This window comes from Maylandia zebra, linkage group LG20, assembly GCF_041146795.1.
Source record: "Maylandia zebra isolate NMK-2024a linkage group LG20, Mzebra_GT3a, whole genome shotgun sequence".
NCBI lineage: Eukaryota > Metazoa > Chordata > Actinopteri > Cichliformes > Cichlidae > Maylandia > Maylandia zebra.
Window position 1 is genome coordinate 10,670,961 of NC_135186.1, and position 114,798 is coordinate 10,785,758.

General features: G+C 41.4%; 6 protein-coding genes, 1 long non-coding RNA gene and 2 pseudogenes across 18 annotated transcripts; 6 read left to right on the forward strand and 3 right to left on the reverse strand.

Moving 5' to 3' along the window:
• Nucleotides 1-4,667: 4,667 nt before the first annotated feature.
• mmp23ba (matrix metallopeptidase 23ba) lies at nt 4,668-13,933 on the forward strand. The gene is made up of 8 exons (XM_004570982.3): nt 4,668-5,048; nt 8,155-8,291; nt 8,997-9,136; nt 9,562-9,729; nt 9,824-9,988; nt 10,838-10,948; nt 13,320-13,446; nt 13,559-13,933. The coding sequence occupies exons 1-8, from the start codon at nt 4,905-4,907 to the stop codon at nt 13,731-13,733; spliced, it is 1,167 nt and encodes a 388-aa protein (XP_004571039.1). The 5' UTR covers nt 4,668-4,904; the 3' UTR covers nt 13,734-13,933.
• A 1,058-nt stretch (nt 13,934-14,991) lies between these two features.
• Nucleotides 14,992-30,571, reverse strand: cdk11b (cyclin dependent kinase 11B). Of its 6 annotated transcripts, none has more exons than XM_012924605.3 (20): nt 30,516-30,571; nt 29,664-29,794; nt 29,208-29,347; nt 28,503-28,630; nt 28,272-28,413; nt 27,772-27,908; nt 27,423-27,542; nt 27,204-27,302; nt 25,012-25,143; nt 24,863-24,937; nt 22,054-22,283; nt 21,850-21,940; nt 21,643-21,764; nt 21,441-21,546; nt 21,150-21,271; nt 19,721-19,828; nt 19,239-19,355; nt 18,683-18,831; nt 16,163-16,352; nt 14,992-15,627 (listed from the first exon to the last, which is right to left on the reverse strand). In XM_012924605.3, the coding sequence occupies exons 2-20, from the start codon at nt 29,772-29,774 to the stop codon at nt 15,535-15,537; spliced, it is 2,412 nt and encodes an 803-aa protein (XP_012780059.2). In that variant the 5' UTR covers nt 29,775-29,794; nt 30,516-30,571; the 3' UTR covers nt 14,992-15,534. The 6 variants fall into 6 exon arrangements, with proteins under 6 accessions (XP_012780059.2, XP_012780056.2, XP_012780058.2 ...); XM_012924602.3 differs by having other exon boundaries at nt 27,772-27,947; XM_012924604.3 differs by having other exon boundaries at nt 28,272-28,416.
• A 12,699-nt stretch (nt 30,572-43,270) lies between these two features.
• LOC112436687 (uncharacterized) lies at nt 43,271-45,927 on the forward strand. Its single transcript, XR_013095010.1, has 6 exons — nt 43,271-43,413; nt 43,928-44,062; nt 44,248-44,368; nt 44,913-45,019; nt 45,154-45,310; nt 45,796-45,927. It is a non-coding gene; the product is annotated as an uncharacterized LOC112436687 (long non-coding RNA).
• A 10-nt stretch (nt 45,928-45,937) lies between these two features.
• LOC112436666 (tonsoku-like protein) lies at nt 45,938-48,263 on the forward strand (annotated as a pseudogene). The gene is made up of 7 exons (XR_013095009.1): nt 45,938-46,002; nt 46,091-46,402; nt 46,589-46,753; nt 46,852-47,027; nt 47,112-47,185; nt 47,315-47,448; nt 47,882-48,263. The product of XR_013095009.1 is annotated as a tonsoku-like protein (transcript).
• Nucleotides 48,264-49,876: 1,613 nt separating this feature from the next.
• On the forward strand, nt 49,877-56,968 carry LOC112436664 (tonsoku-like protein; annotated as a pseudogene). Its single transcript, XR_013094801.1, has 10 exons — nt 49,877-49,919; nt 52,243-52,349; nt 52,523-52,639; nt 53,089-53,198; nt 53,287-53,598; nt 53,785-53,949; nt 54,048-54,223; nt 54,308-54,381; nt 56,064-56,153; nt 56,587-56,968. The product of XR_013094801.1 is annotated as a tonsoku-like protein (transcript).
• A 1,432-nt stretch (nt 56,969-58,400) lies between these two features.
• LOC143414227 (TELO2-interacting protein 1 homolog) lies at nt 58,401-80,857 on the forward strand. 4 transcript variants are annotated; one of them, XR_013094722.1, is made up of 5 exons: nt 58,401-58,834; nt 67,454-67,624; nt 67,789-67,937; nt 68,257-68,397; nt 72,722-73,306. XR_013094722.1 is itself a non-coding variant. In XM_076878142.1 (5 exons), exons 3-5 carry the CDS (start codon nt 67,884-67,886, stop codon nt 72,770-72,772), a joined length of 246 nt encoding a protein of 81 aa, XP_076734257.1. In that variant the 5' UTR covers nt 65,531-66,155; nt 67,454-67,624; nt 67,789-67,883; the 3' UTR covers nt 72,773-73,306. The 4 variants fall into 4 exon arrangements, 1 of the variants encoding a protein (XP_076734257.1); XR_013094724.1 differs by lacking the exons at nt 58,401-58,834; nt 72,722-73,306 and adding exons at nt 65,531-66,155; nt 80,358-80,857; XR_013094723.1 differs by lacking the exon at nt 58,401-58,834 and adding an exon at nt 65,531-65,951.
• LOC101471847 (TELO2-interacting protein 1 homolog) lies at nt 76,287-90,118 on the reverse strand. Its single transcript, XM_076878140.1, has 14 exons — nt 89,985-90,118; nt 88,701-89,458; nt 88,025-88,362; nt 87,664-87,928; nt 85,535-85,712; nt 85,051-85,343; nt 82,713-83,111; nt 82,422-82,581; nt 81,852-82,019; nt 81,539-81,687; nt 81,079-81,219; nt 80,354-80,558; nt 78,137-78,224; nt 76,287-76,861 (listed from the first exon to the last, which is right to left on the reverse strand). Exons 2-14 carry the CDS (start codon nt 89,424-89,426, stop codon nt 76,642-76,644), a joined length of 3,330 nt encoding a protein of 1,109 aa, XP_076734255.1. The 5' UTR covers nt 89,427-89,458; nt 89,985-90,118; the 3' UTR covers nt 76,287-76,641.
• A 286-nt stretch (nt 90,119-90,404) lies between these two features.
• zgpat (zinc finger, CCCH-type with G patch domain) lies at nt 90,405-96,837 on the forward strand. The gene is made up of 7 exons (XM_004572726.3): nt 90,405-90,576; nt 90,952-91,607; nt 91,770-91,903; nt 91,994-92,161; nt 92,562-92,684; nt 93,965-94,376; nt 94,759-96,837. Exons 2-7 carry the CDS (start codon nt 90,997-90,999, stop codon nt 94,895-94,897), a joined length of 1,587 nt encoding a protein of 528 aa, XP_004572783.3. The 5' UTR covers nt 90,405-90,576; nt 90,952-90,996; the 3' UTR covers nt 94,898-96,837.
• A 172-nt stretch (nt 96,838-97,009) lies between these two features.
• Nucleotides 97,010-111,943, reverse strand: chrna4b (cholinergic receptor, nicotinic, alpha 4b). Of its 2 annotated transcripts, XM_004572727.5 has the most exons (6): nt 111,593-111,943; nt 108,957-109,108; nt 107,639-107,683; nt 107,442-107,551; nt 104,083-105,514; nt 97,010-102,095 (listed from the first exon to the last, which is right to left on the reverse strand). In XM_004572727.5, exons 1-6 carry the CDS (start codon nt 111,642-111,644, stop codon nt 101,970-101,972), a joined length of 1,917 nt encoding a protein of 638 aa, XP_004572784.3. In that variant the 5' UTR covers nt 111,645-111,943; the 3' UTR covers nt 97,010-101,969. The 2 variants fall into 2 exon arrangements, with proteins under 2 accessions (XP_004572784.3, XP_023011037.3); XM_023155269.3 differs by having other exon boundaries at nt 107,442-107,683.
• Nucleotides 111,944-114,798: the final 2,855 nt, after the last annotated feature.

Here is a 114,798-nt window from a genome sequence, read left to right on the forward strand (position 1 = left end):
AAAAAAAAAAAGATATAAACCCGGATATGAGGCAGAAAATAAGTGGACGGATGGATGGATACAGCACTGGAAAAGTCTTTTTATATGTTGTTAGGAAAATGGGAAATAGTTTATTGGAACATAAGCAAAGACACAGAATATAGGGCACAAAAATGTAAAAAACAAAAACAAAATGTGTTTGTAAAATTCTATCCAGCTTGAACGACAATATTTGATGTGAACGCCTTTGTTCTTCAACGCAGCCTGAACTGTCTTCCATTTATTTCTTTAAGTCATCTTCATGAATAGTTCAGGCTTCTTGAACATTCACAGCTCTTCTTTGGACGTTGGCTGTCATTTGACGATCCGACAGTACAGCAGTAGTGTTGAGGTCCGGGCTCCGTGGAGGCCTATCCATGACTGATGGTGTTCCCAAACACATTGTCAATGCTTTTACTCCACTGACAGTGTGTTTGTGATCACTGCTATGCTTAAAAAATATATAGCTAACCCGAATACAGATAGCAGATCAATGGTGGTGGAGGATCAAAATCTGACAGGACTTTTTAAAAAATTCCATCTGTTTTAAGAAGGTCTCCAGCACCACTGGCTGAAATGCAGCCCCACTGCAACAGATCCTCCACCGTGTTTTACGGGTGGCTGCAGACACTCACTGTACCTCTCTCCAGACCTCCAACTTGTCCAGTTTCCTCAAATATTTAAGGAGACACTGGACATCAAACCAAGCTATGAAACTTCTTTAGCTAATAGCCCTTTGGGAGTCACCATGTTAGGGTGAAAACACTATTTTATGTTTGTCAGACTCTGTTATTTCATCGTTTGTAGATTCAACTAAAGAAAGAAAAAAAGATTTTTGTGTTTTGTTTTGGGGTTTTTTTTGTGAGAAGCAGATGGTAATAAAATGCCTAAAGATACATTTTAAAAATGGTTCTTTGCTAAACTGTGTTATGTGTGAACACAGCACTGGTTCACCCCTTGAGCTAGATGCATTTTTGTGTGCTTGAATGATGTATAGGTCAGTGTTAAGTGGCTTAACAACATTTCTCTGACAATTGTCAGGTACAAGGACTGGACTGAAAATAAGTGAAAAAGCAGCCAATATAAAAAACAACAACAACAACAACAACAACAAAAATAACCAACAACTCATGAAGTCCTTCAGAAAGCCTGGAGAACTATTGTTCAAGACCATTTAAAAAATCCCAAGAAGGCTTGACTCATTGGAAGCAAAATGTAAAGAAATGAGCGTGGCTCAAGACTTTTGCACAGTATTGTATATATATTTATTATGTCATCATCAAACACACACAATGATGTAATCAGGCAAAATGTCAACCCTCCAATGACATATACAATTTAAAGGAAAAAGTGGTTATAGCCATAGTTATCATATGCATACTGAGGTCACAAGAAGCTGTTTGTGCTCATAGCCATGAAAACAATCCAAAACAGATGACTGGAAGAAACAAACAAACTGACAAACACAGGGAAAGAAATCTAACTATCACATGTGGCTTGGCCATATAACAAAGAGTGATTTACTCACCTCAGTTAATCACAGTTAAGCTACTTAAAAAAGAAAATCAGTGTGTAAGTAGAGTGGTTTGTGGTTGGATGAGTGACGCATGAGTTCAAGCGGTCTAGCTTCCAGCCATTTAAGGGAAAAAAGATTAGCCAGGTCTGGCCAGAGATGACAGTCAGCTGGCTGAGGACCTTTCCCAGCTTCACCCAAGGGTGTACTAGAACAACAAACTCAGGGGAAGGTCATCAGACCAGGGGAAAAAGAAAATCTCCCCCTTCGAGCAGTTGGGCTGCACACGATATACTCGGTAAGAAAATGTAAAAAAAAAAAAGAGAGAGAAAAAGTTGTAACATTTTACACAAATGTATACTACAAAAATGGATTGGTCGCTCCAGCTACTGGGTTATCTAAGACAAATAATGTGGGAGTGCATTCAGCTACATCACTTTAGAAAAGGATCCAGTGGAATCATTTCTATGAAATAACTTCTGGGTTTGGTCACTGTACCAAATCAAACAGATAAAGCATTTTAATGCTGCAGTAATGCTTCTAGTTTGTTGAAAGTTAAGTTCAGGAAAAAAAAATGTTGATTACCTTCTACTTTTGTTGATCTGTCTTCTTTAGAGCATCTTGGCTTGTCACGGGAAGGAAAAACACGGGCAGAATCATTATTAAATATCATTTATGTGTCCTCGGGGCCAAGCATGCGAGTCAGCATGCATAATACCAGAACCCTGAAACTGGCATGACATTATGAAGTATTTATTAATTCGAGAAATTCCACCAATTTTCCTGTCAGTCAGACTGTGTGTCGGGGGAAAAAGCAACTATTTACCAACCGGAGTCAGAGACACTCAAACAAGATTTGACCTAAAAGCCACAAAAATGATCACATGATAGAAATACCTCTACGCTATTTAAATACAGAGTCATAACAGGGTCACACAGAGGGTGCAAATGTAAACTGCCATTTAAGTGTCACTACGTCTTGTAGGGGAACAACTTCATGGAACATTTTTGTGATTAGACTCAACCTTATTTTTGACTCACTGCTTATGGTTTGACTTTCATCCCAGAAGCAGCAGGTTTCTCTCAAGTTTAAATTTCTGACACATCCTTTCCTGCATTTTGGTGGATTTTTTTCTGCACCATTTTCCACCTTTTATGCATCATGGTTGGAAGTGTCTTTATGTATGAAAAGGGAAAGTTTAATATCATCAGTACTAAATCAACACCTGTACAGATTTACTCTTCTGTGTTATTTTGTGTCAGCTCAGATTGACAGTGTAATGAACTGACTGTTTACCAAGCTATTAGTGGCATCTTTAATCTCTTTAAATGGGAACCTCTGAAGTAAATAAAAAACGAATTTATTTTCATTAATCAACGTCTGAACAACAACAGTTAATTTAAAATGTCGCGTGTCTGTGTTTTGTGATGATTTCTGGGAATCGACTATGCATTTTGAGTCTGGCTGAAAAAGGAAGAACAGACAACAAGTTCAGTTGATAAACTAGGAAGACTTCCAAACTTGGGGTGGGAAAAAAGTGGGTTTTGGACTTTTTGAATATAAAACAAATCTCAGTGATGAACATCCTGGTTTCTTTGCATGACAAGGACAAGCACGAAATGTGCCCGGACATTTTGTTGTTGGTTTCACCCAAGGGTGTACTAGAAAAAACTAAATCTGCAGTTTTTCTGCTTTGGTGTTAACAAAGGGGAATCAGCAGAAGTTGCTGATGAGCAGAGAGAGAAACGAAGCAGCAGTGAGGTCGACCGGAGAGTGACAGAGTAACAGAGTAAGAGTAAGGTTCCAACAAACAGATCCCTCCTTAAAACTGGACACAAATAAACCCCCAATGCGGAGAGGCCTGATACGAATTCAGTCTAGCAAGCACATTTTTTTCCTTTCTAAAAAACACAAACGTGATAAGTGAAGGACTTGCAGATCGCCTCTGGAAACTGTACCTTCGAGAGATTTTAAGCAGTAGTTTTGTTTGCACTTGTCCTCACCGGTTTGGTTTCTTTGCATGACGAAGACAAGCACAACGTGTGCATGGACATTTGCCTGCATGTTGCCTGCTCCAGCACTCCATCTTGGAAAAAAAGGTCACACTTTTGGAGAAAGTGTCAGGAAAAACTGCTGTTGCATGGTAGGGCTCTCTCTTCTCTGAGTCCAGGGACACAGTTTTATCTGAGGCCAAAGGTCTAGAGTATTCAGTTGATGTCCCTGCAGCTAGCTGGACTGATTTCATGTTAATGGATTAGACAAGCACAAACCAGAACCATAAAGGGTTGCCTGTGTCACTGTGCCCAGCTTTAGACAGTATCTGGAGGTGGATAGTACAGAGGAGGGTGGCTTAGTTAACCCACTTCCTGTGGCTCCCTCACAAAAGCTCAACTCTTCTCTCCAAGCGCTGCAGATTCTCCACATCCCAGCTGGACAAAGTTTATCAGACTCAGATGGGCACTGCCCTGCCATACTGAACTTGAAAAATAGAAACTAAATATTGATCCTATCGCACTAGTATCGATCCACTATAGCAGGTTGGTATCATCAATATTTTTGTGACCACCTCAGTTCAGTTCAGTTCATTTTTATTTCAAACATTTCAAACATGTGCCTTCACAATCATTACAAAATATCATTACATCATTTGTTTGAAAAGGAGTTGTCCATACCCCCTCAAGTTTCACCATGTACACGATATTAGTGTCACCTCTGGAGCTGGAAAACTACAAGTAAAATCTATTATCTGTGGTACATTCATTGTTCATATCATACTCTTCTTCCTGGACATGCAAGCTGTAAAACTAAAATAAAATGTTTAAAATAAACACTTAAAACTGTCTCTTATAGAGTAATTTAAACAAAACAGCCGACTAAATAAAGCCCCGATTTTATTCTGACCTAAAAATATCTGCCACGCTGTAAGGAGGAGAAGAATAAACTCAGCAGCGTTACATAAACGTGCAAAAACTAATCTTGCCCAAAAAATAAAAAATCAGCCTTTGACTCCGCTTTGGCTGCATCTCCGGCGGTTGCAACAAGTGGTTTGACGGACGTTTGGTTTTCATTAGGTCGTCTCGACACTGACCCCCTGCCCCGTCTACAGTAACGTGAAACCAGCCCGCTGGCAGGCGCTCTGTGCGGAAGAGAGGCGAGCAGAGCTGATGCAGTCTGCACTGCTTTCACAACCCGGTCGGTCCGCGGGGCTGGACTGCGCTGCCTGCTGCGCACAGCGACCACAAGCTCCCCAAGTAGTGACCCACCAGCAGCGATGCGTGCTATGGCCACGCAGTAGCATTCACTGGAATAGATGGTGAAGCAGTCTTTTGCAGAAGGGATTCTTCTTGTTTTTGTCTCCCCTGGAGGTGCGCTATGGCAGCCATGGTGAGCTGTCAGAGTGGCAGAAGTTTACGAAACGGCGACTGGGGCTTCGCACCTCTGCTGGCTGCTGTGCTGCTCAGCTTTCTGCTTGCAGGGATGCAGCAGACCACAGCGTTTCCCACCTGGAGATTAGAGGTATGCTGTGACCACTTTTTCCTTGCAGCTGCAGAGTCCGGCACATAGTTGTGCTTATGAAGTTATTAAGGTGCTGGTTACCTTTTGAAGTCACATAACGCCAAACTCCATTCAGAATTCTGCCCCATTTGCAAAACTGTTTATGTAACAGGAGACTACATACGGGGGTAGAAAAGTAAGGCTTATTGAAAGTTCATGGTGAAAGTGGCAGTAATGGTGAACCCAGCAATGAAACGCTGTTTTATATTGAGAGTAAGAGGTAAGGTAAAAGCAACGCACCATATATTTACCACAAATCCACAAAGGTTATTATCGGCTTTATTATTAGTTGTGCTGGCGGTGCCCACTTGACAATCAGCAAAACAGAGCAGCGGGTATCAGGAAAATACCAGATCATTTAGGAACGATGCACATCATTTTCTTTCACTGTTACATTATGCAAGAATCCGTGCAATTTCAAGCCATTCGTCTGGATCTTCAAAGATATTTTTAGCTGGAAATCCTCACATGAAATCAGTGAGTGATGGTAATAGGCACCAGATTCAATTATGTGAAGTTAGATGAATGCTGCTATTAGGTTATGTCTATGGAATGGGTCTCTGTGCAGTAATATCTTCAGCGAATTGGATAAATGTGTTTCTCCACACATTTCACTCAGTGCCACCCACCCGCTGTGACATAGAGCCTGAGGGATCGCTTTATGTCACTGCCTTTGCCACACGCTCTCATTATGTGTCAGTCAAGAAGCCCGCTGGTGGGGATTACACAACTTCATGAAGTTAAGTAACAGAACAACCAAAGAGCATTTCTCATTGATTTATACTGAAATGAATCGGCAATTATCCACTGTAACATACTTATTATTTCTATATTACTAAACGAGATTAACAATATTTGTTTTGACAATGTTCAGCCTCACTCTGTTTCATTTTAACATGAATATGTGCGTGTTGACAAAAAGTGCGACAGACAGTCTGTGTTTTGATTTGTGTACAGAAAATCGCTTTTGTTGACTAGAACCCTCAAAGTCTCTGAGGTTCAGATGAAAATCATAATCCCTTGTTTAGAAATTTCTGGAAACGAGGTTAAACTCTTCCAGACTCCCCAAACGATCCATGTGGGATTTGTCCTCAGATGTTTCGCCCTCTGTCAGCTCTCACCGCCGGCTCTGAGGTTTAGTCTAGAGGACTAGTGGGTTTGCGGTTCATCTTTATTTGTGGCAAACATGCCAGATGAGCTTTGTGGTGAATATAACAAGACGTGACACATTAAGAAACGCGCTGGCTTTAACACCTCATAAGTCACTGAACGCATGACTCCAGCATGTCAGCTGAGGTCGGGAAAAGCAACTTTTGTATAAAACAGTGACCTATGCCTTAAATCTGGTAGTGAAATGTTATATTTAACACCAAACCACGAGAGATCGTGAAGTTTAATAACGGTGTGGGACAGTCTGGCCACCCAAAGTACTATTTTGGAAAGGAAATGAAGGAAGTACTGCATCTGTTTGTCTTGACTGGGTGAAGCAGGAACAGGAACTGGAGGACTGGGCGTAGATTCCAAAATGAAGGGAGAGACTTTGATATTTTCTCTCCATCTTCAGTGTTTTTCCTCAGCAAGAAACTTATATTTATAAAAGAAAATTATATTTGTACTGGGTTTTAGTGTCAGAGATATTATATAAAAAAAGAGGCATGGTACTCAAAGAATCCTGGAGTTGTGGTTTTACAGTAGAATCCAGCTTTATATCCAAGTGACTTCTGAAGTAGGACCGTACCCCTGTAAAAGTAAGGTTTTTCTCTGATTGGCTGCCCCTCACAAACAGATGATGCAAACAGCCAATGGTTTGGGGCTTCGGTGGTTACAATCAGAGCAGAGTGCCTGATATGACCATATTAAAGATATCCACGCTTAATGACATCATAGAGAGGCAAGAGAAGGAAAAATTGTCTGAAACTGAATGGCTCACGGGGACAACTTGTGCATAATCTGACCTTTTTATTTGAACCTTTAGCCATTTTTAATCAGCGCATCCACGATTTAACAGAGGTTGTGTCATTTCTTGCCTGAAAAAATCTAAATGTATCAGTATTTATGCATGTTCTGAATGCTCGTGAAAAAGAATCCCAATACTCTTAAGAATTTGTGGTGTCTTGCTCTCGGTTTTTCACTCAGACGATGATTGCAGTCACATGGAGACACTGGTTAGTTTCACACCCAAAGAGACTTGGCGAGCATGACCCATAGCCTCGTGTTGGCTGCATGTTAGACCCTGAAAGGACATTTCTAATCTTGTTGTCAGACCACAGAAGAAACACTTAGTCTGAAGCATACTGAAAACTTTCACTTTGCTCCGCTCTCTACTATAAAATCTTGTTCATCCCCTTGCATTTCACCTGACACACGGTATTCCTGCTCATCAGTCAGGCTCTTGTAAAGAGCCAGGTATAACAGACCAAGTGGTACTTTTCAACAAAGTCAGGTTTAAGCCTATATTCACCCAGCGCCTTCAAAAGCGTGTGCTGTGCACGTGTCTCCCAATGACTGCCAGTTGTGTACCCTCAGCAGTTTCTCTTTTTAAATGTCTGCCTCCTTAAAACCCCATTAAAGCCATCAGGCAGTGCGAGAAACATTCCTGTTGTCAAGCACAGGAATGGGCTCCTCAACTGAGAAATCGCAGCCTCTCTTCTAGTGCCGAAAAGCGGATTTATTGCTCAAACCCATTTCCATAGAAAGTTATAGATTTATTGCGAGGTGTGATCACTATTATGGAATATCTCTGCAACTCAACATCAGCCGCAGAATATTCATGAAAGCATTAAAACTCAAAGCACCCATAGGCAGCATTTCAGTGTTATAACAGAGTCCAGACTCCAGCTGTCATCCCCCCGAAGAGATATCAGACTCAACATACTGGTGAAAAGTATCAAACTTAATGCAACTTTTTTCTTACTTCTTTCCTGAGATGGAAAGTTGAAAATATAATATTCACTAATGTGACCAGTTGAATCTCATTGAATTCTTAGGAAAGCCAAATGAGTCTTTAGGATTCAGTTACTCCTGTCACAGTGTGAGGTCATTCATTCAAAGTTTCTCTTTGTCCAAGGAAGAAGCTCACACCACTGTGCTGCTCATCGGGATCCGCAAAGAGGCCCGGTCACAAGTACTTCACCTCTCCAGGAACAAGCGCTACACCCTCACCCCGGAGAAGCTCAAATGGGACAAGTTCAAGCTCACATACAAGTATTTATTTACAGCCTGCGATGCACAAAAGCAATACAAATTAGGCAAAGGGAGAGCGAATGTTTGTGCTAAAAGAAACCGAGATGAGAGACCGAGGCTCCAGATTTCAGACAATCGTGCACTATAACTACTGTTGATGTGGGTCAGCTGCTACATTTTCTAATCTTAAGTCACTGTTTGCACTGAACCTTGTCCACCAAAAGTTTGTCGAAGCACCAAAAAGTGGTCTGAATTATCATCTGACTGTGAACACTGTAAAATAGTGAGCACATAGGGGATTCTGAAAGTCACGCCACAGTTGCTTGGCTTCCAAAGAGTTGGATTGAGCTGTGTTAACTGTCAGGAGAAGATCCAGTAACTTTATTCATCCTGGAGCTGTAAAATGATCCGCTAACGGGAAGATTAGATTGAGCTAGAGGAGCTCCAAAAACCGTTGGTTGGTGGTAGACAAACTTTTTTTTTTTAAACAGCTTAATTTAAGTAATTTTCGCACTAGTAAAATGGATGGTATCAACAATTTATTAAGTTACTGTCTAACTGTGATATTAGAAACTATCTGGTCTCACTAAAACAGAGCGGTGCTGAGGAATGTGGGAATTCTTTTGTGTCTGAACAGTAGCTATTGTGTTTTGGCAGATTCCTCAGCTGTAGAGGAATGTGTTGAGGGACAACTATTAACCACACCGTGCTGTTGTTTCCGAGCAGGTTGCTCTCCTTCCCTACAAACTTGATGAACGCCAGCGATACACGTCGGGGAATCGCCAAGGCTTTTGGCATGTGGAGCGACGTCTCGCCGTTCACCTTCAGAGAGGTGCCGGCCGACCAAGAGGCGGACATCAAGATCGGTGGGTGCATCTCTCCCTCAAAAGATGTTGCTTGGTTAGTTCTGAGTGCCAGACTTTTCTGTTTCTCCCTGCTGTTGTCGCCGCAATTTCTTTGCCTCATTAAATCGCAGCACTGCAATGACATTACCAAGCTTATATTCAACACATATTCATAATTCTTAATGAAAAAAAATGTCTAACAACTTCCAGACATATCAGCTCATGGCAAAAGTCCCCAAATTCTGCTTTATCTGCCCCCTTTGGGTGCAAACTCGAGAGTCCTGCATAAATTCTCAGAGTGAGTGAGAGGAATGGTCGTCATCCTCTGAGTTTGTCATTTGTGATCCATCATCTCCCCACTCCAGTCTCCACGGAGCAGGAATAATGGAGGGAGGGCTTCCCTCCTTGGCTCTGAGCTATTTCTCTCCGTTTCTCTGTTTTGGCAGGCTTCTATCCAGTCAACCACACAGACTGTTGGCAGTCCCACTTGCACCATTGTTTCGATGGCATCACAGGAGAACTGGCTCACGCGTTCTTCCCGCCAACAGGAGAGATCCACTTTGACGACCACGAATATTGGATTCTGGGAAACATGCGCTTCAGCTGGAAGAAAGGCACGCATCTTTATTGTGTTTGCTGAAACTTTTAATATTTCATGCGTGAAGTAATGAATGCAGCAGACACCGAGCTGAGCTGTCTCTGTTGCAGGGGTTTGGCTGACGGATCTCGTCCACGTGGCGGCTCACGAAATCGGTCACGTCCTGGGACTCATGCACTCCATGGATCCCAAAGCTTTGATGCACCTGAATGCAACTCTGACAGGGCGCAAGCTCATCACACAGGATGAGGTGTGGGGTTTGCACCGGCTCTACGGTTTGTTCACAGTCCTTATGTTTTCTCTCACACAAACATTAAAGGTCTTCTTTTTGTACTTTCATAACACATCTGAGGATTTGGGGGGACGTATGTGGTCTAGATGACACATTGAAAGGCATCCCAAAGCCTCTTGATTGAATGAATGAGGCCCATAAAGAGCTGGGATCAAGACACATGATGAGGCTGATGACACATATGGCAGCATCAGGTTTGAAAATGAGCATTGAGTGTCAACTGGTATTTCACAAGGGCAGAAAACTGACGGTGCATCTGGGAAGCCTCTCAACAGCCTGACAGAAGAACCTGCAGGATAATTCATTCCCTCGGGCAGTTTGACAGGTTCAAGAATTCCTTAACGTTGTTGTTAAACATGGCTGAGGGAAAACAAGATTGATGCTGCCGCTGTCAGATGAGATGACGAATTGGGTCTAGACTCCAACTGGCCTTCAAACTGCATATGTCCTGTAAAGGACGCTGTCCAACATCCCACCGGGATGATTTAAGGCATTGCCCGGATCGGACGCTTTCTCAGAATGTAGTCTGATGCTGGTATTAGAAGCATCTAGATATTCCTGTAAAGGAGTATTGCTGCGCGCTTGTGATCAAAACCAATCATAATGTAGAGCACAATGTTTGCGTTTGATGACTGAAAGCGAAACATTAATGAATACTGTAAAAAATACTCACGAGTGGTCTTTAGCGTGTGTCATAGTGAGTCATTTTCACTGGCACAAAAAGCAGATTGTGTGTTCGTGTTTGGAGGGTTGGAGGTGTTCCAATTCTTTTGCCTGACTAAGAGCTGCCATCTGACCCTCCTCCTCACTTCATCTCTCCCCCCTCCTCCAGGATGTTTGGATCGTCTATTTATCTGTCCGGCCTGGGCTCGGAAAGGCTACTGCGAGAGCAAGCGCAGACTGATGCAGAAGCACTGCCCCTCCAGCTGTGATTTCTGTTACGGTAAGAAGCAGCAGTGGCAACGGCAGCAGGAGTCCAGGGGGAAGGAAAAAAAAAGAAGACAGAGAAAGTTTTCTCTCAATTGAGCAGCACAAGGAGCTGCTGTGAACCGTTTGCCAATGGAGCAACGGGAGCCAACAGGTCCAGCCATGCAGAGCTGCGCTGGAGGTTTTCAAGGGTCTGATTTGTAGGGAGATTACACTTGGCGCTGGGAGAGTCTGTGTTTTATTTCTGGAGAGTGGCAGCGTTTCAGAACGCTCACACAGCAGGGCCGCTACCTGTCGATTGCTCATCAGACAACTGCCTCTGTAGGTTTATTGTGGGATGCTGTGGTGCAGAGATCTTTTTTTTGCACAACAAGAAGTGGCTCAGTTTTAACTATCACAGCCCCACAGACTGTGGCTTTCTGAGATTTTTTTGTCAGCAACAGGGGGACAGTGTGGAGAGAGGCAAGAGGATACGATTCCTGGCTCACAGTAATCTGTTCCTCATTGCTGATTGGGAGACGTTGTACGGCTGTGGAAAATTCCTGAGTGACTCCAAACCGCTGGAATTTCAGACTGTGGCTTGAGGGTTAGAGACACACAAGGTCAATTTGGATTTTTGCAGCATTAACGAGAGCGACTGTTTTTTAGGCAGACTCTGAGTTGATCACGAGGCGGCCTGTTGCGCTTGTCACCAGATGGGAGAGATTACACTGATAACACAGGCACACCGCCAGCAGGTTAGCAGCATGGATGCCTGACGTGATAACGCTGCTATCAATGATTTTGACAGTAATCAGCATTTTGGCGAGGCGTTTGTGAAAGCATGGGCGTTTCTGGGATTTAAAAACAAACAAAACATGGGGAACGCACGGGGGCTCAAATCAAGAAATTTATATATTTGGTGAAAAATAAATAAACAGAGTGAAGAAACCTGGCGTAGAAAACACTGATAAAAATCTCTCATGTGCAGCCCGACGCCCAGATAGACTATTATATCAAAAGTCTGTGTAGTGCCCGCACAGAATATCTTTCAAGTACTAAAGGAAAATGACTCATCAGGCAGGAACATGCATTCATTCATCTGTGTTTCTCTTTAATGTTGCTGCTAGAGAGGATATTATTTACTTATGTACTCTCGGGTAGTTTTACCTACAGTAATTCTACATTAATACAGCGTTTCAGCAGATTAAAACAATAACTAATAAGTAACTAAACCTTAAAAAATATGGAGTACAAATGACACTATGTGCATCCAAAATATAGTGGAAAGCAGAAAGCAGGATAACTTAATTTCTTAATTTTTTGCTCCAATAAACAAGACTTTCTTGTACTTTTTTAAAAAAGTTTTCTTGATGAATGGTTCGCCAGGCTTTCTGAAGATTTTTCACAGCTTCTCTTTGGACATTGGCTGCTTTTTCACTCGTTTGTTTGTTTGTTAAGTCTCATAAGACTGACCTATCAATCATTCAATCATAAAAAAGATGCTTAACTCAAGGGATGAATCAGTGTTGTGTCTACACATAACAGACAATCTTAGAATTACTGCCAGTATGTAAAAAAAAAAAAAAGCATCATCTTTTCCATTTCTTTAGTCAAATCTATGAAAAATACCAAAGATAACACAATTTGACAGGCATGGAATCGTATTTTTGCACCAACAAGATGATTCCCAAAGAGCTATTAGACAAAAACTTGGCATATCTCGGACCTCGACATTATTGAAGCAGTGTGGGATTGTCTTGACAAAAGGCAGCCAAAATCCAAAGAAGAGCTTTGAATGCCCTTTAAGAACCCTGGAGAACTATTCCTGATGACTACTTAAAGAAATGACAAGAGAGTTCAGGCTGTGTGGAAGAATAAAGGTGGTCATAACAATAATGACTTTCAAGCTCACTAGAATTGCACACAAACTCTGTTTTTGCCGTATATACAGTATTTCCATGTATGATTGCATAATTTCAATAAACTGTTGCACCTAGTTCACATTTTCCTTTCAGGCACTGCTGTGTGAGGAAAGGCTGTGACAGCTGGAGACAGTGAAAGAAACTGAGGTTTATGGTTATCACAAATCTTTTAGTTCCTTTTTGATCACGGGTGGGAAACATTTATTTCATACAGCCACACTGACTAAGTTAGATAAAGTCAGCCAAGAGCCACACACCGGCTATATGAATGGAAACACAGCTACAGGTTAGAGTGATTAAATTACTAATATTCAACCCAAACGTTGTATTATCGTTTAAATTAGCCCACATCTTGCAAGTTGTCACACTGCACATGTGTATCTTAAGATAATCATTTTATGGTTAAGAACACCAAGTTATGACCTTTGCATTTCCTGTTGTGGTGCACCAGCTCACCAGTGTTTTCTTTTCTATCCTCTTCAGAATTCCCTTTCCCCACCGTAGCTCCCACCCCGGCTCCCCCAAGGACCAAACACAAGCTGGTGGTCGAGGGCAAGAAACTGACATTTCGTTGCGGGAAGAAAATAGCATCAAAGAAAGGCAAAGTACAGTGAGTGTCTCTCTCTCTCTCCCTCCAATATGTTATCAGTTTACCTGGTTACAGTGATGCTACAGTATTGCAGTTGCTGAGCGCCGTCTCTAACGTGCGAATCCTGTTTCAGCTGGTACAAGGACGGGGAGCTGCTGGAGTTCTCTCACCCAAACTACATCTCACTGAAAGACGACCACATTACTATAGTGGCCAACGCCATCAACGAAGGCACGTACACCTGCATCGTTAAGAAGAAGAACAAAATTCTCACTAACTACTCGTGGAGGGTACGCGTGCGCTTCTGAAGCAGAACAGCCCAGCTCCTCTGCACACTGAACAGGACATATTCACAGATGGTCACCAGGAGACCTCACTCACTAGGGCACATACTAGTATTTTTTGTTTTGTTTTTTAAACGTTCTTCCTGTATCCACGTAAAATTGTTGACCGTCTTTGTGTAAATGCGTTTACATCTGTGCAAAGAATAAATGCTCTGTGACAGATATTTTTTACATTTTTTTGTGGAAAACACTACCTGACTGTAAAAAGCTGTTTGTGGCAGATGCTGTGGTTTGCATTTTATTTGGTGATGAAAGTTCTGTGCAGCTCTCATCAGCTGTTCGGGACGATGACGTCAGTCTGGATTCATCAAGCCTGGACTTCTTCAAAGCTCTTTCAGCTAAGGCAGCTGAAGGAGTCCAAGGCCACCCACGGGATTCCTCTGAAAAATAGGGACTAATTAGTTGCACAGAAACCCAGAAGATATTAGTACTGTTGGGAGAACTCACCATAGCCTTCTACAAAATGTCCCAAATGTCTTTTTTTTTTTTTTTTTTTAATGGACCTGAAAAACTTACAGAAGCCCTTGCTTTAGATGCATAGCATTCAAATAATTTACACACTGCCCCAAGTAAGCTACTAAAGCCAGAATAAACAATGTTGTCTACAGCCTTTGGAACCATTTGGACCTTAAACCGCATATGGAACACCTCAGACGTCTAGCTTACTTTACTAGTCGCACGCTGAGGCCAATAGTCTGCCTCCAGGGACTGAGCAGTCAGTTCCACTCGCAGCTCTCTGTCCAAGCTTATTCAACACATCAGGTGTAATAATCTGCAGAAAGGCCTACGGTGGGTCCAGGGGATAGATAAAATTGATTAATGAATATTTCCATTTAGTGCTGGCTCTGCGAGCCCCAGGACAGGAGGGGCCTTTTTTCAGTACCTGTTCCAGTCCTGCAGGGACCCGAGCTGCACTGTTTATTTTTCTTTGGCTCGAAATCAAAGAATTTATTTGTTTCATTCTGAAGTCAGAGTCATTTAAAAACAAAAGCAAAGCAAGCCGGGGCCTTTTTTTCCCCCTGACAGAACAAAGTACTGAGACAAAGTGGTGCAGCACAAGGAATGACATCACTTTTGGACAGCAGCTACCAAGCTGGTTTGAAGGCTGCATTTCTTTCAGGCTCGACTTCCCTTCATTTTTTTCCCCCTCCTTTGGCAGTGTGCGGTTGTGTTTGCATAGCTTGGACAGAGTTTATAAATATGGGAAAAAAGGCAGACAAAACAAAGTTTCAAACTTTATTTGTAGCAAAAACATCAGTTCCCTGTCATCAGGAGAGCTGACATTCCCATTTAAATTTTAACATTATGCTGGATGGAACACACAGCAAATGCTGCATCATTATACAGTAGCTCAGGCAGCCAGGAAATACCAACCATTTATAAAACCTGGTCCTCTCTCATGAAATATAAAAGGGAAAATAAAAGTCAAACATGAGAGAAACACTTTCGAATAGATTTATGGTTGTTTCTCCTCTTTAAGAGCTACAAAGGTCACATTTCAGTTAGTTAAATGGCTTAATATTTAAAAAAAAAAAAACCCAAACAGGAAGAGTGGAAATTCAACAGGTTTGAGCCATCAGTCTTGCTGTGAGACAGTCTTGACTATGTGGTAACAGTTGTAAATGATCAGATACTGATCTGCTCTAAAGCTGTAAACCAGTGATACGATCCGGTTCCAAACAAAAAACAAAACAAAACAAGAAGTCCCACGAGTCTTTGCTGGATCTTTTCCTGTTTTCCAGCTGGGCGTCCTGAAGCTTGAGGCTCAGAACTTGAGGCTGAATCCTGGACCGACTGCAGATGCCCCCTGATAGCTGGTTGTCAGGTGGAAGCCAGTATCTCTCAGGTCATCATCGCCCTACAGAGACAATGGAAACATTCACAACTTGTAATATTAACAAAAACTTTTGAAATCTTGCACTTCTTACATGCTTATTACAAAACTGACCAATATTATTTTATGACTCTAGTTACCTTTGGAAACCCCTAACCTGAATTTAATGACGGATTTGATTACAACTAACAGTTTGTATTAAGACTATTATTATTAACACTCCAAATACTTAATCACAAGCTCAAGCTTTTTTTTCCACCCTGACGAGAAGAAAAGTGAGACAAAAATACACTTGTCATGGTCTAATTGGCGTGTAAGGCAGCAAATACCAACACTTAATTCCACTGAAAAATCTCAGTAGTGGTCTTAAGCTGCTGGGTGAGCCGGACCACTGCTGAAAACATTAGGAACTAAAAAGTGCTCATCATGGAAAACACGAGGAGGAAATACGCGGACACAAAGCAGAAGCCTGTAGGTCTGTAATCTATTTAACACAGGCAGCGTTCAGAAAGCCTGGTAGCTGTGTGTAATGGAGAAAAGTCAGGCCTAATGCTCTTACCAGGTGACTGTAGCCCAGGCCTCCCTCGGGTGGACGAGGACTGGTGCCTCGCTTCACCCTCTGCTGCTCGCTCTTAGCCGGCCAGGTGGGGAACATCGAGGAGTCAATGGGGAGAGGAGACTCCCTGAAGTACTCATGTTTGAGAGCCTCATCTGATGAAATCCTCTTACTGGGGCAATAGGTGAGGAACCTGGAAAACAATCAATAATAATTTTAAACTTATGTTTTAGCAGCGTTTCATCAGAGATGCCAAACTGCCTCGGAGAACTCAGGCTTCTTGTGTGGACAAAACTGCCAGACCTGCTCTCACCTCAGGTTTTTTTTTTCTCTGCTATTCAAACGGGTCTGCCTTTTAGCTCAATGAAGGCCAGTTCCACAGTTGGAAAACCAATCAGGGCTCTGTAGGTAGGATTAACCATGAAGGAGCGATCTTTCTGTGCCATGGCCAAAAAATAGTGACGAGAAATGGCCAGCAGAATGACGCATGCATGGATGGGATTGACGCAGCTTTACAGGTTGCTGTAAGTTAACAGCGCCTAACAGCTAATTAATGGTTTCTGTGTAATCAAAGTCCTGCTGATGGTTGTGTCTGATGCGAACATTTGAAGATTACACATGTGCCAGCTGACTTTTACTTTATTGGGTCACAGTCACACTGAGTAACGCTGGCATATAACTGGCATCAAAATGCTCGAAAAGCTCCATTTCACCGTTGTTTTCCCTACTTTTTCTACTCTAAATGATGTCAAAAAATTCATATTCACAATGTGGTTGTCTACAGAAGGACTACCCACCTAATCTTCAACGTCCCCAAATAATATTAACAAGGATCACTCTGATTATTCTGCAAAGTTACTCTTACATAGTCAAAGAACAAAAATGTTTAGTGTTTAGTGTATAACAGGCCCTGTAGTGACACAGTCTGAACACAAGGTGTGGTGCTGATGCCAAAGGCCAGAGAGTTTCTGCAAACAGTCGTAATTATACATGACAGGAGCAACACAGACTCAGACTGTGTCTGAGGGGAACCCTCCGTAAGTGAGTGCAGACATTAAACATAAAAGATTTTACAAAACAAATGATCTCTAATTTAACGTGAGAGGATATCTACAGGAGGATTAATGGCTGGGATTAGACAGACACCAGGTCTAGAAGACAAGAGCACTATACTAGCAACATAAGACAAAACCTGCTACTTGTGTCCAATGCACCATTTTGTTATGGAATTACAAAAATGTGCACTCTTCCTGTCCTGTAAGCTTGTTCCTTTTCTTGACTGAGGACCCAGCTGCTTTTCATTTGAGGACTACGGTCCTATTTATGCACGGGACACCAGGTAATGGAAACTCATTATCTAACAGGATAGAAACAGGACAGAAAACAGGCAGGATTCTGGCTCTCTAGGAGGATTAAAATTGGGATCTCTTAACTACTACATGTTGAAATGGTAAACGTATAACAGGTTAAAGAGTTGTGAATTGAAACCTCCTTCAGTTAGACACTGAATCTGGGTCTTCAAATGCTTTCACACACAGGAGAGGTGTGATATTGCAAACAACAACCAAAAAAACCATTGCTCTGCAATGTCAACCTGCCAGATACACCTCCAAAGTTTCTCTGTACTGCTCCGTTGTGAAGCTTTTCTAACAGCACTTCCCTACGTGTTGTACACTGACAGCTGAAGTTTCAGCAATTTTGGAAATGAACCAAATTTCCACCAAATTGTGGTTCCTCACACAGCAGCACAGCAAACATGTTGTTACCATCCTCTGCAGCTGGGAGCTAGCTGACCAGCATGGTTTTGTCATTTACAGGTGTAGAGAAAAGTTTCTGTGGCTGGTTAAAGACCTGAGAGGAGAGTTGAGAAGCTCATCTGCGCAGTGCAGAACAATGCTGATCTTTGGAATGTGAGAGAAAGAATTATGAAGCCATCACTGATTTTCCCTATTAAATGTGTGTTTTCTAAAACATTTTCCTGTACTGTGGAGCGTCACCATGGTGAGTGCGTGTGTGTGAAACGGAACAAGGGGGATGGAACTGGACTCCTGCTGGGATATATCCACTACTGCTGTCATGTTTTAAGAAAGCTTGCCAGAAGTGCACCGACTAAATAAAAAGCTGTGGAAAGAGTAACAGAATTTGACAGGGTAGAAAAGGGTTCGTCCAAGTAAGGCAATTTCCACTGCAGGAGCCATGCTGATTGTTACCTAATACATGCTCTTCATCACTGTATACCAGTGATATGTGTTCTCTCAACACTGAAAATTTGCCATCAAATATTTACACAAGTCTATGGGACTTATTCTCTATTCCTTAAAAATGGCTAATTTATAATGTATTTGACCTTTCTTTTCAAATGGTGTCTTTATGGTTTATAACCTCTTTAGTATCTTTTGAAAACACAGAATCTACAAACACATGAAAACAGACAATAGCTGCAATACTACAACCTGACTGCAGTGCAGTGAAAGGAGTTATGTTTCTTATGCAAGAGTAAAAAAAAGTCTCTAAAAATCCTACTTGTTCATGAGGTCAAAGCCTTGGTCTGACAGCAGTGCTCCAAAGCGCTTTCGCAGGTTGTTGTAGGGGTATTCTGTGAAAGTCATCTTCTTCACAGCGGGCAGCTCGCTGTAGCCGGGCCAGATCTTCTCGCTGGGCGACCCTAGATCCTAGAGTCAACACAGACAAGTCAGCAGACATACTTTTAGTCCACTCCCCCCAAAAAAACAAAACAAAAACAAAAAGTGGACACGAGAGATTCCCAGTTTGGCTGATGTGCTCATTAACTGCAGAAGTGGCAAGTAGCCAGTCCTTGGTGCATTTCAAAACTGATCACTGGTAACAACAACATGGGAGGCCCAGGTAACATCGCTTCATATTGCTGTTATGCCTAATTTAGATCATTTAGTGTAAGGTATAACAACATCATCTGGGGTGACAGCTACCAGCAGCTCCACCCTGTGGTTCACTGCAGAACTGCACTCTGACAGAAAACCTTACAAGCAGTAAAAAGAAAAGCTTTAATATTTATAGTGACAATACCCCACCTTTTATAAGCACAAATGAAAGCATTTACCTTGAAAATCTTGTTAATTTGGTCAATTTCAGATTTTCCAGGGAAGAGAGGCTTCTGGGTGAGAAGCTCGCCAAATATGCAGCCCACTGACCACATGTCCACAGCTGTGGAGTATTCCTGCGGAGAGAAGAACAAACACAGTGGCAGTCCACAGAAACATAAAGTAGACTGTCTGCCTGGCACGTTCCTCCTGGAGTTTATGTGAAAGTGGATGCACACTGATGGGTCGCTAGGCCTCTGCCGTCTGACGGCATAAATCATGCAATGTAAAACTCTAATAGCATTTTGTGGTATTTGGTGTGTTACAAGCCAAATGCTCAACAGATGTTGTCTTCTATTGGAGAGATATGCCTTTGTGTAAAACAATCAGTCAGGATGATGTAACTATTATCTATGAAAGGCCATCACTTTACTGTCTGTAGTTTCAGCTATTGTATTCAGGATTCATCAGACTCCTGCAGTGTGTGAATTTGAATGCTCACCTTGGCTCCAAGCAGCAGCTCAGGCGATCTGTACCACAGGGTAACCACCACCGGGGTGTAAGGCTTCAGGGGGGAACCGTACTCCCGGGCCAAACCAAAGTCACCAATCTACAATCCAAGACGGATGAGGAGACCTTTGAAATGCTCTAGTTTGGGCTAAATAACAGTATTTCAGCATTAAAGATGTTTATATCAAAATCATCTGACCATTAAAGAAGAAATCAAATGACTGCAAATCCTGGCAGCAGGGAGTCATATTCAATTTGAAAAAAAATTACACAATCGAGTGTAATTCACATTATCTACTGCCAATTTGCATAAAATTCACACCAACAAGTGTCTGTAAAAATTTTGTTTATTTACACATGGACCCAGTCTTCACTACACTTTGCCAGAAATTCATGCTCTAATTGAATTCTACTAATCATGTGTTGTTTATGCAACTGTGTTCACGCTGCTAGCTTGTTGGAAAGACAGATTAATGAAATCACCTTTTGGATTTCCTCCATTACTATGCTTTAAAAACAAATGTGAAAGATAAAAAAAAAATGTAAAAAAAGTGAGACAGTATTTAAGAGTCAAACCAGGACTTTTAAGTGTTGTCATCTAGTGACTGTTCTTAATGAAGACTAGTGATAAACCAACTATCAGTGTCTCAGGTTTCGTTCACACTGCAGGTCAATTCCGATTTTTTGATCAAATCCGATTTTTTTTGTCTGCTTGTTGACACTACAAATAAAATGCGACAGCAAACGCACTCTAGTGTGAACCCTCAAAGCATGTGCAAAAGAAGACGTCACACACAACGCGCTCTATTTAGACCCAGAGCAAACAGTATTGTTTGACTGATGGCCCTTAATATAAAGACTTGTTTCTGACTTTACATTTAGAATTTTGCTTTAAGTTATAAAGTTATTTTGTTATTTACATATGGCCTAATAATTATCCTTATTGCTGTTTTAGAGAGGAGCGGTGCTTCAAAGGATAGTTGCTGATTTCTGTCAGAATCTGCAGATTATACAGTACAAATAACATGTTCACGTTTCTCCAACATCGTCTTCCCAACAGTTTCACTGGATGGCCAAGAAGCGTTCACGATGTCTTCTCGGGCGCTTTTCCGGCGCTGATAATTGGCGTCTGTCTTGTGTCAGTGACGTAAAAGACTGATTTAATGCGACCTGACCATTCAAACAGCAGTTGCGTTCTAAAACATCAGATATGTATCTGATTCAGTACCACATACGAAAGTGACCCAGATCGGTTTTTAAAATGTTGGATTTGTGCTGTTCACACTGTCATACCATGATCGGATATAGGTCGCACAGGGTCAAAAAAGTCGGACTTGATGCGCTTTCGCCTGCAGTGTGAACGTAGCCTAAGGTTACCACACCATTAGTCCCTCAGAGTTAGAATTGCTCTCCTGGTATACCTTGAGAATACCCTTGTGGCTCAGCAGCAAATTGGACGTCTTCAGATCACGGTGAAGAATCCAATTATCGTGGAGGTGTCGGACTCCTCGGAGCAACTGAATCATCAGAGTCTTTACTTCTCCTGGAAGAGAAGGTGGCACATTGTACAGTTAACTACCTTCAGAGGTAAACCCAGAAGCAAAGAAACATCTATGAGATCTTACATTCTACTGAAGTCAGAAGATCTTTTTTCAACCTTTCTCTCACACAGACATACACGAAAATGGATTCAAGCAATGTATCCATTCTACCTGGCAGGAAGGGCTGCTTCATTGTTTCCATCAGACTCTTCAGATCATGTTCTACATAGTTCATCACAATGTAGATCTTGTCCATATTGCTTCCAACAACTATTTCCTGATAGGAAAGGATTAGTTGTATGTACAAATCATTAGTAGAAGCTGTAAATGGTGAAATGTTAATCGCTAAGCAAATATCAAAATGTTTTCTTACCCTTACTGTGACAATGTTTGGATGTTGAGCTTTGAGAATTGTATTGATTTCTCTTAAAGATGTGATGGGAAAGCCCTCCTTCTCCTTCTCCATCTTCAGCCTTTTCAGCGCAACAATCTCATCTGTGAACATAGTCAGTTTTACTAAAAACAATAAACCCAGCTGAAGAGCACAAAAGTAAATAGATGAGTATCTTTCTTTTCATACCGGTCTTTTTGTCCTTGGCTCTGTACACCACGCCGTAGGTTCCCTCCTCTATGCGATTCAAACACTGAAATTCCTCAACACTGCGGCAACCCTGAACACAAAATGCAAGTCAAGATTATAACATACAGAAAATGGGCCAAAAATAATAACATACATCCATAATTTGCGCTCATATGGATGATGCGCAACATTTGTGACCCTAACCTGAAAAGCCGGCAGATATTTGGGCAGCTCCTTCTTCAGCTCCACAGGTGAGACTGGGGGAGACTCTGGGATGTAGTTCCCTTCTGGAGTGGCTGAACGGGAATGAGTTTGAGAGTGAGGGGTGGGTTCCCCCTCTCCTGCTTCTTCTTCCTCCTCATCTTCCTCCTCCTCCTCCTCCTCCATGTCCTCACCACTCTCTTCTGAGTCATGGTCAAAACGGGACTCTGGTACTGTGTGGTAAACGGTTACATGTTATAAATAAGGTATGCATTTTAAATGAATACATTACAATTTAGTTTCTAAATTGATGAGAAAACTCCTGCCAGGTTGGAGATTTTCGAAAACTCTGTTTTTGCGTTTACGTGTGGATGAGGAATACGGAGTTTGTCACGCAACATCAAAGGTGTGTGCCTTTTTTGACGTCACGCTGTGCGCCATGTTATTGTTTACATGAGATGAATTTCTACAATAACAGATAGACAAAATACTGCTACTGTTAATCTGACTATCTTCAGTTTTTACACGCTTACATATACACACGCAGTTACTGTCCCTCCATTTAGAAAGGCAGAGACGTCACGGCGTAATTTTACATGTAGTTGTTTTTCTGTGTAATAATATTCAACATTGCTATCAATACATTTTTCAAAAAAATGCCTCTATGTGCAAAATGGGTTCAAAAACAAACAGCTGCGGGATACTGTTTGTCCGTGATTTGAACCGGGGGAACAAATGGTGGCAGGATCAGCCTGATATTATTTGTATCCCACTGTAACTTTACTGTATAAACAGCTAACATCGCCAAAATTTCAGGAGCAGTTAGTCATTATAAGAAGTGTTTGTGAACTAAAAATCAAGAATGTGGGATACTGTTTGTCTGTAAGGAAAACAAACTCTGCAGGGGAGACCTACCTTGGCACTTTTGCATGTAAAGCCAAAGGGAAGATATGCTTCATCATATTTTCTAGTCTTTGGCTTGGAAGCATTCATCCAAGCATTCATTTTTTTCCCCTTTCTTTTCATACTGCCCCCCCCCCCCCCGCAATGGCTCTGCGCCCCACACTTTGGGAACCTCTACTTTAGGAGTAGCAGCAATTTTGGGGAATCATTTAGGGATAGCAAGACAACACCCACTTCGCTCATCGGTTGGATGAGATAAAGAATAGTTTCCCAGTAACATGGTTCATAAATGTGACACAGCACAGGAAAAGCTGTCCAAAAGCAGGACAAGAATCCCAACTCTGCACAAAAACAGCCATGTGATGGAGCAATCAAGAAGACATTCCAATATGTACAATATTCGTTTTCCATGAAATTAAGATAAGATCTCTCAAAATTATGTCAGAAAATTTAAATTACTGGAATTTTCAGATGAATAAACTCCAAACAATGTGTGATTTGTACACAAATGCTCATTCAGCAAACTTCTCAGATATGAGAGGAACATCCACAGCACAGTCACACACACCTGAGGTGTGACCCATCAGCCACCAAAACGTGCCTCATTAGTGATGCTGATGACTTTTCCATTTTTAGCTTGTGGCGATAATGTTGTGTAGATTGTGATCGAGGGGAGTTTTTATCAGAAGTTTAGTCATTTATGAATGTGCTACAGAGAGTATTTATTTTGCATCATTACTAAAGCACAGTAGTTAAAAACAAAAAACAGCCATAGTTTGAGTTAAAAATGATGACTTTAAAGATTCTTTTCTTTTGCCATGCTAATGTTGTAATTAATTTATGTAATTAAGCATGGCGCAGTTTAAAAAGCGGTTTAAGGATATGGTTTTTACAGGGTACAGGGAAAAGGTAGAGATTTGATAGGGTGTTCTTGTCTAATATTTTCATGTGTGTGCGCATGCACGGGTTTGTTGGTATGGGTATATATGTATGTGTATATGTATGTATGTATGTATGTATGTATATATATATATATGTGTATGTATGTGTGTATATATATATATATATATATATATATATATATATTAAATATATATAAAATTGTAGGTTGTGTATCCTTCAGGTGTTAATGGGGTTATTGAAAATGTGTATATGTGCGTATGTGTGTATATACGTAGGTATGGATAGATAGAAACATAGATGTGTATATATTAAAAAAATAAATAAATAAATAAATTACACATAACATATAATGTAATTACAAGGAGGTATTTCTGTAGTCTATTGATACTAGATAGTGGAAAAGGGGTGGGATTAAATAAGCTTATGCTTCTTCTTGCTCCTTTTTGAACATGGACGTTATTTGGAGTTGTGGTTGCTCGTTTTCCTTTGGTTTGCTTTGTTCATTTGTCTCTTTTAATTCTATTTTTTTTATTTTTTTTTTTATACTTTTTCAACATGTTCAAAATAAAGATTCAATCAATCAATTTAGTGACATAAGGTCAAAACAATCAAATAAAAAAATCTATACACATCTTCAAAACACCATCAGAAAATGTGTTCTCTTAAATGTGAAAATCCTGTACATTTTTAACAGTACTGAATTTTTTGCACAGTAACATTTGGCTGATAAAATCTAGCTATACAGATGCCTTGATGTCATCTAATTACCGAATATAAAACTAAAGTAAAGTAAAGGGCTTAATTTAAGGAACTTTTTTTTCATTCTTGCCTGAATACCATTTCATACTATTTCTGTGTTTTGCCCTTATGGTGGTGCGATTGTTTCTTAAAGGCACAGTCTGCAGTGTTAGAGTCCCGGGTGGGTATAAAAAGCTAAGAAAAAAAAACAATTCTCTACTTCTCCAAATATGATTTCTACTCTCTTTGATATCTGAGGTTTACTCACCTGCAGGTATGTGATTTCCATTTTCCCTCTCCTGTTCAAAATCTTCCCCAGACTGCTCGTCCTCACTCACGTCTTCTGAGAGGAAGAAAGCCACTTTGATAAGCATCTGATGGCAGTGATAGAACCGTATGGGCCACAAATATTTGTACCTGCACTCTGCTCAGACCGCCCTGAGCCTGAAGCAGATTCCTCCTCTTCTTCTTCTTCACCCTCACTCTGGCTGCTGGACTCTTCTTCATCTTCCTCCTCATCTTCCTCTTCCTCAGAAACAGACGCTGATGCTAAATGAAATAAGGAAAGATAAAAAAACTGTTTAAAAACTGGAAATTAACTGCAAATTAGGGCTGCACGATTAATCGTTAGAAAATCGCGATCTCGATTCATACTTATGTGCGATCTCATTTCCAAATGACAACGATTAATATAAAAAATAAAAAAAAAGACGACGACCACGATTGTACCGCATTTTGATCCGGGACGTAATCTGCATGAAAACAAGCGCTCACTCTTCCTGCTCAACAAATGACAAGGGCGGAGCCTTATACCACGTGATACAGAAGCTGTGCCGTGTGATGCTAAAATTAGCAGGGAAAAAACAACGGCGAGCACGTCAGGGATGACGAGAAAGTGACAGGAGAAAATCCGTCCCGGTCAACCACCCAAACATCAATAACGGGAACCTTATTCAGCGCTTCCCTATACCCGTCAAACTCCCGCAGGCACAAAGAAATTACGGAGGCTATCACTTATCACCTGACCAAAGATTATGGCTCCCATCAACACTGTGCAAAACGAGGGATTTAGGAAAATGATCAACACCCTAGACAAATGCTACACAGTGCCGTCCCGCAACTATTTTTCTATTGTTGCACTACCTGCTCTATACACGCAGTGTCGAGCAACGGTGGAGACGGAATTTCAAGCAGTATAACATTTTGCGGCAACAGCAAAACGTGAGACATTTTGCGGCAACAGCAAAACGTGAGACATTTGTTGTTTTTATGTTTATTTATTGTTTTTATGTTCAGTCTCAACTGTTACGAAGTTGATGTGCAGTTGATAAGTGCAATAAATATTTATACTGGAAAAGAAAATCGTGAGAGAATCGTGATCTCAATTCTAAGCCAAAAAATCGTGATTCTCATTTTATGCAAAATCGTGCAGCCCTATTGCAAATCTACAGAGCCTTCCTAACACAGTGAGCTGTGGTAGATATTTGTTGTCATCCTATTCTTCTGATGATGATCAGAAGTCTTACCAAGTTTGACCAATCAACGAACATCCCTATCAATATTAATCGTCTGCTGTAGTGGAGTCTTTGACATCCATTAAGTTTAACTTTCTTAAACTTAATGGCAATAAAACAGAATTCATTTTAATAGGTACCAGATCAAAACTGACTACAATTCCAACCAGTCTTTCGTTATCCATTGATAACTCTGTTGTCACACCATCCCCTCAGGTTAAGAGTCTTGGTGTCATCCTCGATAGCACTCTGTCTTTCACAGCACATATAAATAATATCACTCGGTCTTCCTACTTTCATCTCCGTAATAACCGTCTTCGTCCCTCACTCACACTACACAGTACCGCCATATTTGTCAATGCTCTTGTCACATCTCGTCTGGATTACTGTAATTCTCTTCTCTATGGTCTACCTCATAAATCCCTCCATAAATTGCAGTTGGTTCAAAATACAGCTGCTCATATTATTTCCAGAACTAGATCCACTGAACATATAACACCTGTTCTTAAACAGCTCCATTGGCTCCCAATTCACCTCCGTGTCAATTTCAAGATCCTGCTTCTCACTTTCAAAGCACTTCATAACCTTGCTCCTCCATATCTATCCGATCTTCTCCATACATACTCACCCCTTCGTACACTCCGCTCTTCTTCAGCCTCCCTTCTGTCAGTTCCACCTGCTCGCCTGACTACCATGGGACTCAGAGCCTTTAGTTGTTCTGCCCCGAGACTTTGGAATGCACTTCCACTTGCTCTACGGACCACACACTGTCTCCCCACTTTTAAATCACTACTCAAAACTCATCTATTTAGAATTGCATACACCTGATCTGTCTTAGGCCATTTTTACCTTGCTCAGTTTTTATATTTGCTTTTATACTTTTATGACTGTTTATGTCTAAATTTTATCTACCATGTTTGCTATATATCCATTTTTCTTATGTTTTTTATGGTATTGTTTACGTGTTACTGTAAGGTGACCTGAAAGGCGCCTATAAATAAAATGTATTATTATTATTATTATTATTATTATTATTATTATTATTATTATTATCATCTGCTAATTGCTAAATCTGTAGGTTACAATTTAACTCACCCAGGGAGGATTCTGCAGTGCTAGTCTTCCTTTCATTATCACTGATATCCTGCAGATCAGCAAGCAGATCCTTGCTCTCAGGCTTCTCTTCTTTTGATGCTGCAGAAAAGAAAAAAATTAAAATTAGTATGAGTTACGTTGGAGCCACAATAATCTCTTAATAGTCTCAACAATAACCATTGATTAAAAAAAAAAAAACAAGAACAATTTAAAACTCACATCCGCTTTTCCGTGTTTCACTGTGATCAGACCTTTCTCTGGGAACACGTACTGGACTACGGCTGCGGTGACTTTGTTTTGGCTTGTCATCATATTCCTCAGGTAGCATCCGAGATGGCACTTTAGATGAGAAAAATTAATTAGGTAATCACTGATGCAGGTTTGCCTGACAGGCTGCAGGGTCTAAAAATCCCAATCCATCAAGTCACAGTTTAGCATTTTGAGACATTTGCTTACTTGCTTAAATACATTTGCTTCCCCAGTTACATGAGAATAAAATTATGACTCTTCTTCTGTGTTGAAATTACACAGCTGGGAAAGGACACCATGTTTAGTTACACTCACTGACCTTCTCGTCGAGTCCCTCTTTCTTTGCGTCGCTCTTCAGCCCTCCTCTCCCGGTCTTTTAGCTCTCGTTGCTCTTTCTGCTGTTCCCAGAGCTTTCGGTCACGCTCCCGCTGGCGCTCGAGCTGCTCCAGTCGGTCCCTGTGATCCAAAAAAAACCCAGCAGAGTCCACTGGAGGTCTGTTTGGATAATCCAAAGTTCACTCTTGTCACTGCTTTCTTTGGTTTCTTTAAATGGACAGTAGTTAAGTATTAACTTGAATTATTTATGTTTCATGTCTTTATTTAATTTAAAAAAAAACATCACATATAAAATTAGTGTTTTTTTAAAGGATCAAACACATTAGCGCTGACAGGATTTAACATTCTGACATGCAATCAACAAAAGTTCAACAAAACAGATTTTCAAACAAGTTAGCGTTGACAATATCAAAGAGGCAAAATTATCAGAAATTATCTGAACTGACATGAGATTATTTACTTCTGGCCAAAGTTGGTGCTCACCTCTCTCTACGTGAATGAGCTCTGGCCTGTTCCCTTCTTTTCTGCCTTTCCCAGTCTCGCCGGGCTTTGTCCTCTTCCCAGTGACGTTTCCTGCGATCGCTTTCGCGCTCTTTTTCTTTATCTTTGAGTCGTGCATGTTTTCCTGCTGTTTAAGTAACAAACAGACATGAAAAAACAGCCCTAAAAATAAAAATATGTATCTGTAAAACATGTGAAGCAGAGTCTCTGAACCTCCTTCAGCTGAGTGACTGCGATGACGTCTTTTATCTTTTCGCTTCTCCTCTTTTCTGTGGTGAGATTTGTCCTTTCTTGCTATTTGCTGTGGAGGCTTAATTGCTAGTGATTCGTCTTCTTCCCCTCTAAAAGAAACAAAGAAAACATTGTGAGGAGAGTTGCACCAATTCAGAACCAATATCTGTCTAATACCCTTATGGATCATTCCACTAAAAAAATAAAATAAAATAAATCTGTTCAGAATTGGCTTTATAACCACTTATAAGCAATAGCAGACTACTTAAAAGTCAATAATCTGCTACTATTTATATTAATTATATTATTTATAGTACTCTGTACTGTATTGTACTATATTTTGCATGTTCATAATTTTTTGCCCTTATGTTGCAATTTTGCATTGCATGTTTAGTGTGTCCTCTGTATTGTTGTGCTGTCCCAACTGATACAGCAAATTTGCTTTGCCGCACAATAACAAAAAAAGCCCAACAACAACAACAACAAAAAAACGTGACCTGAATTAACATTATACAGCAGCTTTAAGCTCTTATAACTTTGTAATAAGTTATTGCTGCTAACCTGCATGCTAGCTGTATGTTATAGTAGCTTCTGCTGGTTATGTATACTAATTTCCACATTTAAAAAAAAGAAGAAAAAGTCATGGATCAGTTTACCCACTCATAATTTCCCCCAACTTCCAAGTACCTGTCCTCCATTGAGTCTTGACGTGCATATGGCGAGTTACGAATTGTTATTTCCATTCTTTGATCCCGAAGTTCTCCTTCCTCCGGAGTGTCTCGTTTGGCTTCCCGATCATCCGCCTGTGAAGCAAGGCCCTTTGAGAACTGGCCAAGACAAGAAAACCAGAATTTGGGGTTAAAGCCTACAAGAAGACAGTGAGTACAAGAGGGCTAACATACAAAAAAAGACCACAACATTTTTGTATTTAGCAACTTCACTAATGTTTAGACAAAATTAATTAGGCTATGTTTCTTAATAAATTCTATATTCCAATCCTAAATTAACATCTGGGTTTTAAGATAAAAATGCTAACATGACAATAACTGAGACCTAAGACATTAATTCACAAATCTGTTTGTTGCATTCTGTGTCAGCATGCATGTGTAACATAGAGTGTATATTAGCTTTTAGATACTTTACATTTTTCTGGCGTTTCGGATCAGTTTTCTCTTGTAATTCTTTTCTGCGTTTCTTCTCTAGTAAGATTTCATCAAGAGTTTTAACTTTCCAGGTGTCTTTTTCGTCCCCCATCGGCGTCTGCTCTCCACCGCCTGCTTTGCAACACAAACACACAGAGGGTTCAGTACTGTCTCCTTAGCTTAGCTTTGTTTGAATCAGAGAAAGGGGCTTACCATTTGTTAATTACTGATTTAATTTACCATTCAACTGAATTAGGATCAACGCTTCAGAATCCCACCCCCGTCTTTGCTTTGGACAACTACTAATAAAAACAGATTACGGCTTTTGAAATAATTAAATAAAGTAACGGAAGACAATGAAAGACTTGCGGATTTCCAATTTTAGCCGGTGGACATAACATACACTGTGTACACGCTGTTTAATGCCCTCGTGCAGTGTGTCGGAGAGTTCAAGTGTTGCTCAGCCGTCAGTCATTTTTACCACTTTCATATATCAGAGACGCCAACCAAGTGTAGTTAGACACGTACAGGTCGCCACCAAAAATAAAATACCCAATATTAAGTTTATATATACATAGAGCAACAGTCGAAAAGCGACTTCTTGCTAAATCGGCTGACTAAAGCGGTGGATGCTAACAAGCTAGCTACTAAACGTTAGTTAGCGAAAGCTAACATGGGGAATCACTGCTAAACAACTTCAACAGCTAATAAGATGGTGTTGAAAGAAACTACTCATATTGCCAATAATGTTAATCAATTACACACATATAGGCGTGTGCATATCTAAAACTGAAAGCATAAATGCAGTTAACTTTAAAATTATTGACCGAGCGAATGAAATGGTCAAACAAACCTGAAATATGCGCAGCGGTATTATGGCACACCGGAAGTTACAACGCGCTGGTAACGTATGTAATACTTCCGGTGTAAAACAACAAGGTCAAATATAATATAATATAATATAATATAATATAATATAATATAATATAATATAATATAATATAATATAATATAATATCACAAATCTTTATTGTAAGAATTAAATGTAAAAACTAAAGAAAGAATTCTGGTGGCTTATTTCCCAGGCTGTCTTGCAATTATAAAACAAAGTTGTATTTCAATAATAGATAGTGAAAAACAGGTGTCATTTTAAATGTCTATAAATAGCGTAAAACTAATGAAAATACAGTTAAAAGTCCAAAATGCATGCCCTCCTTCACTTTTTACAGTGCTGTACAGTGGGCCAGAAGGGAGGGAATGCAGGTCTTTTTTGATTATAAGTGCAGATATAACATCTATTTGTGCACGGAAGATCTTAGCATCTTACCAAACTACAGTCACAGAGGGTCGGGGAGGGGGCTTAAAAGCACCTTGCTGATGTAAGGTCATCGGCAGAGTAGAGCATAGAGAAGTTAACATATAATATTTGTCAAAGAAAACTACATTAAACGCTTTCTTCTCAGAGTGGAGTACATGCCTCAAAATGAGTGATTGCTGAATTTATTCATACTACAGACACCAGAGGGAGCTGTTATTCCAACTCCATCAAACTGGATCACTAACATTCTTTGCAGTGTAGCCAAAGAAAAGACAACAAAAGACATCAAATCGAGTTTTCACTGGCACAGGGGAGTATCATGAGCATCATCATTAACATTTTTAGTTCATATGTAGCCTACTATCTGCACAGGATGAAACCATAATGAACCACACTGGGGTTTATAACTGAGATAGAGTCATATAATGAGGTGAAAAAAGAAGAGCAAGATTACAGCAGAATTTATGACAGACTGACATGTACTATGGCCAAGTTATCATAGGACGCAGGGCTTTTGATCTCTGGCTTAAATTTAAAAGTGCCAGCACAGGATAGACACCTTACCTTTTGGTGGTATTGCATTCTGGGCAAAAGGGATTTTTGTGGGTTACAACAAAAACAGTCCAAATGTTTAGGCTGGTTAAGTTTTTGACTCAAAACAGTGAGGAAAGGCAAATGCAAACTGATAAGACACATGTGGATGATGACATACAGGTGAGGGGGTGATCAAAGGTTAACAGGGGAAAGTCACAGTTCACAAAAATAGTATATAGCTTTGCTGCTTATTGAATAAAAACAAAGAACTTAGAGTGCTTTTATTTTTATTTTAGTAGAGACTCAAAACTTAAAACAGAAAGCTGCTGGGGTTTGGAAAAGAATTGAATAAATATTTAAAATATACTTTGACACATGCAAAGGGGGGGCTTGAACACCTGTCCCTTTCCTGGTAGGTGCCCAAAGTGCCCTTTTGTTGACGCAATTTTTTTAAATGTGTGTGCGTGCAGAGTCCTGTCTGTGCCCCTCAACAATAATATTTAACTATTAATCAGTTTTGCTAAATAAAACAATCTGGCTTGTACTACTCATATGGGCGATTGTGGCTCAAGAGTTGGCAGTTCGTCTTGTAATCGGAAGATTGCCAGTTCGAGCCCAGGTTGTTGGTGCCAGGTTAAAATTGCCTCCAGTTATTACCTGGGTAGAACTAGCCATCCTCATTACTCCAGTTTGCAATTAATTTACTTAAGTTTGACATCATGTTTCTATTTAGAGACCTGTTATTGTATCCATTCACGTTGATAAGAATAATTTTCTGTTCACAGACTTCTATCAACACCATGATCCAATGTCCCATTCCATCGCTTTTATGATCAATAACCTTCCCTGCAAATTTGTTAATTAAAATCATCACTCCTGCTGAGTGAGTAGTACCATGCGAATAAAGAATACTTTCTGATGTTTCCAAAATGTTTCCTCTTCCTTACTAGAATGTGTTTCTTGTAAAAAAAAAAAAAAGAATGTTTATATATATATATATATATATATATATATATATATATACACACACACACACACACACACACACACACATATATACATACATACATTTTTTTAGTTAACTTGCAGTGACTTTTTCAAGTGCATCTCACGGATCAATTCTTTTACTGTCTATTATTGCATAACCCTCCTTCAGGAATGCTCTTCTGCCGTTGTTTCGAGCTTCCTGCACCTTGGGCCACAGCTTGATCCGAGCTTCACGGTCTTCTTTGGAGAAGTCCTCTTTAAATTTTATGTTCAGTTCTTTGCAGACCCTGGCCTCTTTGGATTTCTTCCATACTTCATCCCTAGCTGTCCTCATGCTGAACTGTATGATGATTGGTCTTGGCACCTTGTTGCTCACAGCATTGTCTTTCTTCCCCAGTCGGTGTACTGTATCAACCATAAGCTGCAGTTTTTCCACTGACACAGGAACCACTCTTGTTAGAATGCCGATCACTGTTTCATGTGTATTCTCGTTTTCTTTCTCTGTCAGACCCAGTATTCTGAGGTCCCATCTTCTGCGGTACCGTGCACTCTCCAGACAGCTCTCCTTTAATTCTTTGTTTTCCTTTACCAGCGACTCCACCTTTTTCTTTAGCTTGTCAATTTCCTCTCTGTTTTTTTGGGTTGCCTGTGTGTTTACTTCAATGCGTTGTTCAAAGGCTTCCAACTTCTTGTCAAGCGAATCAAACCTTTCCTCGCATCTTTTTGTGAAGCCAAGTAAAACTTCATATACAGGGAGTGCAGAATTATTAGGCAAGTTGTATTTTTGAGGAATAATTTTATTATTGAACAACAACCATGTTCTCAATGAACCCAAAAAACTCATTAATATCAAAGCTGAATGTTCTTGGAAGTAGTTTTTAGTTTGGTTTTAGTTTTAGCTATTTTAGGGGGATATCTGTGTGTGCAGGTGACTATTATTGTGCATAATTATTAAGCAACTTAACAAAAAACAAATATATACCCATTTCAATTATTTATTTTTACCAGTGAAACCAATATAACATCTCCACATTCACAAATATACATTTCTGACATTCAAAAACAAAACAAAAACAAATCAGCGACCAATATAGCCACCTTTCTTTGCAAGGACACTCAAAAGCCTGCCATCCATGGATTCTGTCAGTGTTTTGATCTGTTCACCATCAACATTGCGTGCAGCAGCAACCACAGCCTCCCAGACACTGTTCAGAGGTGTACTGTTTTCCCTCCTTGTAAATCTCACATTTGATGATGGACCACAGGTTCTCAATGGGGTCCAGATCAGGTGAACAAGGAGGCCATGTCAATAGTTTTTCTTCTTTTATACCTTTTCTTGCCAGCCACGCTGTGGAGTACTTGGACGCGTGTAATGGAGCATTGTCCTGCATGGAAATCATGTTTTTCTTGAAGGATGCAGACTTCTTCCTGTACCACTGCTTGAAGAAGGTGTCTTCCAGAAACTGGCAGTAGGACTGGGAGTTGAGCTTGACTCTATCCTCAACCCGAAAAGGCCCCACAAGCTCATCTTTGATGATACCAGCCCAAACCAGTACTCCACCTCCACCTTGCTGGCGTCTGAGTCGGACTGGAGCTCTCTGCCCTTTACCAATCCAGCCACGGGCCCATCCATCTGGCCCATCAAGACTCACTCTCATTTCATCAGTCCATAAAACCTTAGAAAAGTCAGTCTTGAGATATTTCTTGGCCCAGTCTTGACGTTTCAGCTTGTGTGTCTTGTTCAGTGGTGGTCGTCTTTCAGCCTTTCTTACCTTGGCCATGTCTCTGAGTATTGCACACCTTGTGCTTTTGGGCACTCCAGTGATGTTGCAGCTCTGAAATATGGCCAAACTGGTGGCAAGTGGCATCTTGGCAGCTGCACGCTTGACTTTTCTCAGTTCATGGGCAGTTATTTTGCGCCTTGGTTTTTCCACACGCTTCTTGCAACCCTGTTGACTATTTTGAATGAAGCGCTTGATTGTTCGATGATCACGCTTCAGAAGCTTTGCAATTTTGAGACTGCTGCATCCCTCTGCAAGTTGTCTCACTATTTTTGACTTTTGTGAGCCTGTCAAGTCCTTCTTTTGACCCATTTTGCCAAAGGAAAGGACGTTGCCTAATAATTATGCACACCTGATATAGGGTGTTGATGTTATTAGACCACACCCCTTCTCATTACAGAGATGCACATCACCTAATATGCTTAATTGGTAGTAGGCTTTCAAGCCTATACAGCTTGGAGTAAGACAACATGCATGAAGAGGATGATGTGGACAAAATACTCATTTGCCTAATAATTCTGCACTCCCTGTATATTCTCGATGCTCACCTGCTTCCCGGTAGTTTTGCTTTTCATTTTCTTGGGATTGGGACTTGGTAACGGAGTGTGGTCACCCATGGGTCTTGCGATTTCTTGTTGAAGTTCCATCTCTTCTATATCTTCCTCCTCACATGCTTCTTGCATAGCAGCAAGGTTTAAATCGTGATCGGAAAGGCTACCTGCTAGCTTGGGGTTAGCCATTTTTATTGCTCTAAGTTTATCTTTGTGTCCGTCTGAGGGTCTTTCAAAGTAGCTTCCGGGGGGTTTCGATTGCGTTCTACTTCCTTTTGGAGTAACTGTTTGTCAGTAAAGTATTTTTCAGGACATCAAAATCCCGTTTCCTAATCAGACCCGCAGATTGTACAACCGCTTATTCCGCCATCTTGGCCCCCCCGACAAATGCGTCCTTCATTTCCCCGAATTTGAAGGATGGGTCGGGTGTGTCCTTCGTGGCTCACCATATCCCAGAATTCATAGCGCGGCCCAGCCAAATTTCAGCTGCCAACAATGGTGGCTGCTACTGAGTTTTAAAATTAGTCTTATTAATCTTTCTGGGTCACAAAATAAACTTTTAACATATCTTCAGGCGAGAAAGTAGCTGTGTAAATTTCAAATATCTGCTTGGTTTATCAAGACATCGCATATTCGGATAGACCCGATTTGTACGGTCCAACTTTGCACATGCGCAGTAAGGATCGGGGAGTCCTGATCCATAACTATCTTTTTATTTTTCGTTTTTGTCTACATTACATTGAAATGTTTCATTATTGGAAACATTTTAAGAGATTTGTCTGTGAAGGTTCTCAGTCATTCAGGTCATCGTAGTCAAAGGAGCTTGCCAAGAACTGTAGAACTGAACTGTGTGTGTGTGTGTGTGTGTGTACACTTTAGTTTTTGACAATATATACAATATAGTACTTAAAGGAACACACTCCACTTTTTTAGAAATAGGCTCATTCTCCATCTCCCTCAGAGTTAAAAGTGCAGCATCTTCTTTGTAGATCCGTAGGTTAACAGGACTTTGGAGCGGGATCTTAAGGGATGGGGCGTGGCCAGGATTTTTGCTCGAGGCGCCATATTAGCAGGCCAAACAAATGCTTGCTGTGTGGTCCGTTGTACATTCACAGACACGCATACACATTTCCACACACATACCATCATATAGAAGAGAGATTTCTGAATAGGGATTTTTTTTGTTAAAGAAACATGAAAGACCTCAACTTAAGGTTAAGTGTATAAACTTGAACTTGAAACATCTTTATGATGCAACCGAAAGAATCATGAATCTGAAAAGCGACATGATTTTTCTGGATTTTATTTTTGTCGACTTATGAAGTTATATATATTGTTTTGTATATTTTTGAAATTTCTTGAGGAGAAGATTGCTGTTTGGCTGATTGGTCCTAACCAATTACTGTATAAAAAGATGAACGATGCGACAGCACTTCCTCCCATTCTGCGAAAATGAAGCCAAAATATCCCGCTTGTGGGCGCTGCCATGTTCCACTTTTGGAGCCAGAGTCTGCTCAGTAGTAACTCGTGGTGGAGCGTCTCTGGACATGACTGCGAACACGCCCCCTTATGCTTTTTACATAGCCCAGCTGCTCCGTCTCTAATTCTGCAGGGTATGATGACTGTTATTTAAAGCTACTAATTAAAGTGTTTATTTAGATTAAAACTTATCATACAAAACATGCACTCAAAAAAGGTGCATCTAAACAAACCTGTTTGAATCAACAGGCCTCTGTACCCTATGTTGCAAACAGTTTTGTTAAACTATATAAAAAACATGAATTTATCTTGCTGGAGAGCACATAATACACACGACAGATTACACATCCAAGCTTTAATCATCATGTCATGCCTGTGGGAGTTACCTGGAAAAAATGCAAAGACTGACTTAACATTAGAGGAAGGCATGTTGTCCAACATCGGTCTAAGGTGTGAGTGAACCAGTTTTTTGGTTGTCACTATGCAGTTTAATAATTCCTACACAAACTAATGGGAACATATCTGATAAAAAATATCATACTGTAAACAATCCTTAGTTTTTAATTTTTGTTATAGGAGGGAACATATGTGGTATTTTAGCATCAGACACTTTCACGGCTGCGCAGCAGTCGTGTGGTGAATTGAGAAAAGGATCCAAAATGCAGGCACTGGCTGGGGTGCGAGTGAATGTTTATTTACAGAGGTGATAAGGTGACAAAAACAGGAGGAGCAGAGCGGGGAGCAAACAAACCTAAACTGGGGAAACCTAAAGAACTCAACTTAAACCAAACACTAGTGATGTGACGTTCTGTATCGAGGCTTCGAAGCTTGTGTCGAGTAATGGAGGGGGCGTTTCCGCGATGCGCGTATCGAGGCTTGCTTCATTTATGGGAAGAGCTGAAAATGATGACGTCCGAAGCCTCGCTGCCCGGCTGTACCACGTGACTGGTTCATGAAGTGGTTCGAACTTTGTCGCGAGATATGACAACAATATAAACCCCTCAGACTTCATTCAAAATGTAGGTGTTTGATGGAGAGTTGCGGTTAGTGAGAGTTTGGAGACAGTTTGGAGGTTTATGAGAGTGAGGAGAGAAAGTCAGGAGAGAATGGAGCCAGCTAAGAAGAGGAGGATGTCCTCCCCTGTGTGGGAACATTTTGATTTTATTCCTCCCAACAAGGTATGTAAATTTCTACAGAAGATGTATTTTCATAATAATGATGGTGCAATACAATTTATGTTAAGCGGCTTTACTTTTGTACAAGGTGAAGTGTTTGCTATGTGCCAGGGAGCTGGGATATAACAACAACACCTCATCCATGCTTAGGCACTACAGAGCTTTGCATGAGAATAAGGGGAACACCAATTGTGGAGCAAGACAAGGTGAGCCATCAAATGCAATGATAATATAGGATGCAGTAATGTTACTAAATGATATAACAATATTATACAACTGTAATACGTTCCGTGTGTGATATTTATATTTGTGCTTTGTCTTTATTGTCTTTCCTCAGGAGAACAATCTCCAATAGATGAAGACCTGGTTAGCATGGTGATTGAGGACTCCCAGCCATTTAGCATTGTGGAGGACAAAGGATTCAAAAGATTTGTGAAATCATTAAATCCTAGCTATGTTCTCCCCACTAAAAGGTCATAAAAGCAGTGAAAATTTAGTTTTTACAGAATAAAACGTGGGCAGGACTGAGGCTCAAAGCCTCAGTGTGTAGCTGTCCATACCTCAACGTTACAAAAGCACAACCACTGTCCACACCCCCAACCACACCACACCTCACAGTAAATGATCATTTCCATTTTAAGCATTTCCAAATGATCATTTTCCATACTGCCAGTATAAATATACACAGTATGCTGCCATCAATACAATATAGATGTTTTACACACTCCTTTTGTTGTTGACATTTACAGGCTGTGTGCAAAAGGCCACACTCTTCAAATTCATGCCAACTAATATTTTTACGTCCAGTAGGTGTCCTAATAGAGCAAATGAAGCTTCAAGAAGCTTTGCACTGGAGTGAACCAATTGGATGAAAAGCTTCAGTGCTTCATGAAGCTTCATCTGCCCATCACTACCAAACACGCACGGGAGGAGGAACAAAATGCACAAAGAAAGATGGCGGAGAGACGCAGACTGAACACCAGGTTACACAGAATTATGCAGACGGACATGGAGTTAAACAGACAACGCAACAGAGAGCACAGGAAAACACAGGGCTTAAATACACGGGGAGTAATCAGGGAATGGGCCAGAGGAGGGAGACACAGCTGGGAGAAATTAGGCTAACGAGACAGGGGAGTGGTAAAACTGAACACACTGACATGAAACATGAACTTTCAGAATAAAACAGGACAGAGAACCAGACAGGGCACTGAACTTGACAGGCGGACTCATAAGTAGACACAATAACACCGAGGACAGACAGAGGGAACACAGAAGTGGGAGCAGGCAGGTAAAGAACAGAAACCTAACAAATGGCAAAATCACAGCAGAATACATACTCGGAATGAACAAAAGCATAAGGCAACACAGACTCAGGACCATGACAGACACTTAGTTTTCTGTTTTCTGATGAAGTGGTTCATTTGTGCAGATGATGCCTTAATTTAACGAAAACACAAATCAGACACCAGCTCACAACCTTAAACATGATTATTGTGCTAGCAATTGGGTGTGATCCAGTGATGGATTCATGATTAGCTAACAATGAGGAATGGCAGGGATATTTTTCTTTAGCAAAAGAAACAATAAAACAATGAAAAGACCTCAGGAGACATAAAACTGTTTTACTGGCAAAATATCAAAACTAAAGCCAATAACTTTGCTGATTTTCTCTATCTGTGCAATATTGATTAAGGTTACTGCTCTTTAAGGTAAATATCAAAACTATTACACTGTTTAATCCACACCAATGCATCATATTCTGTAAAATCATATTTTTGTATATGTTGTCCTGTGAGGACATCTGATCTCTGAAAAAACAACTGTTAACAAAGCTGGAAAAACAAACCCACATCTTGATCCTTAAAAAAACATATTAATATGTATCTTAATAACAAAAACAATCACAGCTCAAATAAAAGGCTTCAGCCTACTAATATTAGTTCATAAAATACATTCTCTGCGCCAAAAGTGATGAGTTAAGGTGCCCATGGAGGCAAGGGTGCCACCAGGCATTTGGCCCCGGGGCAGACCCAAGACAGGCTGGAGAGATTATATCTCTCGGCTGGCCTGGGAACGCCTTGGTGTTCATATTTATATTAATATTCTTATTCTTCTATGACAAAAAGTACAAGTGTTCATTTAAGGAAATAAACAGAGCAGTAAGAGATATTTTTCAATTTTTTTTATTTTATTTTTGATTTGCCACCAATTACATGTTTTTATTTGTAATTTTTGTAGTGCTCCATGCTATGTGAACCCCTCACCTGATGTTTTATGTTTATTAGTTTAGTTTAGATTCTAAACTATCAACCCCAACAATCGAATGATCTCCTTTAATAGCAAGCGCTGGGCAACGGTGGAAAGGAAAAACTCCCTTATAAAAAGGGAGAAACCTTTGACAGAACCAGGCTAAGAAAGGGGCAGCCATCTGTCATGACTGGTTGGGGGGTGAGAGGCAGAGGAAAAGAAAAAAGAGAGCACACGTTAGCTATATGTTGCTCACATTGCCTAAAATGAACAACGTATGGTTTTCTGGACTGTGAAAGAAATGTCTCAAGTCAGTTTTCAGTGACGTGACTGAAGACTTTTCTGGATGGCCGTGCGGATGCTTGTCAGAAACAGTTCATTTCCTTTCTTGGAGAAACGAACTCCGTTGTGTAAAAAAATGGAGTTGTCAAAAAACCTGATGTGCGGATGCTCAATAATCACTCCATCGAAGCGGTCGACAGCCTTTCTAATGCTGGCATTCACAGTCTTCCTGTCCTTATTGATTTCGCCTGGATTTCCATATATCCACACTTGACGCTCATTGATGGATGAATATGCAATTGTCATTGAGGGGAACTCTGTGTGCAATTGCATCAATTCCTTCTCAATGACAGAAGAAAGTTCATAAGCAGAAAAGAGTCCCAAATCATTGCCCCCAGCATGGATTACCAGTATGTCAGGTGGGCTCTGTGTGGATAGCTCCTTATAAAAACAAGGAAGGACTCCCCCCCAGCGCATTCCTCGTTTGCCAAACCACTGGACTTTGGTATTAAGTCCGAAATTTTCTCCGAAAATCTCTTTTGCTTCACCCTTGGCTCGTCTAATGTAACTGGACCCAATGATCCACACGTTTGTTTCTCTCTGGTCTTCTGGGCTCTCTTTCTTTTTCGGTGTGTTTTCACAGGTGTTGGTATCGCTCAAGGCCGTATCGTTTGTTTTCTGACCTGGGAGTCGGATAGTCCTGGACCAGGGACTTTTTTGGATGCTCTGTGTCACTACTGATTGTTCTGGCCTCTTGTTGTCTTTCAGTGTGTTTTCAGATGTTTTGGTATCACCCAAGGTCATATCGTTCATTGTTTTAACTAGGTGTTGGATATTCTTTGGCGGAAAACTTTTTCGGATGCTCTGTGTCACTGCTGCTTGTTCTGGCCTCTTGTTGTCTTTCAGTGTGTTTTCAGAGGTTTTGGTATCACTCAAGGTCATATTGTCCATTTTCTCAACTACGTGTTGGATAGTCCTTGACGAAGAACTTTTCTGGATGCTCTGTGTCACTGCTGCTTGTTCTGGCCTCTTGTTGTCTTTCAGTGTGTTTTCAGAGGTTTTGGTATCACTCAAGGTCATATTGTCCATTTTCTCAACTACGTGTTGGATAGTCCTTGACGAAGAACTTTTCTGGATGCTCTGTGTCACTGCTGCTTGTTCTGGCCTCTTGTTGTCTTTCAGTGTGTTTTCAGAGGTTTTGGTATCACTCAAGGTCATATTGTCCATTTTCTCAACTACGTGTTGGATAGTCCTTGACGAAGAACTTTTCTGGATGCTCTGTGTCACTGCTGCTTGTTCTGGCCTCTTGTTGTATTTTGGAGTGTTTTCAGAGGTTATGGTATCACTCGAGGTTGTAACGTCCATTTTCTCAACTAGTTGTTGGAAAGTCCTTGGCGCATAACTTTTCTGGATGCTCTGTGTCACTGCTGCTTGTTCTGGCCTCTTGTTGTATTTTGGAGTGTTTTCAGAGGTTATGGTATCACTCGAGGTCGTAACGTTAATTTTCTCAACTACGTGTCGGATATTCCTTGACAAAGAACTTTTCTGGATGCTCTGTGTCACTGCTGCTTGTTCTGGCCTCTTGTTGTATTTTGGAGTGTTTTCAGAGGTTATGGTATCACTCGAGGTCGTAACGTTAATTTTCTCAACTACGTGTCGGATATTCCTTGACAAAGAACTTTTCTGGATGCTCTGTGTCACTGCTGCTTGTTCTGGCCTCTTGTTGTATTTTGGAGTGTTTTCAGAGGTTATGGTATCACTCGAGGTCGTAACGTCCATTTTCTCAACTACGTGTTGGATAGTCCTTGACGAAGAACTTTTCTGGATGCTCTGTGTCACTGCTGCTTGTTCTGGCCTCTTGTTGTCTTTTGGTGTGTTTTGAGAGGTTATGGTATCACTCAAGTTCATATTGTTCTTTTTCTGAACTTGGAGTTGGATAGTCCTTGAAGAAGAACCTTTTTGGATGCTCGGAGTCACTGCTGTTTCTTTTTTCTCAGTGTCTATTCTCATCCTCTTTCTCTCTGGAGAGTAGCTCTCAGAGTTGTTTTTGCTGCCTTTTGAAATCTGACTGTATCGTCTTTTCAACACAGTTTTTTCTTCACAGATTCGTCTCTTTTTCCTTGGTGGAGAGCAGCTGTCGGGACTTCTGCAATTCTGTGCAGCATAATCCGGGCCTCGCTTCCTCTTGAGTGGAAGCTGGAAATGTGTTTCTTCAGAATTTGGCTCTGGATTTTGGTGGTCCATTGTAGTAAAGCCAGCGTAAGCTTGTTGACTTTTGCCGTGTTTACTCTGAGACATGTTAGAGTGTTGATGAAGTGACTGTGTTAAAGGTTCAACTGTTTTAAAATGTTTCTCAGGTTTACCTTTGAATGCTGCAATCTTGAGTGTTGCAAATAAACTGACTGAAAGTTTGGGATTCTTACCCCTACTTATAGATTCACTACTATGACATCATAATGATGTCATAACAAAATGTAACAGTAACATTCTTTTTTCTTCTTCTTTCTTTTAAATTTGGTGTTATTGTCTATAGGGCTTTGGAACGTGATGTCACGGGAGGGGGCGTGGCCTCCGGGCACCATTCTAGCAGGCCAAACAAAGGTACGGTGGCCCTGAGAGGCCAAACGGACTGCAACTTCAGAAAACACTTGCAAAAAGAAAAATGCTGCAAAAAGAAAAACACTTGCAAAAAGAAAAATGCTGCAAAAAGAAAAACACTTGCAAAAAGAAAAATGCTGCAAAAAGAAAAACGCTGCAAAAGCACACACAACACAACGGAAATAGGAAAAAAATACAACAGAAATGTTTCTGGGGAGACAATAACCGGACGGACCAGTTGCACGAACCAAAACATGCTAACAAGTGCACTGGGACTGGGGGACACTTCAAAGAAGTGGAGTGGCCAAAGAGTAAACTTTCAAAAGTAAGTTCTGAATAATATGTCTCTTATTTATGTGCTAATGTTTAATAATGAGGAACATTAGAACATTACTGTTGGCCACATGCCGGCAAAGTTATGTGACATTAGCGATGTTTGTACTTTCAGCATTTACTTTGTTTTAAAGCCTTTACTTTATACGCCAGATAGTCGACCTTAATCTTACAGAGAATCTGATGATTTTGTGGATAATTAAAGTCAGTCATATATCCACAAACACAACAGGCTGAAAGTCAGTGATGCTGCTCGGTTTGCAGTCTTGAATATTACGGAACAAGCAGGATTCACTGCACTGTTAATGTTTTGCAAGTGTTTTCTGAAGTTGCAGTCCGTTTGGCCTCTCAGGGCCACCGTAGCTTCCCGATGGTTAGGGAAAAATGCAGTGGCATGGCAGGATGCTGTAAACGGACCAAACTTCAGTCAAGAGAACAACTGAGATAATCCATCCACATACAGGTTAGTCATTAATGTGCTGCTGCATTGCCTGGGCTGTAGTTACATGGTAAGGTTTTAAAAACTGAGCTTTAAAATGAATAGTTGTAATAAAAACTGAGAGAGGCCGACAGTGATCACTTACTTTTTGTAAGGGGCTTGTTGAGATTAAATAGAACAAGTTACAAAGCATTAAAACATGTTAAAAACACAACAGCCTTATTAAACGCAGAGTAGTTTGGGCCCAGAAGTAGGATTGATCACGTCATCACTTAAAGACCGGATAGACACATGGTGGAGTTACTTTGTTGTGTTTGTGTGTGTTTTTAAGTAGTTTTAAACTTTGTGATCCACAACAGGTAACAGTAAAAGATGAACATTTTTAAGCATAATGCTGTTACCAAACTACATTAATGGCCCAAAAACAGACCATAGAAAAAACCGTGGCTATGTGAAAAAAAATGATGACAACTAGTCCTAATTCAGGCTAATTGTTTTTTTGTTTTGTTTTTTTCCCGACATCCCTCCACACACACAGGCTGTGCTGGCTCACAGAAAGAGTGGGTCATCAACATTATCAGGCAGCTGGTGTTCATAGCAAGCCTCACCAGACAGCTTCAGTCCATATCGGATGTACAGGATGGAGTTAAGGCTCTGCAAGGACATCTGATTTGTAAGTTTGCTTTTTACCACACTCATCTGGGCCAAGAGTAGAGGAAACTGCCTTATCTTCTGCAGCTGGAATTCAAAACAAGTATTTGAACTCGGACACGGCCTGCAGATTAGACTGGGTTTGTTTGGTTTTTCTTTTTCGTGCTTTTCCCACTTTTCTAGCTTGTTGTGCCCTTTTTCTTTCAGGATCTGCAGTTTCCTCCCTGTCCAGTAGAGGCCTCTCTCAGAGAAAGAACAGCTTGGGGATGCAGATGATGACGATTGGAGATCAGACACACCGCCCCCACCTCTCCTTATCCATGCTTAGGTCAGAAGTGGAATGCTCTTTTGCTGTTTGTTAGTTACGGATGGAGTAACACTAACTAAGGAAATACACACAACACAGTGATTGTGAATAAGTCACTCCAAGTGTGAAAAGGTGATAGTCAGAGTGAGACTACACATGAATTATTCAGGAAATGCACACTCAGTGAGAGAATAACTATAATTCAGTGTCACTAGGGGATATAACTTGAAGATGATGTGTCTTCATTTCTGATTCATTTTGAACAGTGATGAATGTGGAAGTAAATGAGCGCGAGCTGATCAAAACGGGCGAGCTGTTTTTACATATTTCTGCAGCCTGGATGCCGTGGGCTTTGTCCAGGAGTAAAAGATGACATCGCCCATTTCGGATCTTATATATAGTTATACCTTGGTGTTTTGTAGCATCACCTGACAAACTTTTACTTTCCTGATGTTTAGACTTTCTGATCCCTCCACAGACTCTGCTTTGTCTTTCTACAAAGAGTTGACGACATTAAATACAGATGTTTTAACAGTGCTTGAATGTTTTATTTTGTTTACTCTAGCCTCCAACTCAAACTTTGGTTGCTCCTATGCCCACGTCACTTCCTCCACCAATCAGAATGAGGGTCCGGGTTCAGGAAGACGTCTTCCTGATCCCAGTTCCACAAAGGTCGGTGAAAAGTTTTAAGTTTGAGCAGTACATAAAAATAAATCCCAATCGGATTGGTATAGTGTTTTTTTGTTGTTGTTGTTGTTGTTGTTTTTAATTTCTGTTTAATCGCCGGTCATTGCTCTGCATCCCAGTGAGGCCAACTCCTGCTCTGTGTCGTGGCTGTGTGAGCAGGCAGCTCAGCGTTACTACCAGAAATGTGGCCTCCTGCCTCGTCTCTCTCTGCAGAAAGAAGGCGCTCTGCTCTCCCCGCAGGACCAGCTACTGGCCGTCCTGCACACAAATGAAGAGGTGAGGTGACACTGAGGAGAGCCAGAAGTGACCATACTTGGACCACAGACAATTTAAAAGATGCTGAAGACTACCATGATTGGTTGATGAAGTCTGATCACGAGTGTTTAAGACAAATGTTGTCACCGTTGCTATCTTGGATTTAAAAAAAACAAAACAACCCACAGTGACAAGAGGACGGCTATGACTGTGAAACAGCTTGCATGTCAGCCAGTGAGCATACTCCTTTTCTTAGGCAAAGTATGGCCCAAATTCATAAAATAGACTTTCTCATAGACACAGAGGTCTTTTCATTAAATCACTGACAGAAGGAATGGAGGTTCTAGGTCCTTCCACAATGACTTCATCTTTCTTACCCAGATGAGGCGTGCAGGTTTTAGACTGTATGATTCTGGTAAGAAGGTGAAGGGCTGATTATGTTAACAAGCTGCCTGAGAAACTACAATCTGAGAAACTGTAAAGATTAGAACCATTTCTATTACCAGACTGGATGCTGACTTGCTTTTGGAGCCAGCTTCCAGAAGACACTGAAGGAATCACAGTTTTTGGGATTGAATCCTTGGCTTCACTTTCCCGCACCAGTGCAGGATAACTGATGGGTTTGTGTTGTGGGTTCTAGCTGACGTTTGCTCGTGGGGATCTCCCTCCTCTCCCTGAGCGATACAAGAAGGCCTGTCAAAGTCTAGCAGTGGGTGAGCAACACAGAGGAAATGCATTATAAAACGGACACATGTGCATTCTTGTATTCTGTTATGAAGTACCATCTCTTTCTACCTGTAGATGAGAACAAGCGTGTCTCCCGGCTATGTGAGGTTCGGGACCGGGGTTCCTCCGTGTCAGGACTCCAAATGTCTCGGTTTGGCCGCCTCTTCCCTCAGCCCGCTCCTCCGTGCCCTAAAACTTCAGGCCAGCCTCACGGAGCTGCGAATTTCTGGAAACCGTATGTCTGACGACCTTCTCCCTGAGCTGATTGCCACAACGCTCACCATGCCTCGTCTGCAGCTGCTGGACATTTCTGCCAACTGCATTACAGGGGACGGCCTGGAGAAGGCTGTAAATGCTTTAAAGGGACAGAGTGCACCTGCATTCCCGGTAAGGGCCTCAGCTAGCCAATAGTGGCAGCTCCAGGTTTACCATCTAACCTGTATTTAAGTACCTCTGGTCTTAATAACTACCTTAGATCTTAATAACAAGCTAACCTGATTCATATCAATGATATCTGTCAGAGAGAATTGGCTCTCGTGATCATTTGCTTTTTCTGCTCGTTTCCACTCAAAGTGCCTGGAGGAGCTGGACCTCAGTATGAACCCACTGGGGGACGGCGTGTCTGAGTCTCTGTCCTGTCTGCTGTCCTGCTGCCCTGTGCTAGCCAAGCGGTCTCTGCAGGTCTCACTGCTCATTTCCTTCAGCAGCATCGACTGCTGCTAGCCAGCGCGCTCACAGGTGACTCTCTAACAAGCAGCTGACTGAAGCCTTAAGCTTCACTGAACTCCCACCCATAAGCAAAACTGCAACTAACTTTACATCTTCTGAACGTTCAGGCACAGGCCATTTGAAAGCAGTGTGCCTGTCCCTCAATCCCCTGGGCTCCACCGGCTTTGAGCTGGTGTTAAAGACTCTGCCCCTCCACTGCCTCACACACGTGGACCTGTCAGCTGTCTGCAGAGGGCCTGCTGATTACCCGGCACTGGAACACCTCGCCAAAGTCCTGTCACAGGTGTGCACGCAAAAATCATGCAATGTCATTTATTGTCGAAAGATATAATTGTGCAATCAGGTTAAGACTTTTGTGTTTTTGCAGGACGAGTGCTCTCTGACCCACCTCAGCCTGGCTGCAAATGGGCTGACAGACAGCAGTGTAGCTACCTTGGCGAGGTGTGTGTGTGTGTGTGTGTGAGGGCGTCATTTCTACGGCTCAGTTATTACTCATGTTAGTGGGGCTTTGCCTTTGTTTAAATTGTCACTCTTTACTGGCCTGTTGGACTTTTTCTTATTATTTCACAGGTGCCTCTCGTCGTGTCCCACACTGGTGAGTCTGAATCTGTCAGGAAATCCGTCTGTTACATCAGTGGGACTTCACAACATCCTGGCGTCTGTCAGAGAGGCCCGTCGACCACTGACACTTCTAAACCTCGAAGGTATGTCTGAACTTGGAGATACTCCATGGAGTTCCTTTTTTTTTCTAAAGCTATTCTTAGATTCACCGTTTCACACTAATTCACAATTTGGATTTCTTTGATGTTTTTATCACCTGTGCAAAGTTGTACTTGGCAACAGTTTCTTTCTTGCTATCAGTGCGTTTCCTTTTGACGCATTTCTAAGTTTGAACATTTAGTATGTATGCACAGAGGTGTTACATGATGATTACACACACAGACATTACAATATAGAAGTGTGGTTTAAAGATTTAAAAAAAAAAAGATTAGCTGTGAATTAATTTTCCATTTTATGGAGCAGAAAACATTGCTGAACGCTAGCTAACAGGCTACATTTGGATGTCAAATATTTATAGGGGGGAAAATGGAAATTATGGATATGAAATAAAATGATTCTTTGTTGCTTAACCTGCAGGTTGTCAGGTCTCTGGCCCCTGGGAGAGTCAAGACCTGGACAGTTTGTCAGAGCTGGTCCAGGATATCCGTCTTTGCTCTCAGACCCTCAACAAGCTGGACCGACAGACCTTGAAGCAGAGCTGGGACAGGACTCAGTCACACGGACACTTTCTCGACCGAAACTCCAAGTGCCTCCTCTCTGCCACCTCTACTTGAGGGTGGCAGGTGTGTTCATAATAAATAATTAATAATGAATTATTAATTTCCTAATAATTCATAATAAAAGTGGTCATTTTTATAAACATTTTGTTTAATGAGGCTACACCAAAAAGAAACAAGATAAAAACAAAATAAAGTGACATGGCGTCCACCGACAGTCTGTGGATAGCTTGTGTTTTATGCATTTTTGTCTGCCTTATTTATACATGTAAAGCTCTGTATCTGTATAAAGAGTTTGTGTTAGTGTGTGAGAGGTTTTGTGTCACAATGGTCCTGTTTTGTAGGATTTGATTTAAAAAAACAAACATAATTAAAGTAACCAACGATGCTATACGTTGACATCGTTCTTTCACTGTAAGACAAAGCAGGCTATGGTGAATAATCACAGCGATTTTCAGCTCTGAAGAAATCTATCTAGGAGCTATGACAGTGTAAAGACACCCTGCAATTTTAAATGTGTGGCGACATTTGAATGAGGCGCGTACCAGTAGAGGGAGCCAACGCACCACGAATGGTACACAGCCACAGATGCGCTTTGTGCAATGTATTTGTGACATGCAGGAGTGTCCGCAAAGAAATGTGGATAAGTTGTAAATCAAAAGCTAAAGAGCTCATTCTTGCACTGTTTTGATCAGAACACACGTGGGAATGTTCAAGTGTTGAGAATTTGTAATTATAAAGTGAATTAGGGAACGATATTAGATACTGCCACTGGCTAGATTTCAACCTGGGTCTCTCGCTCCCAAAGCGCGTTCTCTACGCCGCGGCCTGCCCTATAATATATTTCAAGCGTTTACCACAACTGAGAGGTGAAAACTGCCGTTTCTTCGTCTTACAAAATGTTCTGTAACTCCAAAAGTACACGGACTGTCGACATCATTCTTTCACTGTAACAATCAGCAGGCTTTAATAAAAAAGGGAAAAAAAATCAAGGCGGTTTTCAGGTCTCTAAAGAAAAATACATCTAGGAGATATGAGGAGTTGAAAACGCCTCTGTTACAGAATTTCAGCTGTCATTTTCACTCAAGTCTCCATAGACTTTGAATGTGGACATTTTTTAACTGTGTTGTTTCGAGGCCATTTGCGAGAAAACGGCAACTCCTACAATAATGACAGTGCCATTTTGTTAAAGGCAAGAAAAATACCTACATTTTGATGTATAATTTGTGTTAATGAAGGCAAAATTGAGCGTTTGTTCGGACATGAAGAAGAGATTGAGAAAGCGACAATGCATGGTGTGTTTGGCGTCCATAGCAACCATAACAACCAATATTGATTGATGGAAGAGATTTTGAGACAGGGGTAAAAAAATAAAAAAAAAAAGGCAGAGAGAGCCCATTCTGTAGGCTCGCCTGTAGGCTTCTAGCAAGCGTAGCAAGTGAATTTCAGAGCCAGGGATTTTTTTTTTTTTTTTTTTTTTTTTGTCCCCAACATATGGTCCGCATGGGATTCGAACCACTGCCCTCTGTCCTCAATCTCTGCCATAGGGCCTGTCACGTTCCCATGAGCCACTCGGCGGCCCGGAATGACAGGGCAAAAGTGCTATATTTAAAGTGCACACCTGCGCAGCCGCACCCCAATTTTCGGCTCTTTTTCATTAGCTGGACACCAGGCCTTATCTAGTCAGCCGTTCCAACCACATCCCTGCCAATGTGTGCCTACGTCAAGCCGCATACAAGTGTAACGCTCACAATTTTCTTCTATCACTCTAAGGCAACTTAAGTGTTAGTGACGTCACACCTATGCGCCACTGCCCTCTGTGGAGAATGGGAGAAATGTGCTTGCACCTCAACCTATGGACTCAGACGGACATTCAATCATCATCTTCCTCACTCAAGGTAACCTTATGGCTTGTAGGAACACTGCACGTGTATGATAAGACTGTAGCCGTTCAACCGGCCCTCGTAAGGTTGCTGAAGACAGTGAACACCGTGGAATTCTCAGTATCACTGTGGCCCTGGGTTTTTCCACTGTCCTGCTAAGTGCTTATGTAATTGTAACCAACATAGGAGAGAGACGTAACATCGTGGAAGAGACATAAAGTGAGTAAAAACGATCTAAATGCATTTAGAATATATTTAGAACTACAAATTACACTTTTCTTAGCAATTATTGTTTTTTATGTCAAGCTTCAAGCTAGCTTCTTTATTGGGGCTTGGGACCAGCAAAAGTGACCCGAAATTTGGTCTTTAAGTCTGGTCATTAGCGTGTCTGGACCCAAACTACACTGCAGGTCCCAAAGTCAAATGATCACTGAGAGTTAAAAATCTGTCTGAAGTTAGAAGTTAGCAGAGAGTTAGCTCACTAGTTTCCGTCTAAATATAATATACCAGGTTCTGACTGAGGGATTTCTAAAACAAATTAAAAGGCACAGCTCTGCTATCACTTCTGACATACATGAAGACAGGAAAGTAAGCAGCAGTGATGTTTGTAGGGTTACTGAAGTTTGGCTAGCTGGTATATAGTGATGTGCTATGTGACTAGCGAAACAGCTATGTTAGCATAACATTAACACAGTGATGAAGGGGAACTTTTTTCCACTGGATAAGAATTAAGGTGAGGGTTCCCAATGGTTAGGGACAAATGCAGTGGCATGGCAGGATGCTGTAAACGGACCAAACTTCAGTCAAGAGAACAACTGAGATAATCCATCCACATACAGGTTAGTCATTAATGTGCTGCTGCATTGCCTGGGCTGTAGTTACATGGTAAGGTTTTAAAAACTGAGCTTTAAAATGAATAGTTGTAATAAAAACTGAGAGAGGCCGACAGTGATCACTTACTTTTTGTAAGGGGCTTGTTGAGATTAAATAGAACAAGTTACAAAGCATTAAAACATGTTAAAAACACAACAGCCTTATTAAACGCAGAGTAGTTTGGGCCCAGAAGTAGGATTGATCACGTCATCACTTAAAGACCGGATAGACACATGGTGGAGTTACTTTGTTGTGTTTGTGTGTGTTTTTAAGTAGTTTTAAACTTTGTGATCCACAACAGGTAACAGTAAAAGATGAACATTTTTAAGCATAATGCTGTTACCAAACTACATTAATGGCCCAAAAACAGACCATAGAAAAAACCGTGGCTATGTGAAAAAAAATGATGACAACTAGTCCTAATTCAGGCTAATTGTTTTTTTGTTTTGTTTTTTTCCCGACATCCCTCCACACACACAGGCTGTGCTGGCTCACAGAAAGAGTGGGTCATCAACATTATCAGGCAGCTGGTGTTCATAGCAAGCCTCACCAGACAGCTTCAGTCCATATCGGATGTACAGGATGGAGTTAAGGCTCTGCAAGGACATCTGATTTGTAAGTTTGCTTTTTACCACACTCATCTGGGCCAAGAGTAGAGGAAACTGCCTTATCTTCTGCAGCTGGAATTCAAAACAAGTATTTGAACTCGGACACGGCCTGCAGATTAGACTGGGTTTGTTTGGTTTTTCTTTTTCGTGCTTTTCCCACTTTTCTAGCTTGTTGTGCCCTTTTTCTTTCAGGATCTGCAGTTTCCTCCCTGTCCAGTAGAGGCCTCTCTCAGAGAAAGAACAGCTTGGGGATGCAGATGATGACGATTGGAGATCAGACACACCGCCCCCACCTCTCCTTATCCATGCTTAGGTCAGAAGTGGAATGCTCTTTTGCTGTTTGTTAGTTACGGATGGAGTAACACTAACTAAGGAAATACACACAACACAGTGATTGTGAATAAGTCACTCCAAGTGTGAAAAGGTGATAGTCAGAGTGAGACTACACATGAATTATTCAGGAAATGCACACTCAGTGAGAGAATAACTATAATTCAGTGTCACTAGGGGATATAACTTGAAGATGATGTGTCTTCATTTCTGATTCATTTTGAACAGTGATGAATGTGGAAGTAAATGAGCGCGAGCTGATCAAAACGGGCGAGCTGTTTTTACATATTTCTGCAGCCTGGATGCCGTGGGCTTTGTCCAGGAGTAAAAGATGACATCGCCCATTTCGGATCTTATATATAGTTATACCTTGGTGTTTTGTAGCATCACCTGACAAACTTTTACTTTCCTGATGTTTAGACTTTCTGATCCCTCCACAGACTCTGCTTTGTCTTTCTACAAAGAGTTGACGACATTAAATACAGATGTTTTAACAGTGCTTGAATGTTTTATTTTGTTTACTCTAGCCTCCAACTCAAACTTTGGTTGCTCCTATGCCCACGTCACTTCCTCCACCAATCAGAATGAGGGTCCGGGTTCAGGAAGACGTCTTCCTGATCCCAGTTCCACAAAGGTCGGTGAAAAGTTTTAAGTTTGAGCAGTACATAAAAATAAATCCCAATCTGATTGGTATAGTGTTTTTTTGTTGTTGTTGTTGTTTTGTTTTTAATTTCTGTTTAATCGCCGGTCATTGCTCTGCATCCCAGTGAGGCCAACTCCTGCTCTGTGTCGTGGCTGTGTGAGCAGGCAGCTCAGCGTTACTACCAGAAATGTGGCCTCCTGCCTCGTCTCTCTCTGCAGAAAGAAGGCGCTCTGCTCTCCCCGCAGGACCAGCTACTGGCCGTCCTGCACACAAATGAAGAGGTGAGGTTGGATTTAAAAAAAAAAAACCCCACAGTGACAAGAGGACGGCTATGACTGTGAAACAGCTTGCATGTCAGCCAGTGAGCATACTCCTTTTCTTAGGCAAAGTATGGCCCAAATTCATAAAATAGACTTTCTCATAGACACAGAGGTCTTTTCATTAAATCACTGATAGAAGGAATGGAGGTTCTAGGTCCTTCCACAATGACTTCATCTTTCTTACCCAGATGAGGCGTGCAGGTTTTAGACTGTATGATTCTGGTAAGAAGGTGAAGGGCTGATTATGTTAACAAGCTGCCTGAGAAACTACAATCTGAGAAACTGTAAAGATTAGAACCATTTCTATTACCAGACTGGATGCTGACTTGCTTTTGGAGCCAGCTTCCAGAAGACACTGAAGGAATCACAGTTTTTGGGATTGAATCCTTGGCTTCACTTTCCCGCACCAGTGCAGGATAACTGATGGGTTTGTGTTGTGGGTTCTGGCTGACGTTTGCTCGTGGGAATCTCCCTCCTCTCCCTGAGCGATACAAGAAGGCCTGTCAAAGTCTAGCAGTGGGTGAGCAACACAGAGGAAATGCATTATAAAACGGACACATGTGCATTCTTGTATTCTGTTATGAAGTACCATCTCTTTCTACCTGTAGATGAGAACAAGCGTGTCTCCCGGCTATGTGAGGTTCGGGACCGGGGTTCCTCCGTGTCAGGACTCCAAATGTCTCGGTTTGGCCGCCTCTTCCCTCAGCCCGCTCCTCCGTGCCCTAAAACTTCAGGCCAGCCTCACGGAGCTGCGAATTTCTGGAAACCGTATGTCTGACGACCTTCTCCCTGAGCTGATTGCCACAACGCTCACCATGCCTCGTCTGCAGCTGCTGGACATTTCTGCCAACTGCATTACAGGGGACGGCCTGGAGAAGGCTGTAAATGCTTTAAAGGGACAGAGTGCACCTGCATTCCCGGTAAGGGCCTCAGCTAGCCAATAGTGGCAGCTCCAGGTTTACCATCTAACCTGTATTTAAGTACCTCTGGTCTTAATAACTACCTTAGATCTTAATAACAAGCTAACCTGATTCATATCAATGATATCTGTCAGAGAGAATTGGCTCTCGTGATCATTTGCTTTTTCTGCTCGTTTCCACTCAAAGTGCCTGGAGGAGCTGGACCTCAGTATGAACCCACTGGGGGACGGCGTGTCTGAGTCTCTGTCCTGTCTGCTGTCCTGCTGCCCTGTGCTAGCCAAGCGGTCTCTGCAGGTCTCACTGCTCATTTCCTTCAGCAGCATCGACTGCTGCTAGCCAGCGCGCTCACAGGTGACTCTCTAACAAGCAGCTGACTGAAGCCTTAAGCTTCACTGAACTCCCACCCATAAGCAAAACTGCAACTAACTTTACATCTTCTGAACGTTCAGGCACAGGCCATTTGAAAGCAGTGTGCCTGTCCCTCAATCCCCTGGGCTCCACCGGCTTTGAGCTGGTGTTAAAGACTCTGCCCCTCCACTGCCTCCCACACGTGGACCTGTCAGCTGTCTGCAGAGGGCCTGCTGATTACCCGGCACTGGAACACCTCGCCAAAGTCCTGTCACAGGTGTGCACGCAAAAATCATGCAATGTCATTTATTGTCGAAAGATATAATTGTGCAATCAGGTTAAGACTTTTGTGTTTTTGCAGGACGAGTGCTCTCTGACCCACCTCAGCCTGGCTGCAAATGGGCTGACAGACAGCAGTGTAGCTACCTTGGCGAGGTGTGTGTGTGTGTGTGTGTGAGGGCGTCATTTCTACGGCTCAGTTATTACTCATGTTAGTGGGGCTTTGCCTTTGTTTAAATTGTCACTCTTTACTGGCCTGTTGGACTTTTTCTTATTATTTCACAGGTGCCTCTCGTCGTGTCCCACACTGGTGAGTCTGAAGGGCACTGCCTTGGATTGGTTTAAATCTTACCTCTCCGATCGGCTCTCTTCGGTTCACTTGGCTACCTCCTCCTCCTCCGCTGTACCTGTTTGCTGTGGTGTTCCCCAGGGATCTGTGCTAGGCCCTACCCTGTTCTCACTGTATATGCTTCCTTTAAGTGTCATTTTGGAGAAATACCACATTGCCTTTCACTATTATGCCGATGACATCCAGATCTATTTTGAGCTGAATGATGATCTAGCTATGTCCGTGAGTAACTTTCGAGAGTGCATGTGTGAGGTCAAGCAATGGCTTCTGGCAAATTTTCTTATCCTTAACGATAAGAAAACTGAAATTATGATCTTTGGCAGTGACGCTCTTCATGCCAAACTTCATGATGCTTTTGGTTTTCTCACTAGTTCTTTCCCTGACACTGTTAGGAATCTGGGTGTGCTACTTGACAGCTCATTTAAACTTGACAAACAAGTATCTGCTGTCGTCAGATCTAGTTTCTACCAACTTCGCCTTATTTCCAGGGCCAAACATTACATCCTGCACAATGACTTGGAAAAGCTTATCCATGCCTTTGTTACGTCACGACTAGATTACTGTAATTCACTTTATTATGGTCTCCACTCTACCCTCTTACATAGATTACAGACAGTCCAGAATGCCGCTGCACGCATTCTAACTAAAACTAGGAAGTTTGATCACATCACTCCCGTCCTTGCCGATCTGCACTGGTTGCCTGTGAAATTTCGTATTCAATTTAAAATTCTGTTGTTTACTTTTAAAATTACCAATAACACAGGGCCAAGTTATCTTAAGGAACTCTTAAATTCATATCTTCCTACGAGGGCCTTAAGATCTTCCTCACAGTCATTGTTGGTTCAGCCCAGATCTCGCTTGAAGTCTAGAGGTGATCGAGCGTTCGCTCTAGCTGCACCTGAGCTGTGGAACAGTCTCCCGATTGGCATCCGGGCGTCTGATTCTATTCAATCTTTTAAATCACGGCTTAAAACATATCTGTTTGAAATTGCTTTTTCTACCAGTTAAATTCTCGCCTTGCTTCTAGTGAGTTGTCCTAATGTTCTAATGTGTCTGGTTGTTTTGCGTTGTCCTGTGCTGTCAATGTTTTCCATCACTGTGTTTGATGGTTCAGCTTTACAGCTTTACTCTGCTTTAGCTGTGTGCTATAGTTTATTCTTATTAGTGGTTTTTACCTGTGAACATAATCTCACACTTATATGACTCTGACGTTATAGTCTTAATTATTTTATTATTTTATTGTTGCGTTGCCTATGTCCTCTATCACTGTGTATGATGGTACAGTTCTTCTTTGCTACAGCTGTGTGCTATTGACTGTTCCTATTAGTGGTTTTTACCTGTGAACATAATCCCATACCTATATGATTCTGATGTTTTAGTGTAAATCATTTTATTGTTTTATTGTTTCATGTAAAGCACTTTGGCATGCCCCTGGCTTTTAATGTGCTCTATAAATAAAGATTGTTGTTGTTGTTGTTGAATCTGTCAGGAAATCCGTCTGTTACATCAGTGGGACTTCACAACATCCTGGCGTCTGTCAGAGAGGCCCGTCGACCACTGACACTTCTAAACCTCGAAGGTATGTCTGAACTTGGAGATACTCCATGGAGTTCCTTTTTTTTTCTAAAGCTATTCTTAGATTCACCGTTTCACACTAATTCACAATTTGGATTTCTTTGATGTTTTTATCACCTGTGCAAAGTTGTACTTGGCAACAGTTTCTTTCTTGCTATCAGTGCGTTTCCTTTTGACGCATTTCTAAGTTTGAACATTTAGTATGTATGCACAGAGGTGTTACATGATGATTACACACACAGACATTACAATATAGAAGTGTGGTTTAAAGATTTAAAAAAAAAAAGATTAGCTGTGAATTAATTTTCCATTTTATGGAGCAGAAAACATTGCTGAACGCTAGCTAACAGGCTACATTTGGATGTCAAATATTTATAGGGGGGAAAATGGAAATTATGGATATGAAATAAAATGATTCTTTGTTGCTTAACCTGCAGGTTGTCAGGTCTCTGGCCCCTGGGAGAGTCAAGACCTGGACAGTTTGTCAGAGCTGGTCCAGGATATCCGTCTTTGCTCTCAGACCCTCAACAAGCTGGACCGACAGACCTTGAAGCAGAGCTGGGACAGGACTCAGTCACACGGACACTTTCTCGACCGAAACTCCAAGTGCCTCCTCTCTGCCACCTCTACTTGAGGGTGGCAGGTGTGTTCATAATAAATAATTAATAATGAATTATTAATTTCCTAATAATTCATAATAAAAGTGGTCATTTTTATAAACATTTTGTTTAATGAGGCTACACCAAAAAGAAACAAGATAAAAACAAAATAAAGTGACATGGCGTCCACCGACAGTCTGTGGATAGCTTGTGTTTTATGCATTTTTGTCTGCCTTATTTATACATGTAAAGCTCTGTATCTGTATAAAGAGTTTGTGTTAGTGTGTGAGAGGTTTTGTGTCACAATGGTCCTGTTTTGTAGGATTTGATTTAAAAAAACAAACATAATTAAAGTAACCAACGATGCTATACGTTGACATTGTTCTTTCACTGTAAGACAAAGCAGGCTATGGTGAATAATCACAGCGATTTTCAGCTCTGAAGAAATCTATCTAGGAGCTATGACAGTGTAAAGACACCCTGCAATTTTAAATGTGTGGCGACATTTGAATGAGGCGCGTACCAGTAGAGGGAGCCAACGCACCACGAATGGTACACAGCCACAGATGCGCTTTGTGCAATGTATTTGTGACATGCAGGAGTGTCCGCAAAGAAATGTGGATAAGTTGTAAATCAAAAGCTAAAGAGCTCATTCTTGCACTGTTTTGATCAGAACACACGTGGGAATGTTCAAGTGTTGAGAATTTGTAATTATAAAGTGAATTAGGGAACGATATTAGATACTGCCACTGGCTAGATTTCAACCTGGGTCTCTCGCTCCCAAAGCGCGTTCTCTACGCCGCGGCCTGCCCTATAATATATTTCAAGCGTTTACCACAACTGAGAGGTGAAAACTGCCGTTTCTTCGTCTTACAAAATGTTCTGTAACTCCAAAAGTACACGGACTGTCGACATCATTCTTTCACTGTAACAATCAGCAGGCTTTAATAAAAAAGGAAAAAAAAAAATCAAGGCGGTTTTCAGGTCTCTAAAGAAAAATACATCTAGGAGATATGAGGAGTTGAAAACGCCTCTGTTACAGAATTTCAGCTGTCATTTTCACTCAAGTCTCCATAGACTTTGAATGTGGACATTTTTTAACTGTGTTGCTTCGAGGCCATTTGCGAGAAAACGGCAACTCCTACAATAATGACAGTGCCATTTTGTTAAAGGCAAGAAAAATACCTACATTTTGATGTATAATTTGTGTTAATGAAGGCAAAATTGAGCGTTTGTTCGGACATGAAGAAGAGATTGAGAAAGCGACAATGCATGGTGTGTTTGGCGTCCATAGCAACCATAACAACCAATATTGATTGATGGAAGAGATTTTGAGACAGGGGTAAAAAAATAAAAAAAAAAGGCAGAGAGAGCCCATTCTGTAGGCTCGCCTGTAGGCTTCTAGCAAGCGTAGCAAGTGAATTTCAGAGCCAGGGATTTTTTTTTTTTTTTTTTTTTTTTTTTTTTGTCCCCAACATATGGTCCGCATGGGATTCGAACCACTGCCCTCTGTCCTCAATCTCTGCCATAGGGCCTGTCACGTTCCCATGAGCCACTCGGCGGCCCGGAATGACAGGGCAAAAGTGCTATATTTAAAGTGCACACCTGCGCAGCCGCACCCCAATTTTCGGCTCTTTTTCATTAGCTGGACACCAGGCCTTATCTAGTCAGCCGTTCCAACCACATCCCTGCCAATGTGTGCCTACGTCAAGCCGCATACAAGTGTAACGCTCACAATTTTCTGCTATCACTCTAAGGCAACTTAAGTGTTAGTGACGTCACACCTTTGCGCCACTGCCCTCTGTGGAGAATGGGAGAAATGTGCTTGCACCTCAACCTATGGACTCAGACGGACATTCAATCATCATCTTCCTCACTCAAGGTAACCTTATGGCTTGTAGGAACACTGCACGTGTATGATAAGACTGTAGCCGTTCAACCGGCCCTCGTAAGGTTGCTGAAGACAGTGAACACCGTGGAATTCTCAGTATCACTGTGGCCCTGGGTTTTTCCACTGTCCTGCTAAGTGCTTATGTAATTGTAACCAACATAGGAGAGAGACGTAACATCGTGGAAGAGACATAAAGTGAGTAAAAACGATCTAAATGCATTTAGAATATATTTAGAACTACAAATTACACTTTTCTTAGCAATTATTGTTTTTTATGTCAAGCTTCAAGCTAGCTTCTTTATTGGGGCTTGGGACCAGCAAAAGTGACCCGAAATTTGGTCTTTAAGTCTGGTCATTAGCGTGTCTGGACCCAAACTACACTGCAGGTCCCAAAGTCAAATGATCACTGAGAGTTAAAAATCTGTCTGAAGTTAGAAGTTAGCAGAGAGTTAGCTCACTAGTTTCCGTCTAAATATAATATACCAGGTTCTGACTGAGGGATTTCTAAAACAAATTAAAAGGCACAGCTCTGCTATCACTTCTGACATACATGAAGACAGGAAAGTAAGCAGCAGTGATGTTTGTAGGGTTACTGAAGTTTGGCTAGCTGGTATATAGTGATGTGCTATGTGACTAGCGAAACAGCTATGTTAGCATAACATTAACACAGTGATGAAGGGGAACTTTTTTCCACTGGATAAGAATTAAGGTGAGGGTTCCCGATGGTTAGGGACAAATGCAGTGGCATGGCAGGATGCTGTAAACGGACCAAACTTCAGTCAAGAGAACAACTGAGATAATCCATCCACATACAGGTTAGTCATTAATATGCTGCTGCATTGCCTGGGCTGTAGTTACATGGTAAGGTTTTAAAAACTGAGCTTTAAAATGAATAGTTGTAATAAAAACTGAGAGAGGCCGACAGTGATCACTTACTTTTTGTAAGGGGCTTGTTGAGATTAAATAGAACAAGTTACAAAGCATTAAAACATGTTAAAAACACAACAGCCTTATTAAACGCAGAGTAGTTTGGGCCCAGAAGTAGGATTGATCACGTCATCACTTAAAGACCGGATAGACACATGGTGGAGTTACTTTGTTGTGTTTGTGTGTGTTTTTAAGTAGTTTTAAACTTTGTGATCCACAACAGGTAACAGTAAAAGATGAACATTTTTAAGCATAATGCTGTTACCAAACTACATTAATGGCCCAAAAACAGACCATAGAAAAAACCGTGGCTATGTGAAAAAAAATGATGACAACTAGTCCTAATTCAGGCTAATTGTTTTTTTGTTTTGTTTTTTTCCCGACATCCCTCCACACACACAGGCTGTGCTGGCTCACAGAAAGAGTGGGTCATCAACATTATCAGGCAGCTGGTGTTCATAGCAAGCCTCACCAGACAGCTTCAGTCCATATCGGATGTACAGGATGGAGTTAAGGCTCTGCAAGGACATCTGATTTGTAAGTTTGCTTTTTACCACACTCATCTGGGCCAAGAGTAGAGGAAACTGCCTTATCTTCTGCAGCTGGAATTCAAAACAAGTATTTGAACTCGGATACGGCCTGCAGATTAGACTGGGTTTGTTTGGTTTTTCTTTTTCGTGCTTTTCCCACTTTTCTAGCTTGTTGTGCCCTTTTTCTTTCAGGATCTGCAGTTTCCTCCCTGTCCAGTAGAGGCCTCTCTCAGAGAAAGAACAGCTTGGGGATGCAGATGATGACGATTGGAGATCAGACACACCGCCCCCACCTCTCCTTATCCATGCTTAGGTCAGAAGTGGAATGCTCTTTTGCTGTTTGTTAGTTACGGATGGAGTAACACTAACTAAGGAAATACACACAACACAGTGATTGTGAATAAGTCACTCCAAGTGTGAAAAGGTGATAGTCAGAGTGAGACTACACATGAATTATTCAGGAAATGCACACTCAGTGAGAGAATAACTATAATTCAGTGTCACTAGGGGATATAACTTGAAGATGATGTGTCTTCATTTCTGATTCATTTTGAACAGTGATGAATGTGGAAGTAAATGAGCGCGAGCTGATCAAAACGGGCGAGCTGTTTTTACATATTTCTGCAGCCTGGATGCCGTGGGCTTTGTCCAGGAGTAAAAGATGACATCGCCCATTTCGGATCTTATATATAGTTATACCTTGGTGTTTTGTAGCATCACCTGACAAACTTTTACTTTCCTGATGTTTAGACTTTCTGATCCCTCCACAGACTCTGCTTTGTCTTTCTACAAAGAGTTGACGACATTAAATACAGATGTTTTAACAGTGCTTGAATGTTTTATTTTGTTTACTCTAGCCTCCAACTCAAACTTTGGTTGCTCCTATGCCCACGTCACTTCCTCCACCAATCAGAATGAGGGTCCGGGTTCAGGAAGACGTCTTCCTGATCCCAGTTCCACAAAGGTCGGTGAAAAGTTTTAAGTTTGAGCAGTACATAAAAATAAATCCCAATCTGATTGGTATAGTGTTTTTTTGTTGTTGTTGTTGTTGTTGTTGTTTTTAATTTCTGTTTAATCGCCGGTCATTGCTCTGCATCCCAGTGAGGCCAACTCCTGCTCTGTGTCGTGGCTGTGTGAGCAGGCAGCTCAGCGTTACTACCAGAAATGTGGCCTCCTGCCTCGTCTCTCTCTGCAGAAAGAAGGCGCTCTGCTCTCCCCGCAGGACCAGCTACTGGCCGACCTGCACACAAATGAAGAGGTGAGGTGACACTGAGGAGAGCCAGAAGTGACCATACTTGGACCACAGACAATTTAAAAGATGCTGAAGACTACCATGATTGGTTGATGAAGTCTGATCACGAGTGTTTAAGACAAATGTTGTCACCGTTGCTATCTTGGATTTAAAAAAAACAAAACAACCCACAGTGACAAGAGGACGGCTATGACTGTGAAACAGCTTGCATGTCAGCCAGTGAGCATACTCCTTTTCTTAGGCAAAGTATGGCCCAAATTCATAAAATAGACTTTCTCATAGACACAGAGGTATTTTCATTAAATCACTGATAGAAGGAATGGAGGTTCTAGGTCCTTCCACAATGACTTCATCTTTCTTACCCAGATGAGGCGTGCAGGTTTTAGACTGTATGATTCTGGTAAGAAGGTGAAGGGCTGATTATGTTAACAAGCTGCCTGAGAAACTACAATCTGAGAAACTGTAAAGATTAGAACCATTTCTATTACCAGACTGGATGCTGACTTGCTTTTGGAGCCAGCTTCCAGAAGACACTGAAGGAATCACAGTTTTTGGGATTGAATCCTTGGCTTCACTTTCCCGCACCAGTGCAGGATAACTGATGGGTTTGTGTTGTGGGTTCTGGCTGACGTTTGCTCGTGGGAATCTCCCTCCTCTCCCTGAGCGATACAAGAAGGCCTGTCAAAGTCTAGCAGTGGGTGAGCAACACAGAGAAAATGCATTATAAAACGGACACATGTGCATTCTTGTATTCTGTTATGAAGTACCATCTCTTTCTACCTGTAGATGAGAACAAGCGTGTCTCCCGGCTATGTGAGGTTCGGGACCAGGGTTCCTCCGTGTCAGGACTCCAAATGTCTCGGTTTGGCCGCCTCTTCCCTCAGCCCGCTCCTCCGTGCCCTAAAACTTCAGGCCAGCCTCACGGAGCTGCGAATTTCTGGAAACCGTATGTCTGACGACCTTCTCCCTGAGCTGATTGCCACAACGCTCACCATGCCTCGTCTGCAGCTGCTGGACATTTCTGCCAACTGCATTACAGGGGACGGCCTGGAGAAGGCTGTAAATGCTTTAAAGGGACAGAGTGCACCTGCATTCCCGGTAAGGGCCTCAGCTAGCCAATAGTGGCAGCTCCAGGTTTACCATCTAACCTGTATTTAAGTACCTCTGGTCTTAATAACTACCTTAGATCTTAATAACAAGCTAACCTGATTCATATCAATGATATCTGTCAGAGAGAATTGGCTCTCGTGATCATTTGCTTTTTCTGCTCGTTTCCACTCAAAGTGCCTGGAGGAGCTGGACCTCAGTATGAACCCACTGGGGGACGGCGTGTCTGAGTCTCTGTCCTGTCTGCTGTCCTGCTGCCCTGTGCTAGCCAAGCGGTCTCTGCAGGTCTCACTGCTCATTTCCTTCAGCAGCATCGACTGCTGCTAGCCAGCGCGCTCACAGGTGACTCTCTAACAAGCAGCTGACTGAAGCCTTAAGCTTCACTGAACTCCCACCCATAAGCAAAACTGCAACTAACTTTACATCTTCTGAACGTTCAGGCACAGGCCATTTGAAAGCAGTGTGCCTGTCCCTCAATCCCCTGGGCTCCACCGACTTTGAGCTGGTGTTAAAGACTCTGCCCCTCCACTGCCTCCCACACGTGGACCTGTCAGCTGTCTGCAGAGGGCCTGCTGATTACCCGGCACTGGAACACCTCGCCAAAGTCCTGTCACAGGTGTGCACGCAAAAATCATGCAATGTCATTTATTGTCGAAAGATATAATTGTGCAATCAGGTTAAGACTTTTGTGTTTTTGCAGGACGAGTGCTCTCTGACCCACCTCAGCCTGGCTGCAAATGGGCTGACAGACAGCAGTGTAGCTACCTTGGCGAGGTGTGTGTGTGTGTGTGAGGGCGTCATTTCTACGGCTCAGTTATTACTCATGTTAGTGGGGCTTTGCCTTTGTTTAAATTGTCACTCTTTACTGGCCTGTTGGACTTTTTCTTATTATTTCACAGGTGCCTCTCGTCGTGTCCCACACTGGTGAGTCTGAATCTGTCAGGAAATCCGTCTGTTACATCAGTGGGACTTCACAACATCCTGGCGTCTGTCAGAGAGGCCCGTCGACCACTGACACTTCTAAACCTCGAAGGTATGTCTGAACTTGGAGATACTCCATGGAGTTCCTTTTTTTTTCTAAAGCTATTCTTAGATTCACCGTTTCACACTAATTCACAATTTGGATTTCTTTGATGTTTTTATCACCTGTGCAAAGTTGTACTTGGCAACAGTTTCTTTCTTGCTATCAGTGCGTTTCCTTTTGACGCATTTCTAAGTTTGAACATTTAGTATGTATGCACAGAGGTGTTACATGATGATTACACACACAGACATTACAATATAGAAGTGTGGTTTAAAGATTTAAAAAAAAAAAGATTAGCTGTGAATTAATTTTCCATTTTATGGAGCAGAAAACATTGCTGAACGCTAGCTAACAGGCTACATTTGGATGTCAAATATTTATAGGGGGGAAAATGGAAATTATGGATATGAAATAAAATGATTCTTTGTTGCTTAACCTGCAGGTTGTCAGGTCTCTGGCCCCTGGGAGAGTCAAGACCTGGACAGTTTGTCAGAGCTGGTCCAGGATATCCGTCTTTGCTCTCAGACCCTCAACAAGCTGGACCGACAGACCTTGAAGCAGAGCTGGGACAGGACTCAGTCACACGGACACTTTCTCGACCGAAACTCCAAGTGCCTCCTCTCTGCCACCTCTACTTGAGGGTGGCAGGTGTGTTCATAATAAATAATTAATAATGAATTATTAATTTCCTAATAATTCATAATAAAAGTGGTCATTTTTATAAACATTTTGTTTAATGAGGCTACACCAAAAAGAAACAAGATAAAAACAAAATAAAGTGACATGGCGTCCACCGACAGTCTGTGGATAGCTTGTGTTTTATGCATTTTTGTCTGCCTTATTTATACATGTAAAGCTCTGTATCTGTATAAAGAGTTTGTGTTAGTGTGTGAGAGGTTTTGTGTCACAATGGTCCTGTTTTGTAGGATTTGATTTAAAAAAACAAACATAATTAAAGTAACCAACGATGCTATACGTTGACATCGTTCTTTCACTGTAAGACAAAGCAGGCTATGGTGAATAATCACAGCGATTTTCAGCTCTGAAGAAATCTATCTAGGAGCTATGACAGTGTAAAGACACCCTGCAATTTTAAATGTGTGGCGACATTTGAATGAGGCGCGTACCAGTAGAGGGAGCCAACGCACCACGAATGGTACACAGCCACAGATGCGCTTTGTGCAATGTATTTGTGACATGCAGGAGTGTCCGCAAAGAAATGTGGATAAGTTGTAAATCAAAAGCTAAAGAGCTCATTCTTGCACTGTTTTGATCAGAACACACGTGGGAATGTTCAAGTGTTGAGAATTTGTAATTATAAAGTGAATTAGGGAACGATATTAGATACTGCCACTGGCTAGATTTCAACCTGGGTCTCTCGCTCCCAAAGCGCGTTCTCTACGCCGCGGCCTGCCCTATAATATATTTCAAGCGTTTACCACAACTGAGAGGTGAAAACTGCCGTTTCTTCGTCTTACAAAATGTTCTGTAACTCCAAAAGTACACGGACTGTCGACATCATTCTTTCACTGTAACAATCAGCAGGCTTTAATAAAAAAGGAAAAAAAAAAATCAAGGCGGTTTTCAGGTCTCTAAAGAAAAATACATCTAGGAGATATGAGGAGTTGAAAACGCCTCTGTTACAGAATTTCAGCTGTCATTTTCACTCAAGTCTCCATAGACTTTGAATGTGGACATTTTTTAACTGTGTTGCTTCGAGGCCATTTGCGAGAAAACGGCAACTCCTACAATAATGACAGTGCCATTTTGTTAAAGGCAAGAAAAATACCTACATTTTGATGTATAATTTGTGTTAATGAAGGCAAAATTGAGCGTTTGTTCGGACATGAAGAAGAGATTGAGAAAGCGACAATGCATGGTGTGTTTGGCGTCCATAGCAACCATAACAACCAATATTGATTGATGGAAGAGATTTTGAGACAGGGGTAAAAAAATAAAAAAAAAAAGGCAGAGAGAGCCCATTCTGTAGGCTCGCCTGTAGGCTTCTAGCAAGCGTAGCAAGTGAATTTCAGAGCCAGGGATTTTTTTTTTTTTTTGTCCCCAACATATGGTCCGCATGGGATTCGAACCACTGCCCTCTGTCCTCAATCTCTGCCATAGGGCCTGTCACGTTCCCATGAGCCACTCGGCGGCCCGGAATGACAGGGCAAAAGTGCTATATTTAAAGTGCACACCTGCGCAGCCGCACCCCAATTTTCGGCTCTTTTTCATTAGCTGGACACCAGGCCTTATCTAGTCAGCCGTTCCAACCACATCCCTGCCAATGTGTGCCTACGTCAAGCCGCATACAAGTGTAACGCTCACAATTTTCTGCTATCACTCTAAGGCAACTTAAGTGTTAGTGACGTCACACCTATGCGCCACTGCCCTCTGTGGAGAATGGGAGAAATGTGCTTGCACCTCAACCTATGGACTCAGACGGACATTCAATCATCATCTTCCTCACTCAAGGTAACCTTATGGCTTGTAGGAACACTGCACGTGTATGATAAGACTGTAGCCGTTCAACCGGCCCTCGTAAGGTTGCTGAAGACAGTGAACACCGTGGAATTCTCAGTATCACTGTGGCCCTGGGTTTTTCCACTGTCCTGCTAAGTGCTTATGTAATTGTAACCAACATAGGAGAGAGACGTAACATCGTGGAAGAGACATACAGTGAGTAAAAACGATCTAAATGCATTTAGAATATATTTAGAACTACAAATTACACTTTTCTTAGCAATTATTGTTTTTTATGTCAAGCTTCAAGCTAGCTTCTTTATTGGGGCTTGGGACCAGCAAAAGTGACCCGAAATTTGGTCTTTAAGTCTGGTCATTAGCGTGTCTGGACCCAAACTACACTGCAGGTCCCAAAGTCAAATGATCACTGAGAGTTAAAAATCTGTCTGAAGTTAGAAGTTAGCAGAGAGTTAGCTCACTAGTTTCCGTCTAAATATAATATACCAGGTTCTGACTGAGGGATTTCTAAAACAAATTAAAAGGCACAGCTCTGCTATCACTTCTGACATACATGAAGACAGGAAAGTAAGCAGCAGTGATGTTTGTAGGGTTACTGAAGTTTGGCTAGCTGGTATATAGTGATGTGCTATGTGACTAGCGAAACAGCTATGTTAGCATAACATTAACACAGTGATGAAGGGGAACTTTTTTCCACTGGATAAGAATTAAGGTGAGGGTTCCCGATGGTTAGGGACAAATGCAGTGGCATGGCAGGATGCTGTAAACGGACCAAACTTCAGTCAAGAGAACAACTGAGATAATCCATCCACATACAGGTTAGTCATTAATGTGCTGCTGCATTGCCTGGGCTGTAGTTACATGGTAAGGTTTTAAAAACTGAGCTTTAAAATGAATAGTTGTAATAAAAACTGAGAGAGGCCGACAGTGATCACTTACTTTTTGTAAGGGGCTTGTTGAGATTAAATAGAACAAGTTACAAAGCATTAAAACATGTTAAAAACACAACAGCCTTATTAAACGCAGAGTAGTTTGGGCCCAGAAGTAGGATTGATCACGTCATCACTTAAAGACCGGATAGACACACGGTGGAGTTACTCATGTTTACTGTTGTTGCCACTTTCTAAATGTAGCAGGATGAATATTATATGTACTGGTTGATCCCACTTTTAGTCAGGCGCATTTTGAGGAGAACTAACTTTTCTTGTTATCAAATTATCAGTATCTTTGGAAACATTTAATACATCGTGATGGTTTAAATGCTCAGTCGTTTTCTGTTATAGAATTCATATTCATAATAATATTTAGACAGCGGCACTATAGGTGTTTGCAGTTTTTGCAGTTTTACAAGCCGTCACGGTAAAAATATGGAATTAAATGTCACTAATGGGCTCTTTTCAAAAACATCAGCATCTCTGTCACACTGATTTTGATTAACTGACTTATTTTATTGTAATCAAACCTATTTTGATATTGTTGTCTTTTTTTTCCTTTAGCGAGGTGGTTTCCTTCCAATTGTTGCAGGACCAGTATGTCTGTCAGCTCCAGGTAGAGCTCCAGTGACCAGGAAGACCTCAGCATTCGCCAATTCCTGCTGAATTACCGCAAACAGAAAGAACTGGCAGAGGGCATTGGAATAGAGGATGATTATAACACTGAAGACCAAGGTAATAGGTCTGTCTAAGGGCCAGTGGAATATAAGCTATAGGTTGTAGTGGTGATTATTTTAGATTCAGAGTGTAGAGGAGATGGATCATTGTAATTAAGAGTCATAGAAATCTGAACCTCACTGCTAAACTGGCAGTCTAACTGTACATGTGCTCCATTGCAGAAGTCCCTCCCACTGAGTGTGAGGATGTGGAAGATACTGGTAGTCCTGATGTGAAAGCAGAGCTTCCCTCCCACCTCAGCATCACTAAGGATGTTATGGAGCGCTGCATTCATCTGCTGTCTGATCCCAGCCTCAGGCTCCGACTCAAGGTACTGTATCAGTAGTTTTACGTAGAGTCAACTGTTGGACTAATAACAAAAATAATCATTCTTGTGAAGGTAGGACCGCCAGTGTTGGTACAATTCATCCTGTCAGAACTGTGTGGATGACTGTTCAGTGGTGTAATGCTCATCAAGGAAAAACATTCAGTCTGGTCCAGGAGTGAAACAGAAATAAGTCTGCGCTGAAGTCGTGCCTGCTCAGGAGTTTGGGCTCTCAATGAAGACCTCAGTAATTAGTTTCAGCTCACATATAATCAGGATCAAAACAGAGATAATTGTTAGGTGTGTTGTGCGTCTTTGTCTTTAGGTACTAGACGTGCTGGAGTTGTGCGTTCAGGTGCTGAGTGAGAGGGAAAATGAACTGCTGCCTATGGCTCATCGCTGCTGGCCAGCACTCCTGCAGAGACTCACAACTGATGACCCATTAGCAGTCCTCAGAGCCTTCAGGGTAAGTAAAACAAACCTCTCTTTTCATTATGTGAGTCAAAATTATTCAAGTCGTCTTTAGTTTTAAACTCTTAATAGTGAAAGAATGAAAGATGCTGCCCAACAACAGGCTTATTTCATTCAGAAATAGTTCTATTATTTACTGGACAGGCACAATTAGTGTTGGTAAGCTTTAACGTTCTAACCTGTCAAAACACACGTCTACTTTTTATACTTTTTATACACTGTTTGATCAGCGGACATCAGAGCAACTGGCATGTCACTTTTTAACACTGGTAGATTATTTCAGCAAAAGAAGTTAAAACATTGCTCTGATTCTATATTGACTTGTAACACAACAACATGATCTACAGATATTGTCTCAGAGTGTCTTTAAAATTCCACACGTGAAGCTGTTAAAGCCACAGCACATGATCCTAATTTACGATTAAAAACTGGCCACGTGGAATATTTAAGAAGAACGGGCTCTTTCTCGTCACACAACCTCACAGAGAATTGCAATCAAACTGCGCAGTTCAGCAGCTGAAGCGCTGCACATAGTCAGGCCCATAAATAGTGGAAGAGTGGATGTCTGAAATCCAGGGATGTGCAAACAGCCTGCTGTGAAATCCTCCCTGAACCACCTCAGCAGTTTTACTGAGCTCATTAGGAGTTAGCAGAGGTTAAGTCCAGGCTTGGTCTACTTTTTATACTCTTTCATCTTTTTCCTAGTTCCTCTTCTTTCCCTCCTCCCTTCTTATCTTTACCCCATATTTTTGGAACCAGGATCATATTTTTAAAGGATTTGTTCTTTTGGTGTAGATAGTTCAGGAAGTTAACTCAACCAAGCAGTCTTTGGGTTTCGGCTAAGTAATTCAATTCAATTCAATTCAATTTTATTTATATAGCGCCAAATCACAACATAAGTCGCCTCAAGGCGCTTCATAGATACAGAGAAAAACCCAACAATCATATGACCCCCTATGAGCAAGCACTTTGGCAACAGTGGGAAGGAAAAACTCCCTTTTAACAGGAAGAAACCTCCGGCAGAACCAGGCTCAGGGAGGGGCGGCCATTTGCTGCGACCGGTTGGGGTGAGAGAAGGAAGACAGGATAAAAGACATGCTGTGGAAGAGAGACAGAGGTTAATAACAGATATGATTCAATGCAGAGAGGTCTGTTAACACATAGTGAGTGAGAAAGGTGACTGGAAAGGAAAAACTCAATGCATCATGGGAATCCCCCAGCAGCCTACGTCTATTGCAGCATAACTAAGGGAGGATTCAGGGTCACCTGGTCCAGCCCTAACTATATGCTTTAGCAAAAAGGAAAGTTTTAAGCCTAATCTTGAAAGTAGAGATAGTGTCTGTCTCCTGAATCCAAACTGGAAGCTGGTTCCACAGAAGAGGGGCCTGAAAACTGAAGGCTCTCCCTCCCATTCTACTTTTAAATACTCTAGGAACAACAAGTAGGCCTGCAGAGCGAGAGCGAAGTGCTCTAATAGGGTGATATGGTACTACAAGGTCATTAAGATAAGATGGGGCCTGATTATTTAAGACCTTGTATGTGAGGAGCAGGATTTTGAATTCAATTCTGGATTTAACAGGAAGCCAATGAAGGGAAGCCAAAACAGGAGAAATATGCTCTCTCTTTCTAGTCCCTGTCAGTACTCTTGCTGCAGCATTTTGGATTAGCTGAAGGCTTTTTGAACATCCTGATAATAATGAATTACAGTAGTCCAGCCTGAAAGTAATAAATGCATGAACTAGTTTTTCAGCGTCACTCTGAGACAGGATATTTCAAATTTTAGAGATGTTGCGCAAATGGAAGAACGCAGTCTTACATATTTGTTTAATATGTGCATTGAAGGACATGTCCTGGTCAAAAATGACTCCAAGGTTCCTCACAGTGTTACTGGAGGCCAAGGTAATGCCATCCAGAGTAAGAATCTGGTTAGATACCATATTTCTAAGATTTTCAGGGCCGAGTACAATAACCTCAGTTTTATCTGAATTAAGAAGCAGAAAGTTAGCGGCCATCCAGGTCTTTATGTCTTTAAGACATTCCTGCAGTTTAACTAATTGGTGTGTGTTATCTGGCTTCATGGACAGATAGAGCTGGGTGTCATCTGCATAGCAGTGAAAATGTATGCTATGTCTTCTTGTCATGATCCTGGGTCCTTTTGACCCAGCGTTTTGTGTTTTCTCTTCGCGATTTTGGTTCTGTTCTCTAATTGGTGTTTACCCTGTTCCCCCCCCGTGTGTTCCTGTTTTATTGTGAAGGTCTGCGTCTTATGTGAGTGTTTTCAGTTTGCCTCCCTGGTCTCGTCATGTTAATCACTCCCAGCTGTGTCTCCCACCTGTGTGTAATCTCCCTGTGTTCTGAGTGTATTTAAGTTGTATTTTCTGTCTTAGTAATCGCTGGTTCGTCTGTGTTGTTTCCCCTCGGTCTCCCTGCGTCTCCCCGTATGTATTTCCCCGGACCTCCCTGCATCTTCGTTTCTGGTTTGTCTTATTAGTTTACCCAGTTTAGGTTTCTAGTTTCATGTTTTGCCACCCTTGCTGTTTGTATTGACCCACTATCATAAATAAACACCCACCTGCACCAGAACTGCCGTCCTTTTGGTCCTACTACAAATCCACACGGCTTGCCCCGCAAACCGTGACACTTCTAATGATGCTGCCTAAGGGAAGCATGTATAATGTAAACAGAATTGGTCCTAGCACTGAACCCTGTGGAACTCCATAATTAACCTCAGTGTGTGAAGAGGACTCTCCATTTACATGAACAAATTGGAGTCTATTAGATAGATATGATACAAACCACTGCAGTGCAGTACCTGTAATACCTACAGCATGTTCTAATCGCTCTAATAGGATATTATGGTCAACAGTATCGAATGCTGCGCTAAGGTCTAGCAGGACAAGCACAGAGATGAGTCCACTGTCAGAGGCCATAAGAAGATCATTTGTAACCTTCACTAAAGCTGTTTCTGTGCTGTGATGAGCTCTGAAACCTGACTGAAACTCTTCAAATAAACCATTCCTCTGCAGATGATCTGTTAGCTGTTTGACAACTACTCTTTCAAGGATTTTTGATATGAAAGGAAGGTTGGAGATTGGCCTATAATTAGCTAAGACTGCTGGGTCTAGAGATGGCTTTTTGAGTAAAGGTTTAACTACAGCTAGCTTGAAGGCCTGTGGTACATAGCCGATCATTAGAGATAGGTTGGTCATATTTAAGATCGAAGAATTAATTAATGGCAGGACTTCTTTGAGCAGTTTTGTAGGAAGTACTGTTTAGAATACCAGAATAGGGAGGATGGTGTAGGTTTAAGTTTATTAGATTGATACATATGTACCAACAAGACAGTGTACATCACTGTCACAACGACGTTTGTTTTCATTCAAAGGCTTTATGGTTTTTCCTATAATACCTGGTGGGCCGGTCTCTAGTCAAAATGCCCGGGCTGATTTTTTTGTCCCAGTCCAGCCCTGATCATGAGAGATGTCATGCTTTGACTCTGTGTTTTACTTGCATCTATTTGAAAGAGTGAGTGTAAACACAAAAAATATTTTATTTTATGTGCTGGAATGTGCAGAAAATAGGTTTAAATGTTAAACTAATTTATTCAAGTCAGAGAATGTTGCATATAATTAAATTTTTGCTTGATGCATAAAGTTAAAAGATTAAAACTAATAAAACAAGTTTTAAAAAGAGACCTTTCCATTTGATTACATTTTGTATGATGGATTATGCAGAAAAAGTAGAATTGGGCTGAAAGATCTATCACTTTATCACCGCTTCAGGTTGTAAATCGTGCTTTTAAAAAGTAACTAAGTAACTAAGTAATTAATTACTTTTGAAAATAAGTAATCAGTAAAGTAACGGGATTACTTTTTTGGGGAAGTAATCAGTAATTAGTTACTGATTACTTTTTTCAAGTAACTTGACCAACACTGTTCAAATCTGGAGGCACTTGAGTCAGTGAGGGACAGAAGGTCAGTGAACAAACTGTACAGACTAAAGTCAAAATGTGGACAATAAAGCTGTTGTTTCAAGTCTAACAACTGACACAGCTAATATATCCTCTAGTGTTGAGTGATACAACATACATTCTGTTTTCTTTGTGAGGTTGTAATCATCAGTATTGTTGCGTCTGTCCTTTGCCCAGTTATTAAATTTTGTAGTGATAAGAATTTAAAGTCCTTTACTGAGGTGCTCTGTTGGGTCTGTTCAGATGCATATTCAGGAAGGATTTTTCAACAACTTGTTCCCATTATGATCAATTCAGACCAATTTAAAGTTTTTTATATAACCTAAAAACTGTCTATTCCTACGATTAGAACCCAAAACAGTTTCAACATCTTACCAAGAGTGAAGAGTTCAGCTGTTGAGCGGCTCATCCCACCATCACGGATCCCCACTCTGCCTAAACACACTGGTCCTACCCCATCAGGCTGGATGCCTACTGCGGGATCTGCCCGAATTCGTCTCTGCCCTACATGATCTGCAGCTCCCGACACGACATCCTGATTTACACTGATGTAACCAATAGCAACCAGAAATTAACGCTGATATGGAAAATGGAGGGTGACATTCGGGCTCTAGAGAAGGACGTGAGGCAGTACCTGAAGGAGGTGATGGGGGAAAGAGCTGCTTACACAGGTCAATGTGATCACCATGACCGTGAAGGTCAAAGGTCACTTCGATATGAGCTGAAGGACTGGCTGGTCAGCAAAGGTTTCTGACTGAAAGAGCTTGAAGTGCTGGCATCGACCTGCTGAAGGGACAGAGAGCGGTGGAGGAGGACTGCTGACCTGTGCCAACTTAATGAACTCTTTGACAGCAGTGAGATGTGATGTGACCACTGACTGTAAAATGATGCAGGTCAGGTTAAGTAATCATCATTAAACGTAGAAGCATAGCAACTGCCTGTTTATTGTCACCCATGATTTCTCCAAAAAAATAGGTAAAAAATCTCGACTCACCGTTTTTAGATTCTTCAGACTGAGTTGCAATTTGAGTATCCACATTATTATTGACAATATACACATTAGGACATTCATTACTGCAACAGTGTGCAACAACATTACAATGATCTGCTTTATGTCATGTAGGTCCTTTAACACTGACACTTTTCTGTGGAGGTCAATGTGTAGAAATGCTACAGGTGGGCTGTTTGTTTGTTTGTTCTTTAGTTAGTGTGGCCAACAAGATGACGTTAGACGTCAGTGATATGAGTGTGACAAACGCTTTCAGCCTTAAAGGGTCCAAAAACATTTATTACTGATGAAATTCACAAATCTCTACATTCACACTGGGTGCAGCATGCAACAATAAAAACATTTCAAAATAAAACCACAGCAGGTTGTGATGGAACTTACACATGATATAAAATATTACACATGATGAAGTAGATTTCTTTAAGAAAAAAAGATAATTTAAACAAGTATTTTAAGCACTTTGGCAGAATTGGCTTTTACATGTGATATATTTCACAATGTTTAATAAGCTTCATACAGTTAAGCACAATCACTGCATGACAGAAACACAAGCTTAATCTCTCTTAATAATAATAGTGTACAGCTACGCTGCTTATTAAATAAAAACAAACAGGTTACAATGCTTTTATTTTTATTTTAGTAGAGACTCAAAACTTAGAACAGACAGCTGCTGGGGTTTGGAAAAGTACTGAACAAATATTTTAAATATACTTTAATCGTTTCTGGAGCAGCCTTTGGGATCGCCAAAGGCTCTCATTGTCACCAGCTAGTGACACTAGCTGGTCATAAGGTGTTACCCAGTCAGCCGTGCCAACCACAACCCTGGCAATGTGTGTCTGCTACCAGCTTCTCAGTAAGGAAAATCGGTATTGACTTTCCGAAAAGTCATTAAAAGTGGCTAAATGACGTCATCGACTAATTTGCAGAATTCGTCAGATTATGTAAACTGTAGGAGAGAGAAATAACATCGTGGAAGTGAAATAAAGTGAGTAAACACCCTTAGATGATTATATTTAGTTGCAGGGTGTGCATCATTGGTTTTGCCCAGCGGGATTTGTGGGACGTCTTCGTTGTCATGGCTACCGAGGACCGCTTGGATCAAGCTGGCCATGAATGGTTATGAATGGGTTCAGTTTATCCTTTCTCCATTGTCCAGTGCCATTTCTATAGCACGTTTAAAGGCGACACAGCTGACCAAAGGGCTTTACAAGTTAGCTCATGCACACATATAAAATTGAATGAAATGAAATTTGATTTATTAGCTGTAATCTTTTAACTTTATGTACACTGCATCATCATCATTGCATCAAGCAGCAAAAATGAAATCTTTTATGTGGCAATGCCGGCTCCTGTACTGTACTCCTGTAAATCCCAATCAACATACCATATTTATACAATTTTCATGTATTTTCTTAGTGGCTCCTTGGTGGAGGAGACACCCATCCTTAGGGCTTCCAAAGCTAGTATACTGTTACTGCTGGTCCCAAGCCTGGCCAAGAAGGTCACACTGCTCTTGACGAAGGCGGTTGCACTTTTCTCCTCTCCTCCTCTCCCTTAGTTTCACTGCTTAGCCTCTTATGTCCTTGTCTAGTCTCGTGTTTTTTGTATTACTTTTCCCTGGAACACTCTCTCACAGTCTGTTCTCTAAAACCTAAAAAAGGAATTATGAATTGGATCAACTGGTCCCTGAATGCAATTGACACCCCTTTCTCAATGAGAAGTTTGGGCTTGGGTGAGCCTGAGTGTTGAAGATATCTACCTATTCGGAACCATGGTAACAGGGTTCTGGCTGATCGGAGCTGGCTTGGCCCTGACTTATCGAAGAATTAAGAAAGCGGAATCGGCTGTTCAAACCCCCACAAGGCTGCCCGCCGGGATTGGAACGATGGGAAGAGGCGTGAGTTTCTCAAAATGGGCTCATTGAGTGCAGCACGGATAAGATCTTGGAAAGGCAACGGCTGCTGTGAATACTCAGAATAAGATCTCTGAGTGCAGACTGGATTACATCTCGGAAGGGCTAGCTCGGAATAACATCTCCGAGCGCAAATTGGATGACATCTCGGGGAGGCACACTGTCGTGAGTTCTCAGAATCGGCTCCTTGAGCACAAGAATGACAACATCACAGAACGCAAGTATGGCGAAGCTCGCGGCTCTCCAACGGGAGATTGAGAGATCAGTGTTGGACTGTAGAACTGCTTTGAAATTCATATGAGCTGTTCGCACTAAAGTAAAAAGCACCATCACCTCATGCGGATACCCTCTCGGCGCCAGCTGCGGTAGCAAGGCTGGAGCCGAACAACAACACCCTGATAACGTCTGTGTTTAGACTGTTCCTTCCCATTCCATGCAAGGCCACCTGGGTTGGCTGGAAGACTGTTTACTTAGCCTAGCAGGGCGAAGGACTGTCTCAGCTGAACTGGACACACACACACTCATCCCCCCTCCCTTTCCAAACGCCTTCAACGCTTATTCCCTTCCGATGCTGACGGTGGATCAAGGAGACCAGCGCACAGGCTGCAGGCCCGGATGTACTGTCTAAATCGGCTGTCTCTCACCCTTTGCCCACCCCTGTTGCTTGTCATGTGTTTCTTTGGTGTATTAAGAGTTTTTTCATGTGCTATGTGCAGAGGTGTTTTTTTTCTGTTCTCAAACTGATCTCCCTGTTGGAGCTCAGTCTGGGGGGAGTTATTTTTTTCTCCTTATCTTTCCTCATGTGGTGCATTTTCCATTGTTATACCTCTCTGACCTGTCTTCCCCATGTGATGTTTTGTGTAATGTATGTATGGTCGGAGGGTAAGATGGTGCCGCCATTGCGTGCAATAGGTCGGCAGCCTTATGAAATTTCCCCTTGTGAGACTAATAAAGGTATATCAAATCAAATCATATGATGTAAAAATGTGTGTGAATTCATCTGCTGAGATTCCCTCCTCAGGAAAATAAGGAAAGAGACAAATGTCAGATACTTTCGTTTTTGTTTTCTCTTTTTAATCAAACATAACTCAGTAGAGCTCCATTTTCATCTAATGTTAATGTACAGCAAGTACTAATTGTGGGCTAGCAGAAGCTAGGAGGTTAGATAATGAAGGTGATGACTAAGTAACATTTTGTAAATTACAGAGTAGCTCTTAATTCCACAGAGCTAGGTGATCAACTATTTGGCACAGCTGACAGATTTCTTTCAGTTAATTGACCTGTTGAAGTCGTGGTTCAATAAGTTGTCCGTTTGTGAGAAGAGTCAATTTCATCAAGCAGCAGCTCATTAGCTGACTGGCTGGTTAACTGTCTCAGTAACGGAGCCAAACTCCTCCTTGAGCAGTTTGAACACGTTGTCCGAGAACTCGTCTCTCGGCCTGCCCGTGCCGTTCAGCTGCACCGGCAGGAGGTCGGGGTGGTGTGGGATGTAAGAGGATGGGCAGTGCAGCTCATTTAGAGTAAACCAGAAGGTGTCCGGATCCACCTGGATTAAGTGTCGGAACACACTGTGCAGGAAAGGGAAAAAACATGGGAACAGGATTAGCTCTGAGCTGTGTGTTCACTTTGTACGTAATATCTATTGTATGGAAAACACCTTCCTATAATCCAAAGTGACAGACTGAACGAGTTTTGCTGGCTTTAACATGCAAACCAACAGTTTAACTATAAGCTCATTAACTCAACACTGCTTTTCTCTTCAGCTTTGTTTTTTAAATCACCTCCAAGCAGGAAAACACTTAAATATATTAAAGCGTGTGTTTTTACTTGTGGCTGCTATGTTGCTACCCAAACACTTAGATCAATAATTCAGAAGTGAGTTATTAAAGGCTGCTTGCATACTGCATTCTGAGCTATTTATTTATTTATTTGCTTTTTTTTATTCACAACTTCCATCTGTCCTTTACATTACTGTAGGTCTCACAGTGCACACTTTTTGCATCAGATGCCAGTGTAAAGGTGAAACGAGTTCCCTTTCAGATTCGTACACACAGTATTGGGAGATCACGGCCCTACGTGTCCTGAAGACACTTCTATTCACGCCTGTACAGCAACTGACCTGTGATGATATGCCACATATAAACTCATCACAGTCATTCTCACTTTTTATCCTCTTTACCTGGCTAGGAACACTTTTGCCAAGTTGGGATTGCTAGCTATTGTAAGTTAGCACTGTTGTGTGCCAACCTGAAGTTAGCTTAGCCGCTCCTATTGGTTTTAGCCACAACTGCAGAACTACATCTGCGTATTTCTGGAACTTCTTTCTCAAGGGACAAAATGAGTGAGGGTGATATTTAAATCAGGCCCACAAACTGATTTACTAAAGTTTGCAGCAAAGGGTTAAAAGTCTTATATTACAGGTAATATACTTTAAAGTCACAAATACTGGTGTCTTTACCCAGAACATGCAGGAACCTGATTATTCCTGAGGTATTCCATTCTCAGGTCCCATGTTCCTCTCCTTCAGGAAACAAAAGCTATAGCCACAGTGCTTTGTTTCATATTCAGTGTTCAAAGACAAGAATGACTCCTGAAGTCCTATTTTGTTGTGTAACACCCAGCACCTCTCCAAATATGATGTTGAGCATTCAATTTAAATTCAGATTTTACTAATAAATCATGTTACGTGGCTGTTAATGACCAACATGGCAATACAATGTCAACTGGATGGTACAGTTTTCATTTATGGCATTCTGTCTGTGTGTAACACTCAAACACATTAGTAACTAAATGAAGGATTTAGTTACTTTCCAAGACTACAGCGGTCCTTAATAAAGACTTACTTTAAACAGGCTTCTTGCAGTCTGATGGGTTGTCTGGAGCTCAGGTAGGGTAGACAGGCTTCACAAACCACATCTAGGTCTGCTTCAGCTGAGAAAACCAAACACAGGACATTTTTACTATATTTTATTCATATAACAATTGTAATACTTTTATATTTTATCCAGAAATTTCAACAGAAATCGACTTGTAAAAGAAAATAAAAAAGAATGAAATGGATCAAAGCCAAGTTAATTTCATTGATTAATCACAGCAGCAGAATACAGTTTGAGCTCGGTGGCTGGTCTTCGGGTGGATCACTCCCTGCAAATATGTTACTCATGAACCTCCAGGAGCACACAGGTGGATGCTGGGGTGGTGGATGGGCTGAAACAGCAGGCAGTGGTGCAGTAGGATGTGAGGTAAGTGGGGCACGTTACATGTGCAGCTCCAGGCTTCACTACATACATGGGTACTGTTGTTGAGTATAAAAAGTAGGCCAAGCCTGGACTTTACCTCTGATAACTAATGAGCTCAGTAAAACTGCTGAGGTGGTTCGGGGAGGATTTCACAGCAGTTTTGAGAGGTCAGAACGTTAAAGCTTACCAACAATAATTCTGCCTGTCCAGGTGAGCATTTATTCTTGAAATTGCCCCCTCCCACTACATACCACGTCTCCCTCACCACTGCTGGTTAATCTCCTTTTTAAAACCATCTTTGTCCCACCCCCTGTGACCTGAAGACCATACTGAAACCGACTTCAAAGAATAATCACAAAGAGCATCTCAAACACACAACGTGTATCGTGCCTGTTTGTCTGCACACTACACTGTATGAGAGTTTGCAGTACAAAAAGTGCTGTAAGCTATTTTAAAGGAACAGTTTCACAAACAACCTGATATCTTACAATTGTCTTTACACTGCAGTCCTTGTCACTGTTAGATGTAACGCTGGCTCTGGAAAGGCTGCAGACAGCTCTGTCACCTTTGTGACTCTTTTCCTCTGTCAGCGATGAACCTCAGTGGGAGGGTGTGACATTTGTGATGTTCACTCTGTCACTCAGTTCACCTCCACACTGCGCAGGTGACCAAAAATCACACAAGCAGCTCATAATTGCATAATTGGTAATGTAATGGCAGAAGCCTGCAGGCCTTGAATATTTTCAACATGCTAATGGAAGTATGTTGAGCACAAAGTAAACAAAAACAACAACTTCTCTGATCTTATCAATTAAATGGCCTCCTTCGCTGTCACCTCATGATTCGCTGATTGAACAATCACGTTTCTCAGTTGGGTATAAGAAGAGCTGCTTGCAGTCGTAGCTGTGTGTGCAGTTTGGACCTGAGCAGCATCCTGCTGGCACAGCTGGCTGTGGTCCGTATCATCAAAGTCATGGTTAACATATGTTGAATGACAGAGCTGCCACAGTGAAGAGGCATTTTTAGGAACAACATCACTGTCATGCGTTTAGGATGTCAAACTGTTTAAGGTTTGTATAATAAAGCAGAGATGCCCTGATTTATGCTGTGATACCAATGGTTGATTTTCATTGTTATACGAGACTGCCACCTGGTGGTGAAGGAGCTTCAATAAATTCTTTGGCTTTTTCTGACGACGCATCTCCCCACACACAGCTTTAATGTCAAATCAGGCTAACAACCTAATTTGTTAACCTCAGTATAGAGACATCTTCATCTCTGTACTAAAGTACAGACACAAACTTGTATTGCTGTTGTCTCACTCACAGGAAGAAAGCTGACTATAACTCATTCATTTATAAATCATAAAGTTGATTCCTACAAGAAAGTTACAGCCCTGTGATCAAATAGGCTTCAATAAGATAGATAACATGTATTTACCCAAAATAAATATGGGATCAAAACAGCACAGAGAAAAAGTAAAGTATTGAACAGGGGGCATTTAACAGTAGGCCAAAAAAATCCTGGTAGCTCTTTGCTCTCGTTGTGTTCAGTTAAATATTACAGCTGAAAAGAGGTTAGATAAAGATAAGATAAGAGGTCATCTGTCTTCAATGTATTTTTACATAAATGGGCTTCATGTTGCACCAATCTCCATAAAGTGAGGCGTCATACTAAGAATAGTTGTCTTGCTCTGATTTGTCCATGTTGTGGCTGCTTTGATCATTGCCAGATCCCAAGTACAGTTCTACAGGATGATGCACTATGTTGTGTCTTGGTGAAACTGTGCTGTTTGTGAGCACTGTGTCTCTATTCTCTTACCCAGATCCAGTCTCTGGCACAGTGAGCCCAGCCCCTGCAATACAGCCAGCTGCAGTTTGTAGGCCAGGGTGTGTGTGTAGACAGGCCCAGACTTGGCGCTGATCGGAGCCTGCCGTGCCAGAGAGGCGCTCAGCTTGGGCAGAACCTCTTTAGAAACCCTCCTCCTCAGAAAGTCCCCACATGTTTCACCCAGCACGCACAGCACCTGGAATGAAATGTACAAAAATGTAATGTACAAAAGCAGCAAGCTGTCAAAATTCAATAAAACCTTCCCGTTGTATACTCCTGGATGAATTATATCATTTACAAAACTCGTATATATCCCAAAGCTGATGAAACAATTTCCCAGCAGCAGCTCTGAGTGAATAAATGACTGTTTACAGACTTAACGTGTTTGAATTTGTCAGTTCATCAATGAAAACATGAATAACAAATTCAAAAATAGTCCAGCTGATGACAGGAGCTGACGAGTAGCCCAATTTACACCGACAAGCAGCCTCTAAGAAGGCATCCACACTGTGATTTTTCTGTGCTGATAGAAGAAATGTTAATTTAAAGAGTCTTCACATTACAACCCAAAAAAGTAAATAATATAACTATTTCTGAATGAAATAAGCCTGTTGTTGGGCAGCATCTTTCATTCTTTCACTACTAAGAGTTTAAAACTAAAGACGACTTGAATAATTTTGACTCACATAATGAAAAGAGAGGTTTGTTTTACTTACCCTGAAGGCTCTGAGGACTGCTAATGGGTCATCAGTTGTGAGTCTCTGCAGGAGTGCTGGCCAGCAGCGATGAGCCATAGGCAGCAGTTCATTTTCCCTCTCACTCAGCACCTGAACGCACAACTCCAGCACGTCCAGTACCTAAAGACAAAGACGCACAACACACCTAACAATTATCTCTGTTTTGATCCTGATTATATGTGAGCTGAAACTAATTACTGAGGTCTTCATTGAGAGCCCAAACTCCTGAGCAGGCACGACTTCAGCGCAGACTTATTTCTGTTTCACTCCTGGACCAGACTGAATGTTTTTCCTTGATGAGCATTACACCACTGAACAGTCATCCACACAGTTCTGACAGGATGAATTGTACCAACACTGGCGGTCCTACCTTCACAAGAATGATTATTTTTGTTATTAGTCCAACAGTTGACTCTACGTAAAACTACTGATACAGTACCTTGAGTCGGAGCCTGAGGCTGGGATCAGACAGCAGATGAATGCAGCGCTCCATAACATCCTTAGTGATGCTGAGGTGGGAGGGAAGCTCTGCTTTCACATCAGGACTACCAGTATCTTCAACATCCTCACACTCAGTGGGAGGGACTTCTGCAATGGAGCACATGTACAGTTAGACCGCCAGTTTAGCAGTGAGGTTCAGATTTCTATGACTCTTAATTACAATGATCCATCTCCTCTACACTCTGAATCTAAAATAATCACCACTACAACCTATAGCTTATATTCCACTGGCCCTTAGACAGACCTATTACCTTGGTCTTCAGTGTCATCATCCTCTATTCCAATGCCCTCTGCCAGTTCTTTCTGTTTGCGGTAATTCAGCAGGAATTGGCGAATGCTGAGGTCTTCCTGGTCACTGGAGCGTTGCCTGTAGCTGGTAGACTTACTGGTCCTGCTACAAGTGGAAGGAAACCACCTCGCTAAAGGAAAAACAAGACAACAATATGAGCATAGGTTTGGTTACAATAAAATAAGTCAGCTGATTAAATCAGTGTGACAGAGACACTGATGTTTTTTGGAAAGAGCCATTAGTGACATTTAATTTACACATTTTTATTGTGAGGGCTTGTAAAACTGCAAACACCTATAGTGCCGCTGTATAAATATCATTATGAATATGTAGCAGAAAACGACTGAGCATTTAAACCATCACGATGTATTAAATGTTTCCAAAGATACTGATAATTTGATAACGAGCAAAGTTATTTATCCTGAAGTGTACTCCTTGACAGAAAGTTTTAAAGACACTGCATTTTCTTCCTTGTCCTCTTTGACTCCCAGCATATGTGAGACTCAAGCTGACATCACTGTTGAAATCTTACCCAGTGCCTTCATGAGCGCGTGCAGCACGGAGCAGAAAAGAGCAGCTGTGCGCTCGTAGCTGAGATCCAGAGCCGTCAGCACATCCTGAACGATGTCCCCGACCAGCGGCAGCAGGCTGCAGTCAGAGTGAGTCAACATAACTGTCAACACCCGTGGAGCCTGGGCAACAAGACAGGATTATAATGAAATACAGTACAAGCTCAGGGCAGCACAAAGCAGACAAAGGAGGAAATCAGGTAAACCCTCCAGCAGTCATTTCTGTGTCCATTTTGGGTTAAAAACATAACTACCTGTGGATGCTGGCTGAGCCTCTGAAGGTTGAGTGAAATGTCATTAAGCAGGTAGTCAGAGTTCTCATTGATCAGTTCCTTGAGGGAAGCGTATCCACAGGCCTTACTGATGTCCCACATGGAGCTCAGTCCTGCCTGGCTGACCAGCAGCGTCTCCTCACCAGCTTTCTCCAGCACAGGATACAGCGAGGTCATCAACAAGGGACGGAAATCGTGGCCCAGCGCCTGAGCACAGCAGGCGATGCCCTCGAGTTGGATGCACAGCTGCCAGATGTTGCTGTTGAGCTGGTGGATCGTGGATGCAGATGTTGATGATGAAGGAATCACTTGGAGAGAGCTTGTATTTGAGTTGCCGGCATCACTGTTGGATATGGAGAGGAGTCTGGATGGACTGAGCAGCTACGCAAGGAGACAAAAACACATGTTAATGCACTGCTTTCTAACCACTTTTACACATGTACTGCAGACCTGAGGTTTTCTAGATATTATCCATGCGCGTGAGAACGCAAATGTCTGACACAGTTAGATCAGACATTAAACAGCTTTTAGCCTTCCTGCAAAAACAAAAACCACACAGGCTGTTATAAAATGCTCATCCTACGCACTCATATGTAAAGTGTTAAAATCAATGTGTGGCCCACCTGACACTAAGAGACAATCTTGAATAAAAGAGCAGTAAACTTAATAATAATAATAATGATAATTATTATCATTACAATGACTGAATGCAGCACTCTCCTCCAGGCTTAAAACGTGTTTGTGGGACCACCAACAGCCTTTGATTAGATGATCTCAGGCTGCAAGAGGGAGCGTGGGGTTCAAAAATATCAGACATGTAGGCAGGAGCGTCACGACTCACAGCGTTAAAAGTCAGTGAAATGAAATCAATTCTAAAACATAATGGAAGCCAGAGTAAAGAGAACAAAACCAGTCTAATGTGTTCTCTTTTTCTATTTAGGTCAGAGTAATGAGTAAAATCATAAGCTAATAATTTCCTAGTACCAGTTTTAATTCAAATTTTATATAAATACATCAATTAATAGATAATAAATAAATATAAGCTAATACTGTAAGTATATAGCTTTGAGCTCTAATAGAAGTATTACAGCCCAGCTGCAGTACCTCTGTAGCCCACAAGGGGGCACCAGCCCACACTTTGGGAATCACTGTTGTTTATAAATGTCCTGTGAATTTTCAGCTATAGAGGAAGTGGCATGTATGATCTCTCCAATCGAACTATCGACATCTTTTACTGAGCCCGTCTATGCAGGCAGCTTGTTCGTCTCAAACAGAGTCATTCTGTTTCTTTGTGTAAAATTTTTTTTATAAGGATGAAAAAGCATTCAACATCTTACCATGTGTTTTAGTAAGAAAACTAGGTTCATACTGCACTCCATTTATGACCCAGTTTGACTTGAGTGCAGAAACAGAAAGCGCCTCTATAGGAGTCAAAAATTCCTCCTGACAAACGTGTATCTGTGTTCTTCGATTCTTTTATTTGGCAATGCCGGCAGGATGTTTGTACTTTTTAGCTGACAGAGTGAAACTGCAAGTTTATCTACTAACTAACAGAAAGCTGCCAGAGGTTTATGGCCTCTGTTCGGTGGAGTTTTGCAGATATTTTCTCGTGCTCCAAAAATCCAGCCTTGATACTTCAGAGTAGCTACTTCAAATCTCGCAGCAGCTTTGACTTCTGCTCAGTCTGCTGAGAAATCAGTGTGAAAAGAGGCGTGGATACGTGAGCTGGTAAAGCCCAGAGCCCACGTGATTTTAAAAAAGTTTGTGCAGAAGTAAATGAAGAGTCCTTGACACTCCCAGACGTGTGAAGCCAGACCATCACAACGACATCATTTCACTTCTTTGTGTCTTTGGAGTTGTAAAGTGTTTTTGTGCATGTAGAACAGCAAAACATGGTAACAGGCTGCTGCAACCAGAACTGGCCAAGTATATATCCGCTGATCCGAATATCCGCTGATCGCTCCTCACTCTGTACAATAAAGCCCTTGCAACACCCAAAAATGTGCCCTCTATTCCTTGCCTATGTTTGCATTATTTCTAAAAAGATATGAGGAGTGTTGTTTATGTTTTCAGTCTTCAGTTAAATTAGTCTAAACCAGGTTTTACTGCTTAGATTTATTTTGTAGCATCTATGTACAAACAGCTCTGCTGTTTAGACTGGATGTGCATTTTGCACATTTCTTTGTAATCATCTCTACAGGAGATGAGTCAGTATACTACTTGTCAGGAACTCCACTTAGAGGCAAGATGAAGTTAACAAATGATATATTATGTGTGGAAATGCTTGATGAATGATGCCCCAGGACTGAAATATCCTCACCTGCTGATCCTGTTGGTCTCTATCCATCTCCTTGCTGACTGTAATCAAATGCCAGTTGTTCAGGCTGGTGTATTCCTCAATGATAGAAACAGCTGCTGCTTTAATATCTTCCTGGGTGGCAGGGCTTTCACGAACTTTGGTCTCCAAACCCTGACTCTGGTCTGCCACAGCGATACCTGCTGCACCTCTAACTGTCTCATTTAACACCATGGCAGCCTGCTTTCTGTACACTGAAGACTGGCAGTACAAGTCCAGCAGATGATCGGTCAGCAGGTAGATGTTGCCATAATAACCTAAAGACAAAAAAACGTTATCTGTGAGAGCTAAAGAAATGAGCCAGCTACAACCCACGAGTATTTATACCAGCTGTCGTTGTTTTTAGAAGATAACTGCTTTAAATTCATTTGAAATTACAATGGAAAAGGCACAATGATGATAAAAAACAGGAGTGGCTAACTGAGTCCAAGTCAAAGAGCAATTATACCTAATGTGCGACAGATCTCCATGAGCACAGAGAAGATTTTCTCATCTGTGAAGTAGAGAAAATGCTTCCTCTGTGTGTGAGTGGTGTAGGAATCATGGGAGCCGGTGCTCGTCTCCACGGCAGCAGCGTAACTCCTCTCCTCCACAATGCGAACATCCATCACATCGAGTTCCAGCACCTGTAAAGCACGCAGAAGCTTTAGGAAATTTAACGGGGTTAGGAAATCTAAAAACATTCAAGATTGGACCTTAAAGCAGCCGCACTACAGACTACAAAATACTAATGCCAAGGTGCCCTGTATTTCTACACAAAATAAGACATATCATTTTGGTTTTGTACATGAACATTGACAAGTCAAATACTATATTTTGGGCTGCAGTCCTGAAGAGACTACATTTAAAAATATTATTTTTTGCATTAATAACCAGGTCACCAACAACGATGAGTCTGAATACAGAAAGGAGGTACAACACCTGGTGGACTGGTGTCAGAGTAACAACCTGTCTCTGAATGTTCAGAAGACTAAAGAGATGGTTGTTAACTTCAGGAAGAGCTCAACGACCCACACCCCACTGAAAATCAACGGATCTGCTGTTGAGATGGTCAACAGTGTTCAGGTTCCTGGGAGTGCACATATGATGACCTCTCTTGGAACCTGAACACCAAACTGAAGAAGGCCAGTCTCCCTCCTCCCATCCTCACATCATTCTACCAGGGAACCACTGAAAGTGTCGTCTGCTGCTACATCGCTATCTGGTATGGGAACTGAACTTTTGCTGAAAAGACGTCTCTGCAGCGGATAGTGAGGACAGCAGAGACGATCATTGGAGGCCCTCTCCCACCCATCTACCAACTCTACAACACACACATCATCCGACGTGCAAACAGCATGGTGAAGGACACGTTCCACCCCTCATATACTCTATTCTCCCTGATTCCATCTGGCAGACAGTTTCGCTGCATCAAAACCGTAACCACCAGACACTGCAAGAGCTTTTTCCCCAAGCAGTCAGAGTCCTCAACTCAATACAACCAAAGAACTGACATACACAAACACCTTACAATACTCACCAAAAGACTCAAAAACAACAAAAACTTCCACAAATCCACTACAAAGTAGACCTTATTTGCACACTCATTCACATAGTTACTGAACACATCTAAATTACACTATATTTGCACATGTCTTCGTTCTTATATTGAATTGAAATTGAAATTGTATTAAAGAGTCAAGAATAATCCTTATTATTATTGTTATTAAATAAATGGTTGTATAACAAAACTTTTTATCACTTAAAAATAGGAAAAAAAAATAGCTGTTCTTCGTGGTAAAGTGTTGAGGATCATTCAGTAAACTGACAGCCTGAAGAAGTAGAGAAAATGAGGAAAGAAGGAAACTGTTAATGTTTTATATTTCTGTATTGCTTGCCAGATGGCAGCATGGTGAACAGACTGGCTGAGATGGGAATTGCCTTTTAGTGTCCTCTGGGCTGTGCAGACACCTCCCTGATATCATTGCTCTTTGGTAGATGGGAAAAAATGTAAAAGAAAAACTCACTGTGAGTAGCTACAACAGCACATTTGTTAGAATTTGACGAATGAAATGTTTAAATATTAAAGAGTATTAAGGGAGATGGGATCAAATAAGTGTAAACTTCTTTCTACTCTTTTTCGACTATATAAATTGCGTGGATTATTTAGATATAGAGATATTTGTGGCAACTCGATTTCTCTCACTTTACTTTTTTATGTCTACTATGCTCATTTACAGATCGTCAGACACACATGTCTGAGCTGTCCGACACACACAGATCACATTACATGTGCATGTGGGGTTTGAAGTACTTTTATGTATAGATGAGATAACACCTTATCACATCATCATCAAAAGTGAGCATATATATCCACAAATGAACACTACTCTGGTTTTTATAGAAACATTTGCAAAAAAGCTTATGTGTGTTCATTGTTTTTGTGTGTGTGTTGGTGCATGCTCAACAAGACACACAAATTGCTGTACAGATCTCTAAATCTATATATATATATGATAAAAGTGTACTTTTTATTTAAATCCATGGCTGTTGTTGCATAATAACATCAAAAGCAGTGTAACCTTATTGTTACATTACCTGCATTAAGGCTTTGGAAATCCTCTCCAGATGTGCAGCCGAGTTCAGCACCACAGAGATAAGCGGTCCTAAGATTTTTAAGTAGCCCAAAAACACGTTGAGAACAAAGAGCTTCTTCTGGTCATCAGAGGTCCTCATCAGTCTGGGTAGGGAGGTGGCCAAAGAATGGAGATTCTCAGATAAGATGTCAGTGAAGGTCTGAGTGCCACTGCTGCCGCTGCACCTCTGATTTCTCTGGGATACCTCTCTGAGAGCAACTTCACACCTAGAGGAGAAAATAGCAGTATCAGTAAACATCTTGTATCCATTAATTACGATTCATTTCTTCCTTTTCTTTATAAAAATATCAATCAAATCAAACCTCTCTCTGACTCTAGGTTCCACATCATTGATTGCCCCCACCAGTGCTTCTAGTAGTGATCCTACACAATCAGTCAGTGAGTGACTGCATTTGGCCAGCAGGTGATCGGCCAACTCCACCATTGCCACTCTAACCCTCCAGTGCTGGTGCGCTGAAGTGCATGAGATTATCTTCTTGAGCAGGACAGACAGCTTCCCTGCCGTGTTCTTCACCCACTCCGGTGTCCGAAGGACTATGAGCTGTCCGATCCTCCCCAGGTCTGCAGAGGGAGTCTTATAGGACTCAGTGGACTGGAGCTGGACATCCTCCATGACAAGCTCCACAGTCCTGGACCAAACCTGACAACAGGTGATCACATAATCAGATCACTGCAGTGCATTTGTATTATGATATTGTCAAATTTTCCTTTAGTTCTGGAAAAACTATACAAGCCCTCTTTATGCTCTGTAAATGAAAGGTTTAGGTCAACTGAATTATTCAACAAATCAAACAATCACATAATAAATTTTTTAATATACGGTTTATTAAATGTTCAAGTCAGTTAGCAAGGTAAATGTTCACTTGCGAACTATGAAATTGCATGAGATCATCGATTACATATGATGACTATCGTCTAATAAAGTGTTAAGCCATTATTGTGCTGTTGTTGTAAATCTGATTAACAAACATGTGGTACCTTGATGGCCCGGACTGTGACTGCATGGCCTTGCCTCAAATCTCCTGTAATGATCCTGGCCGTAGCCATGGTGATTCCAGGTAAAAATGATGCCATGGCGCTGCCTACAAAGCATCGCTCCTCTGATGATGGGACTACGTGTTCCTGGGTGCAGTCACACTGCAGAGTCAAAGCCTGGAGGCACGTCAAGGCTGCTGTCTGTATATCTCGAGATTTCTCCTTCTCTCCCAAAGCCAGCAGCAGTGAAACGGCAGCACCCAGCCCAGGCAGCATAATCGGTTCAAAGAGTTTGAACACTATATCACCATAAGCAGCATGAAGCAGGGCATCCAGGCACCTCAGAACAGCTGATTTTAGCTCCTCTGACGTATCTGCAGGCTTCCCGGGATCAGCTGAAGAGGACAGGCACAGGCAAAGCTCGGAAAAGAGGTTGTGGAGGGTTTCCCAGCTGTGGATGCAAGTGTTCTCCAAAACATAGCTTACTGCCTCGGTCACAGACTGCACCAGCTGCTCCTTCTTAGCCCCGGGGACTTTAAGGACAAATCGAAGAGGGAAGAGGACGTACTCCTGAAGCTGCTGCAACGTGGCATCGTTGACTTCTTTTAACTGGCCTTTGAGTGTTTCCACATTAACCACTGTGGGCTCTCGGGTGAGCAGGACACAGGCTGGGCGCAAGTAGGCAAAAGCAATCTTTGGATCGCTTATTTGAGACATGGCTGGAGGCATCACTGCAGGGGCGCTTAGGTGACGGAGAATGGCTAGAAATGCAGAACACGAGAGTAAGTGCTGTAAGCAGCCGGGAAGCTGTCTGTGCTGCTCAAGAAGATATAAGTTTATTGATTTATTTTGCTACTTTGTCTTTGTGATTGAATATGATTTGGTCAGCTGGTAACTTTGAAGGCCTATATTTACAGGTTAATTACATAAAAACCTACTTCTACAGTATGATCACAGGTACAGCCTTTGTATATAAATGGCATTACAATGCTTTACATCTTACTGTCAATAAAAGAATCCATCCGAATTTGCATGCACCAGCTTCACTGATAGTTATGATGTTTTGTGTTGCCAAACACTAGCGTTGGTCCCTTGTATCCGTTAGTACAACTATAACACTTTTGGAAGACTTGTTTGCTTCATGTAGATCTTAGGATACGGAATACAAACTTAACAAGAGCATGTCTAAGAAGACGAGTCTACCATGTAGCTGAACTACAGCATGCTGACAGCATCCAGCTTCTAAAGCACCACTGCGGTACCAGCGTCAGTATCAACACGGCCTACCTTCACATTGTTAGGTTTAAGTGGAGCCCCCCTTCCGTGAAAGCGACTGGAAATGCTTGCCTTTACAATGAAAAATTAGATTTTTACAAACAGATGAAGCTGTGCCGATAACCAGCATCACGAGTCTGCGCCAACGACGCACATGTTTAACGTAAACTAAGGCTTCCGACTTTGGGTCTTTGCCTTCAAAATAAAACAGAATTTTCTTCCTATGATAGAAACCCTATAAAATGTGTAATAAAAACATCGGGGAATTTATAGAATTTTTTATGAGAAAGACGTTTGCTACAGAGAAATCCCCATTTTTAAGCTTGTTCTGACAATTTTTAGCTCTCGAAACGGTTTGACGCTTAACGATGTTAGCTTTATTTTGAAAGTAGAGTATTCCCAAAGGAAGTCCATTCATTTAAGCGAGCTTGACTACTGATCGGACGTCAGACTCATACATATAGGCATGTTTGCCGGTGCTGCACAATCCTAGTATCTGTATTTAGTTATTTGAACTAAACATATTTTGAATAAAGAAGATTTTGTTGGGGCTGTCATTTTCCGTCGCCGTGGTGGATATGAGACAGCTACCCTAATTACAAAGGTAATACAAGTGTTGTAAAAGTTAGCTTAAAGACGGCTAACAGCTAAAACAGTCTGTGATGATGTTACAGACATGATTATTTTGCTACGTTAAATCCTTGACAAATGTTATGGTACCTCGTAACACACCAAAACACACAGTCGATGCTCTTATTACAATGAAATCACATCTTTTAGATGTGGTTCTGTTGTCTACCTCAGATTTACCAACATTCACGAAGCTATGCTTCCTCTTTGTCCTGTTGTCACTCAAATATCTGGAAATTTCTTCTCTTGCTATAAATAAGTGGCCCATAAAGTGTGACTTTCGAAATGATCTTTCTTCTTATATCTAGATTCCCCTTTTATCTTTTGCATCTTGTTTTTTTTCCGCAAGGGGATAAGCTGCCGGTTCCTGCCCTGGCTCGTACCTAGGGTCAGCATGGATGAAGAATCCCTTGAGGCAGCCATCGCTGCCTATAGTGCCCAGTTGCAGCAGGTGGAGACAGCCCTGTCTGCCGGCCTGGACCCCACCCAGCACTCAGACCTGCTCAAACTGAAAGAAGATCTCCGTCAGCTGATAGAGCTCACTGAGGCCAGCCTGGTGTCTGTCAGAAAAAGTCAGCTGCTTGCAAGCCTCGAGGAAAGTAGCGGACTGCAAGTGAATGCATCAGAAGCAGCTACTGATGCAAACGGTGGACTTGATGCTGAGTTTGCTGCTTTCTACTCTGAACTTGGGGAGTCTTCGGGTAATAGCTCAGATTCCAAAGAGAGAAGTAAGGACGGGGGAGGGGGGGAGGTGGATTATGAAGAGGAAGAAGAAGAAGAAGAGGACAAGGAAGAAGAAGATGCACTAAGTGGTACCAAAGTAAGAGCGCCCTATCGGACAACATGGGGAACATTGGAGTATCACAATGCCATGGTAGTGGGGGCAGAACCGCCAGATGGAGATGAGGCACAAGTGCGAGTGCTCTACATCTACCCCACCCAGAAGTCTATGAAACCCTGCCCGTTCTACTTGGAGGATAAATGTCGCTTTCAGGATAACTGCAGGTAAATTATCACTTTCACTGAGGTGACCATAAATTACTGACAGCGTGATTTAAATTCGGGGCTTCTGTCAGTTCAGTCCCTTACAAGATTATTGTATCATCTACTTGGATCTCAGATCTGTACACACAGAGAGTTATATTTGGTGTTTTTTCACTATCAAAGGTTTTCTCACGGTGAGGTGGTCTATGTGTCGGAGCTCAGAGAGTTCCTAGACTCTGATCTAAGTAATCTGGAAGAAGGTTCATCTTGCTTGGCTCGTCATGAGGACGGTATCTGGCACCCAGGCAAAATAAAAGGTATTCTGTTCACAGAGTGGTCGTAATGTAAACACAAAAAAAGTATGAAGAGGTATAAAGAAATAACTCAAAGCCTTCCTCTCACTTTAGAAATTGACAGCGGTTTCTACACTGTGAAGTTCGACTCGCTGCTGCTGAAAGATGCCGTGGTCGAGGCCGACGGCGTTATCCCACCTTTAAGGGAAGATGACCCGCTGTCATCAGAGTCCGACTCGGATGACATCGGTGATGGAGATGATGCTATGGGATATGCAAAAGGTGTGTTTACATTTTGTAAGAAAAAACAAATCAGCCACAACATCAGAAAATATAATCTTTAAGTCTGCCTGCCAATAAAAAAGGCAATGGGGTTCAGAGGCACTCACTTAAAAAAAGAAAAAAAAGAAAATGAAGAGGCTGCATGGTGTCGTGATTTCTCTTGGCAAGTGAACGATCACCTGCTCGATTCACCTTTGGGGTTTTGTCAGTAAAACTCCTGACAAACAAACAGCTGAAAGTAGCTTATGTTAAAAAAAGTTTCATGTCAGGACATCATAGAGAACGATGTTAGTAAAAATGTATCTGTCATAGCTACACATTGGGCCAGTTATTAATATGAAGAAGGGTTTTCTTGACTTGAAAAAAGAACTGACTGTGTCTTTTACTTGTTGTGCAACAGTTATAGACTTTGCTGTGGAACCCACTGAAACATCAAGCAGTGCTAATTTTGGTGGCTGGGAGGCGCATACCAGAGGCATTGGATCCAAGCTCATGCTCAAAATGGGCTACGAATATGGAAAAGGTGAGTGCAAACAGTGCACAACACAGCGCTGAGGCTCAGAAGTCACAATGTCCACCCCTGGCATGCTGTTTAAAAATCAGCTAACCTAACTCTTTGCAGTCATTTTGTTTTATTTTTAATTCTTGAGTTTTAAAAATAGGACAAAACATACATTTAAGACACTTTTAGAAACAAGAAAAAGTAGCACCAAGATTAGGAGAGGTTGTGATGGTGTGTGGTTAGTGTAAGACAGTGGTGTTTGGGTGAAGCAGTTATTTTCTTTAACAAGACGCGAGAGGGCAGTAAGGTGCACTTTAAAATCATATACAATGCATCACAGCTCAAAAGTGTGTCATCTAACAATAGACACACAAATGTCTATGCTTAAATTTGTGCTTTGTCCAGTTTTATTTTCACTTTGCTCTGTACATGATTGTATGTTTGCCACGTAAACGAAACAAGTTTTCATATTAACTTAAAGTGGTTTGTGGTATATTCAACCCAAACAAATGTCTATCCAAAATAAAATCAAGTCAAGTCAGATGTTTTTGTATAGCACATTTAAAAGACATAGATCGGTCTTCAAGTTTGAGTTGAAGATTTCCAATCAGACCTACTTTGTTTTTTGGTTTGTGTGGGAGGGGTGGGTTGTTTATTAGGAAAAAGCTTAGATATTACAAACAGCCTCTTCCATGATTTTCTTCCTACTTTTGTCATACAAAAGAGGGAGAGCAAGTACCAAAAATAGAGATAACTAATTAAATAACATTGATTAATTATTATTAAAGGAATGAAAGACAAAAAACAAAAAATGTTCCCAGTATCTTTTGGTTCTTCCAGTCTAATATTCAGTTGTTGAAAGGAGGAGAAATAACCTATATAAAATTATAAATAATTTAATTATAATATTTATAATGGTAGTGTGTGTGTGTGTAGCACATCTATCTATCTATCTATCTATCTATCTATCTATCTATCTATCTATCTATCTATCTATCTATCTATCTATCTATCTATCTATCTATCTATCTATCTATCTATCTATCTATCTATCTATCTTCTGGTTTTCACTGTCACACTCTATCATTTTTTGTGTGTAGGTCTGAGATTGAGAATTACAGTCAAACTACTAAACTAACATTAAGTTAGATACTGGCGAACTGGTGTCTTAGTTAACATATTTAGAATGAATACAAATGCATTTTCACTGCACAGTGAATCCTAATAAAAGTCTATGTATGCAGATGTAAGAAGCACATTACACTGTGTTCTTCTTCACTCACTGTCTTTTATGTTTTCAGGCTTGGGAAAGCTCCAGGAGGGCAGAGTGGAGCCAGTAATGGCGGTGGTACTACCCAAAGGAAAGTCTCTGGATCAGTGTTCTGAGTTCACCCAGAGACGCACCCAGAGCAAGGCTGCAAAGGACGGCGCACAAACCGGCCGCCCAAAGCGGCGCAGAAAGCCTCGGGTCGCTACCAGAGGGGGCCAGACCGTTTTTGACTTTCTCAACCACAAGCTTGGAGGCAAGACCGCTCATCCTCCCGAGGGGGGTGCTGTTGCGCCATCAGCGGCAACCGGGGTGGAGGCTTACCGGGGAGGAAAAAGCACCAAGAGGAGTCTGAACGTGAGGCTGTTCCAGGCTGCCGAGAGGGTGTCCCAGACCGAGAGGGAGATCCAGAAGCTGAGCGAGTCACTCAGCAGACAGGAAGGCAGGTCAGTACTGGGGTCAGTGCACAGTCTTCATTAGCTGTACTGCAACCTTAGCCAATTGTTTCCCCACAGAGCCTCAGCAGCTGCTGTCACATTAGAAACCATTGCATATATCGCTCTGCTTACACAATACAACAGTCTATTGTGAGATATGAAGCATGTGGAACTTGAGTTGCTATAATGTTCCTGACAGTTAAAGTGGTAATTAATGTGAGTTTACAAAGAAGGACTGTGGGAGTTGCGCGAAAATGTAAATAAGGTGTGAAGTTGCGAGGTTAGACACATGGTTCTGTGGCCAACGCAGCTAAATTCAGTTTGACTCATCATCTCGTCTCAATTCCTAATCTGTCTGGGTTTTTATTTATTTATTTTTATGTGTGCAAAGGGACCCATCCATAGTGAAGCAGTTGGAGGAGAAACTGTCAGCGGCCCGCCGGCTGTTGGTCCAGCAGAAAGCCCAGGAGCTGTCCATCCAGAGAGAGCACAAGAAGGCCGACACACACAAGAAGATGACTGAGTTCTGAGCTCAGCTGTCTCTCAAAGACATGGAGGATAAAGGAAAGCACTGCGAGCCTGAAATGAACTTTTGCTCCCGCCCTTATGTCAGGTTTTTTTTTTTTTTTTGCTACACTGTATTTGAAGACTTGTTTTTTTCCAGTCGTTTCTCACTGCCGTCTCTTGATGCAGAGTGAATCCGCTGCTCTTCATTTATTTTTAAGCGCTGGCGCATTATCCGCTCAGCATTGATGTTTTTTTGATTTCCAGCTGCACAGGTCTCAATAATGTTCAAAAATATTTTTCATTTTTAATGAACTTTTGTTTTCCTAGCTGTATTTTTCTTCACCTGAACTGAAAAAAGAAAAATATATAGCTTGTTTGGAGAACCTATTGTGTGCCTTCCTTTGTTCTTAACCGCGCACACCTGAGCTCCACTTTAAACTGGATGGACTGTGCTCCCATTGTTAGGCTTCTTTGGCAGAGGTTTCGATCGCTCTGGCCGAGCACTGCTCCAGTGGTTGGTGCCGTATACTTGAACTTTCATACTTTTAAAATTACATCCTCAGGAGTTGGAAGACCTTTGCAGAGTTTTGAAGTTACGCCCACGCCTCTTACGGCTCGTACACACCATCTTTGAAGTTGCAACCGTAACCTTTCTGTTAAATAATGAATTTGGAGAGCAGCCTGCCTGCTCATAAAGTCTGACACACATTGTCTGTGGGGTTGGGTGGTGGCTACGTGAAGTAAAAGGTTGCAGTCGTGGTGCTGGGCAACCGTAGATCAGGCCTTCGTCCTTTTATAAGCGACTTCAAAACTGATGTGGCGAGGCATAATAACGCTATTACTTCAATTTATAAACACCTGCATTTAACATCTCAAATGAGTCCAGTGAGGTTTAGTGTGAGTCGGAGACCATGACAGACAACTAGAGGAACTGGTGAGCAATCATATCGTCCCTGAAGGAAGACAGATTGTACAATCATGCTAAAGCAGTAACAGCTGCAGTGAGATACAGTGTAAGCCTGTGCACGGGGGTCTACTGGAGAAGGCGGGAAAGCCACAGAGGCAGAACTCCTAAACCTTCTTCTCTCCGTACCCTGAGGGAAGCCCCCGCTTGCACCTCGGTCTGCTGAGTGACAGCACTTTGACTGCTGAATACTGCAGGGGTGACGCTGAATTCGCTGATCATGGGCTAAATGCACTATGTGTGTTGATTTAATAGGATCCCTTGAGGGTCTGTGCTTCACGCTTTACCCCATTTATGAGGGTCCAGTCAGTGCCCAGCTAGAGGCAGATTCACTGCGTGTCCTACTGTGGTCGTGCTGTCTGCATGGTTGGGTGTATGAGTGCACCACACACTCCCACAGACACTCGTGCCATAAGAATTTGCTGGGGCAGTTTTTAACTGCGCTTCTCGGTGCCTCACAATTATGTGAGGTGAAATTACTTCTATTACTGTATGTTACTTGTGTTCATATTATATAGGTAACACATTACTCTGTTAATTTTTACTTGCTTTTAACTTTTTAAAAGAGTGTTACTCTGAACATGTAGATCAGCTGAGCTTTCTAATGTTTTTGTTTAATACTCCTGAGAAAAGTGTGTGTTTTTATGCCCTATTCATTAGGTTTCACAATCACTGTCACAAATATTGTAAATATTTTCTTATGTACAGTCATATACAGGGTAGGAAATAAAGACATGGTGCAGGTGGATGTCATTCTAGCACAGACAGGTTTATTGGCACACATCTTACAGATAAAAAAAACCAGCCTAACGTTATAAAAGCATAAGGTTATTATCAGATATCTGGTTCAGTCTCTTACAGTGAACCTCACGCATGAATACAAATGTCTCACTTTCTTTGTGATGAATATTGCTGAAAACTGTGAACTGATTCAGTTATCTAGCAAACTATTTCGTGTCTGAACTCACAGAATAGATTATTAAAGTCATGCTAACTGTCTCAGTATTCCAGTTTTTACACTTAGTGGTGTTCCTGAGCTAATAGGCTTTGAAAAGGTGCAAGTAAAATCCTGCCAAGGGCTAGAGACCCCTGCACCTGCTCTGGCTGATCTTAAAGCCCCAGAGCTGGCCTCCAACCTGTAATCTCACCTCCAGCTGAACCTCCAGCTTGAGGCTGATTTATTTCATTAGCACGGAGGAAATGAAATAGGACTTCCAGTATTAAGTAAACAGTCAAAACTGCTTTGATATAAAAGCCAAAGTCTGACCGCAGTGTTTATGGTAATCTGTCTGACTTTATCTTTGTAAGTTTTACGTCTAAACATGACCATGAAACCTGCATTGTATTCATTCAGGTTACTTTAAAGGTAGAGCTCTTCCTGCTCGGGTTTACAGTCATTATAGAAATGCTTTAATGGCTGAGTTTGCCAGTGATGTTCTGACTGCTTCCCTAACAGGCGCAGGCTGTTCTTTGGCCAGTTGGCATTGAATCTTGGATGCAGATGCTATTCCCTTGTGAAGATTTTGGCTCAATATACTAGTTTTTGAATCGTGAGTTTTACTTGAGATGAAAGTGACTTTGTGAAAATCTCTCTAGGATGCTTTTAATGCTCCCAGAGAAGCACGAGTGACTCCCAAAGCACTTAATGCATACTGTTTAAATACAAAATATTCTCATCTGACACAAATACACTGTAATCATGAAAACATGACTCTTCACATATGCAGCACTCTGTTCTATACATTGAAGGCCTTGCTATCTACCTTGTATGCACACTTATTACCAATTAACAGTTAACAAGTTTTCTTTTTACAATTTTGCATGATGCATGAAATTGACATGTTTTTCCATCAGTTTACACTTAATAACACATCAATGACTCACTCGAAGGTATTTTGAATATTGTCTCAGAACTGAGTCTTCTTGCTAAATCAATTTTAGCTTTGGATGGGATGTGGGGACTCTGTCCCATTCTCCTGAAACATCCATTTAAACTCTGTCAGTCTGGATGGGAACCATCCTTGAGCTGCCATCTGCAGGTGGCATACTGACGTTAAGTCTGGTCTTTGGTTGGGCCACTCAAGTGGCAGCATTGTGCTGAAACCACACTTGGACTTCATTTCAGTGTCATGTTGAAAGGTGAACTTTCATCCCAGTTTCAGGTTGCTGGACTCTGGAGACTCTGTTCTTCTAGGACTGTTCTGGATTTTAATGCATTCACACCACCTTCAGTCCTGACCCGTCTCTTTGTCCCTGTCACTGAGAAGCACCTTTGTGTTCACTACAGGGATAGTATTTCACTGTGGGGCTGAATGAGGTGATTGAAGGAGCCTGCTGTTTACCAGACATAAAACTTCTGGAGTTCTGCTCAGAGAGTTCAATTTTGGTTTCAGATCAGAAAATATATTTCCTGGTAAAAGCAAAGCTGACTGACATTATTAATTTTTACATATATTTGCTAGAAAAAATGGGACACAGCAAAATACTCAAACATGCAAACACAAATGGAAATACAATATACAAGGCAAAAACAGAGTTTGTACAATTTTAATAAGCTTGAAGGACAATATTTGGTATGACCACCTTTACTGTCCGACACAGTCTGAATTCTTAGGTAAACTTTTTGTAATGTCTTTTCGCGGTCTTCTGGAAAAGAGCCTTGAATGCCCTCCAGGTATCTTGAAGGACATTCAAGGCTTTTCTTTGGATGTCTCTGTGTAGATGATCCCACACTACTTTAGTAATGTCAAGGTGTGATCTCTGGGGAGGCCAAATCTATTGCTGATATTATTCCACTGTATGTTTTTCAGTCCAGGCATGCTTTTAATACACTACTAGTGTGTTTGGGATGATTGTAATGCTGAAAAATGAAACCAATCAGATGATTTCCATGATTTTTGCATGTTTTCTTCATTCTAAATTCCAATTCAATTTTGACAAAATCCAACTCCACTGGCTGAAATGCAGCCCCTGACCATGACAGAGCGTCCACCATACAATGCAAATGTCTGTAGATACTCACTGTTGTGCGTCTCTCCTAACATCCTGCATATTGACAGCAATTTGAAGCAGAAAAATTCTATTTTGGATTTACCCCACTAGATTCCCTTGCGCTGTCATTGATTTTCAGTTCAGTTCTTGTGCAATGTGGCATAGCTCAGCCTTTTCTCCCTGTTTCCCTTGCTTAAGAATGGCTTCTTGACAGCCACTCTTCCGCTGAGACCATTTCTGCTGAGGCTTCAGCGTACAGTCAACCGTCCAGATGCATCTCTCGGTTCCTGTGTCTAGTCTTTGCTGGATTTTACCTAGGACTTTCATCGATAGCTTTTAGGCCTCACAGTTCTTCTCTTTTCCTTTGCTTATCCAATTTTCACAGACTTTTTAAGGACAGTCCCCACACCATGCCATACCCATTATATATAGGTTAGTATTAGTAAGGAAGCAGCTATCATTAAGTTCATCTTCTTTGCAGGAAATAACCAACATTTTGAAATCAAAATGTCTACATTAATTATCCGAGCAGGGGCATATGTATCTCAGAAGACAATCACTTAATTGAAATTAGCACTGAAGGTCAATTTTTCATAAAGGTAAATTCAATAGCATGACATTTAGCTGTAATTAATAACACTGTGTACTTACATGGCATTTGGCATTGCTTCCTTGAGGAAGCCAACACAAAGGACCTTTATGGAGTTTTGCCATTTGCTTTTCTACAAGTATTTAATGCTGAAATTATGCATGAGATCTGTGCTGAAAAGGCATGGCTTATCATTTAATGAAAATTAGTTTGTGGTTTCATAAAGACCACGCTCATTTCATTTTAGAATTATAATAACAATATGCTGTGGTATTGTGTATCCTTGGAAAACTGGTGGGATAAATGGAAATTAATATCCGTTCATATATAAATCTTTGAATGCAGACAAAAGATTTAAACTCATGTTTGTCATATGCTACATTTTTGATGTTGCAACAAAGCCAGAGCACTCATTTGTATTTCAGGCTATCGCCACCTTTTTTTCTCCAGAGTTTGTGCTGAAACGTACGAATAAACAGGGAGCACGGCAGCTATTTCACCTTGTTCAAAGTGCAGTGTTTCCATATTGTGCTAAATTGCTGTTTTCTCTTGTCTGTGAATTTACATAATGATCAGTGGTTAGTCGTCTGCTGAGCAAGTGGAAATGCAATAGTTTGTTTGTTGAGGTCAAAATTGAGGTCATTACTTTGGGTATTCAGGTGTAACATTACATGCTTTTAAAGCTAATCGGATGTGGAGTTTTATTCACGTGGAGCTGCAGAGTGCTGATGTACGAACACAGGATTAAAGTGGAGTAATTGAATACTTTTTCTTTTCACACACAATTCAGTGATACACGTTTGTTCTGTTCCTCATGTTTCATCAGTTTTGTTTTGTTTTTGTTTCATTTCCACTTCTTTAAGTTATTTAGGCCAACAGTTCAAATTTCTAAAATAGAAATATTAAAAAAGCCTTTTCATAGATTCACATACCTAATCTAGATGCTTTCCATTTAGCTTTGTTTTATTTTACATGAAATTAATATAAGTAGACATGTGCCTATAGCTCTTTATGTGACATAAAGAAATCAAACAAGGCTTTCAAAAACATCTCACAACCCACACGCACGACAAAGGTGAGGGTGAATTTGGCACAAAGGCAAAGAAATCAAAAAATACACCCAACAAAGAGTGTGAGGGTGTTAAAGAACTACATGGACTTGAACTGAAACTGAAGTGAAGCATCTAAACTAGAAATGTGTGTGCAAAATGTACAGTGATGTGCTTTTGAACTAAAATAAACAATGAAATAATTATTTAATGCAAAAAAAATCTGTCCGGTCAGCTGTACAGTTCTGTTAAGGCCCATAATTATTTAATGATTGCTTTACTTCTTGCAAATTTTATAAGTGCTCCTAAATATAGTATCTGCTTTAGCTATTCTTTGAGGACAGAGGGACACGTGAGATTAATTTCTGTAACGTATTTTAAAAAAAACATCCAAAAAGCAGGTCCTCCTGTGGAAGCAGCGAATGAATAAAACTAAATGTAGTTAAGTGTGAAACCCTCCTCTGCCAACTTATTTTAAAACACTGCAGTACAATTAACCTTTGCTCTGTGCATGAAATAGTTTTTCACAGAATAGTGGTGTACTCATTAATAAATTTTAATTATCTTTTTTTATATAGCTGTTGTAGATACTGAAAAGATCCATTATGGGAAGCGACAGAAGTCAGGTCATAATGAAAGCGGAGAGGACGCTGGAATTAAATGTTGGAACTAATGAGTAACAAATTCATCTCAAAATCTTCAACGCCAAGGTAGAATAATAATATTACCAGCATCGCCACATTTATTGTCATCATCCATATCAGTTTCTGCTCTACTTGATAAACCAAAAGAAGCAAAAGAGATGGAAAGAATGACAACGATCTGCAGTAAAAGCAAAGAGAATGGCTGAATAGATGTGCTAGAGTTAGAAAGTTGCAAAGCTGCATGTTTGCTTACCTGTGGAGTGACTCTTGCACAAAGCAGGACACCTGAATGCACCCAGCCAAGAATTCTGGCAATTAGGTTTCAAAGAAACAATCGTTTTATGAACATATGTATTTTTTTGTATTTGGCGAAAGCACTGTACATTGATCTGTTCCACAGTCCACATACTGCAACACTGACATTACTGAAGGAATGTTAAAAGTTAGCTATATATTCAACTTTACACAGTCTTATGAACAGCTCCCGGTGCCTACAGTCTTTGTCTGTCTGTGGCATCATCCATAGTTCTTCATGGGTTAGAGTCAATTTTTCACCGTTTTTTACAAGAGTATCTGATTGAGCCATACAGCTCAATGTCAGAACGGAGTGACATGGAAGGATATTTTTGCTGTTGGCCTTTTGCCCTCATAAAGAATTTATATGCCCACTGAAATCGATGATTGATATTTCATCTTGTCTTTTAGCGAGTAACCTTCCGATGACCCGGCCTAAGAGCGAGAAATGTGACAAGTAGTCCTTTTGAAAAACAGAAAATAAAAAGACCTTTTTTTTGTTAAGAGAATGGGGGAACACGTCCTTCTGTCTGTCCGTGTTCTCTTTCCCTTGATGCAGAGATTCTAGATCATTCCAGCCAGCCAAGGAGGAAGAAAGAGTCCCACAGATCCCAGTATACACACCAGCACAAACATCCAGAGGAATATCCTGTCAATGACCATGGCCACATACTTCCAGTCCTCCTTGACCTAGCAGAGAGGGGAAACAGCACAGGGGGACATTTCAAATTTCACTCCACACCACCTTCCTTTTCTACCTGTCAGTTTTCACCCTTGATTGATTTCTCACGAATGGCTGATTTTTTCATTATGAGTCTGCTATCTCTTAAATGTCAGTCAATCCTTGCTTGTGTCTCTTATGAAAAATTCAAGGTCAAATTGCGGAGGTCCCATTGTTTTAAAGACAGGCCTATTCTGGTTAGAGCTCGAAAGCGTATTGTGGCGTCGACGGTGACTGATGTCAGTGAATACAATAGGTTTTTATTACATTTGCTCACATATATCCTCCAGAAACGTATTTTTCCCCTCTCAGAAACTTTATAATTAGCATTTTATCACTATGTGCTGAATTTTTTTTAATTATTTGACATGTAATACTTGTTCCAAGCACAGTTTCAGGGTTATGTTTGAAAGCAATAAAGAAAATTCACTTGTCTAATGGTCAATTTTAATTAGGTTGCATAAGCATTTGTATGTGCGACTGTTCACACTGAGTTGCCCATAAGAGCTTCTAAATAAGACAGTGTTCTTTTATCATCAGAAAATCCCGATTACTGTTATTACTGACTCAGTCATGTCACTTTTATCTTGCTTTTTAATAATTAGCAATGGTAAATTGACTTGTCATTTATGGGTCTGATACTTGATTGTCATTATGTGTTTATGTGCTCTTCCTTTCTTGCATCCCTTCTGAGTTTTTGGGTATGCGCATCCTCAACATATGCAAAAGCCATGGGAGCAGTATATAAACATGTATGTAAATGCCAACAACAAATGTTTTGAAAAGAAACAAATATGATATTGAAAGTCTTATTATACTTTGTATGATTTACAGTGAGCAGAATCAGTAGTTTAAAAATATATTCGTGTTGGCAGGGGTGATTTGGCCCTGTTCTTTTTCTAGTCAATAACATTTTTAAAGCCTCCTCCTAGTACACAGCATAGACAGGAAAAAGTACAGTATGTGAACAATGCTGCATGCAGTGGAGCTCTGCATACATAGATGATAAAAAGCAGATAACAACATAACCATTTTTTATTTTTATGCAACACACAAAGGACAGCCCACACTGCTTAAAACACACTATTTTTCCAGTTATTCTGCAAAGCAGCACGCATTTATCTGAGAACTGTAACACGATTTATTTGTTGTCACTCAGTGGCTGAGTTCAGCTTAGCTGGATCTCTGACATGCAAAATAACAGGGTTCCTTGTTTGTTCAGGATTACTTTCATCCTCTTTTGCACGAGAAAAGAAAGAAGGGGAGGAGCACTGCTTGGTGGGAGTGAGCACAGGGAACATACATGTAGGCTTTTTGCATGGAAGTACATTTCACCCCTGTGGGATCCAGTCAGAATCTACTGTTTTTATTTAATGTTCCTCTGACACCTTAAATGCCTGCAGGCAAAAGATGCGAGGTAGTTATGGGGTTTTTTTTACAAACAAACTGACCTTTTAGAAATGTGCCCGCTGAGGTACCATGTTTCTCCTGCTGGGATCTGACTAATTTTGAAATTGAACAAATCGTGACAGATCAGGTATTGGATTTTATTCTCCCATTTACTTCAGTCTCTAAATGGTAGCTCAAAATTACACAGTGTGGTTTTTGTCCTGTCTGTCTCCTCTCATTCCCAACTAGCCGTGGCAGATAGCTCCCTGAGCCCGGTTCTGCCGGAGGCTTCTTCCTGTTAAAAGGGAGTTTCTCCTTCCCACTGTTGCCAAGCGCTTGCTCATAGGGGGTCATTTGATTGTTTTGGGGTTTCTTTTTCAAATTATTGTAGGGTCTTAACACTAAAATATAAAGCACCTTGAGGTGACTGCTGTTGGGATTTGGCAATAGATAAATCAAAAATTGTGCTAAAAGCCCTTATTTAATTTCTGAAAGGATTTCACTTGTGTTTAAAACAGAACATTTAGAAACATTATTACCAAGGCTTGATCGTTTCTGTCTACTCACTGAAAAGTCTGCATCTTCTGCCCTGAGATGATCAGCGATGTACTGCACTCCCTCTATAGCCCGTTTCATAGCTGGAGAAATAGTTGGAATCACAGCATCCTGTTGGGTACTTGCATCTTTTGTGGACTCTGCTGTTAGGGTTTCTGCTAGCTGATCTGTAGGAGGAGTTTTTTTCAACTGCCCCATTATTCCAGAGACCCCATCATCATGCAGACAGCAGTACTGGACACTGCTGGAGCGACACAGATGTCTGGCTTTCTGAGGAAGCGACTTCTGTTGGTCACACATTTGCTCTACGCTGTGGGAGCGACCATTTGGGGCCAGTCTACTTGGTTCTTCCCTCGACAGGTTGCGAAGTGGACCCAGTGGCAAAGTTGGGGGCAATGACAATTGGGAAGAAGACGAGGCCGCTGAGTTGTGTCTGCGTAGGGGTTGCTTCTCTGAGAGAACTGAATACTGACCAGATGTGGATCGGCTGAAAATGTCGGCCTTCAGTGAGTGATCTTCTTCATTGTGCTTCCCAAGAGGGGAAGAGGGTGGAGATGGTGAGCAGACGAGGATGCTTGGGCTGTCAGACTGTGTCCTTGGGATTATATTTTCAGCCTGGGCCATTTGTATTAGCCCAGTCTCTAGGCCTGTCCAGAAGGCCTGAGAGTTGCCTGTGGCAGATATCGTTGTTGGACGGTGCATCATCTCAATAAGCTTCTTGCAGTGCTGCTTTGCGGTGCCTGGCGGACGCTTCATGAAGAGGACCTGAGGTACCAAGTCCAGGAATACTCTGCGGACCCAGTGAGGCATGCCATGTGTTTGTGGGGATCGGTGGTGTACATTCAACACAAAGACGGTAATTATGATGGAGAGCGTGACAAAGACCATAGTGAACAGCAGGTATTCACCAATCAGTGGTATGACCAGAGATGTAGATGGTATTATCTCTGTTATCAGCAGGAGGAACACTGTTAAGGACAGTAGCACTGAAATGCACAAGGTAATCTTCTCGCCACACTGGGAAGGCAAATAGAACACCAGCACAGTCAAGCAGGAGATAAGCAGACAGGGGATAATAAGGTTTATAGTGTAGAACAATGGAAGCCTCCGAATGATGAAGTAGTAAGTGATGTCTGCATAGATCTCTGTGCAACACTCATACTTTTTTGTATTGTACTTGCCCACTGCATTGACAATCACCCACTCCCCGCTCTCCCAGTAGTCCATCTGGTCCACATCACCGGCCATGCTGATCAGATCGATCTTGGCACGGTCATAGGTCCAAGAGCCGAACTTCATCTTGCAGCTTTGCTGGTCAAAAGGGAAAAACGTGACATCTATGCTGCATGAAGACTTATAAATGGCTGGTGGCATCCACTTTATCTGGCCATCGTAGAACAGATGCGCCTTTGTGAAGTGAGTAACTGCAAAGTCACCGTCGGCACTGCAGATGAAGACCAGGGGAGAAAGGTGGAAACACATATATCAGACTCACATCACATTTTAGCCCCTCTTTAATAAAGGAATTTTATAAGTTTAATTCTGGGTGATTTCTTCAAGCACTACTTTAAAATGTTCAAGGTCAGTCGCAGCTCACAGGTAGAGTAGATGTTCAGTTGCCATGGAGGTAACTAAGTCTTTTTCATTGGAAAACTCAAGTAACAAATAAGATTTTTTGCTCAATAGATACAGGAGAAAGTTAAAGAAGTGGTGTTATCCGTTTTTACAGTTTCTAACCCTGTGAAATTCAGGGGTCGAGACTAATTTAAAATGTATTTAAAAGATTAAGTATTCTGAGTCATCAAATAAAAAGTGAAAATGTCTTCATCTATGTCAATGACACTTATGTTTATGTGTGTACATCTCTAAATGGGCAAGATGTCATGTCTTTAACATTCTGTTGGTGTCCAGTTTGTTCATTATTCAGTTCATTCACAGTCTGTTGTTGCCTTTTTGTTATCTCTTCATGCTCTACTTGTGTTTGAGTCTGTCTCCATTGAGTTACTTCCTGTTTTATTTTGGTGTTCCTTGTCATTTTCTTTTCTTTTTTTGCAGTTCCTGTGTCTCATTATCCCTGATTTGTTCCAGCTGTGTTCCCCATCTTTTTCCACCAGCCTCATTAGCTTTTGTATTTATTGTCTCAGTCTTCCCTTGTCCTTTGTTGAGTGGCTCCATATTTCTGTGTGTTCTCTAATGTTTCTCTGAGTCTTGTAGTATTTGTTAGTGTTTCCTATCCTGGAGTAATTATTCCTCATTATTCCATTTTCCCGTTCTTATTTTGGACTGTTTCCCTTTCATCAATCCTCCACTTAATGCTTGCTTTATGCTGCACATTGCATTTGGGTCCGCATGCAGCTACCACTTTCCACACAGCTTATGATTTTCTGTTTAGAGACGTTTATGGAACAATTCAGTGCTAACATGATATAATTTTCGAGACGTGAATAAGGTCTTCATGAGCCAGAGGAAAACAGAACTTGAAGATACAGTTTTGTCTCAGATCTGAAATCTCCTTTGTGTACACAACAGTCCTGCTTTTACACACCTGATACCAGTTATTACATCCACCCTCATCGTGTGAACCAGCAATCTCAGTTCTACATCTCAAGGTGCAGAGCTCATTCCAAACCATTCAGCTCAAGTCTACAGAGGAAATAGCTTGAACCTATGTAATCAGAAAACCCTTTTGATGTTTATTTTCTCTGAATGGACATGCAGGCTATTCACAATGTAACATTTTGCTGTTTAAATCAATGCTGTTTACAAAAGTCTTTGAGATATTGTGTCACAAATGCACTTCACAAGTGAGATCGCCATGTTTTGCCTCACTAATTAAAAGAGAGAAGTGACAAAGGTTCAGTCATTTCACCATGAAAACAACAATCTTTGTTCAATAACTTAAAAGTTGGATATTTAGCAAATTCTTTCATGAAATTTTCTTTCCTATTAGCCGACTTTTGGAAAAAATATTAATCCAGGTTTACTTGAGGTGCTCATACTAGATGCATTTTATCGTTGAAATACATCCAGTTACATTTCACCTTCTTATTCCCAGCCAAATATATTACTTTCTGTCATACTGAGCTTTGTTTGTAACCACATCCATTAGGAGTGACCTTGTTCACATATATTTCAACTAAATTACTTTATGACATTGGCACAGGACAAGATGTTTGGCACAACAGCAGATTCTTCGTGTTTTCCCTCAAGTCATGCCATCTGTTGGAATTAAACCACCAGAATCTGAGCATTACTTGCCATATGATCATTTTTACATTGAAATGTTGACATTTAAAACGCACAGGAAGCACACTGTGGGCCTGAAAAGAATCTAAATTTCATATAGCACAAAAAGGTGTTTCCTTCCTCACTTGTTGTAGAGGACAATGTCGGGTCTCCAGATAATCTCTGAGGGGATACGTATGGAGGTGACATTTTCATAATCCTCTGGGTTCCAGCGGAGTTTGTAATCGTTCCATTCCTGTTGCAAAACATTAATCATATTTATGCATCGCAGCGTTATACTGGACTGTATTTCACATGCCTTTTCTCTATCATCTTTTCTTACTTGCTTAACCCAGACATTTGTAGTCATCATCTGGTTCTTCTCATCCTTTTATGGAAAACAGAAAAGAGGATTACTCTGATTACAATGAATTCAACGTCCATCAGCACTTTATTACCACTGAGATAGAATTGAGTTTTTTCTTTCTCTCTTTTTTATGGTCCTCCCCCAAACTCATGGGGATGGGATTTTGTCCCCATAAGTGAGTGTTAGTCCCCACAAGTACAGTAGTATGGCAGTGGTCTGTCCTCACAAAGACGTCTAAACAAGTACACACACACACACACACACACACACACACACACACACACACACACACACACACACACACACATTCATGAATCATTTCTAGAACAGATCAACCAGAACAAAAAACACTTTCACTTCTTTGCAGGCAAGCTGCTTTCTCCAGCTCTTCCCTGGGAACTTCTAAGACACAGCAGGCAGTGAATGCACTGTGCAGGAGAAGACAACTTCACCTAAAGTTGACTCTCACCGGCAGGCAGGTGGAGAAAGTACTGTCAACTAATTGTTTGTCATAAACCTGAAAAGTCATCCCCTGCAGCACAGTCTTGCACTGGGTAACTTTTAAATGGCTCTGCATGGCAGTCGGGTGTTTATATAATCATTTTTACCTTAGTCAACAGAATCTCAGTGACATTTGTGTAAAATGCATACTAAAAGCTTGCACTTAAAACCACAGGAGGTCTGGAATGCAAAGATACCAACATGACGAGAGGGGATAACGACGTTATTTTTGTCTAGAGCAGCTGTGTCTGGATTGCTGCTCAGGAGACAGATTTGAATATTTACTGTCTGTGTTAGCATACTTGAAAAGTGAATTTAATTTGGGAAAATAATGCATTGTCTTCTGTTGGTGTGCTTTCATTTCCGCTGATTTATCTCTCTTGCGTGGTGTATCTTTCAGCTAGTAATTACCAATATACAGCACATAAGACAGAATCTCCTCCCAACATAACACTCATAATAATGAAACACATGTCTCATGCCCATTCAACAAGCCAGGATGTTTGTAATTACAAGGATAGCTTTTTTGTTAAATCGTTACAACTTTAGTGATATATGTATTTAGATATTTACATAAATGGTAACTTAATTACAGGTAGTTAAAAAAAGCTATTTAATGATCAGAGTCCCATTATGGAGCCATAACATCGAAATGTCTCGCAGTCGTTTCTTTTCTCCTCAAAGAAGAAACACACAGATCGTGTTATTTTTGAAGGGCACAGTGGTAGCTAGACTTTAATGTCCAGTCGTAGATGTTGATGGAAACTTAACAAAGATGTCAGCTATTACTTACCACATCAATTAGCTGAGCGATAGATAGTCCAAAGTGGACTAGTACTGTATCTGTAGTGTTCCTCACAGGTCGGGAGAGCTTATTGTAATTTGCAAACAGATTCTGGAGCAGCCTCTCTTCAGCGTGGGCACGGGGTCCAAGTTGGAAACACACTGAGGCCAGAAATGAGAAAAAAATTCAACAAAACAAGAAGCTGAGATTAATCGTGTGCCGTCCTGTTTATGTAATTTAAACGAGACCAATTGATCTTTACTTAGAACTGCAACTGCAATGCATAGGATATTCTTTCCTACGTTTTTTTTTTTTTTAACTCCATGGTGATTTGTACCAGTTGATTTTGTGCAGGGCTCTCGTGCATATTCTCATAACCATTTTGAATTGTTTCTATTTTTGTTCACATATTCATGAAATACAGGGCAGAACTTTATACGAATACTATTAATGTTGAAAATATTTGCTTCCATTCACAATACATTAATCTGTAATGGATTGAGCTGATGCTATGATACCAAAGAATACAGAGTGTAATCTAAAAGTAGGGTGACCTCTATTATACAGCTGGCCTATGGTTACATGAGACGGGATCTGAGAGACGGGACAAATCAGGATGGAGGGTTTGGGGTGGGGGGGTTGCATAAAAGGAATAAGAGGAAGGAACAAACGTGCTGATGGAGCGATCTGTCCAGACATTTCCCTCACCACCCTCCTCCACCCACCCTCCACTCTCTCCCTCTCCCTTTCTTCCTTTCAACAGCCGTCCTGATGAAGCAACTCAATCAGATCCCTCGGCACTGAGAAGGACCCGGCGAGGTCTGGGGACAATTAAAGAGAAAGGGATGATCCTGTGCCTTCGACAGGACGACGTCCTTTGCATTTTGGTTCTTTCCTTTCACATTCACTTGGGCACTTTTCCATTATAAACCTTGTTGCATCTGTGCAGGTAATTCATTGTGTTTGCAATCTTTCAGAGGCAGTGATTGATTTAACTGGCCTCACTGATATTTTATCATCTCTAGCAGTACCACACAGTTCAATGTCTTTCTTTCTCTTTGGATTTAATTTGTTTTGTCAAATATCACATGAAAAAAATAATCCTAAAGAGGACCCTTCCAAACTAGATTCTTGTGGTTTCTGGACAACATTAATATATTCGCCAAACACACTTGCTTGGCTCAGGCCCCTATAGAAAGGACGTGAGAGGACCTTTCTATAGGCTTCCATTAGTAACTTCCACTTTTCTAAGGCTATATTATTCCAAACGCCCCTTACTTGTATCCTTAAAATAGCGATACAGGTGTTGTTGCCATGCTGCTGGCCTTCCTCTTGGGTCCTTCTACCCACTCAATCAAAGTTGATGGGCTGTCTTTCAGTTGACTGAAAACTGGCATCCACTATTTTTAAAAGCTTGGGATCGATATCTTATTAAATGGATATAGTTTCTTTTTTCTTTCATGTCTTGTCTTCCTGTTTTCACCTGGATCTGTTTGACATTTCCAGACACCCAACAACCTTGAAATGCTGTTACACGTTCAGACGAGAGAGGCCGTCAAAGGTGGCGTTTGTTTTATCGCATCAAATTCTAGCATTATCTGTTGAATGCGACCAATATTAAACTAAACCGGAGGCTCAAGTACATTCTAAATCAGCCTTGGGACTAATGGGTTTATATGGGAGAGCTCACAGGGTGTTGTGACTTTGGTAAAAAATGCAGATTAGAGCAATAATCTTTGCAGGGAAAAGTAGGCAACTGTTAGATGAGTTTACTTCTACATGGTGTGTTCTCCATTACACTATGAATAAGACTCATGCAGACTGTGATGATGCCAGTGTCTGTCACTCGTTATCGTGAAGTTTTTCTTATATTGCTGTATTTTACAGTTTTCTGAAGCTACAGCAAAGCCTGATGAGTTATTTGGACGTGTCAGAGCTACTGGGTCCAAATCTGTCCTCATCTGATCAATGCTGTCTCATAGGACAGTATTGCATCAGAAGCAAATTAGTTTTCACTCAAGTGAATACTACACAACCAGGCAGATGAAGCTTGTTACCAGGCTACAAAGCTCGCGTAGCAACACAGGCAGTTTCTACCCTTCAGCAGCAAACTACAGAAAACAAGTTTTTTTGTCCCAAAGGTCGTGTGTTTTTATGGTTGTATTGTTCATTGTGCCAAATTAGCCCTCAGCAAAAATCATTGCCTGTCTAATAAGTAATGAGACTGGGGTGGACTGAATATAGATGACTGGGGTAAGGAGAGAGGCTTATATTAAATAGAAAAGCAAGGCCATCTGATGCCTTTCAGTCGTTTCTCTGAATTGCCCTGCTATTTAGGGCAAATCTATTGAAATGGCACAAATACAGGCAGTTCTTTTGAGTCATGCAGTAAATTTCTTTGTAAGCCAACTTTGTTGATGCTGATAAACTTGACCAGCGTGATATTTTAAACAGAAAAAAGAGGAGTGGAAAAAAAATCTAATTTGAGATGATTAGTAGCTAAAAAACCCTCCTCTTTCAATATATACTTCTGCCTTCAGCAAAAATGAAAAATGCATAAACATCCTTCGCATCGGTTTCCCCTATGTTGAAAAATAAAATGACAGATGATGCAGCTTTAATGACAGCACGGTGGAATTATTTACCTTGTGGAGGAAGAGTGAAGAAAAGTAAGCTCAAACATTTGTAGAAATCCATAGTGATCCAGCAGTACCCAACTCTATCAGTGAACTCCCTCCAACTTCTGCTGGATTTCAGTCATAGCAGAAGTGATCAAACCTGGAAAGTCTGCCCTGTGACAGCAGGTCGTCAAGGGGTTCAGATCAGGTTAAACACCCAGACGCAGAGGTCACGTCAGTCTGAGTCAACCCAGGGTCCGGCGGTCCTCCTGATTCCATCTCTCCATCTTTTCACAATCTCTTTTGTCCAGTCATAGCAGTATGAAGGACCCACAGACACATAGTGTAGTTTTTCTCATCCAACACTTCAAAGTCCCTCCTCCTCCTTCCACTGGAATCCTTCATCCAAGTGTGGCTGGCTTATCCTTCTCTTCTCCACCCTCCCTGTCAACATTACTCCCTCCCTCGCCTCTCATCTCTCCGCCTCCTCACCTCATCTCTCCCTCTCTCTCTTTCTCTCCCCCCTCTCTCTCTCACACACCTCATTTCTCTCTTTGTATTCTATCTTTCCCTCCTACTTACATATTTCTTTTTCTCCCTGTTCCAGTTTTCTCTTCTTCACTTTTTTCATTGAAAACAGAACTTTTTGTCAGTCTCTTTCTCTGTGTGTGTGTGTGTGTGTGTGTGTGTGTGTGTGTGTGTGTGTGTGTGTGTGTGTGTGTGTGTGTGTGTGTGTGTGTGTGTGAGGGAGAGTGTGAGAAGGAGTGTGGGGTGGGATTGGTAGGAGGATGGGGTAGTGGATGTCGACTTTTTGATTACTGGTACATACAGCAGCAGCGCTGTGTGGTTTTCTTGACCAGTTATTTGTATGTGAGCTGTGTTACAGTGTATGTGCAGCTACCTGTCAAAGTCCACTGTGTTAAAAAGTGCCAGTGAGTCACAGGACCTCTGGATACTCTTCAACCTCCCCTCTGCACTGTTTCCCACGAGCACTCCCCCCACCCACCCTTTCTCCCCCACTCCTTTTTCTTTTAAACACCCCTGACCCTCACACACTGTCAATTTTTCATGTGACGTCTCACACACAGATGAAGACTTCTTTTTCTCTATAGCATCTTACTTCCCCCCCAGTCTGCTTTCAGCTTTTATACGTCAGCAGAGCTCAATGCCAAGGCTAGCCATCTATTGAGACAGTCACATTTGCTTGAGGTGTATTTCCTGTTGCTGAATATCTTTTTCATTTTTCTCCAGCAATGTCAAAATGTCACCTGAGAATGAGAACTGGAGAGCCTTAAAAAAATGTAAGCGTCATCATTACATGAGGATGGGTGAAGGAGAAGCTGACTTTTGACTTTCTGACAGTTCTTCCTGAGTGTTATATGACAGAGTGAAAGAAAAGATGTGCAAACAAAGATATATTTTGCTGTTTTAGTTGTCTTTGTCAGATATGCTTCTCTGTGAGCCCACAGAGAAGAGCCTCTGCAGAGCACGCATTGATTTTTTCTAATCAAAGACGAAGTTCTCTTGATCCAGCGATGACTAACTGTGACGTGACAGATGAAGAGATTCCTCTCGCCAGTTTGCCACCACGAGCACAGATCCACATTCTTGCCATGAGAGATTTGATAGCTGATTATTTATTTGGATTGCTGACAGGAGTCAGGCAGGAATTTGTAAGTGGGACAATGTAGCAGCAGGGAGCACTGGAAGAGGAAATTTCACTTACAGTAAAAGGGCACGGTGCACAAACAGGCCAATTGCCTGGTGGCTGTCGCATATTAGTTTATCTCACACCCACATGCAGACACATATAGTCTCCCTCCGCGGCCATCTCATCAGATGAAAAGAACCATCTGTGCTTTTTGCTTTGCGAATGGTAAAGGAGAATATGGTATGGTCACCTCTTCCTGCAACCTCCTTAATAATTCATCTTGTTCTGATATTGCAGAACCTCTGCTGATCCCCAAACAAACACTTTGACCTCTGCTCCAGATGGTCACAAACTAAACACACGTGCTGACCTGGTGGCGTCCCTTTAAAGCAGGAAGATGAGTGGCTGCAATCTTAACTGCAGTGCACAGTAGGTATTTCAAATGTTTATCCTTAACAATAGTCACTTCCAAAGTTGAACCATGTGGCATTTGATAAAACCTAGCTGGTTTGTATATGTGCAACGCATGTCAGGGTTGGGAATCTGGGTGTTGCGGTGTCAGTCTGCCAGCCTGTATATTAAACTTTGTCCATTGGACTTTTCCTCTGGCGACAGTACCACGAGGTTGACATTTGTGCTTTAAAGTGATGTGTTTTGATAACCATTAAATGGGGTGCCATGCAATTTGGAGCAGTCGATACTTTTCCCTCTCATAATGAAGAGTGATTGCTTTTGTGACGCCTTGATTTTTCATCTAGCACAATTACCAGATCAACATTTTAATTTGTCCAATCCTATGATTTACAAGCAGCTATATGCAAAACTAATAACACTCTGGAGACTTAGCTGCATTTTGTGTTAGATGCAAATGAGCTAATTTAGCATGCAACCATGGTGAATTAGAAGCATGGACTGTATGATACTGTATAGCCACATACTAACAGGCTGACTGTACCTCACCGAGGTTCACAGACCCTTCCAGCATGGTTGTTTGGATCCTGTTCCAAGCTTTCCGGAGCTACCAAGAAAAATAAATAATTCAGCCACTTTGGTGAAGAGAACATAATGAAATTTGCATAATTTAAAGCTCAAATCACAGTTTGGTGCTTAAATGTCATGACTTGAAATGTGATCTGTTGCTTTACTGATGCTGATTCAAGCTAAACAGTGCATCACTCATGGTGTTAAATTGAAGTTTGCTAACTTGACTGATATGTGGTAAATAAGCACCGTCTGCCATCAAACATGCAGTTTATTCACTGTTGACAATAGTGGCTGATTCTAATTGTGCACACATTATTATTTCGTTCAATAAACAAATTGCATTGCTTTTACCAAAATCTTCACTGAGGAAACATCGTTTTTATAAGTGGTATCCCTATGTTGGTGCTGAGGGATCACCAGCACACATGAGGTATTATTTGATTTTCAAAAATTTGACCTGATGGGGAAAATATGCAGTTAAAGAAAAGATCTCAATGCTAATCTCCAGATGCAAGTGAGCCAAAACATTTTAATGGGTGCTGGGCACATTTCTGCATGATGGCACAAAAGTTGTTAAGTGATTTATCTTAGTTCACCA

Excerpts from the sequence above, each read along its gene's own strand:
- mmp23ba (XM_004570982.3), top strand. The coding sequence starts at position 4,905 with ATGGCAGCCATGGTGAGCTGTCAGAGTGGCAGAAGTTTACGAAACGGC. Across the intron at positions 9,137-9,561 it reads AGAGGCGGACATCAAGATCG|GCTTCTATCCAGTCAACCAC; the intron begins GTGGGTGCATCT and ends CTGTTTTGGCAG. Across the intron at positions 9,989-10,837 it reads GGGTTTGCACCGGCTCTACG|GATGTTTGGATCGTCTATTT; the intron begins GTTTGTTCACAG and ends CCCCTCCTCCAG.
- cdk11b (XM_012924601.3), bottom strand. The coding sequence starts at position 29,774 with ATGGGGGACGAAAAAGACACCTGGAAAGTTAAAACTCTTGATGAAATC. Across the intron at positions 29,348-29,663 it reads ATCCGAAACGCCAGAAAAAT|TTCTCAAAGGGCCTTGCTTC; the intron begins GTAAAGTATCTA and ends TGTCTTGGCCAG. Across the intron at positions 24,938-25,011 it reads GCGGTCTGAGCAGAGTGCAG|AAGACGTGAGTGAGGACGAG; the intron begins GTACAAATATTT and ends TCTTCCTCTCAG.
- LOC143414227 (XM_076878142.1), top strand. The coding sequence starts at position 67,884 with ATGGAGCGCTGCATTCATCTGCTGTCTGATCCCAGCCTCAGGCTCCGA. Across the intron at positions 67,938-68,256 it reads GCCTCAGGCTCCGACTCAAG|GTACTAGACGTGCTGGAGTT; the intron begins GTACTGTATCAG and ends CTTTGTCTTTAG. Across the intron at positions 68,398-72,721 it reads CAGTCCTCAGAGCCTTCAGG|AACCCAAAACAGTTTCAACA; the intron begins GTAAGTAAAACA and ends TCCTACGATTAG.
- LOC101471847 (XM_076878140.1), bottom strand. The coding sequence starts at position 89,426 with ATGCCTCCAGCCATGTCTCAAATAAGCGATCCAAAGATTGCTTTTGCC. Across the intron at positions 81,688-81,851 it reads TGATGACACTGAAGACCAAG|AAGTCCCTCCCACTGAGTGT; the intron begins GTAATAGGTCTG and ends GCTCCATTGCAG. Across the intron at positions 80,559-81,078 it reads CAGTCCTCAGAGCCTTCAGG|GTGCTGTGCGTGCTGGGTGA; the intron begins GTAAGTAAAACA and ends ATTTCATTCCAG.
- zgpat (XM_004572726.3), top strand. The coding sequence starts at position 90,997 with ATGGATGAAGAATCCCTTGAGGCAGCCATCGCTGCCTATAGTGCCCAG. Across the intron at positions 91,608-91,769 it reads CGCTTTCAGGATAACTGCAG|GTTTTCTCACGGTGAGGTGG; the intron begins GTAAATTATCAC and ends TCACTATCAAAG. Across the intron at positions 91,904-91,993 it reads GCACCCAGGCAAAATAAAAG|AAATTGACAGCGGTTTCTAC; the intron begins GTATTCTGTTCA and ends CTCTCACTTTAG.
- chrna4b (XM_023155269.3), bottom strand. The coding sequence starts at position 111,644 with ATGGATTTCTACAAATGTTTGAGCTTACTTTTCTTCACTCTTCCTCCA. Across the intron at positions 107,684-108,956 it reads TCGCTCAGCTAATTGATGTG|GATGAGAAGAACCAGATGAT; the intron begins GTAAGTAATAGC and ends TTTCCATAAAAG. Across the intron at positions 105,515-107,441 it reads GACATTGTCCTCTACAACAA|TGCCGACGGTGACTTTGCAG; the intron begins GTGAGGAAGGAA and ends CTTCATCTGCAG.